Consider the following 142,302-nt stretch of genomic DNA (forward strand, 5'->3'; position numbering starts at 1 on the left):
ACTTTCCTCTTTCAGATTAAGAAAACTGAATTTTCAGGAGTTTGCCAACCGTCACAAAGTAGCAGGATCTGGGTTTGAATGCAGGCCTGTGTGGCCTGGAGGCTCACACTGCAGGGTTCATGGAGAAGGCGGAAGCTGTGCCTTGGAATGGGCATTCTGGCTGTGGTCAAGGGGTGTCCCAAGCCGGGGCCCAAGGGCAAGGATGCGGGGGCTGGACCGTGGAGGTGGTCTGGCTGGGTGGGGCTGGGGAAGGAGGTGGTGGAGAGCACCAGGAGGCAGGGTGGGTCAAGGGACAGGAGGCCAGCAGGGAGAGTGGACAGGAGGTCCTCGGGTGGATGGCGTGGCTGAGCAGGGCGGGAGACAAATGACAAATGGTGGGGGAGCCAGCCTCAGACGGGGAATGGCCTTTAGGTAGAGCCCTCTGTGGTAGCAGCAGGACACTTCGAGGGAGACAAGTGATTCCCAGGGAGTCCTGGAGTTTTATTATCAGAGGAAGGACCCTGGAAATCATCTCAGACAAGCCCCTCGTTTAAACACAAAGAAACCAAGGAGTTTCCACTGTGGCATAGTGGGTTAAGGACCTGGCCTCACTGCAGCTTGAATTTGATTTGGACTGGATCCTTGGCCCAGGAACTCCCATTGCCATGGGTGCGAGGGGGGGGGACGATGAGGAAACTGAGCCCAGAGTAGTTAAGGGACTTGTCCAGAGTCACAACATGAACACGGCTAAACCTGCCTTCCCACGAGCACGAGTGAAGACCAGAACACCGAAGGGGGCTGGGCAGGGCTACCAGTGCCCCGAAAGAACCCATGCAAGGAGAACAAGGTCCTGGGCTCACACCTGGGGAGGCGGTGAGGGCCAGAGGGCTGGGGCCTGCTCAGGGCCGACACCTAAGGCTGGTGCTGAACCCGGCAGTGGCGGGGGAGGGGGGGGCAGGCTAACATGGGGTCGGTGGGGGTGGGGGGGCCAAGTTTCAACAAGGTGGAAAAGACAAAAAGGAACCTGACTCTGGACATGATCAGGTTATCCAGTGACCTTGGGACAATTCAGCAGAGCGCTTCAGGCAGAGCCACAGCGGAGGTTTGGACGGGGAAGGAGGAGGTGGCTGCAGACCACAGGAAGGAGCCAGAGGACAGGAGGAAGCTTTCTTTAAGCTGCTGCATCCACACTCATGTTTTTCAGGATGGAGTTCTCGGGCAGAAGGAAGGAGAGCTGGTGAACCCAGGGAGGAAGGGACAGGGCTGGCCGGACACTGCCTCCTTTGAGCAGGATGCAGGGTGCCTGCTGAGTCAAGGTCATGTGCCGAGAGGGAGGGAGTGGAAGGTCTGAAGAGTCTCCATGTGGAGGAGCCACCGAGGGGCCTGATGGATGTCAAGCGGCACCTCCCTGTCCTGGGCCAGGTCTCAGGTGTCCTGGGTTCCTCCCTCAGCTCATATCCTGGAGGCCAGAGCAGAGACCTGGCTGTGGAGAGAGGCAGCCTCTGGGCCCGACCTGGCAGAGATGTGATGGCCAAGGTCACGGGAAGTTGTTGAAACGGGAGGGAAAACCCGAGTCGGATGCGAGGTCCTGGGCAGATGGTGATGGGGGTCAGAACCTGGCAGGCTGGTCTCAGGGACCAGCATGTGAGGGCATCAGAGGTCTGAGAAAGGGGTCAGGGAACTAGTGGTGGTGTCACGGGAAAGGCCGTGGGGGACAAGGCAGGCCCATGGGTCACAAAAGGAAAGGGATGTACCCATCGGGGCACAGAAGGAAGTGACTGTCTGGGCCCCAGGGAAGGGGAGAGGGCCTGGAGCACCCCACTCCCCAGGGCAAAGGTGCTTCCTTGGGAGTGGGCAGCAGGGCCAGTGGGCGACCCGGAGACCAGACGGGCCTGGCCCCCCACCCCCTTGGCCCTCAGGCCAGGGGAAGGTGGCAGCAGGAGGCGCCCGTCCTGCTACCCAGTTATTCTGTCTGTGTCTGCTGAGTCCTGCTTGGGTCCCTGCAGGGCAGGTCGAAGCCCGACACACTGTACTTCAGCCCCATCTCTTTGCTATTTGTTTTAACAAATTTATTTCACGTCTCTTGGCCTAAGATTAATTGTGAAATTTAACAGGATGGCATAAAAAGGCCAATAATAACCTCTAAGAGGGTTGTACACCTAGTTGCTCTATTTCCAAACTAACAACTCGGGTCCTCGCCTGCAGCTAGGCCCCCTTTTCTTCCTCCATACTGAGATACAGAATAGCACCAGGCTTCTGGTGGCGTCAACATTTAAAGAGACAAACACAGAAGCAGAGAAGAGTGAGACGAACCACAGCACAGAACATAATAAAAAAAAAGTGGCCAAAGAATCGATCGCAAACTCATCTCTGTCTCCAGATTAATGGCTTGCATGAGAGAAATGGGGGGAGGTCCTTAGGGAAGGAGGGAGGGAGAAGGGAGATGCAGAAGCTGGCAGGTGAGCTGCTGACCCCGGAACAGAACTCTGGGTGGGCAGGGAAGAGCTGAGAGGGGTCCCCAGAGGGGGCTCTGGCCACATCCCGGGCTCAGGGGAGAGGTCGGGGCTGGGCCCCGACTCAGTGCAGTGGGCAGGGAGCTCGGCAAGTGGCGCAGCCGAGCCCCTCCTCTGCTTCATATGTTCCCGAGGATCTGTGTGCACGAGCGTGGGGGGCGGGGGGAGGGGACGACACAGGCATCTCAGAAAGCAGGAGCCACATGCTTGTGGGAAAGGAGCCTGGGGGTGGGGGTGGGGATACCAGCAACCAACCCTCTTGGCTCTGCAGAGCAAGGGCCCCGCAGAGGGACAGGAAGCCAGGCCAGGGCTCCTGCCACTCCAGCTTCTTTGTGGGCCCTTCCTATGCCAATCTTGCCTTGGCCTCCTGGCCTACGTGGCCGGCCATGGCTGTGCAAGCCGTGGCTGGAGGTAGGGGAGAGGACAGCCCCCAGCCCAGATGCTCTTGGTCCCACCTGAAGACCCGGCAGGTGGGAGGACTGGCTTGGTCAGCCCCACAGAGCTTGACCATGACCGGGGCTGCTCACTTGGACTTCGAGGGCCAGGCCCCGGGAGAGGCTCCTCCTTCTGTGTCTGGTCGGCTGGGCTGGGTGTGCAGCCCTTAGCAGAGATGTAGCTCAAGGTGGCCGTCGAGACGGGAGCTGTCTGGTCCCCAAGCTGTGTGTCCGGGGGACTCACAGGAGCACCCTTCCTTCGGTGCTGGGCTGGGAGATAGTGGGGCAGGGGGCTGGGAGAGGCTGGGGGGTCCAGAACCACCGGGAGCAGCTGGTGCCCCCGCTGGCTGGCAGAGTGGAGCGGGGAGAAGAGGACTGGCTCTCTGCGGGTCCTCCTGGGGACTGTGTGCCCACCGCTGAATGCGGGGGTGCTGACGGCTGGCCTGGAGCTGCGGGGCTGCTGCGGAGCTGCTCAGCCTGCTGGGAGACAAGGTCAGGGGCTGCACGCTCAGAATCCTTAGACCCTGGGGGCTGTCCTCCCCCAGGCCAGGGGGCCTGTGTGGACCAGAACTCTGCTGGCTTGTCTGTGGGCTGTCCGGGCACAGGGCCGTGGAGGGAGAGGCAGGTCTGCGGGTGGCACAAGGGCAGGAGGGAGGCCAGAGGCCTGGGCTCATGGCCGGGAACGGGGAGATGAAGCTGGCCACTGGTTGTCCTGGGGCCACAGGGGCTGGGCACTCTCGGGACAAAGAACGAGGCCTGTGGCCAGGACACCTCTGGCCTCTTCTCAGCATTGCCAGTGGGGAACTGAACCTTCCGCTTGTGGCCAACAAGTGCCAGGTCTGGGCCAGAGGAGAACTGGGCAAACCCAGAGTTGGGCAGGAGGCACTGGTAAGCAGGGCTCCCGGACACTGGCGTCTCTGGGGGACCCACAAAGACATCGGCTGATGTCCCTGGCTCCTGGCAGCTTGCTCCTGGTCTGGGTATCCTGGCAGCCTCCACAGGGTCCGCTGGTGCCTTCATGCTGCCCGCTGCCCCTTCTGGGGCCCCTGGGGCCTGGCAATCTTCTTTCCTCCTCCTGGGAGACGCTGCCCTGACGTGGGAGGGCTGGCTGGGAGGTGGCGTCTCAAGACACAAAGGGTCACAATCGGAAGTCAAGGAGGCTGGCTGCCTGTGGGGACAGAAACACCCAGTGGGCCAGAATTCAGCTCCAGAGCGGGTGGCAAGTTGGGCCCCTCCCGGGCTGGGGCTGGAGGCCAGTGGGGGCAGGGCACGTGCGGTGCTACCCTTCTGGGTTTTGGTGAGCTGAGGAGAGCGGCCCATTCGGGGGCCCTGTGAACGGCCTGTTCTTGGCTCTGCGGCCTGTGGTCAGGGCTGGCCAGAGGAACAGGTTAGAGGCTGCTCCATTTAATAACTTCATAGAGGAGGCTGTGGCCTTTGGTGGCTAGAGAAAGCAGCACAGAGCCGGGCCGTCCAAGTTGAGCCCGGGGAGGCTTCCCGAGGTGGAAACTTGGGGTGGAAGGTGAAGCCACGGCTCCTCAGCGGGCAGCAGGGGGAAGCTGGGGCTCACAGGACCCTGGGATTCTATTGAACCCCCTGGGTTTTCTTTTACCCCCTTTCTGGGGGTAAACTCCTAAAGCAGCAGAAAGACCCTCTTCTCCCACCTGGGATGGGCCCGGGAATCCCCCTCCCCACTTCTAGAAGGCCAGATGGGCACGTGACCAGGCTGGAGCAGCTGCTGTTGAACTGCGCCTGCTGTGTCCCCAACTGTGGCGACGGCAGTGCGTTAGGAAGGGTTTTAGTTGGGCCTCATCGTGAAGACAGATGGAGGTCTTCTCTCTACCCCCACCCCCAAAACAAACAGGATGGAAGATGGCAGGAAAGAAAGGGAAGGGAGTTCCCTTGTGGCCTAGTGGTTAAGGATTCAGCATTGTCACTGCTGTGGCTTGGGTTCGATCCCTGGCCCAGGAACTTCCGCATGCTGTGGGCACGGCCCCAAAAGAGTTCTCGGGTAAGAAAGCTAAGCAACGCCATGGCGTGGTGGTCCCTGCTGTCTCCAACCTGAGGGTTCCTTCCCACTTAGAGAGGGTGGTGGCAGGGTGGCATGGTGGTGCTTACCTGGGGAGGCTGGTCTGGAAGGGGGTGTCCACAAAGCTGTGGCTGAGCTGGGCGATGATCTGATCGACTTCAGCATATGAGTGGGCTTCCAGGGCAAAGCCCCGGTGCTGGGGGCTCTGAAGATGCTGCCCGGGGCGAGAGGAAGCACAGGGCATTAGACTGGGCTGGGGTGGGACGCAAGCAGGGTGGAGAGACTGGGTGGGACAGACTCTCGGGACGGCCCAGGATCAGAAGGAGCTCACCCCGTGCAGCTCCTCGAAGGCCTCTTGGCAGCACTCGCAGTACCCTTTCTTCCTTCTGGGCACGGTGCGGGCGGTCGATCGCAGGCTTGGCTCCTGGTCCTTGGCTTCTCTGGGGAAGGGACAGGGTAGGGGAAAGTGGTCACTGCTGGGGCCCTCAGAGGAGGAACTGTTGCCCTGGGGCTTGGAGCCCAGGTCAGGGAGGGGATGGACCAAAATGGCCAGAGCCAGGCAGGCACATGCTGGCCCACCTACACATGGTACCATTCTCCCAAGGGTGGCAGGAGAGGCAGCAAGGAAGTCGAGACCTCCTCGTGGGAACCTGTCTCAGCTCTGTCCTTTCCCCACTCACACATCTTGCCAGAGGTGAGGACAGGGGAGAGGCTGCGAGCATCCCTGAGACCGTTCCAGCTCTAGCTCACACCCAAACCCATGATCCCTTGACCTGCACAGCTGCACCTTCATGAGCACTCCCACATCCTCCTCAAGCCCGACTTCGCACCTGCAATTCAGGCCTGCATTTTTTTTAAATTGATGAATAGTCGATTTACAATGTTGTGTTCGTTTCTGGTGTACAGTAAAGGTACTCAGTTTTATATATTCTTTTTCATATTCTTTTTTTTTTTTTCCATTTTGGGGCCACACCTGCAGCATATGGAGGTTCCCAGGCTAGGGGTCGAATCGGAGCTGTAGCCACTGGGCCTACACCACAGCCACAGCAACGCAGGATCTGAGCCGCGTCTGCGACCTAGACCACAGCTCACGGCAACGCCGGATCCTTAACCCACTAAGTGAGGCCAGGGGTTGAACCCGCATCTTCATGGATACCGGTCGGATTCCTTTCTGCTGTGCCACGAGGGGAACTGCTGCTGTGGAACACTGAACACGGTCCCCTGTGCTGTACAGTAGGCCCTTGTTCATGATCCACTCTCGATGTAAGAGTTTGTATCAGCTACTCCCAGTCTCCCAGTCTATCCCTCCCTCCTCTTGGCAACCACAGCCTGTTCTCTGTCTCTGAGCCTCTGCTCTGTAGCTAAGTTCATTTGTGTCATGTTTAAATTCCACATGTTAAGTGATATCACATGGTATTAGTCTTGGGTTTACTTCACTTAGTATGACAATCTCTAGGTACATCCACATTGCTGCAAATGGCATTATTTCATTCTTTCTTATGGCTGAGCAGTATTCCAATGTGTGTGTATACATACCCCATCTTCTTGATCCATTCATCTGTGTTGGACGCTTAGGTTGCTTCCATGTCTTAGCTACTGTGAACAGTGTTGCTATAAACATAGGGGGGCATGTATCTTTTTGAATTTTTCTTCTTTTCCAGATGCCCAGGAGTGGTACTGCTAGGTCCTATGGCATCTATATTTTAATTTTTTACAGAAACTCCACACTGTTTTCCATAACGGCTGTACCAATTTCCATTCCCACTAACAATGCAGGAGGGTTCCCTTTTCTTCACGCCCTCTCCAATTTATTATTTATCATTAGTCCTTCATTTTGTTTGTTTGCTTCCTCTGTGGAAGTTCCCAGGGCAGGGAGCAAATCTGAGCCACAGCTGCGACCTGTGCCAACACCCAATCCTTAACCCACTATGCTGGGCTGGGGAGCTAAAGTCGGTCCTTCATCTTTAATGGCCTGTGGGGCATTGGTATTTGGCTGTCTGAGCAAACCCAGCAGGTCCAAAACATTCTCTTAAGGACTTTCTAAGGCCTTTCCTGGGCTAGGAATCAAACCTGTGCCATAGCAGTGACCCAAGCCGCCGTAGTGACACAGAAGAACTCCAACTACATGCACTTGAAAATAAATAGATGCATGGTAGAAAATATAAGCAAAGTTAAAAGACAAACCACAAACTGGGGAGGATATTTATAACTAATAACACAGCAAAGGGCTCATCTCCCTGAACACAAAAGGCTCCTTATAAACCAGGAAGTGATTGGTCACTGAAAAGGAAAACGGGCAAAGAATTTGAAGAAGGTTCACACAAAAAAAGATCCCAGTGATCAAACACGTGAAAACACAATTTCATTCATAAAGAGAAAAAATGAAAATCACAATCACACTGAGATACGGTGTTTATCAGACTGGCTGAAGTCAATAAGTCTGTCAGCTCACAGTATGAGCCAATGGGGATGGGGAAACAGGCTCTGGGTGAATGGCATTACTTCTGTGAAAAGCAGTTTGGCCGTATTTCTCAAAATTATAAATGTGGGCACCCTTTGACCCAGCATTTTCACTTTTAGGAATTTATTCTGCCAATATGCTTGAACAATCACAAATATACTCTGAGTAAGACTGTTCACTGCAGCACTGTTTAGCACTGCTCAACAGCAAAAGACTGGAAAATACCTATGCACCTATTAGATAAAATACGGTAAATCCATACACTGGAATAGCCTGCAGCCATTTAAGGGAATGGAGTTGTTCTTTAGGTACTAATCGGAAATTAATCTAAGATACATGAAGTGGAAAAAGCAAGATCCAACACAGCGAGTATCCTGCTGCTCTTTGTGAGAAACGGGGACAAGGATAGAGGAAGTACTTCTGTACATAAATTCTCTCTGGAGACAGACTCCCGATCTGGAGAATGGAGGAGGGGTGTAGAATACAGACTTTTCACTTTAAACCCTTCATAACTCTTGAATTTTGAACCATAAAAACAGTTCTAAAGCTTAAAAAAAAACTTAAACATTTCCTCCCACAGATTTTCTATACACACATATCCGGAATATCCGGAACCCTGGGTCCTCCCCCGTCTCTGCTCCTCTCAGGCAGACGCCAGAGCTCCAGGGCCCAGAGCTCCAGGGTCCCACCGTCTTCCCTCTATGACCTCCGGGCTCCCCTGCAGCCTGAGGCCATCTCAGGCCCAGCACCCCCGAAGCCCTGAGCCGGCTGGCCGGCAGCTGCTGTCCCTCGGGCCTTCTGGGAGGCTGAAGGGCACCTGGATTTCACCTCGGCCCGCTCCCTCCTTCCCCCCCTCCACCTCCAGCCACGTTCCCTTTCCATTTTCCTCTCCTTCCCCCCCTCCACCTCCAGCCACGTTCCCTTTCCATTTTCCTGTCCGCTTGAACTACTTCCTGACCCCGCAGCCCAGTCTGCTGGTGGAAGCCACAGGTCCTTGGCCCTGGGGACTCTGGGGCTGAGTGTCTGCCTTCTTTTCTCCTGGTCTGTGAATTAACCCTGTAGCCGACAAGTTAGAAAGGGTCTGAGGAGGCATCCAGGCTGTCACCCAAACTGCATTCCTTCTGCGCTTTGGTTGCGAAGGTTCAGATTCTCCCATGTCTGTAGAGGAGGAGTCCTGGCCAGCCTAGGCCACTGTGGGCCACACAGTGCAGCAGGTCTCCCGAACCCTCTGTCCCCTATTTTTAGCCCAAAAGGTCTCAAACTTTTTCCCCCCTTTTTACTTTTTATGGCCGCACCCTCGGCATATGGAGGGTCCCAGGCTAGGGGTCAAATTGGAGCTGCAGCTGCTGGCCTACGCCACAGCCACAGCGACGCAGGATCCGAGCCATGTCTGTGACCTACACCACAGCTCATGGCAATGCCAGATCCTTAACCCACTGAGTGAGGCCGGGGATTGAACCTGCATCCTCAATAGGAGCTGGGTTCATCACCACTGAGCCACAATGGGAACTCCCAAAAGGCCTCAAACTTTGATGTGCATTGAAATCACTCGGGGAGCCTGTGAATATACAGCTTTGGGGGCTCTATCAGCAGACACTGTGGTATGAAGTCCAGGAACACTTTTTTTCTTTTTTGGCCGTGCCTGCAGCATGCAGAAGTTCCCAGGCCAGGGAATGAACCTGCACAGCAGCACACACTGGATCCTTATTTAACCTGCTGAGGAGCCACCAGGGACATCCCCAGGAACCTGCATTTTGTTATTTGTTTGTTTTAGGGCTGCGCCCACAGCAAATGCACGTTCCCAGGCTAGGGGATGAAGTGGAGCTGCAGCTGCCGGCCTACACCACAGCTCACAGCAACGCTGGATCCTCAACCCACTGAGCAAGGATAGGGATTGAACCCGAGTCCTCACGTATACTGGTTGGGTTCACTGCTGCTGAGCCATGATGGGAACTCTTTCTTTTTTTGGAACCTGCGTTTTGGAACCAGGGAACTCTGAAGAAGGTGGTCTATAATCCGAGTTTCAGAAACCAGCTTCTTGCCCTCTGGACATAAGTCAAATTCTTCGGTATGGATAGAGAACAGCAAATAAAACGGATGAACACCCCTAGTGTCTCTCTTCTCTGGGCTAAGTTCCCAGAATAGACTTTGCCTAAGGAGCTAACACATGGCCATTCCCAAATCTGACCAGCAGGCCCTGATGGGGAGGACTTTGGCCTCTACCCAGCCCTTGGTACTCAGGAACCAGAAAGACCTACCTGGCACGGTGCGAGCTGCCTGGAGTTGTCGGGGCCTCAAAGGGACTTGCATCTTTGGGTCCCAGAAAAGAAATTTCAGGAAAGGATTTAAACTGATGGTAGAAAGGACGAAAATTCCTGAAACACAGAAAACTTCCACTTTGACTACAGTGGGGAAGGGAAAGGATGAGCAAGGGGGGCTGGCCCGACTCCCTGGAACTCCAGTCCTGATAAAGCAGACTCTCACCTGCCCATTTTTTTGTTTTGTTTTCTTTTCCTTTTTGGCTACCCCGAAGCATATGGCGTTCATGGCCTAGGGATCAGATGTGAGTTGAAGTTGAGACCTAAACTGCTGCTGCAACAATGCCGGATCCTCGACCCACTGTGCTGGGCCAGGGATCGAACCTGCATCCTAGCACTCCCAAGATGCTGCCCATCCCTTTGTGCCACAGCGGGAATTCCTCTCTGCCCATCTTTTACTTATTTTTTTTGGTGGTGCCCATGGCACGCAGAAGTTCCCGGACCAAGGACTGAACCCAGACCATAGCAGTGACCTGAACCACAGCAGTGACAATGCTGGATTCTTAACAGTTAGGCCACCAGGGAACTCCTTACCTGCTCATCTTTTTTTTTTTTGTCTTTTTAGCGCTGTACCCCCTGTGGCATATGGAAGCTCCCAGGCTGGGGTCAAATCGGAGCTGTAGCCACCAGCCTACACCACAGCCACAGCAACGTCAGATCCAGTCAGATCCAAGCCGTGTCTGCAACAGCTCATGGCAATGCCAGATCCTTAACCCACAGGGATCAAACCTGTGTCCTCATGGTTACTAGTCTGGTTTGTTACTACTGAGCCACAACGGGAACTCTACCTGCCCATCTTTTAAATTCTGGAACAATCTCTCATCTGCCTTATTAGGTTAAATTAACGCTTTAATACCCTCCCTACTTTCTAAGCCTGTTCCCGCTCACCATCTCCCCCGAATCCCGTCACCACCCTGAGCTGAGCGGAACCGTGGCGCTACCCTATTTTACAGAAGACAAAAACGAAGCCCAAGAGGTTCTGTGACTTGCCCAAGGGCTCATGACATGGAAGTGCCCAAGTCCAGCCAGGAAGCCACATCTCCCCCATCCTGATCCAGTTCCTCCCACCTTTCCATTTTTGTTTCTTGGCCTTCAAACGACCTCTGAGCACTTGAGCCTGGCAGACTCTAAACGCAAGCATGTTTAAACCAGAACAGTGATTTTCCTGTTCCACGGACAGGAACATTTCTGCTCTGGGCTGGTCTTCGTGCTGTCTGAGGGGTGGTGTTCTGAAAGGGAAGAGAGGCCCAGGGAAGGTTCTGGATGGTCAGACCTATACTGAGTGGTTTTGGTGGGTGGTTTGCCTCCAGTTGCTCATACTCCGGGGACTCCTGGAGCCAGGTCTGGCAATCTGTGGATGCCTAGCAGACCCTGCTGACGTAACTGTTGGGCGCTCTGTATTTGGCTGCAATGGCCAGTGCTCCAGGAGAGAATGCAGGCCCTGGGTTCCCGGGTGGCACAGGGAGAGCCCTGGGGCCTCACGAGTGAATTAACAAATGAGGCTTCTTGGACCCTGGAGGAGGAGGCAGCAGCCTTCACAGCCCTGGTACCCCCTCTTTTTGTCCTCCTCCATGTTGTTTTGTTCCTGCTTTGGAGGCTGGAAAGTTGAGGTTGGTGAGGCTAATTGGGCTTTGAAGAGCACCTACTTTAGGACAGCATGTTAAAAAGGATCACAGAGTTCCCGCTGTGGCTCAGCGGGTTAAGAACCTGATATAGTACAGCAGAAACTGACACAACACGGCAAATCAACTATACCCTAATAAAATAAAAAATAAAAAAGGAAGGAGTTCCTGTTGTGGCTCAGTGGTAATGAAGTCGACTAGCATCCATGACGATGCAGGTTTAATCCCTGGTCTTGCTCAGTGGGTTAAGGATCTGGCGTTGCCATGAGCTGTGGTGCAGGTTGCAGATAAGGCTTGGCTCCCACGAGGCTGTGGCTGTGGCTGGCAGCTGCAGGTCTGAATCGACTCTGGCCTAGGAACTTCCATATGCCAAAGGTGTGGCCCTAAAAAAGCAAACAAAAAAACCAAAAAATGTCCCTAAGGATGTAGGTTCAATCCCTAGCCTTGCTCAGTGGGTTAAGGATCTGGCATTTCTGAAAGGTACAGTTCAGGTTGCAGATGCGACTCAGGATCTGGTGTTGCTATGGCTGTGGTGTAAGCTGGCAGCCACAGCTCCAATTCCCCCTAGCCTGGAAACTACCATATGCAGGTGTAGCCATAAAAAGAAAAAAAAAAAAAAAGGACTACAAGGAGGTTCAGCTCCACTTAGATCTTTTTTTCTTCTGTTTTGGCCTCCTTACAACAAATGGAGTTCCCAGGCCAGGGATCAAATCAGATCTGAGCAATGCTGGATTCTTAATCCCCTGTGCCAGGCAGGGGGATCAAACCTGCATCCCAGCATTCCAGAGCTGCCAACCATCCCATTACACCACAGTGGGAACTCCTCTGCTTGGATTTTGCTTACGACGCCAGGGGCACACAAACACCAAACACGTGTACCCGGCTCTGGTCACAGTGACATGGCCTGAGCCTGCTGTGTGCAGAGACACCGAGGCCCTGGCGGTGTCTCAGCCACTGAGCTCTGACTACCGGTATTTAGCTGGTTGTGAAGGGGCTGAGTGTGAAGGACACAAAACCCATCCCACTGGAACGGGAGAAGAGAGGGCCTCGTTCCATTCCTGTGTTCTTTCTACTTGCTTTTGGGCCACCAGAGCCAACTGTGTACTGTGTGCAGGTGCCATCTGGAGGATGGGCATGCATGCCAGGCTCCCAGGGCTGGGTCTTTAGCTGGCCTGCCTGAGGCTGAGGTACACAGAATTCTGGTCTCAGGAGTCTCTGCTGGGTATACGTGGGCTTTTTTTCTTCTAAAAAACTTAAAAAAAAAAAATTTATTTTTTTTGGCTGCACCTGTAGCATATGGAAGTTCCCAGACTAGTGGCTGAATGGCTGAATCGGAGCTACAGCTGCCGGCCTACACCACAGCCACAGCAACTTGGGATTGGGATCCGAGCCTTGTCTGTGACCTACACCACAGTTCACAACAATGCTGGATCCCCAATCCACTGAGCGAGGCCAGGGATGGAACCCACATCCTCATGGATACTAGTCGAGTTCGTTTCCGCTGTGCCATAATGGGAACTCCAAAACTTTTTGAGTTCATTCTAGATTCTCACAGACTTTTGATCTAGTACTTTTTTTAAAATGGCCACATGGCATATGTAAGTTCTTGGACCAGGGATGGAACCTGGGCCCCTGCAGTGACCCAAGCCACTGAAGTTTGATTCCTAATCCACTGAGCCACTGCGGGAACTCCTTGATCTAATACCTAGTCGGTGATAACTCAGGTGGCTACCAGCTCATCAGGTTATCATCTGACCCTCATGGGGGATGGACAGAGGAGCACAGGGTGCCAGGCTGGATGTGGATTCCCGCCTTGGGCTAAGATGCATGAGCAAGTGGCTGTGTCCCAGTCTCTCAGCTGTTCTGACCTCAGTTTCCCCACCAGGAAGAGGATGCCCTCCTTATGCTAGTTTATCCAGGGCTGTCTTGAGATAACATGTACGGGGTCTGAGTTTTACACCACAAAACAGAACGGCTTCATCAAGTGCAAGGTGGTCTGAGGGAACCCCAGCATCACCCCAAACATCCTCACTTCGGCCAAGGCTGTACTAGCCCCGCACCAGCGCCGGGGGCAATTTGGTATCGAGTGTCAGCGGACACCTGGGGGGAAACGAGGGGCAAAACCGAACCTGGATGGGACCTCACGAGCTCACAAGAGCAGAGCATTAAAAGGAGGGAATTCACACAGAGGGTCACTCATGGCCAGAGGAGTACCCACTGGGCACGGCTCCTCCTGATCTGGGAGACTTCCCTGTGACACAGGACAAAGTAGCTCGTGAGGAAGACAAAGGTGCAGGGCTGAGGCGTTCTGTGTCCCCATGTCAGCCTGGGGCCCCTGAGCTTCTCCCCCAGCCAGGTCTGGTGACACTCACCTGCTCTCATCTTCCACTTTGAGGAAGGGCGCCTTCAGCCTGGCCACTGGAAGGAAGAGCGAGCCTATTAGCCACCTGTCTGCTCCGGGGCACAGGAAATGCTTGGAGAGGCTCCACCGAAGCCTCAGAGCCTTCTGGAGCTGGAACACTCGCTGTCCCAAGGGGCGCCTTTCCATTTGCAGAGGTGAAGCACTCCCCAACCCCCCAGACTCAACCCTGGGGGGAAGGGAGCCATTCTTGGGGTGGGGGTGCTGTCAATGAACCGTTAAACACCTGCTGGGTGAGAGATACCCAGCCCCTGCTGGCTTCCTGCCCTGGGGAGGAGGCTGAGAACAGTTTCTAGACAGGATTCTCCATGCGCTGGGTTTTGGGGGGAGGAGCAGTGAGGAAGAGAGCTAGAGTCTTAGCAGAAGGACAGTAAAAAAATATACATATCAAAAATGAAATCTGGTTCCTGAAAAAATAGGGCAAAGGAGTGCTGGGAAGACAAGTTTGGAGGCGATTCATCAGGAGATTCATCCTCTTCATCCTCTACTAACTGGCTATCTGCAGGGTTTACAGACTCTCTGAGGCATTCCCACGATGACCGGAAGTCCTGTCAAAGGTGCCGCAGGGGCACTGGAAGCCGGGGCAGGACTCGCAGCCACCAAATTCCCAAAGGGTGGTGCCTCTCAGCTCCCAGACCCACTCAAGGCTGCCGGCACTCAAGCAGAAGCAGCCTTTTTCCTCGTGCAGTGGCAGCAGCTCCCATTAATTACTTTTTCGGGGCGACTTCTTGTCTTTCTAATTAACTGAGACAGTGATTAAAATCAATTCCCCCACAGATTTCCTTGAATTTCAAACATGAGAGGTGCCAAGTGACTTTTCTTAGCTCCTGCTTGTGCACGGATAAATGCCACCTAAAGAGCATCTTTGGGAGAAACACCCAGGGGGAGCCGCTCTCCTGCTGTCCAAGAGGAGCCGGGAGCCGGGCTGCCAATCTGCCTGTTTGTCAATTTCAGGGAGTTTGGCATTTCTGAAAGTGGGAGGCAGCTGTCAAACTGCCCACCCCAAACTGCTCCTGAAACAGAAGGAAAAGGATGCTGAACTTCGATCGATGCCCAGAAACAGCCAGAGGATGCCGGAGCCAGAGCGAGCGCAAGAGGTCCTGGTTCTAGGAGAAGGCCCCGCCCAGCAGCCCTGGACTGGCTCATGGAAGTCCCTCTCCCACCGCTCTCCGAGGCCCAGGCCCTGGAAACCTGACGGGGCCACACAACCTGGACTTGCTTCCTGCTGCAGAAAAGTGAGCAGATGCTGCCACAGAGGGAGTCGTGGGGAAGCGTTTAGGGAGGGTGGGATGGCAATTAGATGAGGAAAAGCTATCATACTGACCTTTCCGTGTTCTTGACTCTGCTGGACACGTTCCCTAAATGGAAAGGGAAAATAGGTTAAGGATGTGAGGGAGCCGGGGGGGGGGGGGGTTGAGGAACTTGGCCTGGCGAGCTGAGGGGCTGCCAGCCTGCCCCACTTTGCTTCCCACCGTCGGCTGGACCCTGAGCTGGAGCAGACCCGACACCACGGCTCCCTCCGCCTCCCTGAGAGCTTTGTGCGTGAAATCTCAAAGGGAGCTGACTCTGCAGGGAGTGCAGGATAGAGCAAAGAACAAGGGCTGGGGCGTGTACCCCACCCCGCCAGGCTGGGCGGGAGCTGGAGCCCTGTGATGCTGTGACGTGTAGAGTTCGCACTGAACTCATTGGATGTGGCACAGAGGAAATTTGAGCAGGTAAGAGACTTGCTAACATGGCCAAGTTAGTGTTAAAAAGCAAGTGGTGGAGTTCCCGTTGTGGCTCAGTGGGTTAAGAACCCGACTAGCATCCATGAGGATGCAGGTTTGATCCCTGTCCTTGTTCAGCAGGTTAAAGGATCTGGCGTGGCTGTGGCTGTGGCGTAGGCTGGCAGCTGCAGCTACAATTTTTTGACTTCTGGCCTGGGAACTTGCATATGTCACAAGTGCAGCCCTAAAAAGAAAAAAAAAGCAAGTGGAACAAATTTTTAAAAATCAGTTAAAGAGTTGGGAGAGTGCAGACAGGATGAGAGACCCGGTGGATCCATGACTGTCTGTGCCTCTGGGCCCAAGGAGGTTCCAGATTTGTCCCTCGGGCCGCACTGCCAGAGCCAACACAGCCCAAAGAAGCCTTCCACATGCCCTTGCCTATCAGCAGATTGCACCCAGAACTTGCTCCAAAAGACTCCCAAGTATCTACAAAAGAGATTATGAAGCGAACAAGGCAAAGTAGAAATATCACACATGTGTGTAAAACGGGGGAATGGACACATCTGCTTGGCGAACCAGAAGGCTACTGGAGAAACTGCTAACACCACTAACCTCCACGAGGGAGCTGGGTGGCTGGGGAACAGAAGATGGAGGGAAAAAGACGTCTGCTATACTTTTCTCAGCCGTGACCAAGGCAGGTCTACTTAGCAGCGGCAGCAAAACCCCAAAGACGCCCAGACCAGAGGTGGGGCAGGGGTGCTGGGGTCGAGGGCTCCATCTGGTCTGCATGTTGCTCTGCTCCTGGGGGCCAGGCCGGGGGTGGACCTGTACGGCTTCATTCTTCCTCAGATTCAGGCGGGTGAAGACCTGGGGGCTTTAAACCAGCCTGGGCTCTCTTGAGGTGTTGCACGCAGTTCTCATCCCAGCAAAGGAAGGAAAAACCAATCAAGAATTTGGAATATGGAGGTTCTGGTCTGGCGCAGTGGAAGCAGACCCAGCTAGCATCCATGAGCGTGTGGGTTCCATCCCTGGTATCACTCAGTGGCTTAAGGATCCGGTGTTGACATGAGCTGTGGTGTAGGTCGCAGATGCGGCTCGGATCCTGCATTGCTGTGGCTGCGGTGTAGGCTGGCAGCTGCAGCTCCTAGTGGACCCCTAGCCTAGGGGTGGCACGTTCCATATGCCGTGAATGTGGCCCTAAAAAGCAAAAAAAACCCAAAACCGAAACCAAACCAAAACAAAACCCACCAAAACACCACGAATAAGGAAGACGGTAGCTCTTTCAAAGCCCTTTATCCTGAGCTGAGCTGCAGGGGCCCATGGCTCAGGCTGCAGTGACGCCTCAGTGTGGCACAGGGCGAGGAGGAGAGAGGATGGGGGCGCAGGGCTGTGGACGGCACGGGTGAGCTGACCGGGAGGCCAAGCGCCTCTCACCTTCTCCAGAACAACCGGGAGAAGGCGGCCTGGGTGGGTCACGGATTTACATTTACCAAAGCTGTCAGACTTGACCTTCTCCTGGCGGCTCGGCGGGATGACCTACCTCTGGCTTCTGTGGCCCGTGCTTCCTCACACGTAGCGCTTCAAGAGACAGCTGCTGCACGTGCACCATCATTTCTGTGGAGGAAACCGAAGGCTGGGGCCAAAGGCTTCCTCTCCTCGTTTCCCCAGCACAGCCCCTTCCTGGGGCCGGGGGACTAAACATCTCACCCAGTCTGGCCCACAGAACACACCAGCCTTGCCTGCCACCTTCTGGCTACATGTCATCTCTGCACCTGCTGATCATAACAGGCTGGGTCCTCTATCCCTGGAAACGTGCCTACGCTGGTGGCCCGGCTCCTCTGAAGCACCGAATACAATGAGAGATGCCCTGAAGGGCTGTAAGGTGCGACTGGAGACCAAGCCTCAGGAGTTTCTCAGATGAACACTTAGGTGGGAGACCCAGGAGGGGCTACATGTACTGGAACGTCTCTAATGCACTGGAAGGCAGGAAATTCGGTCGAGTCAGAAATGGCTGGGTTTCCAGGGACCACGGAACCCGAGACATCCTACAGCGGGACCTTCCCCAGCACATTCCCTATCCTCCCACACACCTCGGGCTGGAACCTGGAGCCTTCAGTGGACCAGAGAAAACCCCAGACTCAGAATGGAGCTGGATGTGAGAACCGACCTGTGCCAGCCAGGTTCAGGACAGCTACTCGAAGTAAATTTACTACAACTGGCAAACAGGTGGTTAGAGTGTGAGGCAACCCCAGAGGAAAGACAACAGAAAATTCAGGAGTTCCTGTCGTGGTGCAGTGGTTAACGAATATGACTGGGAACCATGAGGTTTCGGGTTTGATCCGTGGCCTCACCCAGTGGGTTGAAGATCTGGCGTTGCCCTGAGCTGTGGCGTAGGTCACAGATGTGGCCTAGATCCCATGTTGCTGTGGCTCTGGTGTAGGCCAGTGGCTACAGCTCCGATTCGACCCCTAGCCTGGGAACCTCCATATCCCGCAGATGAGACCGTAGAAAAAGACCAAAAAAAAAAAAAAAAAAAAAAAAGTTCAATCCAGCCAAACTGGGTGGGAATGTAGCCACACTACTCACTATGGATAATGTACTCAATCCGGTCTCTGAGCTCAATTTCCTTATCTGTACAATGGGCAGAAGACTGCAGTGAGGATTAAATGAAGTGATTCCTAGAGGAGAGTAAATACCTGACAAGGGGTCATGGACATAGGATTATTTTCTTTTTTCTTCTTTCTTTCTTTTTTTTCCCCCTTTTAGACGGCCACACCCACAGCATATGGAAGTTCCCAGGCCAGGGACTGAATCCAAGCAGCAGCTGCAACCTACACTGCAGCCAATGCCAGAGCCTTTAAGTCACTGCGGGGGCTGGGCCGGGGATCAAACTCGCATCTCCATAGTGACCTGAGCCACTGCAGTCAGATTCTTAACCCACATGCCACAGTGGGAACTCTTAGGATTATTTTCTTATTTGTAAAACAGGATCATCACACCAGCCAGGGGAACTGCCGTGTGGGTTAAACAAAGCAGCACCTGCCAGTACCCGTGCTCTATTGCCACTGCTGGTCTCTATACCGCCTGCCTGGGAGCATCACACTAACTGAGCACATCTGGCTCCAGCTAGAACACAGCTATGATCCCTCTCACAGCTGAGGCTCCCAGTCTGTCACCAACAGTCCCCTCCGCAGAAGCCCCCCGGCAGGAAGGGTACCGTCCACGTGTAGAATCCGCACTCCCCAGGAGCGGGCGTTGCTCAGGAGGCTGCTGCTGCTCCCCTGGAAAGACAAGCAGAGTCAGGCAGGAACATGTGACTCCCCAAGGTCTGACCACGATGGGGCAGGCTGGCCCCGCTTCTGGGAGCTCGGGGTCATCCACGAGGGGGGTAGTTGCAGGGAGGCAGACAGGGGAGAGAGCAGAGGGTCTGGAGAGTCAACCCAACCCCCTGGGGAAGACCCTGTCCTCCGCAAGGGCTGGCCACATCGGGCGGGGACGGACTGCGGACCTCTAGCTGGTGAGCGAGAAGAGGCCTGTACTTGGACGAGAGCGGGTGTCGGGAGAGGCCCTGTGAGGCAAGCTCTCAGCCCACAGGCAGGACACAGTAAACACCTGCTGACCTCTCCCGCTGGCAACACCGCCCTCCCTCGGCACAGCCAAGGCACCCACTTGATGTCACTTTTTAAAAAAATTAATTTATTTTTTACTTGATGTCACTTTAACGACTCCTCCCGCCAGATCATCTCAACTCGTCCTCCTGTCACGTAACTGTAATGCCTTGGATTCTCACAAAGGGGATGAAGAGCTACTTGTGAGGAGTTCCCATCGGCGTGGCTGTGGTGTCGGCCAGCAGCTGTAGTTCCGATTCGACCCCTAGCCTGAGAACTTCCATATGCCGTGGGTATGCTCTCACCCCCCTGCGCCCCGCAAAAAAAACAGCTATCTGTGAAAGACGTACAAAGTCTGACACACCCCACAGCTTTGCTCCAAGGTTCCCTTGGGAGGCTCAGGAGTTGGAGAGATGATGGGGTCAAATCACCTCCATGCTGGACAGATTACTTAACTTCTCTGAGCCCCGCCTCCTTGTGTGTAAGGAGGAGTCATGACAACGCTCCAGGTCTTAGAGCACGTGCCTTCTGTGTGAGAACTTCTGAAGAAGCTCGGGAGGCCAGGCTGACTCCCTCCCTGAACCTCCAGCCCGTCTCCCTCAGCTCACCTGGTTTCGGATGGCCTTTTGCAGGAGCTCCTTCCCTCTGCTCATAGGCACCTGACGGAAGAGGGAGCAGTGAGGGGAGCTGTGGAGCGCCCCTGCGCACACACAGATGTGTCCACAGGGGCTGCCAGGACGCCTGGAAGTCAGGGCCCTCATAAAGCCAGGAGCAGTAACGGCTGAGAAGCAGTGGATGGGAGAGCCCGGAGAGCCTTTCAGAGGTAAAGGGAAAGCCCCAGGGAGCTGCAGCCAGGTGGCCTGGGTCCTGGCCCCCCAAGGTCAAGGGTTACAAATGTCCTGAGACCTCTCTGTAAGAGCCCGAACCCCGGGGCAGACAAGCCTTGGACACTTGCAACAAGCCCTCTCTGGTTTAGAGAGGACCTTCCTACTGTTTTTGAACCTCAGGCTCTGAGGTCCCATAAAAAATGAACACTGGAGTTCCTGCTGTGGCTCAGTGGGACCTGCGACGTCTTGGGAATGCTGGGACGCAGGTTCGATCCCCAGCCCAGCACAGTGAGTTAAAGATCTGGAATTGTTCCAGCTGTGAGCCGTTATAAATGCGGCTTGGATTGGATCCCTGGCCCAGGAACTCCCTATGCCACAGGGCAGCCAAAAAAGAAAAAAAAAAAAATCAAAAAACAAACAAACAAAAAGTGGACATTTATCACAGAAGGGAGGGCACAGCATGACGCTGAGGTGCCTGCCTCCAGAGCTATGATAAGACAGTTTTGGGCCCTGAATTCAAATGAGAGATGAAAATAAACCAGATGAAAATAAACCAGAAACTGCCTAAAAGGGGTCACTGAGGCATACTTCCCTCGTTTGGAGGGCACACCTTTTGCGCCCTGAGAGGTTCTTACCGACTCCACGGGTTTCTGGGCAGGCCTGGCATGGCTGTCTTTCGGGTTGGCCACGGACGGTGTCTCCACTCTGACCTCGCCGGGGCTGGGGCAGCCTCTGTGACTCGTCCCTCCACTCTCTGCCTTCGCCTCCCTGCGGCTGGACACGATGTAACTTACTTCTTTGCTCAGGAAACCCTCAATTACCTGAAACCAGATCACAGAGGTGGCTGAAACCCGAAAGGCAGAAGTAGAATTATCAATATCGAGAGGTCGAGGGAAAGACATCTGGGCTGCCAGAAGTTCCAGAATCAATGTCTTTAAATAGACCAAATGCAGTTCTGTGCCAGGCCTCCGAGAAGACATCCTCTTGGAACACAATAGGGCCTATCTATACAACACAGGTTCTCACTCCAGAACCGCGGCTCCGCCTGATCCAGCAGCGGAAGCCCAGTGGCTCTGAGGATCTGACTCGTTGGAGTGTGCACGGAACACGAGCACGATGAAGAGACCAGAGAAGATTAATGTCTTATTGGTTACGTCCTGATTTTGCTGTGAAGATACACTGGGACATCCAGAGGCTGCCTCTGTAACCTTGACCACGTTACCAGAAGGAGCCTGAGACAAAAAACGAGTTTCGGCTGTGACTCAGCTGCACGAGTGTCTGCTCATCCTACCTGGAAGCCCTTCATGGCACTGAGAGGGTCTGACTCACCTTGCATCCCAAGACCCCAACACGGAGCCTGAAACACAGTGACACAGCTCAAGACTGGGGGAGGGAGGAAAGATGGCAACATGCAGTAATGAGCCGGCAACCTCTTAAGGCCTGACTCTCTGGGGAGCGGGGGGACCTGCTTTATAGCACTTGCTGATTTCTGTGGGGTAAAATACTACTGTGGCTGATGTCAAGCTAGTCATAATAGGACGTCACTCAATGTGGAACTGGAGAGAGATGCTAACAATTGATTCTCACGAGCCTGTCCCAGCCAGTTCTGGCACAGCTGTGAGAGCATGGATGGCATCTCCGAAGTGAGACGAGATGGGAAACCTGGCACTTAGGTTTAAAAAAAAAAAAAAAAAAAGTTTAGGTTTCTCAAAAAGCTAAACATGGATTTTTACCACATGACCCAGCAATTCCACTCCGAGATACATGCCAAAAAGCACTGAAAACAGGTACTTGACCCAGACACTCGTTCACTAATGTTTACAGCAGCATTAGCCATAATAGCTCAAAAGCAGAAACAACCGGAGTGTCCAGCAACAGATGAATGGTTAAGCAAAATGTGGTGCGGCCATGCAAAGGAGCATTATTCAGCCATGAGAAAGAAGTTTGGTGGGGCCCTAAAAAGACAAAAAAAAAAAAAAAAAAAAAAAAAAAGTAATTTGGGCCAGTTTTGGTGTATAATCCTGGTTTTTTCCATACCCACTGCTGGACTTCTATACCCCTGCATTTCTGCTCCTTTGATGGCAAAGAAACTGCGTGTTCTGGGTCTATTCACACAGTTTCCCCAGTTATCTGCCTCTTTTGGACCAGGCACTATCATCCTATTTTCTAAACACAAGAGATAACTGTCGATCCCTTACGAAAAGTGTTATGACATGTGCTGTAAAAAATATTTTAACGGGCTCAAATACAGCAAATCCTTTCCCCCAAAGTTGTGCACCATAGTGCTATTTATAAGAGCTAAACTTTATGTATTTGGCTACGCCCCCAGCATGCAGAAATTCTGGGGCTAGGGATTGAAGCTGCGCCATAGCAGTAACCTGGGCCATAGCAGTGACAATGCTGGATCCTTAGCCTGCTGAGACACCAGGGAACTCAGAGAAATAATCTAAATGTCTATGGGTTAACAGTTAAGTGAATTAATAACCCAATGTTCTGTGATAAACCATAATGGAAAAGAAAAAAAAAGAATGATTACTGAATCACTTTGCTGTACAGCAGATACTAACACAACATTGTAAATGTTCAATACAAAAAAAAAAAAGGGTAGAGAAGAAGTAGAAGATTAGTTACACAGGGCTGGGGGAAAAGGGGATGGACTGATAGCAAGTAGCAGGTTTCTTTTTGGGGTGATGAAAATATTCTAAAATAGTATAATCACACAATTTGCACACCTCTGTGAATATCCTAAAAACTGCTGAACAGTATCTTTTTTTTTTTTTTTTTTTTTTTTTGCCATGCCCATGGCACACAGAAGTTCCTAGGCCAAGGACTGAACCTGCGTCATAGCAGCAACTAGAGCCACAGCAGTGACAACACCAAGTCCTTAACTGCTAGGCCATCAGGGAACTCCCAAACTGTCTTTTAAGTGGGTCAACTTTATGGTTTGTGCATTAGACCTCAATCAAGGAAGGAAAGAAAGAAAAGAAAGGAAGGAGAGAGAAAAGAGTCCAGAGGAAATAAATACATCAAAATGATGGCTGCTGTCACTTGGAGCAGTTCCATGTTCTCCAATATTAATAGAACAAACAGACATTACTTTTCTAATTAGGGAAAAAAAAAAAACACTTTACTTAAAAAATGGTTTATACTTAAATTGCTTTGGAGAATGCAGTGATACCACTGAAAATACCTGGAAGTCCCAGACGTAACCCCTCTCCAGTTCCTGCCCTACGACCCACAAAGACACATGGTCCCAAAGGAGAGAGGCAGGCTACATACCCCACCCAGCTGCTGGATGGCCCCAGTCAAAAACTGGAGGTTCTTGCCAGCGGGCAGATCCAAGTAAAAGGATTTTCCAGACAAGGGCTGCCTCCCGGCGTCTGGTGAGCTCTTCTGGCACTTCCCCTGACAACGGGCAACTCCTAGCTGGGCCCCTGGAAAACAACAAAGGGGAGCAAAGTGAGAAGCCTGAAGTAAGACAGAGTCCTGCAGGTCAAGCAGGCCCCGGCCCCCAAGGCGGACGTGAGACTCACGTGAAGACCAGATGCAGACGTCAGGGTGGGCATGCAAAATGGTATAGCCACTTCAGAAGACAGTGTGGCACAGAGTTAGCGTAAGACCCAGCAATTCCACGCCCAGACACACACCCAGGAGAAATGAAAGCACACGTCCAGATGAAAACTTGTGTAAGAATGCTCACAGTGCTGTTATACACTGTAGCCCCCACGCAGAAACAATTCAAATAAAATGGTGAGTAAAATGTGGTATATTCGTACAATGGAACACTATTGGCGATAAAAACAGTAACTACGGATACAGGCTAGGCTATGGCAAGGATGAACCTCAAAAACACGCTAAGTTACAAACTTAGGGCTGGCGACAAGACAAGGGAAGGACATTAAGAGGTACAAACTATTGTGGGCAAAATAAATATGCTACAAGGATATTCTGTACAGCACAGGGAATATAGCCTACATATAAAGATATTTTGCCACCCCCATAGCATGTGGAAGTTCCTGGGGCACAAATGGCATCCAGGTTGCAGCTGCAACCTATGCCACAGCAGAGGCAATGCTGGATCCTTAACCCACTGTGCCACAGCAGGAATGCCCCCAATATTTTCTGATAACTATAAATAATGTATAATTTTTAAAAATTGTGACTCATGTTGTACACCTGAAACTTATATAATATTGTACATCAACTATACCTTAATGAAAAAATTTAAAAAAAAAAAGAAAGAAAAGAAAGAAGATTAAGGAGTTCCCGTTGTGGCGCAGTGGTTAACGAATCTGACTAGGAACCATGAGGTTGCAGGTTCGGTCCCTGCCCTTGCTCAGTGGGTTAACAATCTGGCGTTGCCACGAGCTGTGGTGTAGGTTGCAGACGCGGCTCGGATCCTGCGTTGCTGTGGCTCTGGCTTAGGCTGGTGGCTATGGCTCGGATTAGACCCCTAGCCTGGGAACCTCCATATGCCGCGGCAGCGGCCCAAGAAATAGCAAAAAAAAAAAAAAAAAAAAAAAAAGACAAAAAAAATATGTATATATACTAAAAAAAAAAAAAAGAAAGAAAGAAGATTAAGAGAATGTCTGGGGCGTTCCCGTCGTGGCTCAGCAGAAATGAATCTGATTAGTATTCATGAGGAGGCAGGTTTGATCCCTAGCTTCACTCAGTGGGATCTGGCGTTGCTGTGAGCTGTGGTGTAGGTCGCAGAAATGGCTCAGATCTGGCCTTGCTGTGGCTGCGGTGTAGGCCAGAGGCTACAGCTCCGATTAGACCCCTAGCCTGGGAACCTCCATATGCTGTGAGTGCGGCCCTAAAAAGACAAAAAGACAAATAACAAAAACAAAAACAAATCCCAGCTAGTAACAGCTTGGCCATGCCTCAAGAGTCAAAAGCAAAATAACTCTAGAGGGCTACAGCTCAGGCCAGGGTTTCCTGAACCAGCAGAAGTAAGAGATAGCAAGACTTGATCCCCAAGAGCTTCAAACAGAATAATCAGATATAGACTCTAAAAGAAGTACTTAATTGTTTATTTACCTATTTTGGCCACGCCCACATCGTGTGGAAGTTCCCGGGCCAGGAATCGAACCCATGTTGTAGTTGCGATGTGTGCCACAGCTGTGGCAATGCCAGATCCTTAACCCATTGCACCAAAAGGGAAACTTCCCCTTATAGACATTTTACAACAAAACCCCAGACAGTTTATCATGAACCAATTATTAGTAAAGGATTGCTGAAGAGGTGTACTCTGGAAAAAAGGAAACTGAACCCACAAGGCAGGATTTAAAATGTCCCCAAAATGGTAAAAATATGTATAAATCTAAACAGTCACTGACTGTCTAAAACAATGACAATTAATTTGGAAGTAGAAAAGATAGACATTAATAACAATAATATTGTTGCTAGACAGCAATCATGCTGGATGGGCCTAGGGTGTTCAAAGCATAGCAGTCTCGGCCCTTGCAGCGTTCAGGAGGAGGGGAGAAATATTTTCAGCATCAGACGTTGCCACAGCACACTGGAAGCTAAACGATGATGAAACATGTCTTCAAACCTCTGACAGAAAACTGTTTCCAAACTAGAACTCATTCAGATGTGAAGGGGCATGAAGAATCGTCAGAACTACAAGGACTCAAAAAATTTACTTGTCCCATATACCCTTTCCCAGGAAGCTTTATCAGAGGTGTACTCTACCAAACGAGGAAGTAAACAAAGAGGGAGGAAAACACAGGATTTAGAGCACAGGGAATCCAACACAGGAAAGCAGCAAAGGGAATTCCATGAGATGATGAAGGGGGATCCTAGGATGGAATCAGGGCAACAAGCCTAGGGCAGAGCTGGACCAGACTGCAGCACCTAGACAGATGGTCTCAGAAGATATGTCCCCCAGACAAAGAAGGAAGTGATTCTCTGACAAGCTTGAAGGGATTGAGAGAAGGTTTATAATTCTGGTAGTGTTTGGACATGAATTAGCGACCCATACACAGAAAACAAAGCCTATTTCAGTTTGCTATTTGACTCAGCTGTGAATAACCTTTACATTATCATCATATTGTAAACCCCAAATGACTAAAAATATTACTACATACGTATTGGGGGATGGGAGGAGAGGAGGGAAATGTGTATGTGCTTGTGTGTGGGGTAGAGGAGTAGGGGGCAAGAAAAAAAAATCTTTATCTTCCACATTAGAAAGTCAAGGATATAATTTAAAATGGAAAACAATGAAAGCAGCACGAGCAGGCCACTTAGAAACATGAAGGTAGGAGTTGCTGTCGTAGCGCAGTGGAAACGAATCCGACTAAGAACCATGAGGTCACGGGTTCGATCCCTGGACTCACTCAGTGGGTTAAGGATCCAGTGTTGCCATGAGCTGTGGTGTAGATCGCAGACGAGGCTCAGATCCTGTGTTGCTGTGGCTCCGGCTCCGGCTTGGAAACCTCCACATGCCACGGGTGAGGCCCTAAAAAGACAAAAGACAAAAAAAACAAAAAAAAAAAAAAAAAAAAAAAAGAAATATGAAAGTAAATACTAGGGCGGTAAATACCAGGGCGGTAAATACCAGGGAGGTAGATATAGCAGATTAAGAATCCAGCATTGTCATTGCTGTGGCTCTGGTTGCTGCTGTGGTGCAGGTTTGAATCCTGGCCCAGGAACTTCCACATGCCATGGATGCAGCCAAGAAAAAAAAAAAATAACAAGAAGGCAAATGCTAAAGTAGTTGCAAGAGCATAAACAGTTGAACCCTAGGGAGTAGGAATCAGGAGTTATGAAAGAAGGAGTAATTCCCACTCCTATTTGTGAGTGTGTGTGTATGTGTATGAGAGAGAGAGAGACAGATAGACGGACTTTGGCTTTAATTGTGTAATCATAAAACTGTAATTTTTATTTTAATTTTTCATATTTTCACTTTTATGAAAACTAAAACCCCTCTAAAATTGACACACAGTTATGTTACAGCGCATTTTATTCATTTATTTATTTTTGGCTGCGCCCATGCATGTGCAAGTTCCCAGGCCAGGAATCCAACCTATGCCACAGCAGTGAAAAACACCAGATCCTTAAACTGCTGAGCTGCCAGGGAACTCTGATAATGAATTTGAAGAACAAACATAAAGATCCTCTAAAGAGAAAAGCAGGTCACATACTAAGGATCAACACATATTGACATCAGTTCTCCACAGTATTTACTTTCTGCAAGAAGAAACCACTGTGATTTTTCAATGTGTTGAAGAAAAAAAAAGAATTTTAAGACAAGGGTGAAATAGAGATGTTCTAGAGCATACACACAGCGTTTATAACATAAAGCTCCTCTTTGAAAACACTCTTCGAGCAATTCATCAGCAAAAGGAGAAACAGATCCAGAAGAAAGTAACAAGACATGGGAAGGAAGCGTAAATAGTGAAGTGTATCACTGTTTAAAAGGCAACTACTGGAATTCCCAGCATGGTGCGGTGGTAACGGAATCTACTAGGAACCATGAGGTTTCGGGTTCGATCCCTGGCCTCCCTCAGTGGGTTAAGGATCTGTCATTGCAGTGAGCTGTGGCGTAGGTCACAGAGGCATCTCAGATCCAGTGTGCTGCAGATGTGGCATAAGCCTGCTGCTACAACTCTGATTAGACCCCTAGCCTGGGAACCTCCATATGCCGCGGTGCAGCCCTAAAAAGACAAAAGACAAAAGACAAAAAAAAAAAAAAAAAGGCAACAACCAAAAGGCTTATCTATAACAATCCAGAATTCAAATAAATGAGGGACTATTGAGGAAAGTGACTATGTGCTAAAAGAGTTATCTAATTGGGTGGGGGTGTTTAAGTTTTCCGATAAATTTTAGAATTTTATGGTAAAACTAACCATGAATACGGGTTTAATAAGTTATGCCATCCTGACTCCCCATCCATCTGTCTGCTAATCTGATTCATAATATCAGACTGAAAGTTTTTGTTTGACTTTTATCTTGAACTCCTAAATGATCCCTGACATCCCTCAACACACACACACACACACACACACACACACACACACACACACGCGTGCGCGCGGTCAGTAATTAGAAAATCCCAATAGAGCCAACATTTCTCGGGTTTTTCTTCCCAAGAGACTCTGGGGCAGGACTGGCAACTGCGATCTCGCATCCCTAGTTTTGACCGGTTACCTACCTAGGTCCGGAGCCCGGAGTCTACTTTCAGCCATTGAACTCTCCAGTTCAAAGCAATCGTCGCCTGAAACAGAAAGACAAAACGGCAGCTGAACAAACCACTTTGACTAGCTTTCGACTTTCCATCACCCCCTCTCTCCGCCTCCCAAATCTCGCACAATTCCCATTGAGGCTCCCAGGAACCCCAAGACTTAACTCCATCCCAACCCACATTCCCTCTCAACTCCCGCGCCTCCTTCCAGGCCCTGGTAACTCAATCCCTCCGCCCCCTTTGAGACTCTGCTCCCTCAACTCCCGTGGCCTCTTGGTCACCCCTTGGACATTTCAATTGCTGTACCTCCTCCAGGCTCTTGTCCTCCTCAGTCCTTCTGCTCCTTTTAGACCTCTCTCCCCTCAATTCCTGTGATCTCTTCCCTCTACCCTTCCCAGCTTCCGCACCTATTTGCTCCCCAATTCCCGTGCCCAGTTCCGACCCCGTACCCATCTTTCTTTTTACCCCTTCTTCCCCTTCCTTTTCACCCCTTCTTCCCCTTCCCGGTATCCGTACCGTTTCCCGGCTATCCCCTCAAATTCTCGGCTCTTTCTCGGCCTCGTTAATTCTTCAAGGCCGCTGTAACACATTCGCGGGCTCCATTAGTTCTTTCAGACTCCCGTGCACTGGATGTTCCTCCGCAACTATAGCATCATTCTCAGGGCGCCCTTGACCGCGGCTTCGGTTTAAATTTCCTGTAGGCTCCGCCTCCTTAAGCTACGTAAGAACTGCGAGACTGCCCTACGGAGGCCCTGCGAGGACAAAATTAACTCAGCAAACTTTCGCCCTCCCCTCTCGTTCTCTTTTCTGCCCTTTTCTTTACGTCTCATTTCTCAGCTTTTTCTTTGGTTGGAGATATTTTTGAGCCTTAATAGCCGGTAAGTTGGGCATTAGCAGTAGCTTCTTAATAATTCTTCACCCTGAGCTAGTCTGAAATTCCTACTAGTTCAGTAATAATAAAATATTATTTTATTATCCTAACAATAAGAGAGCATTTACAGTTTGCATAAAGATTTCACATACGGGATTCTCTGATGGCCTAGCTGGTTGAGGCTCCTGCGTTCTCACCACTGTGGCTCAGGTTGCTGCTGTGCGGCGTAGGTTCAATACCTGGCCCAGGAATTCCCACATACTGCCTGTGTGGCAAAAAAAGAAAAAACAAACAAACAAACAAAAAAACCCCAAGAGAGAACCTGAAATAAACGTTGCAACTCTCACTAAAAAAAAAAAAAATTTTTCACATACACATCATTTCATCTTCACCTCTTTTGTCTTCCTTTTTCCCATTTACCCACCTAACCAAAAGAATTCTCAAAAGTGGTGTTTCCATTCCTCACTTCCCATCTTTTCTTCAACTCACTTAATTGGAGTTCAAGCCTCACCTCTTCGCTAAAACTGTGCTTATCCGGGTCGACTGTGACTTGCATTTTCCTCAGTCCTATCCAACTTCTAGAACTTTAAAACAGACTTATTCCCTCCTTCTTGAAACACTTTTCTTTTTTCTTCCATTTCTACTCATTTCACCTTACCCTAGTGGCTCCTCCTCAGTTTCCTATGGTGAATCCAAGACCGCTTCCACCTATAAGTGTTGGAGTACGCCAAGGCTTCAGCCCGTAGCCTTCAGCCCTCTCCTCTTCCCTATTGACCCTTTTCCCCTAGGAGATCTCTTCCAACTCCATGGCTTTACAATTCAGCAGTATGCTAACACCCAAGTCCTGACCTCTCCCCAGATCTCCAGACATCTACTCAGGTACGTACTGGACACTCAGGCTTAACATGTTCAAATTTGTTCCACCCCCCTCTTCAAAACCCACCTATCCTTTTCCCAGCCTTTCCCATATCAGTAAATGTATCATCCACCCATTCCATTGTTCAAACTCTAAACCTAGAAGTCATCTTTCAGTACCTTCCCTTATCCCACCCTACTCCCAAAACAAATTCTACCAATTCCAAGTACATCTTGAATCAGACCACCGTAAACACTCAAGTCCAAGCCATTGTGATTTCTTGCCCAAAGTGCTGCAGTCAATTCCTAATATACTTCTACTCTTGAGAGGCTTCCTAGCCCTCCCCAATACAATCCATTCTCCATGAACAATCAGCGATGTTCTTTAAACACCGTGGTAGAGGTGGATATACCACATATATTTGGTATTCCTTTCATTGGGGCCTCTCCCCGAAGATTATACATCTCAGCCCTGAAGAACTCAAGCTTGGCCATGTGATTTGCTTTGGCTGATGAAAAAAGAAGAAAGTGACACATTACTTCCCAGAAAAAGTTTTAAGAGCCAGGATGGTTTACCAAGCTCTTTTCCCCAAATCTAGCAATGTCCAGCCAGAGGATGCCCTGTCAACATGGGTTCCTTGGTGAAGAGGACCTGGAATAGAACCACAGGCAAGCCATAATGGATGTGTAGCATGACCAACATATAAATCTTCATTGTTATAAGCTACTGAGATTTGGGCATCATTTGTTATCATATCATAACCTAGGTTCTCTCTTTTTTTTTTTTTTGTCTTTTGTCTTTTGCTGTTGTTGCTATTTCTTGGGCCACTCCCGCAGCATATGGAGGTTCCCAGGCTAGGGGTTGAATCGGAGCTGTAGCCACCGGCCTACGCCAGAGCCACAGCAACGCGGGATCCGAGCCGCGTCTGCAACCTACACCACAGCTCACGGCAACGCCGGATCGTTAACCCACTGAGCAAGGGCAGGGACCAAACCCGCAACCTCCTGGTTCCTAGTCGGATTCGTTAACCACTGCGCCACGACGGGAACTCCATAACCTAGGTTCTCAAAGTGTGGTTCAGCCCTTTCAGAAAGTTCCATGAGGAGTTCCTGTCATGGCTCAGTGGGTTGTCACTGCTGTGGTGTGGGTTTCATCCTTGGCCTGGGAACTTCCACACATTGCAGATGTGGCCAAAAATAAAGAAAGAAAATAAAAGCAATTTTAATTTTTAAATTTTTATTTTATTTTTTGTCTTTTTGCCTTTTCTAGGGCCGCTCCCATGGCATATGGAGGTTCCCAGGCTAGGGGTCCAATCAGAGCTGCAGCCACCGGCCTACACCAGAGTCACAGCAACGTGGGATCCCAGCCGCGCCTGCAACCTACATCACAGTTCACAGCAACACCGGATCCTTAACCCACTGAGCAAGGCCAGAGATCGAACCTGCAACGGAACCTGCAACCTCATGGTTCCTAGTTGGATTCATCAACCACTGCGCCACGATGGGAACTCCTAAAAGCAATTTTTAAAATGCATTATCCACGTTAACATGCAGTGCACTTTTTTCCCCAATTCTATTTTTTTATTACTCAATGAATTTACTACATTTATTGTTGTACAATGATCATCACAATCCAATTTTATAGGATTTCTATCCCACAACCCCAGTGCATCCCCCCACTCCCCAAACTGTCTCCTTTGGAAACCATAAGTTTTTCATTATTTACATTTTTCATTATTTACATTAACACACAGTGCACTTTTTTTTTTTTTTTTTAAGGGGCACACCCACGGCATATGTAAGTTCTCAGGCTAGGGGTCGAATCAGAGCTATACCACAGCCACAGCAACACAGGATCCGAGCCTCGACTGCGATCTACACCACAGCTCACAGCAACTCTGGATCCTTAACCCACTGAGCGAGGCCAGGGATTGAACCTGCGTCCTCATGGATGCAGCAATAACGACTAGTTGGGGTCATTATTGCTGTACCACCATGGGAACTCCTCACAGGACTTCTGACACCACCCAACCTAACAGTGGCTCCTTCATTCCTTGCCAGGTATGTTACTTTGGTTTATTTTCTTTGCAGCACTTAACACTGTCAGAAAGTATCTTATTTGTTTACTTGTTTGTGGTATATATTTCCACCCTAGAATGTAAGTCCACATGAACAAGGGACTCTTCTGTTTTACTCACTGCTATATCCCCAAAGTAAAGAATGTAGTACATGCTTCATGAATATTTGTTGAATGAGTGAAAAAAAATGAATCTCTCTGAACTTCAGTTTTTTTATTTGTAAAATGAAGATGCTATTATCTACCAGGCAATGAGGTTTTAAAGATTAAAGATGTGTTTAGCACAAAGTCTGTGAATGGAAGAGGGCAGCTTTTACTACTTGGCCAAAAACATTGTGAGATAATAATTCAAATTGTTCTATTTTTCTCAATTCCTAAGGGGAGGTGCTTAGAATAAAAAAAAAAAATTCAGCTCATTTCATAGAACAAGAACCCATTTCCCAATATTGAAAAAAGTTGCACAAAAAGATACAGAAAAGATGAACAATCCAATTGAAAATGGGTAAGGGAACATTCATAGGAAAAGAAATACAAAGAGCATTCAAATATGCTCATCCTCATTTAAACTAAGACAAATGCAAATTACAGCTACATAGAAATACCATTTTTCACTTAACAGACTGGCAAAGATCAATTTTGTTAGTGCCAAACTGCCTTACATAGGAGGCTGGTACAGCAGCTTCGCACGATCTAGGAAAATTACAAATGCACGTATCTTTCCACCTAGCAATCCCGTTTCTAGTTCTATAGATATACTCACACATATGTGATATGACTGATGTAATAACGGTGTCTACTGCAGTATTACAGTCTCTAGCAGCAACGTAGTATTTATCAAATACCTATAAAATAATGACACAGAAAAGGGATGCAGATATATTTAATTTTACAAATACACATGGAGTGTTTATAATGACATCTACATTGCTTTAAAAATAATTAGTTTAATCCCCTTAACAGTCCTTTGAGGTAAGCTGTAACTATGCCCATTTTATACCTGGAAACACTGAGGATAAAACTTGCTTGAGGTTACACAGCTAGAAAGTGTTGGTGCTGGGATATGAACCCCAGCAGCCTGACTTCAGAGTCCATGCTCTTAACATGAAGATGCAGGTTCAACCCCCGGCCTTGCTCAGTGGTTAAGGATCCAGTGCTTGCATCTGGTGTGGCTGTGGTCGGCAGCTGCAGCTCGGATTCAGCCCCTAGTCTGGGAACTTCCATATAACATAGGTTCAGCTGCCCCCCCACCAAAAAAAGGAAAAAAAAAAACAAACCCTCCAGTGGCACATGGAGGTTCCCAGGCTAGGGGTCTAATCAGAGCTACAGCTGATTTGGTAGTAGTTCCCATATGTAATTCATAAATAAATATGTATTCATACATTAGGGGTGCATGGCAAAAATATTTTTACTGCTAAAAGAATGTGGCAAAAATAGGTTTGATGCTCACTGGCCTAGAGAAACTTTCCCACGGGTGGACAAAGAGATATAATACACATGAATGTTGCCTTGAAGCAGTGTTTGAAGAACTGGGAAATAACCTAAATGTCCATCAGCAGAGGAAGGGATCAACTGGAGCAGATTCAAGCAGTGGAATACCATAAATATATGGATAAGAGCTACTTGTATCAACATGAGTAAATAGTTTAAAGATCTTAAGTGCAAAAAGCATACTGCAGAATGAAAAGTCCAATATGCAAAACAATGTGATATCCTGTTTATGGATACAAACAGATACATACATACATGTGTTGTAACATGTCTGACATATGCAGTTATATGTACTATGTTTAAAAACATTCAGGAAGACAAACACCAAATTCAGGAAGAGAGGTTATCTCTGTGTAGGGAAGGAAAAAAATGAGATTGGGAGCTTTATTTCACCTTGCTGTGGCTGTGGTGTAGGCCGGCAGCAACAGCTCCAATTAGACCCCTAGCTTGGGAACCTCCATTTGCTGCGGGTGCGGCCCTAAAAAGACAAAAAGAAAAAAAAGAGAAGTTTTTTAAAATTTTTATTTATTTATTTATTTTTGTCTTTTTGCCATTTCTTGGGCCGCTCCCGCGGCATATGGAGGTTCCCAGGCTAGGGGTTGAATCAGAGCTGTAGCTGCCAGCCTATGCCAGAACCACAGCAGCTCGGGGTCTGAGCCGAGTCTGCAACCTACACCACAGCTCACAGCAATGCCAGATCGTTAACCCACTGAGCAAGGGCAGGGATCGAACCTGCAACCTCATGGTTCCTAGTCGGATTCGTTAACCACTGTGCTACCACGGGAACTCCGAGAAGCTTTTTTTTTTTTAAAAAAAAAAAGATGCAAGGTTAATTAATATAACTAGCCCATCATTTTAAAACAAGATGTTTTATAAACAGTTCTACTCCTCAGTGACAACCATCTTCACATTCCCTTATGTATCTTTCCAGATCTTTTATGCCCACGCCAGGTCACATGTGTGTATGTGTTCCTCCCCCCCCCTCCTTTTTAAACACAAATGGTAGCAAACATTACATACTGTTCTCAGCCTCACTTTTCTTTAACGATGTGTCTTGAATTTTGTTACATCAGTACATGAAGCGTTTCCTCCACTTTTATTGCTGCACAATACTTCGTGTGGCTTTTTTGAGTCAGTCTCATACAGAGTGTAGACTATTTCTGTTCTTTCACTACGATAAATATCCTTATAAATGTCATTCTGCACACATGTATGTACTGTAATAAATTCCCAGAAGTAGAAGTGCTGGGTCTTTTCAAGTTGCCCCCTACAAGGTTATACTGATTTACTTCCTGCAGCAACATCTTCCCATGCCTATTACCCAATCACAGAACAAAAGAGTATATTATCAGACTCTCTCTTTTTAAAGTCAAATTTTAATTGTTTTATTTTTTGGCCACACTCACAGCATGTGAAGTTCCCAGGCCATGGATCAAACCTTGGCCCACAGTTGTGACCTGTGTCAGAGCTGCAGCAATGCCAGGTGCTTAACCTGCTGCGCTACATGGGAACTTCCCAGACTTAAATCCGAGAAAACATGGTTATCTCATTGCAAGTGTAATGTGCATATTTTAAAACTTATGTGACAGCATTTTTTTTTTTTTGTAGTGTAAAAAGCCATTTCTTTTTTTTTCCCTTTAAGCTTTGTCATTTGTCCAGGGGTATGAGTTTTTTCTTTTCTTTTTTTTTTTTTTTTTTTTTGGTCTTTTGTCTTTTTGTTGCTGTTGTTGCTATTTCTTGGGCCACTCCCGCAGCATATGGAGGTTCCCAGGCTAGAGGTTGAATCGGAGCTGTAGCCACCGGCCTACGCCAGAGCCACAGCAACGCGGGATCCGAGCCGCGTCTGCAACCTACACCACAGCTCACGGCAATGCCGGATCGTTAACCCACTGAGCAAGGGCAGGGACCGAACCCGCAACCTCATGGTTCCTAGTCGGATTCGTTAACCACTGCGCCACGACGGGAACTCCTCTTTTTTTTTTTTTTTTTTTTTTTTTAGGGCTGCATCTGCGGCATATGGAAATTCCCAGGCTAGGAGTTGAATCGCAGCTGTAGTCCCTGGCCTACGCCACAGCTACAGCCACGCTGGATCCAAGCTGCATCTGCCACCTACACCACAACTCACAGCAACGCTGAATCCTGAGCAAGGCCAGGGATGGAACCCACATCCTCATGGATACTAGCTGGGTTTGTTACCGCTGAGCCACAACAGGAACTCCTAAAGAGGATTTTTTTTTTTTTGTCTTTTTGCCTTTTCTAGGGCCACTCCCGCGGCACATGGAGGTTCCCAGGCTAGGGGTCGAATTGGAGCTGTAGCCACTAGCCTACGCCAGAGCCACAGCAACGCAGGATCCGAGCCGCGTCTGCAACCTACACCACAGCTCACGGCAACGCCGGATCGTTAACCCGCTGAGCAAGGGCAGGGACTGAACCCGCAACCTCCTGGTTCCTAGTCAGATTCGTTAACCACTGCGCCACGATGGGAACGCCCCTAGAGGATTTTTTTTAAATGCAGGGTCTATAGAGCCTTCACTCAGTTTGGTGAGAACCTTGCAGATGTCTTCAAAAACACCTTTGCGCATTGCATCAGTATCGATTTCCTGATTTTGATATTGTACTACAGCTATGTAAGATGTTGCCACTGGAAGAAACTGGGTGAAGGTGCACAGGTCTCTATGTCTATGTACTACTTTTGCAACTCCCTGTGAGTCTGTAATTATTTCAAAATTAAAAGTTAAAAAAAACATAAAATTTTATTCTCCTTTTCTGGTTGTGGGAGCTCTGTGACCTCAAACTATGATCCTTCAGCCATGATGGCTTCCAGGTCTGGTAACTAACAAGCCCCACCTTCAGGACAGTCACTGGGGATAGAAAACACATCTGGGGACCTGAAATAGGGACAAGGCTTTGGGAGCTGACTCTGGCCTCTGACTCCTGTCACATTCCATATCAGTGAGCACACAGAAGCCATGGGGCTAACAGTCACACTATCCTGTATTTCTACTGAGGTTTGCAGTGTTCCCACGTCCATCCATTTATATTATCCCAACCATGATAAGGGAAGAGAATTTTCTCAAGAGGGCCAGGTATATAAGACCCTCCTTTTCCTTTGGTTGTTACCCACTGAGTAGCTTCTATCTGAACTCTGCTGCTCAAGTCATTCATGATTCTCTGGAGGGCCCCACACAGTTCCCTGCTGGTCTGCCCTTTTCCCTTTCCAGGCTTGCCTATAGAACCTGTTCCTCAAAAAAGTGCAAGCATCACCTCGACTAGGGAAGCCTTTGGAGATCTCCCATCTTTACAGTTTCCAACTCCAATCCATCCAATGCAACAAGCAATGTTGTTGTTGTTGTGCTTTTTTTTTTTTTTTTTTTTTTTTTTTTTTTTTTTTGGCTGAGACAGAAGTTCTCTGGCCAGGGATTGAACTCAGGCCACCATAGTGACCCAAGCCATTGCAGTGACATCGCCAGATTCTTAACATGCTGCACAAGAAAATTCCTAAGCAATGTGAACTGAATCTTCTTCCAGGCATCCTACTGCAATCTCCTCTAGACATCGAAACACTTATTGCACTATATTGTCATTATTGGTTTAAAGATGTTTATTCTCACTGAAGATCCTGTGAAGGCAGAGATTTTTGTGACACTCTTCTTTGTATTTCAATGCTTAGAAGCAATGCTATGATGTAGGTATCTAATAGATATTTAAGGAATGAAAAAGGCCAGTGACCTGCTAGCCTCTTCTGCAATTCAGGGGAAACCAACTCAGGTTCTTGGGTAATTCATTTCAGCCCAGAGCCAGGTGTTTGGAGAGTTACCTGAGGCTCCATGTGCCTCTCAGGAGCACTTGCCCCTGGTTAGGCTCCCTCTATGACTCTGTGTCTCAATTACCTTTTCTGTACTATGTGGACAATAAAAGCATCTCCTTACGGGGTTGTTGGGAGGATTAGAAAAGATAATGACTCTGAGTCCCTGTCGTGGCTTAGTGGTTAAAGAACCTGACTAGCATCCATGAGGACGTGGGGTCGACCCCTGGCCTCACTCAGTGGGCTAAGGATCTGACATTGTCATGAACTGCAGTGTACATAACAGACTCGGCTCAGATCCCACGTTGCTCTGGATGTGGTGTAGGTCGGCAGCTACAGCTCCGATTCGACCCCTGGCCTGGGAACCTCCATATGCCATGGGTATGGCCCTAAAAAGCAAAAACAAAAAAAGCGAAAAAACCCCAACAAGAGATAATGCTTCAAAAGCTCTTGGATAACGTCTGGCAATGGGTAAAGAAGGCTCAAGATATTTCCATGTGGGACTTCCCGCTGTGGTGCACCGGGATCAGCAGCATTTCTGCTGCGCTAGGACGTAGATAGGTTCGATCCCTGGCCAGGCACAGTGGGTTAAAGGATCCAGTGTGCAGCGCTACAGCTGCAGCTCGGATCTGATTCTCAGCCTGGCCAAAAAAGGGAAAAAAAAGAGTGTTGAGTGACTAACTGAGTGAAAGAAATGACCCGAGGTTGCTAGTTCATTTACTGAGTACCCACTAGTGTCTGGCACCCGGTTGAGCACAGCATGCTAACTGCAGAGAATGAACCGCAGAACACTGGAGTGGCCCTAATACAGATTGCAGGGGATCGGGGAAGGTTTTCTGGAGCACGTTAGGGGAGGAGCTTGGAAAGGCGCAAGTGGCAGCAGTTGATAGCGACAGTGAATATTCCGGACACAGCCAGCTGCTTCTTTCTTGAAAGTTCTTTGGGAGGGGATGTCTGAGCGTCCCACGAGTGGCGCGAAAGGGCGGCTTGGTGAGGCGGGCTGAAGCGCCGGAATCGAAGTTGAGTTCCATTCGTGTTTAGTTATTAGCCGCGAGGCTTTGGCCAAGTTCCTGAACCCCTCTGAACTTCCCCAACTGTAAAAAAGAGTCTGTTAAGAATACTCACCTGCCAGGAGTCCTGAGAGACTACGTGACACTGCATAAGCCAAAAGGCACTCTATTTAAAAGGTACAAGATGCCCAAAAGGGTCTGCACAAGTTAGCAAGCCTCCGCGCCCGGCGCACCTGGGCGTGGATTTCCTTTCGGGGCATGCGCAGTGGGCCCGCGGCGCGGCCCGTCAGGCACTGCGGTAGGCGCCCTGGGGTCTGGCAGGACCCTGGCCCCAAGATGGCGGCGCCCAGCGAAGTGGCTGCTGCTGCCTCTGGGGAGAGCGAGGAAGGGGGCAGTGGCTTTGGATCCTGGCTAGACGGACGGTTGGAGGCGCTGGGAGTGGACCAAGCCATTTACGGCGCCTACATCCTGGGGGTCCTGCAGGAGGAAGAGGAAGAAGAGAAGCTGGACGCTCTGCAGGGTATCCTCTCTGCTTTTCTGGTAAGAAGCCCTGACATATTCCTTTAGCCTCTTGCTGGCCCCTGTCAGTACTTCGTATCCCCTTTCCCCTACCCCGTGCCCCAGAGGATTAGTGGTCTCACTTGGGAGAGGGATATTCTTCTGAGCTTTGGGCCTCGGGGGAAAGGGGTTGCTCTTAATCCACGGTTTTGGGAGCCTGAAGGTTGCAGGTGCATGGAGAGGAAAGGCTTTCCCTTATTCCTGGGAACAAGGCCCTCTCTGATGCCTGTGGGTAATCTGAGTGAGTATCTTCCAAAGGCGATGAAATGTCTAAATGAGTTTTATCATAAGCATTTAACAACCAGTTTCATTCCCATTCGTTGACAATATTCAGAAGCGGGAACTAAGTGCTTTGGGATGTCTATGCCCTTTAAGAGACAGTGTTCCCGACAAAAGCCTGCAGGAAGTACCCTCTCGGTTTCCTATTTTGGAGGTAGGTGTTCAAAAAAGGTAAGTTGGGAGTTCCCGTCGTGGCTCCAGTGGTTAACGAATCCGGCTGGGAACCATGAGGTTGCGGGTTTGATCCCTGGCCTTGCCCAGTGGGTTAAGGATTCCGCGTTGCCGTGAGCTATGGTGTAGGTCCCAGACGCGGCTCGGATCCTGGGTTGCTGTGGCTCTGGCGTAGGCCGGCGGCTACAGCTCGGATTCGACCCCTAGCCCGGGAACCTCCATATGCTGTGGGAGCGGCGCAAGAAATGGCAAAAAGACAAAAAAAAAAAAAAAAAAAAAGGCAAGTTTAGGAGTCAGAGGTCTTTTCACGCCCAGGAAGAACGGAAGGAAATATTGTACTTGATCCTTTTCTGTACTGAGAAATGTATTAATCATTGACGGGAGTAAGTGGGGGAGGAGGATAAGAGAGATCAGCGTTTTAAAGAGGGGATAAACTTGGTATTTAGCGTCTTAGGAGCAGATTCAAGAATTCAGAAATGTGTGCTTTAAACTGTGTTTAATCGGTCATCACTTTACAACCTGATCATTTCTGTTGCCTTCATCTCCCACTTACACTTACTTGGTGACAGTGCATTTCATTGATTGGTCACATGGTTGAAATATAACACGGGTGCAGCTGTCCCAGGTCTTCCTGGCAAGAGCCCCCTTTTAGTTCCAGAGGCTGCTCTGGTGAGATTGACTTACAAATGGGAAAGCCTTAACACAGCCTTGTGATGCAGCTCATAAATTCAGTGGAAATTCAATACAGCGGAATAAATTCTTTTCTTCAACCCTTGCATTGTGAGTCGTAGGGGAAAAGAGTAGGAGGCAAACAATTTAAGTTAGTTTTTAAAAACTTTCCACTGAGGGAGTTCCCTTCCTGGCTCAGTGGTTAATGCATCTACAAACCATGAGGGTGTGTGTTCGATCCCTGGCCTTGCTCAGTGGGTTAAGGATCCAGCGTTGCCGTGAGCTGTCGTGTAGACCCCTAGCCTGGGAACCTCCATATGCCATCATGTGGCCCTAAAAAGCAAAAAAAAAAAAAAAAAAAAAAGATTCAAGCATACTAAGATTAAAGTAACAGTTGGGGGTAAATAATAGTAAACAGAAGCATCTATCATCCTTCTCTTTATTCCTTCTAATTGCACTTGCACAGATTGTTTGATTGATTTATTCATCAAATTCTTATTGATGGATGACTCTCTGCCGGGCACTGCCCTAAGTACTTGGGGTACCTTGGGGAACAAAGCAGACAGAAATCCCTGCCCTCAAGGGGTTATATTCCAATAGGGAAAAACATGTTCCAATAGAAAGAGAAGGACTGACCTGAGTCGGTGGGAATCCTTTTCCCTGGAGCTTGGCAGGATGGTCTGGGTGCCTTTTGCCCAGCAGGTGTGGATGCTGTGACTCACACACAGGATTACTCCCGTGTTGGGAGCCTCAGAACAGAAACATAATCTCTATTCTATGGCTGCCAAACCCTTTCTTCTCATCACCAGCAGGGAGAGGTCTGCCCTCTGCATAGAATTTGTTCCGGTTGAGGGCTCTCAGGAAATTAATTGATCTACTTTTCCAACCAGGAAGAAGATTCCCTCCTGAACATCTGCAAGGAGATTGTGGAACGATGGTCGGAAACTCAGAATGTTACCACTAAAGTGAAAAAAGAAGGTGGGTTTTTAGGTCTAACCTCCAAAAACCTACTGTGAAGCTGTCAGGGAGAGTTTTTAGTTTTCTCCATTAGATCCTATTTTTCCGTAAGATAAATTAAAGTGGTAAACAGCCAGCAGCTTACTGTAACTTTTTAGCTGGATGTTGGTTTTCTTTTCTTTTTTTTTTAAAACTTTTTTCCACTTCAGCTGACCATGATTATCTTCATTGCACTATTTGCTTTTGCCTTTTTCATTCCCCTTTCCACTCCCCCTTGTAGAGTCGCTTGGCAGGTATAGGGTCAACTATATTTTCCCACCTTTTTCGTATTCTCATTTCATAACACAAATTATGATTGGTCTTTTGCTTTATTCAGCCAAACCCTTCACTCTTTAACATGAAAGAGAAATGGATTAATATACTCACCATTAAGATGACAAGTCAGCTGCAGAAGCTCAAAGAATAATTCCAAATTTAAATAGAATTTATTCTAAGTTATCTACAAGTTGATTTTCAGTCTTGGCTGTACGCTAGAATTGCTTGATGTATGTTTAAAAGTGCCAGTGCCTGGGCCACACCATGGACCAATTATATAAACATTTTTGGGGTAGGGCCTCAGGCATTTGCTATTTTTTAAAAAAAAGATCCCTTAGATTATTCTAATATGCAGCCAGGCATGAGAATTACTCCTTGACACCACTGCCTCCTTTCTTTGAGAATGGAAAAGTTAACAGATAATTTTATTTGAAAATAATCTAAGAATTGCACCTGACATATTTTCAACCTGGAGGAGACCAGCTTAAGTTGATGCTAGATTCTGGGAGTTCCCATCGTGGCTCAGAAGGAATGAATCTGACTAGCATCCGTGAGGACTTGGGTTCAATCCTTGGCCTTTCTCAGTGGGTTGAGGATGGGGTCGCAGACGTGGCTTGGATCCCGTGTTGCTGTGGCTGTGGCGCAGGCCAGCAGCTACAGCTCTGATTCAACTCCTAGCCTGGGAACCTTCATATGCTGTGGGTGTGGCCCTAAAAAGACAAAAAATTAAAAAAAAAAGTTGATGCTAGAATCCTTCTTTTAGTTTCTGGGTTGAAGGGGAAGAAACTTCCATGTTTGGATACTTGATTTTCTATAGTTCTAATGTGCTTTTCACCCTTTTTTTTTTTTTTTTTAAAGCAGCAGAATTTCAGTACATAAAGCAAGTAAAAGCAGGGTTGCTCTGATTGAAGATGGATACGAGGCCTAAAACCCTCCTTGCCTTTCTTGCTGGCCCCCGAGGCACCTCCTTTGAACCACAGGGCTCTAAGGAGTCAGCAGAAGCCATTGCCTTTACTTCAGGCCCCGCCAGGCTGGGCTGGTGCTTCGGTGAGCGTTTCCTCTCACGTACAACCTTGTTGTCCCTCCTTTCCGCCCCCCACCAGATGAGGTCCAGGCCATCGCCACCCTCATTGAGAAGCAGGCGCAGATCGTGGTGAAGCCCAGGATGGTGTCAGAAGAGGAGAAGCAGAGGAAAGCCGCACTCCTGGCCCAGTATGCTGACGTGACAGACGAAGAGGAATATCCTTTCCGGAGCCTGGGCGCCATTCCCTGAGGCTCAAGACAGAAGCGTTTGCTAGTTTGCAGTGAGCTCTGGGAAGTTGCCAGTCCCCCCGTGGAGCTTAATTTTCTCCCCTAAAGTGGCAGTGATCTATGAGGAATGATGTGTGAGGGATGATATTGGAATGGTTGATAATAGACTTACATTTTTCAAGACAAAATCATTATGTCCCTAGAAACTTTGGGGCAAAACAAATAAAATGCCTAATGGACCATTTTTATTGTATTTTCAGAGAATAAGATATAGCTGTGTTTTTGTTTTGTTTCGTTTTTTAAATCGAAGTTTAGCTGATTTACGATGATGATTCTTTTTTTTGGTCTTTTTTAGGGCCGCACCTGAGGCATGTGGAGGTTCCCAGGCTAGGGGTCGAACTGGAGCTACAGCTGCCAGCCTTCACCACAGCCACAGCAATTCAGGATCTGAGCTGAGTCTGCAACCTACACCACAGCTCACGGCAGCGTCTTAAGTGGGATCCTTAACCCACTGAGCGAGGCCAGGGATGAAACCCGCCTCCTCATGGATACTAGTCATTTCCACTATGCCACAACTGGAACTCCCTGATTCTTTATAATACTTTTCTAGGTACAGTATTCTATGTATAATCAATCCATGTTTATATTTGTTCACAGTTGATAAGGAAATTGAGGCAATAAGAGGTAAGTGGGTAATTAGAGACTTTCATAGAATTAATAGCAAAACCAGGGCTAGATCCCAGATTTGAATTTGGGTTCCAAATTTAAGCATTTTCATGTGAATCTTTTTTTTTTTTTTTAATATTCCAGTGACCGTATGGTTAATAAAAACTGAAACTGAATCCCCAAAGCAGTACCAGAATAAACCTGGAATTTGAGTGGGGACTGTGTTAAGAAGGTGTTGCTTGTAGGAGCAGGTCTGGTTCCCTGAGAGTCTGACTTTTGTTTAGGGAGCGCTTAGCTTACTGAGCCTATTTGAATGGAGTGGATGTCATACCAGAAATGCCAGCTGCCTGATCACTAGGTTAGGACAGAATTCATAGGCTCTTTTGGGCCAACTTCTCTTCTGATTTTTCTTGCTAGGTTTGGCAGAGCTATGGGTCCAAGTATAAAATCTCATTTCTTGGATTAGAAAAGATCGTTTTAAGCAGTGGTTCTGGGAGTTCCCATCGTGGCGCAGTGGTTAACGAATCTGACTAGGAACCATGAGGTTGCGGGTTCGATCCCTGCCCTTGCTCAGTGGGTTAACGATCCGGCGTTGCCGTGAGCTGTGGTGTAGGTTGCAGATGCGGCTCGGATCCCGAGTTGCTGTGGCTCTGGCATAGGCTGGCAGCTACAGCTCCGATTGAACTCCTAGCCTGGGAACCTCCATATGCCGCGGGAGTGGCCCAAGAAATAGCAAAAAAAAAAAAAATAAGCAGTGGTTCTCCTGAGGTTCTGATTTAGTAGATCCAGAGTAGGCCCAAGAATGTGCATTTCTCACACGTTCTCGGAGTTCGGGGAACCATACTTTTCGAACTGTTGTTGGTTTGTTTCCTTCCTTCCTTCTTCTTTTCCTTTCTTCCTTTCTTTTCCCCTTCCTCCCTCCCTCCCTTTCTCCATGCCTGCGGCATGCAGTGGTTCCCAGGCCAGGGACTGAACCTGCGCCACAGCAGCAACCTGAACCACAGCTGTGACAATGGCAGATCCTTAACTTGCTGAGCCACCAGGGAGCTCTGAGAACCACTGTTTCAGAGGTCATCTCGCCATCTCCTGGTCCCCAGGTAGTGTGGCAGTCCACTCAGACCAGCTTAAGTTTCTTTTCCGCCTCTGACAGATAAAGATCTTACAGGAGCTCTGAACTATCTTCCCCAAGTTGAGATTTCTAAAGATGACTCTCCTGAGTTTACCATCACATCCCTGACAGAGTCCTTCCATCCAGCGTGCTTTTTCCTACCCATCGGCTTATTCACTTTTTCTGGTGTTGGGTTGGGATGTGCTAACCTTTGTTTTCCATCCGACTTTCCTTAACATCACTCACGGAAGCAGATGAGAAGGATGATTCAGGTGCCTCCACGATGAACCTTGGTTCTGACAAATGTATCCTTCTCTTGTGTCCACTTCCATGTGTTTCTCCACAGAATCTTCCCGTGGGTCCGTTTTTATTTTACTGTTGTTGCTGGGGACTCCCTTTACCGCCAAGAACACGTCAGGCCGGCATTGTGAGCCCCAGTCCTAGGACAGCCCTAAAGAGTCAGGTTAGCAAGAATTTTTCCCTGAGGAAAATATGGTAACGTGAACTGTGAAGGGGTTAGTTTGGAGAAAGGATTTCTAGGGGAAAATAAGACTCTCTTCGTCCCCATACATAGCACTGGGTTTCCCAGCGCTGTGGAGAAATTAGAATAATATTGCAGTGTTGGTCTTTGTCCTCAAAGACCTTATAGTTTATTGGAAAGAGAATACAAACACTGAGTACTTTAAGCTAAAAATGTGGACAGATTGAATTGTGCTGAGGAAAGTCCCTACTAAGAGAATCACTGAGAAGCTTCAGTAATGCCGAAGGTGATGAGTATGGTGGGGAGACAATTTATTTTAAAGCACTAAAGCAGGAAAAAAATTATGTTTTAAGAGTAAAGAGGAGCTTGTCTGGTAGTAACAGGTTTTGATTCATAAGAAATGAAGGGTAGAATTTTGCACTAGGTATTTTAATAACTGGTTAGATTTCTTTAGTACATGATTTTCACTTAAGCTGTAGTGTTTAGGAAAAAAAAGCAAATTGATAAAAGTTTAGTAAGGTTAAAGAACTTAATTATTTCTTTCGAGCATTTTAATAATGCCAAGTACATAAAAATTTTGCCATTTACATTAATTTTCTAGCCATTAAAACTAGCCTAGATGCTCCAACAGTATTCTGCCAGTGAATACTTATTCTAGAATGAAATTTCATTTTCATAAAATATTTAATATTCAGATTTAGATAAATCTGAACGAGTCTTTTTTTTTTTTTTTTTTTTTTGGTCTTTTTGCCATTTCTTGGGCCGCTCCCGCGGCATATGGAGGTTCCCAGGCTAGGGGTCCAATCGGAGCTGTAGCCACCGGCCTACACCACAGCCACAGCAACGCAGGATCCGAGCTGTGTCTGCAACCCACACCATAGCTCATGGCAACGCCGGATCCTTAACCCACTGAGCAAGGCCAGGGATCGAACCTGCAAGCTCATGGTTCCTAGTCGGATTCGTTAACCACTGCGCCACAACGGGAACTCCTCTTATTTTTATTTTATGTTTTTATGGCCACATCTGTGGCATATGGAAGTTCCCGGGGTAGGGGTCAAATTGCAGCTGCAGCTGCTGACCTATGCCACAGCCATGGCAACCTGGGATCTTTAACCCACTGAGCAAGGCCAGGGATTGAACCTGTGTCCTCATGGAGGGAGTCTATGCCAGGTTCTTAACCCACTGAGCCACAAGGAACTCTAGGATTTTTATTCTCAGGTTTAGTTTTAAACTTTAGTTAGGGTAATTTTAGGATTTCCTGGTAGACAAAAGATAAACATAAGAGTTTTTTTAAGACCAGAGATAGGTAGAGAGTATTCAAGACTCTGCATGTAGAGAGACGACAGCAAGAATGAGGAAAGAGAGCGGTAGCTGAGACCTGTGTGACCTCAGCCGTCATCCCTTAACTCACCTCTAGCTCTCTTCCGAAACACCAATGTGGAAGACGTTCTCAATGCCCGAAAACTGGAGCGGGACTCGCTTCGGGATGAGTCCCAAAGGAAGAAGGAGCAGGACAAGCTGCAGAGGGAGAGGGACAAACTAGCCAAGCAGGAGCGCAAGGAAAAGGAAAAGAAAAGGACACAAAGAGGGGAGCGAAAGCGATAACCTTGGTCCACTCTTTCTCCTCGTGGACTTGGTCAAAGGGAGAACTGGTTGTGCACGTGTGTATTTAAGAGAAATGAGAGAACATCGCAAAGTGGTTTCCCAAGGCATCTCCCCTTTTGTTTACATGGTGAAGAGGAAAGTCACAAACACTTCTAATTATAAAATGTGCCATGTCTCTGTGGTGTGGTAATCAGATTATTGTAGTTGATGTCTGTACCAAAGATCTGGAATGTGGGCAACTTTTGTATTTTAACACTGAAGCCCTGTACTCCTTTTGCCCACTTTAAAAAGTCTTCCCTGGGAATTCCCATTGTGGCGCAGCGGAAATGAATCCAACTAGGAACCATGAGGTGGCAGGTTCGATCCCTGGCCTCGCTCAGTGGGTTGGGGATCCGGTGTTGCCGTGAGCTGTGGTGTAGGTTGCAGATGGGGCTCAGGTCTGGCATTGCTGTGTCTCTGTCGTAGGCCAGCCGCTGTCGCTCCGACTGGACCCCTAGCCTGGGAACCTCTATATGCCATGGGTGTGGCCCTAAAAAGACAAAAAAAAAAAAAAAAAAAAAGTTTTCCCTCACATTGGATAAACAGGAATATTCAGAAAGCTGAAGGTTTTTATCCTGAAGGAGCAGAATCATGACCACTCCCTCCCTGAGATGAAATCTAGGAGTGTTGATTGCTTTGGAAGTAGTGTTCACCCCTAAATGTATTGTTTTATGGCTGAAATAGGAAGCTAAGGAAGAGCCCTACCTGGATCAGATTTTATGTCACATGGCAACAAATAAGGAAGATGAAATTATTTAGTGGATGTCCTACATTTGAGGTTTTTTTTTTTTTTTTTTTTTTTTTTTTTTAAATAAAGTTTCAGCCTATGGTAGGAAACAAAGTGTCTTTTAAATAGAGGTAGTTATATATTTTTTTCCTTATCTAGGCTGTGATTTTAAAGAAGGATGTGTCAGTATTGACTAAAGATATTACTGTTAGCTAGATTCATTTTTATAATCATGAATCCTCTTGAGTGCTAGTAGAGATTTTAATCCTGATCTGCCCTGAAACATATGCGTATAAAGACCTGATAATTACAGGTTTAGAAACCCTTTTAAGGAAGAAACACTGGAAATCTCTGCTAACACAAAGATATTTAAAGGTGTACATAGTAGGTGCTCAACAAATTTATTGAATGAGCGAGTGAATGGAAAAAACTGCTTGGGAGAGTCCAAAGTGAGCAGGAATTCTCCATTTCTACTTTTGTCACAAGCCACATTTGGTTGTAAATAGGCCTTTTTCTACTTCCAGGCAGCAGACTGTCAAGAAGCCTGAAGAGAGCAATTTCTCTGACAAGACAGAGTAGCTACTTTTTACCAGGGGTGGGCAATGCGTTGGCAACCAAATTTGGCCTAGTCTGTTTGGTATGGTGCAAGCTAACAATGGACTTTACATTTTTAAAGGGTTGTAAAAGAATATGTGACAGAGACCTTATGTGACCTATAAAGCCTAAAATATTTACTACCTGGCTCTTTGGAGATAATGTTTGCTGACCTCTGTTTTATACCATTAACTATGAGATTAACAAAAATTTTTACCTTTTTGCAGAAGGTAAAAAGCATGGTGAAGGAGAAGATGTGTCACTTTTCTACACTCCTAGAACCGTGGCATTGCAAAAGTTTTTAAAAATAACCACCTTTTTAGAAAATAAACTATTTAAATCACTGTCTTCTGATTTGTTCTGATGCCTTCCAGCTGGAAGTGAATTCTGTGTGGATAGGAATGTGTTGAATTTTACTTATGTTTTGATTAGTCCAATAATCTTTTCTGCTAGTAGAGCATCTTCCTGGAGTAAATTTTCTGCCTCAGTTTTCCTTTCTGTTAGGTTGGATATTAGGAGATCAGCCAGTAAACTGGCTTTGAAGTCTGAAGTACTGTTGTAGTTTTAGTTTTATATGTGTCAGTGGCAATAGGCTGTGGCTATAACTAGCATATGAGAGCAAGCCTGTTTTAATAACCCTTATTTTAGATTTTTGGTTTGTTCTCACCTGGATTTTGGTCTTTGAAGCAGAGTCAAATTATGTCTATAGACCCTTGAAGGGTACTGGTTTCAATTTGTCCTAATAGTAGGCAACTCTTTTTTCTGGGACTCTCATATAGGTTATAGTTAAGTGTACACTTGAACCAATGTTTAAATAGAAAAAAAGGATCAGCTCATTAGGCTTTGAGTAAGGTTATCCACTTAACTCAGGTTCATGTCTAAAATTCAATACTGCAAAAGGCAAATTTTAAACAACCACGTTTTCTATAGTATGATTAACATTTTAGGCCAAGTTTGAGATTTCAGTCATAACCATTCCAATCTTCTAAAACTTTATACCAGATTATTCAAGTGGGAAAGAAACTGATTTAATTCAAGGTATATAATTTTCAACCACCTTTATGTAAATTACTTTTTCTATTTAAAAAGTTGAGTATGCCAAATTCTTTTGGATTAGAAGTGATGGGAGCATCAGTTTTGTATTTCACTGTAAATTTGATATAAATTTTATAACATTTTCATAGGTTGTTATTCAGAAGTACAATACATAAGAACCATCCATTAGAAGGTTCACAATAAAAAAGGACAACCAACTAATTTGAGAGTTATACAAGGTGACATGATAAGCAAAATTTCAAAGAATTTTTGTGTTTGTTTCATTTCTGACCACTGTCATGTAAAAGGTTCTCCAGAACTTTTATTCTGGTTTGCCTGGATTAGCATAAAGGCAGAACAAAAATTTCATATTTGAAGAGGGTCAGATTAGATTCAAGGATGTGTGAATGGCATTGTTTTATTATCTATCAACATTATTACTTATGTGTTAATAATAAAATTTAAAACCTAGCACCAGTTCATATCAGTTAAGTGAAATTTGGTTTTCTGATATGAGTGACTCTTAAGGTTAGAAACTAATACCAACATGTAAAAAAAAAAAAGAAACTAAATATTTTCAACAAAGTAATTTATTTTTCCTGAGAGACTGAATTCAGTACAATATTTGTTTTGGTAACATCCAACATGTCTTATATCAAACTTAACCACTTTCTATGCAGTGACTGTGGTGGGATGATCTATTTTATTTGACTACCCTTAATGTAATTCATTTGGATAGTTCTAAGGCACTTCAGTGATCAAAATGTTTCTCCCTACAGTTATTCCTGCATTCTCAATCAGTTTCTTCCGCACATCATCTAAAGAAAAATTATGTGGTGTGATTACACTCCTTTTTTTTAATACCAGGATTTCTAAAACTAGGAAAAACACCAACATCTGAAACATTAGTGTTTCTAGTCAAAGATAGTTCAATTAAATTTCATCAGTACATTATATTATAGTTTAACTCATGCTAGAAATGTTAAAACCCAAGGTCTTCTGAGTCACATAATGCCAACATTTCATATTAATGAATAAATTACTCGGGTTCCATACAAAGATATTTAAGTGATGAGAAACAGAAAAAGCCAAGCTTTCAAGAGCCCTTTTAAGAAAATATAGAAACAAACTAATGAACACAACTACACAAAATATACACTAACGAATTGCAAACTAAACTAGTTAAAGATTAACCTTAAAAAAATATATTTTAGAACTTCGTGATACCCTCATAAAAGGCAGTAAACTAAGGGTATTAAAACAATAGTCATTATTTTAGTTACTGTGTATCAAGTCTAAAAGATCCAGATAAAGGAAATGTTTTGTTTTGATTCAATTAAAATACTTTAAAACTGGAAATATTTAATAATTGATAGTATAATTAAATTTTAAAGAATATACACAAATGATTTGAACAGGTTTTATATTCAGTAACTTGCATGGTTTTTACCCTGGCACTTTTATCACTAATTTAGGAGAATCAGATGCATTTCCCTCCATATACGTAGGCACTAAGATTTCAAATTTATAAATATGGTAGTATTTTAAATATTAAATTTTTACATGAATATTGGGTTCATTCTTATTTTCCTTTGTTCCCTAGGTATTATCCAGTTTTGTAAGGAAAACACTTTTATATCACAATCAAAACTTGTCTTGGTTACTAGACTGTAGCCATAATTGGGTTACAGTTGCTTCGATTCATTATTTGGAATTATACTTACTAAGGCAGACCTAAATGAAACTTATCTTCTAGAATAATTTCACATTTGCATTTACCTGCACTGCAGAATGGGTTTCAGCAATATATTAGCTGTTAGGAAATATTTAATTTACTTAAACTTGTTATCTCTGACTACCTGGAACTCCTAGAGTAGTCAACTTTACCTTTGAGTTCACTTTAAACTGTCTGATTCATTCCAAACAGAGGATTTTTTAAATAGAAGTTAGACTTCATTAAGGTATTAACTTTAAATCTGAAGGAAAGTTAATGTACTAAAATTTTCAAGTTTGACAAGTTCATTAAAATTTTTTAGCATGTCTTGATACATTTACTTATCAGCTTTTTATTCTTCTTTCTGCTGGCATTTCCTTAACGTTTGTTTGCTTCACTTCTCTGGTTGATTGAATTGCTACTATTTAGGCTTTCATGGACTTTATCTTCACAGTTCACTATATCTTGTAAAGCCTTTTCCGCATCTGTTTGGCCAGCTGTACTGGCTGTTTTGGGCAAGGTCATCTGCAGTGCACACCACAGGGTCGTGCGTGCTTTCCGAGTAGCCACACACATCTCTTTAATTGCTGAAGCAAGGGCAAAAACATCTGTAAAAGAAAAATTGGGGGTCAGTTCAAATTAGATATCATTTAAGTACCCTATAACTCTCACAAAATCCAGTGCTGTACTACTAAATGATTAAACATTGTGGTTTTTTTTTTTTGTTTGTTTGTTTGTTTTTGTTTTTTGTCTTTTTGCCATTACTTGGGCTGCTCCCATGGCATATGGAGGTTCCCAGGCTAGGGGTCCAATCAGAGCTGTAGCCGCTGGCCTACACCAGAGCCACAGCAACGCAGGATCCGAGCTGCGTCTGCAACCTACACCACAGCTCACGGCAACACTGGATCCTTAACCCACTGAGCAAGGGCAGGGATCGAACCCGCAACTTCATGGTTCCTAGTCGGATTCGTTAACCATTGAGCCACGACAGGAATTCCAAACATTGTTTTTATGAAAGAAGGATGGTTACTGGATTTCCTGCTATGTGATGCAGTGGCTTAAGAATCTGACTGCAGTAGCTCAGGTTTGCTGTAAGTTAAAGAATCTGGCGTTGCCTATGGACTGAGTTAACCAAAGTACTTGACTTAATATATAAAAGTGTTGATACTTGTATTTATTTCTGACCAGTATGACCATGACTGCTTTGGATAAAACATAGACTTCAACACAGTTATTATAATTAAATGGGTAAAATTAGCAAAATAGATCAAAGTAATTTTGGAGTAAATTATGTGGGCATGATTTAACAATTCATTCTTTAGATGATGTAAATATTAGAAATCCAACCATTCAACCTCAGAATCTGATTTTATTAAAAAATTTTTTATGAAGCGTAATTAGTTTATGTTTTGTCAGTTTCTAGTGTACAGCAAAGTGATTCAGTTATAGATATGTGTGTATATAAATATGTATATATTCTTTTCCATTACGGTTTATTATAGGATATTGAATGCAGTTCCCTGTGCTATACAGTAGGACCTTGTTGTTTATCTATTTTATATATAGTAGTTGGTATCTGCTAATCCCCAGACTAATTTATTGCTCCCCCATCCCCCTTCCCCTTTGATAACCATAAGTCTATTTTCTATGTCTGTGAGTCTGTTTTGTAAATAAGTTCATTTATAACGTATTTTAGAAAATTTGATTTTATTAACATTCAAGTTATCTCAGTGTCCTATCAAAAGAATACACATTAATATGTGTACCTCTGTCATCTTGGCATCTAGGAACTCCTTGCCTTTGTCGATTTGAAGCATTAACAATTTCATCCTTTCTACGTGACTGTACGATGTGAATGGACTCCAAGTGTCTATCAAGAGCTGTAGAGATATTGGCATGGAGGGGAGAGCTTCGAAGACGTTCCATTTTGCCTAGTAAAGTCACAACCTGAGGGAAACATTTTAAATTTTGATGAGGCATGTAACCACATTACCATCATTAACTTAAGTAAAAACAAATCTTCAATGAAGCAGAATAGAGATGAAAGCAATAATATTCATTCAATAAATAACTGAATGCTTACTGTGTCCTGTCACTGTGCTAGGAGAAACAAAGATGGAAAGTCAGTCTTTTGTACCTACTTGCATATGTTAATTCTAAAAGCTTTAAGGGTAATCCTTACTAGGAAGTATAAGCAACAATGAAAGAATCAAACATTCAAATATTTCCATGTTATTAAGTGTAAATTTAAGATCCAACACTGTTTTTGGCAAGTAAGAGAACGGCCTGCAAATAGAGCATTATAAGGAGTAATTGTATTCTAAAGAAAAAAAATTGAGCTAAAAGGGAGAAGCTCAAGAATGATTAATCTTGGACTTCAGCAAGTCCTTTCTGGGCCCTCCAGTGTTTTCCTTTTGGAAATCAGAAATAGTACTGGATAGCAGTAGTTTGAGGGGTCCATAATCCAGAAAGTACTGAGTTAAATTTTTTTTTTTTTTTAATATTTTTAGGGCTGCACCTGCAGCATGTAGAGGTTCCTAGGCTAGGGGTCAAATTAGAGCTGTAGCCCCTGGCCTACACCACAGCCACAGCAACACAGGATCCAAGCCACATCTTCGACCTACACCACAGCTCATGGCAACGCCAGATGCTTAACCCACTGAGCGAGGCCAGGTATCGAACCTGAGTCCTCATGGATGCTAGTCAGACTGTTTCCACTGAGCCATGATGGGAACTCCTAAATTTATGCTGGAATAATAAAAAATAAATTCTATAACTGTCAAAATTGCTAAGAAAAATTAGGAAGTCACAATCTTCTGGTTAATAAAGCTTGAAAAAGGGCACTGTTTATATTGGATTAGTTAAGGGGAGTACGTCTTATAGTTGTATATGCCTAACTTGTTTCAAATTCTAAACTTGGAAGGTGTAAGGAAAGAGAACTTTTTTGAGTAAGATTTGAACATCAGTTACAGTAATTGCCTTTGGGAGCTAAATGATTTAAAATTCACATAAGAACTTGGTATTCAGTGACTGGGAAGAGTACAAAAATACCTCTCAATAAGCTAATCGCACCTGAATGAATGCCTCTAATCTCACACTCCTATCAAATTTAAGTCTATGTCAGTTCAAGCCCATGGAGAAAATACAAGTGTACAGGTATTAAATATTTCCGTCCTGGAGTTCCCGTCGTGGCACAGTGGTTAACGAATCCGACTAGGAACCATGAGGTTGCAGGTTTGATCCCTGGCCTTGTTCAGTGGGTTAACGATCCAGCATTGCTGTGAGCTGTGGTGTAGGTTGCAGATGCAGCTCGGATCCTGCGTTGCTGTGGCTCTGGTGTAGGCCGGCGGCTACAGCTCTGATTGGACCCCTAGCCTTGGAACTCCATATGCCGTGAGAGCGGCCCAAGAAATGGCAAAAAAGACAATAAATAAATAAATAAATAAATAAATTTCCCTCCTAGCTGTACAACCAACCAGATTCTTGAAGGGAAAATAAAACAACAAAAGAAACAAAATACCATAGAAAAAAACTCCAGTTAACTACAAATTATACATTTTTAAAATAAGACAATGATTTTGAATAAATAAGTGTAAAAAATTTATACACGGGATTTTTAGTAAACTTTTAAAAGATTTCAGAATTCTACAAAACCAGCAAACTAGAAAGTAGTACATGCAAAAATATTTTTGCCTTTTGTGTATTAATTGATCTAATATTGCTAAATATAAGCAAAATTACTATAACAGTTATAAATATAACCTTCTAAATTAGTGTGAAGCCTGAGAGTTCCCGCTGTGGCTCAGTGGTAAGGAACCTAACTACTATTCATGAGGACTCAGGTTCAATCCCTGACCTCGATCAGTGGGTTAAGGATCCAGCATTGCCGTGAGCTGTGGTATAGGTCACAGACATGGCTCAGATCCCATGTGGCTGTGACTGTGGTGTAGGCCAGCAGCTAGGGCTCCAATTCGACCCCTAGCCTGGTAACTTTTATACGATGTGGGTGCAGCCCTAAAAAAACAGGAAAAAAAAATTACTGTGAAGCCTAAGGGTAGAAAAAGGATATTTATTTCTTTCTTCTTTTTTTTTTTTTTTTTTTTTTTGCCTTTTTGTCTTTTTGCCATTTCTTGGGCTGCTCCCTCGGCACATGGAGGTTCCCAGGCTAGGGGTCTAATCGGAGCTGTAGCCACCAGCCTACACCAGAGCCACAGCAACTTAGGATCAAAGCTGCGTCTGCAACCTACACCACAGCTCACAGCAACGCCGGAACCTTAACCCACTGAACAAGGCCAGGGATTGAACCCGCAACCTCATGGTTCCTAGTCAGATTCGTTAACCACTGAGCCACAACGGGAACTCCAGAAAAAGGATATTTCTTAATATTCACAGTTAGCAATCCTTTGCTATATTGCCTAGAAATATATTACTGAGAAAAAGCAATATTAACTTGGAACAATTTTACAAAAAAAAATAAAAGACAAGTTTTTTTTAACATTTGGCTATAATCAATGTCAGTATCTGACTATACCACTGATAAATTCCATTGTATAGGTTTACAAGTTTGATTAAAAATTTCAGCTGACCCAGGCTTAAAGCCAGGTAAAATCAATCTTTTCACTGAAGTAGTTCATATCTGTATTTTATTTTATTTTATTTTTGGCTTTGCCCAAGGCATGCAGGAATTCCCAGGCCAGGGATTGAACCTGTGCCACAGCAGGGACCTGAGCCATAGCAGAGATAATACTGGATCCTTAACTTGTTGTACCACCAGGGAACTCCTTATTCTGTATTTGAAAGGCGCATGGTACAAATAAGAAACTGATGTGCAACAAAATAAAGACTCGGTTGTGTTAATTTTTCTAATTCCTAAAATGGTTTTTATTCAGTCACAGAAGCAACCTGTTCCACTTCATGTTTTTTCCTAGGAATCTTCATCAAAATTTATTTGGAAAACTCTAAGTTTCTAAGGGAGGAAAGCCAAAAAATAAAAACCTTCACCCTACTCTATTAAAGTTGCTTAGAAAATTCTGAAATTACAAAGGAGATAATAGGAATAAACATTCTTGGGGTTTTTTTGGTTGTTTTTTTAACTGGCTGTGCCCGTGGCATGTGGAAACTCCCAGGTCAGGGATCCAACCTGGGTCAGAGTTGTGACCTATGCCACAGCTGTGGCAATGCTGGATTCTTAACCTGCTGCACCACAAGGGAATATCTGGAATAGTGATTCTTTTTTTTTTTTTTTTTTGCTTTTTGCTTTTTTTAAGGGCTGAGCCTATGGCATATGTAAGTTTCCAGGCTGGGGTCAAATCAGTGCTGCAGCCACCAGCCTACACCACAGTCACAGAAACGCCGCATTGGAGGCACGTCTGTGACCTACACAACAGCTCACAGCAATGCTAGATCCTTAACCCACTGAACAAGGCCAGGGATCAAACCTGTATCTTCACAGTTGCTAGTCAGGTTTGTAACCTGTTGAGTCACAACAGGAGCCCCCAGAATAATGATTCTTAACATCAAGATTCTTTATGACATTTGATTTGAAGTAATATATAAAATTATACATACCTAAATACTTCAGGTTATTCTCATTTAATACATTGCTGGATATACCTTAATGTTTATTGACTAAGAGAGTACAAGGTTAAGAAAATGAAATATGGTAATTCCTTGTTAATTTATCATCTTGTGTTAATGCATCTCATGAAGCTATAAAACAGATGTCCTATACATAAAATAGGACTTTACAGGAGTTCTCGTCATGGCTCAGTGGTTAACGAATCCGACTAGGAACCATGAAGTTGCAGGTTCGATCCCTGCCCTTGCTCAGTGGGTTAAGGATCTGGCATTGCTGTGAGCTGTGGTGTAGATTGCAGACGCAGCTCAGATCCCGCGTTGCTGTGGTTCTGGCGTAGGCTAGTGGCTACAGCTCCCATTAGACCCCTAGCCTGGGAACCTCCATATGCCGCGGGAGCAGCCCAAGAAATGGCAAAAGGACAAAAAAAATAAAAATTAAAATAGGACTTTATATATAATATTATATATAGTATTATATATAATATTCAAAATGATTTTTGCTTTAAAAATATTTCTTTGAGGATTAGCTCCATTAGAGGGCCACTTAGATTATTAGACCTACTTTTTTTTGTTGTTGTTTTTGTTTTTGCTTTTTAGAGGCACATGGAGGTTCCGAGGCTAGGAGTCCAATCGGAGCTACAGCTGCCTGCCTACACCAGAGCCATAGCAACTTGGGATCCAAACCCATCTGTGCCCTACACCACAGCTCACGGCAACGCCGGATCCTTAACCCACTGAGCAAGGCCAGGGATCAAACCCGCAACCTCATGGTTCCTAGTCAGATTCATTAACCACTGTGCCACGACGGGAACTCCTAGACCTACTTTTTAAATGACTGAGTAGGGCTATTTTCCCTTTCCCAAAATCACAGTCTAGAACCAAACATTGAAAAGAATATTTCAGGGAGCTACACATAGAAGTGATTTTTTTTTTTTTTTTTTGGGCTATGCCCGTGGCACATGAAAATTCCAGGGCCAGGGAATGAAGCTGCACTACAGCAGTGACCCAAGCCACTTTAGTGACAACACCAGATCTTTAACTGTCTGGGTCATCAGGAAACTCCACATATAAAGGTGATTTAAATATCCTCCAGAACTCTAACTTGCTGAAGTATTTTAAAATTTTATCAAACAATTGTTAAGGATCTGGCATTGCCTTGAGCTTCGTGTAGGTTGCAGACGTGGTTCGGATCTTGCATTACTGTGGCTGTGGTGCAGGCTAATAGCTGTAGCTCTGATTTGACCCCTAGCCTGGGAATTTCCATATGCTGCAGGTGTGGGCCTAAAAAGCAAAACCAAAAAAATCTGCTATTGGATATTTTTACAGCTTACTCTGGCTTGTTCTCGAAGTTCATCCACAATTAAGCGATCAACTCTAGATGGGTTGGAGGTCAGCCTTGGAATTGGAGTATTGTTAGTACTGGATACTTTTTTCCCTGGATAATTCTTGGCAAGGGCCAATTCAGTCTGTAAAAGAATTATATAACTTTTATATGTTAATTTTCTAAATATGATTTAATTATGAATCATAGGCCTAAGAAGTAAACTGAAAATAACTCCTTTAAATAAAAATTCTGTTTTGGTGTCAAAAGACAACAAATACAGATCACGGTACCACGATATTTTACTGTAATAATGCATAAAGTACCTGAACACTGCAACAATTTAATACTTAAAAAATTCAAAGAAATAAACTTTTAATCCATTAAGGAAAAATTCTACCACACAGCCAAAATAAACTTTAAAATAACAATTTTTTTTTTAACTCTAAGCCTTTTTTTTTTTCAGCTGTGCTCACGGCATGCAGAAGTTCCCAGGCCAGGGATCTAACCCACTCCATAGCAGTGACACAAACCACAGCAATGACAAAACCAGATCCTTAACCAAGTCACCAGGGAACTGCAAAAATTCCAAGGTTTTTTAGTCACCTAATTCTTTATAGTCACAGACTTAACAAATACTACACATATTACTGAAGAATTTAGCTTAAAAATAAGGCAACTACTCTTTCTTAAACTATGCTAAGGTAAACAAAATGAAGATAGACAAAGGGGACATACTAAGTTATACCCAAATGAATAGCTTTGTTTTACCTTTTTTCTCTCCTTTTCTAATGCTCTCCATTGTTCATAGCACTCTTCCAGACGAATATGAAGTTCACTGGCTGGTCCACTACGAGTTTTAATTGGTCTTTGAAATCCAAAAGTTGGCACGAAACCAGAAAAGGAATTATCACCATACATCATTTCATTAAAATAAGGGTATAAGTGGCTTAAGTCATCATAAGAAAACAAATCATAGGAATCCAACAGTGGAACAAGTGAATGGCCAAATGGGTGGGTGGATCTTAGGGGAAACCCATTTGAACCAAGTTGTTGAAAACTCTGATTATGCCTTAAATCTCCCATCATATAATTATTAGAAAAGCATGACGCCTGCGTACGATTCATACGGCCATTAATATTGTTGTCTCCACTTCCTTGTCTGTGGCTATTAAAATGACCTTGTGACTCCAACAGATCTTGATATGTACTTTGAGATAAGCCATCTAAATGCTTTGGACCTTCGTCAGGATCATAATGTCCACTCTGGGGCTTAGCTTGAAAATTATGTTTGTTTATATTTTCAATGATCCCATACTGCTGAGCTGAATAGTTATCACAAAATCCATTTGGCTGCCTTATCTTTTTATCAGTAACGGATTCAAAGAGATTTTCTTCTGCAGTCTTTGTCAGTCCTTCCATGTGATTGGCAGATTGAATTCTTTCTGCACCATTGTAACCCAAATCAAAACTAGAAAATGCTGAAGGGTTTTCTTGGCAATACTTCTGAAATAAATTGCTATTTGGGGTTAAATTTGTAGATGAGAGTTGGGAGAAATCTGAAGAATGGTTAGAACCTTTCGAAGCTGCACTTAAATGACTATTTAATTTTATCAAGTTACCTTGATTTCGATAAGGAATAGGAGTGTTATTTTTTGTTTGGACATTCATCCAAGTTGGTCTGTTTAAGTTGATACCTCCCGAAGATGTTGCTGAGTTTGCTAGTAAATTCACTGACTTAAAATACTCAGAATTTGGGGGGTCAGGTTTAGTAAACTGTTGCTTTTCTGTGACATTAGCAAAATCATTATTAGCTGGACAAGCAGTGTGAGGTTTTAACCCATATTCTGATTTTAAGCTGAAATCAGCAGTAAATGCTGCTTCCTTTGCAAACTGTTTTTCTGCGAGATGTGGTGTAGTTTTTGGAAATGTGAAATTCTGCTGGTCAGGTATTGCCTCCTCTATTTTTTTCTGATTTGTTGGTTTAACCTGAAATAACTTTGTGTAGGTGTCTGCTTCTACAGCTGGTGTTTCAGCTGTGTTACTGGCTAACTTTTTACTCTCCTGAACACTAAAATTTGAACACTTATTCAGCTTAGCCTTATTAGGATGAGCATATTCGGAGTATCTACAATAATCTGCATTTTCGCTGTATCTATTAAATTGGGAAAGAAACATCTCTGCCCTCTTTTGCTGTAATGGTGCTTCAAGACCTTTAGCACATATCTTCTCTCTTCCATAAGAGTAACTATCAACTCCTGATTCTTTCATGATGTCAGACAGACCAGTTTGTGGTGTAAAACAGTTTTTGATAAATGGATATTCTTGAAATGTTGTCTTAGCTGTATCGTTTGTCTGAATATTATAGCAATTAGAATGATCACTTCGTGAGGGGTACATCCATTGTTCTTCAAGGTCTAAACCAGTAAATCCATGATAAAGTTCATCTATTTTTTGTTGTGGTATGAGATTACTAGTGAGCAGGTACTGCTTTTCCACTGCTGACACAGATTCACCACTGTAATAAGCTTGCTGAGAGATGGCTGTATCTATTGGCCTTTTGGTTTCTGTTAAGAGGTCATGGTGATCTGCAAATCTGCTTGTGTTCATTGGCCAAACTGACTTTAAATTGGAGGAGCAGGTCCTAGAACAAGTAAATATATTTAGTTTAAAATAAATTAGGTTTTTTAAAAGCTTTATTTCCTTAGTGGTGAAAGTAGGAAAGGTTTTCAAAAACATTTCTATTTCCCCACCTAACCATTCTCTAATCCTTTTTAATTTCGCCTTATAAGCTACCATCACACCCAAATAATTCTCTATCACTTGAAATGTGATATATGTTACATAAATATGTATATCTTAATCTTAATATGTCTTCACTATACTTTCCCAAGAGACATTAACTAAGGCCTGGGGCTGGTGACACATGGTTTTACATGAATTATTTATATATAGTAAGTAAAAACCAAATAAGCTTTTCCTTTAAGTTATATAATATGAAAGTGTTGTTGACCACAATTTTTTTGTGAAAAAAGATGTGCTTTGCTAAAACATTACTGAAATTAAAACATTTTAAAAGAAAAAAAAGAGAACATTTTCATTGGTTAGATGTGTACTACATATTCCCGTATTTATGAAATAGGGTATTTGGGTAACATGGCTTTCACACCCAAATAAAACAACGTGTATTTAAAAATTTTTTACTATGAATGAAATCCATACATATAACTGCACAGCAGTAATGATCATTTTATTTTTGGAGATATAAATATAAAACTTCTTGGAATTTGTACTTTTATTTATTTATTTATTTATTTTGGCCACACCTGTGGAAGTTCCCAGATCAGGGACTGAACTCACACCACTACAGTGACACAAGCCACTGCAGTGACAATGCCAGATCCCTAACCTGCTCAGCCACATGGGAACTCCTGTCTTTTTTTTTTTTTTTAATGTAAACTCTTTAAGTCAAATTTTTAGCTCACTAACTCAAGGGAAACAACTCTGAATAATGTAAGTTTCCAAATGAAGCTTCTTTTTTGGCCACACCTGAAGCATATGGAAGTTCCCAGGCTAAGGACTGAATCCCAGCCACAACTGTGATCTACGCTGCAGCTGAGCTGCAGTGGGAACTCCTGAAGGTTCTTAATAGCATATTAAACTTTTAATTGTATGGCAAGCACCTCAGCAGAATCAAGTCTCCAAGAAATAAGCATTTGAATTAAGATGTCTACTGTCAGATGACCCTCTATTAAGTAAAAGTGAAAGATAATAAATAGGGTATGGAAGTGACATATGGAAGTTCCCAGGCTAAGGGGTTGAATTGGAGCTGTAGCTGCCTGCCTACACCACAGCTCATGGCAATGCCGGATCCTTTAACCCACTGAGTGAGGCCAAGGATCGAGGCCAGCGTCCTCATGGATACTAGTCGGGTTTGTTACTGCTGAGCCACGACGGGAACTCCTGGAAATTTAAGTTTACTATACACTATATAGCTTATATAATATACTAACCCCTCAGCAAAATATGGCTGTGATTTATCTTGTTCTTCCAAAATGTTAGATACAAGTCCATATAAGTCAGTTTCACTACCATAGTCATTTCTTTCTGTTTGAATCCTAAAAATAAATGAATACCACATGTAAATTCTTTTGCTCATGTTAAAATACAATATATTGATTTCTATTTCATATTTTTTTTTCTTTTTTGGTCTTTTTAGGGCCGCACTCGCAACACATGGAGGTTCCCAGGCTAGGGGTCTAATCAGAGCTGTAGCTGCTGGCCTACGCCACAGCCACAGCAACTTGGGATCCAAGCCTCGTCTGCAACCTACACCACAGCTCACAGCAACTCCGGATCCTTAAACCACTGAGCGAGCGAGGCCCAGGATCGATCCCGAAACCTCATAGTTCCTAGTCGGATTTGTTAACCACTGAGCCAGGACGGGAACTCCTCTATTTCAGATTTATTCTCCCATTATCTTTCTTTAAATATTTGGACTGAACCTATATTATCATTTCAAATAAAGAGAAAACAGAAACTCAAGAACATTTCCCACTTTAGCATAGTGTTTATCCTACATAAGTATTTCTCCTTCATTCCAAATCTATGTCTATGTCACAATGTATGCTTACTTCTTTTTGTTTTTTTTTTTTTTTTTGGTCTTTTTGCCATTTCTTGGGCCGCTCCTGCAGCATATGGAGGTTCCCAGGCTAGGGGTCTAATGGGAGCTGTAGCCACCAGCCTACGCCAGAGCCACAGTAACGTGGGATCCAAGCCGCGTCTGCAACTTACACCACAGCTCACGGCAACGCCGGATCCCTTAACCCACTGAGCAAGGCCAGGGACCGAATCTGCAACCTCATGGTTCCCAGTCGGATTCGTTAACCACTGTGCCACGACGGGGAACTCCTGTATGCTTACTTCTTATTTCTCTAGAATACATGCTATTCATTTTACATGACCAAGATATTAACCTCTGATACATGATGCTGTAGACAGGGTTGGTACCACAGCTGCTCCTGAAAGCATGTCTAGTTCTATTACACATCATTCTGTCAATACTTGCTCAGTTTTTTCATTTGTAATTTGAAAACCATATATACTTGCTGCTCTATTTTTGTAACTCTTAAACCTAAATGTTGGATTAAAAATTGATATGTGATACAGTCATCCTAGATACCACAGCAAATTGCAGTTGTCCCTTAAATGTAAAAGATTCGGGGTATTCTTAAATCTTTGCCGAAAAAGTGACTGGTGCTCCATGTACATGAAATCCTACCTAGTGATTAACACTGTCTAAATAATATAAAATGTGTTAGTGACTAACACTGTCCATAGGAGGTGGAAATTAGTCCTTTTTACCTCTCATGGATTTTGGGTAATTTGTTTCTAGAAGTAATGTTGTTTAAAATTTTAACTTCTTGTTTTTATCACATTTTATTTCTAACATTTCATAGTGTTAGGACATTTTACATGTATATATATATACATGTAAAATGTTGTTGTTCCTTTTTTCGGCCACACCGGTAGCATATGGAAGTTCCCAGGCCAGGAATTGAATCCGAGCTGCATCTGGGACCTAAGCTGTGGCAACGCCAGATCCCTAACCCACTGTGCCACAGTGGGAACTCCAGGACATTTTATAAATAAAAATACCTTATATTTGCATAACACTCAAACATTTCATTGATCTTCATAACATAGGAAGGGTAGCTGTTAATAATCATTAAGCTGTTGAATAAATAATCACACGAGATATTAAGAAACTTGAATTTTGCAAGGGTATATGATTTGCCAAGCTTTACTATACATTTGCTGAACAAATGGTCTGCCTACACTCCTAATGCTTTTTCCACTACATCTTGTTATTTCGTAAAGATTCAATATAAAGTTTTCTTGTATAATAATGTATTAGTATATACCTAAAAAATATTCAATGTAATACATACTTAATTGTTAATAGTTGTTACTGGGAGGTGAGGAGACAGGGTTAAGGTGATTAACTTCTGCTTTCCTTTATACATTTCTGTAAAGTCTGAAGTTTTTCTTTTTGTATTCTTTTTTGACCACCCTGTGGCATGTGGAGTTCCTGGGCCAGGGATCAGATCTGAGCTGCAATTACAATCTATGCCATAGCGTAGCAACACTGGATCCTTAACCCACTCCAGAGAGATGACCAATCCCATTGGCCCATAGAGGGAACTCCAAATTTTATTTTTTTAAATTACAGTTGATTTACAGTGTTGTGCAAGTCTGAAGTTTTTCAACTTCAGAGAAACTTCTGATGTATCAATTTAAAAACAAAAATATTTGGTATCAACTTAAAAATACTTGGTTTTGGTAGAATTATGCGTTATATAGTCTTTCTAATAAAATCACTATTTTAGAGAACTTACCAAAATTTTAAAATTAAAAAATTTAAATTAGTAATATTTTAAAAGTAATTATTGCCTGGTTAAATAAAAGCAGTATCAGCTTCTATCAACTGCTCCTTTATTATAATTAACATAAAAGTAGTGTTAAGCTTAAGCTTCTCTTTGCAATAGGCTCCCATAATACTCTATACTTCTTTTAACCCTCACGATATTTGCAGTGCCTGGGAAGTTGGCATCATCATCGTCATCATTATTATGTAAGATCTATAAAGGCAGGGATACTATTGGCCATATTACTCTAATATTCCCAGTGGGAAGGAATATAATGTAGAGTAGGCCCTTATTATTAGTGGAATTGAATAGAAAAATAATTAAAGTATCTTATGTTTGATAAAATTCTGTTTGTTGTATACGTGAGGGAAAATGACTGAAAATTTATTTTTATTTTTATGAGGTTTTTTTTGTTGTTGTTTTCGTTTTGTCTTTTTAGGGCCACACCCATGGCATATGCTGGTTCCCAGGCTAGGAGTCGAATCAGAGCTGCAGCTGCTGGCCTACACCGCAGCTCACAACAACGCCAGATCCTTAACCCACTGAGCAAGTCCAAGGATCAAACCTGCGTCCTCATGGATGCTAGTAAGATTTGTTTCCACTGAGCCACGATGGGAACTCTGAATTACTGAAAATTTAGAATTGGATTAAAAAATAAATTGAAAAAATGAAACTCATTTATATAAGTTAGAAAGAGGAACTTAAAATTTACTCACCGATGGTTGCTTATAATGTATGAAAAAGCTAATAAGAAAAAAGTACACAAACATAACTGCCCAGTTTAAGGTTTCCTAAAAGTTTGATAAACATAAAATTATGCCATAACATAAAAATACTAATATGGGGAACAAAGAGCTAAGATAACTGTGTTCTCAAACTTAAAAACAGTCCATTTAACCAGAGAAATCTAATTTATTACTTTACCTGTTCTTTACATTGATCTGAGAATTAGAGGACTGTTTAATATCATCTCCATAAGTAGACCATGGTGCATAGAAAAGTGAAGAATCTACAGAACCTGCATATTCTGTTGATGAAGAAAGTGGAGCATAGGTCTGCCTTAGGTCAACATTTTCTTCACTCTGAAATTTTAAAGACATGTGTGTGTATCAGACACAATAAAAACGACATTTAGTACAGAATATTTAGTGAAGTAATAAGAAATTTGAGGAAATAACACATACATAAGAGTTGGAAGACAAATATAGACTCAGCCACTTAAGCTTATTTTACAGTAGGGGTTGACAATTTTTTTCTGTAAAGATCCAGATAATAAATATTTTAGGGTTTGCTGTGTTAAGGTCTCTGTTGAAACTCAGGTCTGCCGTCCCAGCACCAAAGCAACCATAGACAATATGTAAGTAAATGGGTGTGGCTATACCAAAAATTTTTATTTATAAAAAAAGGCACTTGGCAGCTTTAGCCCCTGTTCAGTACTTGTTGCTTATCCTTGGTATAAAACACTTGGTATAACCAACAATTATTGCAGTTTTAATTTTTTGAACAGATGACCATTATGTAGACAAAACCATTATGTAGACAAAATGACCATTATGTTTACAAAACGCAGTCTTAATGCCCCCAATCTGTGAAAAAAAGAAAGTGACTGTACATGTAAACAGAATTTTCTTTCTTTTTTTTCTTTTCAGGGCTGCATCCTAGGCATAAGGAAGTTCCCAGGCTAGGGGTCAAATTAGAGCTGAAGCCATTGGTCTACGCCACAGCCACAGCAATAGCAACATACCACAGATCTCGGCAAGGCTGATCCTTAACCCATGAGCGAGGCCAGGGATGGAAGCCACATTCTCATGGATAATAGGTTCATTACTGCTGAGCCATAATGGGAACTCCTCTATATTTTAAAAATGAGGAAATGGAAGCTACAAGTTATTGAGCTAAGAGGTGACAAAACTAAAACCCAACTCAGGGCCTTCTTACCCCAATGTAGGGCCTTTTAAAACAGTATCTTTAATTTTCAGCCTAGTTTCTATTTCTAAGAGAAAATGAGATGGTATGTAAATATTCCAATTAGAAGAAAAAAATAAGCTCATTTTTCTTTTTCTTAACACTTCTATAACGAATTTTGAGTAACTAAGGAAAAAAAAAGTTTTACCTTTAAGATTTTTTTTTTTTAGGGCCACATCCGCAGCATGTGGAGATTCCCCAGCTAGGGAGTCCAATCGGAGCTACAGATGCCAACATACACCACAGCTATAGCAACTCGGGATCCGAGCCGTGTCTGTGACCTACACCAAAGCTCATGGCAAGGCCAGATCCTTAACCCACTGAGCAAGGCCAGGAATCTAACCTGCAACCTCATGGTTCCTAGTCGGATTCATTTCTGTTGCGCTATGACAGACACTGCTAGTTTTAAGATTTTAATGAATTATTTAAAGTAGTGCCTCCTTTCAAAAGAGACTGAGGTGCAGTGAAAATTCTGCACCTCAAATTTTAAATTCTTTAAAAATAGTAGGATTACTTTAAAAACAAAAAGATTTAAACTGGAGTTCCCTGGTGGCCTAATGGTTAAGGATTGGCACTGTCACTGCTGTGGCTCAGTCCACTGCTATGGTGTGGGTTTGATTCTTTCATTTTGGTTGCACCTATAGCATGTGGAAGTTCTTGGGCCAGGGAGATAGAACATACCCCACAGCAGCGGCCCCATTCACTGCAATGACAACTCCAGATCCTTAACCTGTTTCACAGGGGAACTCCCTGCATTCAAAAAAAATTTTTTTTTGGTCTCTTTTTGTCTTTCTAGGGCCGCACCTGTGGCATACAGAGGTTCCCAGGCTAGGGGTCTAATCGGAGTTGCAGCTGCCGGCCTACACCACAGCCACAGCAACACCAGATCCGAGCTGCGTCTGTGACCTACACCACAGCTCACAGCAACACCGTGAACTCCCACAATTTTTTTTCTTTTTTTTTTTTTTTTTTTGTCTTTTTGCCTTTTCTAGGGCTGCACCTGCAGCATATGGAGGTTCCCAGGCTAGGGTCTGATAGGAGCTGTAGCCACCAGCAACCGCGGGATCAGAGCCGCATCTGTGCCCTACACCACAGCTCACAGCAACGCCGGATCCTTAACCCACTGAGTAAGGCCAGGGATGGAACCCACAACCTCATGGTTCCTAGTCGGATTCGTTAACCACTGAGCCACGACGGGAACTCCTGATTCACAATTTTTAATTCTCCAAGGAGGGTTAATTAAGGAGCTAACAAAACCTGAGATGTAATAACTATAGAGATCCAGATATAAACACAGTAGAAACGGTATTTTCTTATAAATACAGAAGGTATATAATTCTGACTAAAAACGTTTTCGAATTGATTTAATTCTTTTAATCAAAATTTATGCATAAAGAGATAAAACATGTTTAGATCAAAGCATTCCTAAATTTCTCTTCTTAATAAATACGGTAACTGAAAAACATTTTAAACGTTCACTGAACTTATATGTACCAATAAAATATGAAAATGAATAACTTCCAATCACCCATATTCAAGAACCTCAAATATTTTACAGCCATCTGCTTAAATTCTGATTAGGATTACTATTTAAAATCTACATATTATAATTTTCTTGTTTAGAGATTATATTTTGTTGACTATTCTGAAGCTGAAGAAACTGAGGCACAGAAGAGATTTTGGTAAGAGTGCCACTAAAAACTACCTTTCCAAAATTTCTCGTAGTCAGAAGTAACTTTTACAAAGGCTTTTATTGTTAGGAACTTTCATAATTTTATTCCTTTAGTTCTTAAGTTTTTTTTTTTCTTTTGTCTATTGTCTTTTCAGGGCCGCACCTGCGGCATATGGAGGTTCCCAGGCTAGGGGTCCAATTGGAGCTATTGCTGCCAGCCTACAGCCATAGCAACTTGGGATCCGAGTCATATCTGCGACCTACACCACAGCTCATGGCAACACCGGATCCTTAACCCACAGAGCGAGACCAGGGATCGAATCTGCAACCTCATGGTTCCTAGTTGGATTCCTTTCCGCTGCGCCACTATGGGAACTCCATAATTCTGAAGTTTTTATCACAGGACCACCTTAAGTCTCTTTTAGGTGTGAAGAATCCAAAGTGACACAAGTAATTGTTCATCATTTTGAAAGAGTTGCTTAAACAAAAGGAGTGTTTTCAGATTACATGGTATCAAATTAGGTAAATAGTATTTGAAACTAAATGTATTTTGGGGGTATTCAATCAAGTATATATTTTAAAATGAGATTTGGGTATTAGAAAAATTAAATCCTTTTAAAAGATTGAATAAATTTTGTATTCTAGGATAAAACAAACAACTAAAGTAATGTGGTAGATTCAAACATAATTATACTTTAAATATTTGGATCCTTTCCAGTTAAAACATTTCCAGATATCAAATATGCAAAATGCTTAGGGTTGGCATATTAATTAGTCTAGATAACTGCAAAATGTATCACTTTATCCTTGATATACTTAATCAACTGATATTAAATCCAAGTAAATTTTAGAAGCCATATAAATATTATAGAGAGCAGTGGAATGCTGGTCTTGGCAGTAAAAAGACCTGGTTCCACTTGGGCTTTGTCATTTAGGGCACAAGTCAAACTTTCTGAGCCTCAGTTTCTCCGTCTGTACTGTGCATGGGTATGTAATACTATACAAGGTTAAAGTGTGAATTAAATAAAATTATTTCAGGATATTGTTATAATTCAAAGTTTAACAATATCAACATTAATGGTCTTGGTTAAATAATTTCAAATGAAAATGACTTACATTACCCTAAGCCTAATTTAACACTATTAACAAAACTAAGTATTTCAGGCAAGGTAAAAGGTAGCATGTCATCTAAGACATAGTTAAAGCCAGAGAATAAAAGAATAAAGAAAACGTTCACCTCTAAAAAACCAACGACTTGCAATAAATGCCTGAAGGAAAAAATATTTCTGGTTTTATTAAGTAAATACGGATTTTCTTACATTTCTAGCATCAGGTCATGCTGAGGACAAGACAAAAACAAGAATCAATGAAAAATCTTATTCCTTGTTTTTGAAGCCTACCAGTATGTAGTCTTCGAACTCTGTTTTTGTGTTTTTGTTTTTTTCTTTGTAGGGCTGCATCAGGGCTTATAAAGTTCCCCAGCTAGGGGTAGAATTGGAACTGCAGGTGCTGGTCTACACCACAGCCGCCTAAACACCAGATCTGAGCCGCATCCATGACCTACACCGCAGCTTTCGCAAAGCCGGGTCTTTAACCCAAACGATGGAGGCTAGGGATCGAACCCGCTTCCCCAAGGACACTAGGTCGGGGACCGCCGAGCCAAATAACGGGAACTCCATAAACTCTGCATTTAAAATTTAGTCATTGGGTGTCTGGTCTTAAACATCCCTGTGCATGGTCACGGGGCGGGGGCGGAGAGGGGTGCAGATTTGAGGGAGAATAAATCCTCTAACAAAGGGCAGAACTGAGTAACGGACCTGCGATTTGTAGCAATCATAGAAGGAAGGGGAGCCCGTCAACATCATGCTGTTGAAGACATCTGTTAGCCGACTGCTGGCGTCGGCACTGAGGTTCCAGCAGCGATTCGCACCTCCACGGAACGCGACTTTCGGCTGCGCGAAACGGGGACAGGAAGCGGCGCAGACATCACGCAGGGTCGAGCCGGACCGAAACAGCCGCACGACGGTTTCACGTCGGCTGTGCGCCCAACTCCACCCGGAATCCATTCCCAGGACACTAGTTCGGGGGACCTCTCTTCCGCCCTCGGGGTTTTCTCTCTGCCTTCGGGCCCTGGACCCAGAGGCCCGGCCCTGGCCCGCCCGACAGGCCCAGCCGCCCGCCACCGCCTCAGCGCTGCAGCGGCCCGATGTGGGGGAGACGGCACCAGGCCCGGCGTCGCGGCCCGTCACCCTCTTCTCATCCCCTCCCGGCCCTAGCCCGTCCTGTCAGCCCGCGCCGCAGCCCCCCAGCCCCGGCCCGACAGGCCACCGCGCCCCCAGCCCGCTCCCGCCGCGCGGTCCGGGCGCCCCGTCGGGGCTCCTCGCCGGCGATCCGGCCTCCGCTGCCTCAGAGACCCGCGTCTGGGGACGCGCCCGCTCCTCTGCAGCTCCTCACCGTCGCCGTCCTCTGAGCCCCGCCGCCACCCGGACGGTCCCCGCCGGTTACCTCAAGTCCCTCCCTCAGGCCTGGGGGGCGAGAGGACGGGCGGGCGTCTGCGCCGCTCACCTCCATGGGGGCCCCCCAGCCCCTCCTGGACTAGGCACAGCTCCTGGGGTACGGGGGTGAGGGAGGGCGTCGAAGCCCGGCTCCCTCAGCCCGCACCCCGCCGCTAGAGCCGTCGCCCCGGGCGCTGCCTGGAGCCGGTCCGTGGGTGCGGGGGCCAGAGCCGGGAGCGAGGGGCGGGGGGTGAGGCCGTTACATTGCCTACCCCGGGGCTCGCGACCCGGCACGCGACCTGGCACCGGTCCGCCCCACCCCGCCCCCTCCTGGGAGGCCCGCCCCCCGCTTCGCACCCCTCATTGGCCCGCTGCCTAGCCAATGAGCGGCCGCCTCCGGCGCCTGTTACCGCAACCAGAGACAGTGCCAGAGGGGCGGTTAGTGGGCCTCGCTCTCCCAAAGCTTCTGAACCTTTCCCGCTCAAAGTAAACGTGTTCGGGATTGGCCCGGCCCGGTAAGCGCCCGCCCGATGATTGGCTAATAGGATGGCCTAGGGGAGGGGCGTGGGAAGGGGAGAAAGAGCGCGGGCCTACCGGGTGGGAGAAATGATGGAGGTGATCGGAAGATTTGAGAAGTAGCTCAGCAACCGGCAGATAATCCTAAACCTATCCGCTGCGCACCTTGTGCCAATATTTCATTTTTGGCCTTGGTCCCGCCCCTAATTCCCAGAATCCTTTGGAGCTGCCCAGAGAGTAATGCGCCTGGGCTCGTTCAGCGAGCGTGAGGAGCCCCTTGTGGAGTTGGATGTCGTTGGGAAAGTCGCTTCCCAGCGGGAAGGCAGCTGTTTTGTGTCCTAGGCCCCAAGCTTCTGTGGAGTGAAGGCATTTTGGTTCTTAAGCAACTCCTGAACAAAGTTCACTCGGACATGTACGGGATAGGCATTCACATCAGCGGTCCCATTTGAGAAGTTTTGTTCCCAGACGATGCTAAAAAAATTTGTGTGTTGAAATATTTAAGATGATAAAAGTAAACGTAGTAGGAGTTCCCACTGTGGCACAACGGGATTGGCGGAATTTTGGGAGAGCTGGGACGCCGATTCTATTCCTAGCCTGGCACCGTGGGTTAAGGATCCGGCGTTGCCGCCACTGAGGCTTAGGTGGCAGCTATGACTCGGATCTGATCCCTCACCTGGGAACTCCATGAGCCGTGGGGCGGCCAAAAAGGAAAGGAAAGAAAACACAGTAACCACCTTTACAGCGTGTGTTTAAAAATTTGAAAAGCATCAACTGAGTGGAAGATATTCTTTTAAACTCTGGCACAAATGGAACTAGGATAGGGGGATGTGTTTTATTGGCCCGTATTGTCCTGATATTTTGGATTTCTGCACAGCCCTGAGTTAAGAAAGCTGATTAGGTGACATGGCTGTACCCATTACATGTCTTTCCCTACCTCATCCTTAAAGTTGCTGTCGTGGAGCCTAGTATCCCCTTACATTCGGAGCGTACTGTCTTTTCTCTCTCTCCCATTACTCCCAGAATTTTTGAAAAACTGAATCCTCTTATGTATCTTTTTTATTGTAGTAAGATAATACATAAGATTTCCCATTTTAACCATCTTGAAGCATGCAATTCAGCAGAGTTAAGTTGTACTATCCATTTCCAGTAATTTTTCATTATCTCAGACGGAAACTGTACTTAATAACAAAAGAACTCAGGTTTCTCATGTGCTTGTTAACCTTTGTATATGTTTTTAGAGAAATAACTATTTAAATCCTTTGCATTTCTTTTTCATTTTTTTTTAATCCTTTGTATTTCTTTTTCGAAAGATCTCATTTTGAGTGGGTATGTTGAGAGGTAGATAGGATTGGCTTCACAGAGGTACCTAAAGATATATACAAACCACAGGCTAAAGTGAGAACGAGGTAGAAATACTTAAATAATTGTTTTATATCTTCTCTGCCTTTGTCTAAATTTAAAGTTATGGGGAGGGGGTTCCCGTCGTGGCTCAGTGGTTAACGAATCCGACTAGGAACCATGAGGTTGTGGGTTCGATCCCCGACCTTGCTCAGTGGGTTAACGATCTGGCGTTGCCCTGAGCTGTGGTGTAGGTCGCAGACGAGGCTCAGATCCCGCGTTGCTGTGGCTCTGGCGTAGGCCAGTGACTACAGCTCCAATTCGACCCCTAGCCTGGGAATCTCCATATGCCGTGGGAGTGGCCCTAGAAAAGACAAATAAATAAATAAATAAAGTTATGGGGGGTAACCTTTCAGCCTTATTCTTATATGGCAGCAACCATGGAAGATTTTCACATAAGATCATCACACTACAGTAACTTTGATCAAGTTCAGACTGATGGCGGCACTCAAGTAACAAAGTCATTTTTTTTCTTGCTATTTTTGGGATGTTAGTGAATGTAAATTTATGATTGGGTTATTTATTTATTTATTTTTATAATGATTTTTTTCCCATTACAGCTTGTTTATAGTGTTCTGTCAATTTTCCACTGTACAGCATGGTGACCCAGTTACACATATACATATACATTCTTTTTTCTCACATTATCATGCTCCATCATAAGTGACCAGGCATAGTTCCCAGTGCTACACAGCAGGATCTCATTGCTTATCCATTCCAAAGGCAATAAAAAACATGGAACACTCCTCAAATTTGCGTGTCACCCTTGGGCAGGGGCCACACTAATCTTCTCTGTATCATTCCAATTTTAGTATATGTGCTGCCGCAGCAAGCACTGATTGGGTTTTTTTAAATTACTCAATGAATTTTATTACATTTATAGTTGTACAACAATATGATTGGGTTTTAAAAAAGATATTTAAGAACATTCTCTATCTTGAATATCTTCAGGGATTTACGAATTGGGTACAGTTTAAACCTAATTAATTTCAGAATGCAGACATTCTCTTCCAAAATATATTTAAAGGTTTCTTTCTTTCCTTCTTCCTTCTTTGCTTCCTCCCTCCCTCCCTCCTTCCTTCCTTTCCTTCCTTCCTTCCTTTTTTTTTTTTTTTTTTTTTTTTTTGTCCTTTTAGGGCCACGCCTATGGCATATGGAGGTTCCCAGGCTAGGGGTCGAATCGGAGCCATAGCCACTGGCCTACACCAAAGCCACAGCAACTCAGGATCTGAGCCTCGTCTGCAACCTACACCACAGCTCACAGCAATGCCGGATCGTTAACCCACTGAGCAAGGGCAGGGATCGAACCCGCAACCTTGTGGTTCCTAGTTGATTCGTTAACCACTGCGCCACGATGGGAACTCCCTTTCTTTCTTTCTTTCTTTCTTTCTTTCTTTCTTTCTTTCTTTCTTTCTTTCTTTCTTTCTTTCTTTCTTTCTTTCCTTCCTTCCTTCCTTCCTTCCTCCCTCCCTCCCCCTCTCTCTCTTTCTTTCCTCTTCTTCCTCCTCCTCCTCTTCTTCTCCTTCTTCTGCAACTCTGGAAGACAATGTACAATGACATTAATCTTCAGTTACATTAATGAGGCCCTTTTTATACTTTTACGGATACTTAAACATTCTGTTTTGTAACAAAAATAAATTATTGGTTTCACTGAAAAAAAAAGTCGATCTACCCTCTAGAAATGTTTTGAGTAATAAAATAAAGAGGATTTCATTATTCTCCCAAGTAAAGTTTTTTTTTTTTTTTTTTTTTGGCCTCAACCCCGGCATGTGGAAATTCCCCAGCCAGGGATCAAACCTGCACCACAGTAGTGACCAGAGCCATTGCAGTGACAACACTGGATCCTTAACCTGCTAAGCCACATGAGAACTCCTAAAGTAAGACTTTGAGTTCAAATCAAGCACTTTTTTTTTTTTTTTTTTTTTTTTTTTTTTTTTTTTTTTTTTTTGCTTTTGTGTTTGCTTTTGCTTTTTAAGGCCTCACTTGAGGTATATGGAAATTCCCAGGCTAGGGGTCAAATCAGAGCTGCAGCTGCCAGCCTACACCACAGCCATAGCAACACCAGATCTGAGCCTCATCTGTGACCTACACCACAGTTCACAGCAACGCTGGATCCTTACCCAACTGAGTGAGGCCAGGGATTAACTCGCATCCTAATGGATACTAGTGGGGTTTGTTACCACTGAGCCACCGGAGGAACTCCCAAGCACCTATTTTTGAAAATTCAAGGTGTATTAGGGGCATAACTTAATGCCAAAGAGAGAATTCTGAATTAATTCTCCATAGAAAGCAATCATATAATTTCAAGTCAGTATGTAATTAAATCACCACAGGATTGTTATATATGTTCACATTGTGTTAAATGAATTTTCCAGTTTCTCAGTGGCCTAGTGGTCTGATGACTCAAATGGGCTGCAAACCTGCTGTGATTCCAACCATGCAGTTCTTCACAGGCTTCTTTGATTTGAAGGACTAAATTCCTTAAATTATACCTTCTGAAATTAACGGGGCTGCCAGATATGGTTTCTCAACCTCTAATAGCTTGTTGGGAGTCTTACGAATATGCTCCTGATTACAGCCATCTTAAACTACACTTCCCTTTTTGGATACTCAAATTAGTGTTTTTTTCTGTATCTCTGGCATTATTTTTAGAGCTTCTTCCTTGGTATGCGGTAAGCTTGTTTCTGCTTTTCTCTTTCTGGTTGGATGGGGTTCCAGGTCCTTCGCCATCTGTACTCCAGGAAACTTTTAGGTTTCTGCTTAGCTTGAGTGCATTTCCTATGGCAAAACTCTTCTCTTACCCTTTCAAAGGAGAGAATTAATATTCTTTTTTATCTTTTTATATTTTGATCTTTTTCCTTTTCTTCCCCCCCCCCCCCTTGAGGGCTGCACTTGCAGCTTATGGAAGTTCCCAAGCTAGTTGTCTCGGAGCTGCAGCTGCCGGCCTATGACACAGCCACAGCAACACCAGATCCAAGCCTCATCTGTGACCTACATCACAACCCATGGCAACACAGGATCCTTTAACCCACTGAGCAGGGCCAGGGATCAAACCTGCATCCTCATGGATGCTAGTCAGGTTCTTAACCCATTGAACCACAGTGGGAACTCTGATATTTTGATCTTTCTCTAAGTAGCACATTTATTTCTTGAATGATTTCTAATAGGGGTATATTCGATATTTATTTTTTATGATTTTTATTTTTCCATTATAGTTGACTTACAGTGTTGTCAATTTCTACTGTACAGCAAAGTGACCCAGTCATACACATATACATACATACATTCTTTTTCTCATATTATCCTCCATCATGTTCTATCACAAGTGAATGGATATAGTTCCCTGTGCTATACAGCAGGATCACATTGCTGATATATTTAATAGTTAACCTGATGAATTATGAGTTCCCGATGTGGCTTGGTGAGTTAAGAATCCGACTAGTATCCATGAAGATTCGGGTTCGACCCCTGGCTTCTCTCACTGGGTTGGGGATCCGGCGTTGCCAAAGCTGCAGCATAGGTTGCAGGTGAAGCTCATATCTGGCATTGCTGCGGTGTAGGCTGGCAGCGGCAGCTCCGATTTGACTCCTAGCCTGGGAACTTCCATATGCCGAAGGTGTGGCCCTAAAAATAAATAAGTAAGTAAAATAAATTGATATATTAGACAGAAAACTGGGGTTTTCACTGTAAAGTGTAAAGTTCTCAAGTTTTGCCCTCCAAAACTGAATTTCTATTTCTCAGTGTTTGTTTGTTTGATTGGAACTAGAGGTTAGCAAAGGTTTATAGAGGAGGGCCCCAAGAAAAAGACATCTTAAAAAAGATGTCTTCAGATTTCCCCTGTGGCACAGTGGCTTAAAGGTCTGGCATTATCACTGCAGCAGCTTAGGTCACATGGATTCCATTCCTGGCCTGGGAACTTCTACATGCCCCAGGCATTTATGAAAAAAAATTCATAAATATCCTTGAGGCCTTAGAATTCTCTTGAAGGATACTCGGATTATAGACTGAAGGTCTTCTTTTTAATTTAATTTTTTTTGTGTGTGTGTTCCAAGGCTAAGGGTCAAACTGGAGCCACAGCTGCCAGCCTATGCCACAGCCACAGCAACATGGGATCTGAGCAGCTTCTGCAACCTGCACTACAGCTCATGGCAATGCTGGATCCTTAACCCACTGAGCAAGGCCAGGGATCAAACCACATCCTCATGGATACTAGTCAGGTTCATTACTGCTGAGCCACAACAAGGACTCCAAACCCTCTCAGGTTCAAGGCTGACCCCTAATGTGGCAGAGGTCACCAGCTTGTCCTTTCCTAGGGCACTTACAAAATTAAAATCTAGAAAAGCTACTTTCTTGACTCTTGTTTCAGAGGGCGAAGTAAGGGAGAATCCCCACTTCTAAGGCTCTACCTCCATTTCAAGGTCTTTACCCCTGATCTGGAGTCCCACTGCTTGTCTGGCTTACTGATTTGATTCTCTCTCTCTCTTTTTCATAGATACATATTTTTTTTTTTTTGTATTTTTAGGACTACACCTGCAACATACGGAGGCTCCCAGGCCAGGGATCCATTCAGAGCTGTAGCTGCTGGCCTATACTGCAGCCACAGCAATGCTGGATCCTTAACCCACCGGGTGAGGCCAGGGATTGAACCCACATCCTCATGGATGCTAGTCGGACTCGTTATCTGCTGAGCCACGACGGGAACTCCAATATTATTTATTTTAAGCAGTAAAAGTCCACGTAAAATACAGAGAGTTCCCAAGCAGTCCCTTCCACAACACACCCACAGCCTTCCCACTGTCAGCATCCTGCTCTGGAATGGTAATTTGTTACAAGCAATGAACCAACGCTGACACAGTTATCAACCAAAATCCACAGTTTACATGAGGGGTCATTTTTGGTGTTGTGCATTTTGACAAGTGTATACTATCATGTGTCTATCATTACAATATCATACAGAAAAGATTCATTGCCCTAAAATCCTCTATGCTCCACCTCTTCATCCATCCCCCCCTCCTAACCCCTGGTATCACTGATCTTTTTATTGTTTCCATATTTTGCCTTTTCCAGGATGTCATATGGTTGGAATCATACAGTATGACATTTTCAGATTAGCTTCTTTCACTTAGTAATAGGCATAAAGGACCTCCAAGTCTTTTCATGGCATTTCTTTTTAGTGCTGTATAGTATTCCATGTCTGGATGTACACAGTTCATCTATATTCACCTACTGAAGGACATCTTGTTTGCTACTAGGTTTTGATAATTATGAATAAAGCTTCTATAAACACTCACGTGAAGCTTTTCATGTGGACACGTCTTCAATTCATTTAGGTAAATACCAAGGAGCATGATTGCTGGATTGTAAAGTTATGCTTAGGGTTTTTGTTTTGTTTTGCTGTTTAGGACTCCACCTGTGGCTTATGGAAGTTCCCAGGCTAGGGGTCGAATTGCAGCTACAGCTGCCAGCCTACACCACAGCCACAGCCACACTGGATCCTTAACCCCCTGAGCGAGGTCAGGGATCAAACCTGAGTCCTCATGAATACTAGTCGGGTTTGTTACCACTGAGTTACGATGGGAACTTCTGGGGTTACAAGATTTGACCTGTGCATTATTTATGCTACAAAGAGGCAGGCCAAAAATGTTCTTGCCTTCCAGAACGGCACAAGGAACTTATGGACCCAGCAAAGAGGAACTGGACATAGTTTCTTTCTACAAAGGTGGGGCCTTCCTTTTCAGAAAATAAGAGCACCCAGGATTGACATTTCCATCAGATTGAGAAGTGAGCCTATGATTTAGGGCTGGTCCATTTCTTTCACAGGTCAGCAATACCTCTTTTTTTTTTTTTTTTTTTTTTTTTTTAGGGCGATACTCACAGCACATGGATGTTCCCAGGCTAGGGGCTGAATCGGAGCTGCAGCCACTGGCCTAGGCTACAGCCACAGCAACGCCAGATTCGAGCTGCATCTGTGACCTATGACTTCGTTCACCACAACACTGGATCCTTAACCCACTGAGCAAGGCCAGGATTGAACCCACCTCCTCAGGGATGCTAGTCAGGTTCCCTACTGCTGAGCCAGGACAGGAACTCCTTTCTTTTTTTTGCCCCACCTGCGACATGTGAAAGTTCCTGGGCCAGGGATTGGATTCATATCACAGCAGCGACCCGAGCAGCTGCAGTGACAACGCCAGATCTTTCAGCCACTGCATCACAAAGGAACTTCACAACTCAGCAATACCATTGAATTAAAACTCTCTCCTCTCTCTATGAAGCTCATGCCTACTCTCAGCCAGTTTAGTTGGTTTCTGCGACCTTGTCCTGCCAGGTATGTTGTGGAAATTGCTGTGATGGCTTTTTCCACTCCAATGAAGCAGAGGTTTGGATCCCTTTGTGAGTCTCTTAATTCCTTGCTCCCTACCACCTGCACCAATACGCAGCAGAAGACTTGTTGGCTCAAAGAATCTTTATGGTCCCATTTTATAGGATCCCCAAGGAATAGAAATATGACTGTGTATTCCAGGATGTCAGTTGATAACAGTTCTTTTTTTTTTTTTTTTGTCTTTTTGTCTTTTGTTGTTGTTGTTGCTATTTCTTGGGCTGCTCCCACGGCATATGGAGGTTCCCAGGCTAGGGGTTGAATCGGAGCTGTAGCCACCGGCCTACGCCAGAGCCACAGCAACGCGGGATCCAAGCCGCATCTGCAACCTACACCACAGCTCACGGCAACGCCAGATCGTTAACCCACTGAGCAAGGGCAGGGACCGAACCCGCAACCTCATGATTCCTAGTCGGATTCGTTAACCACTGCGCCACGACGGGAACTCCTGATAACAGTTCTTGGCAACCGTGCTCTTTCTGGCTTTCCCTCCTCAACCTGCTCCTTCCACGCATCATGATGTCAATTCCTTAGTAGATTAGCACCAGTCTGGAGCCTCTCTCTCCCCTGCCCCCCACCCACACTCCTCATTCCTTTTCCCTTGCTCTATGGATCATACCCAGGACTGTTTACTTATCTCTGTCTTTCTTTTTAGGGCTGCATCTGCAGCATATGGAACTTCCCAGGCTAGGGCTTGAATTGGAGCTACAGCTGCCGGCCTACGCTACAGCCACAGCAACGAGGGATCCAGACCACATCTGTGACCTATGCTGAAGCTTATGGCAATGCTGGATCCTTAACCCACTGAGTGAGGCCAGGGATGGAGTCTGCATCCTCGTGGATGCTAGTCAGATTCTTAACCCGCCGAGTCACAACGGGAACTCCTAACTTTCTAATATGAGCTAGTTTGTGAGCAAGCTCCCTCAACATTGTAATACAGTGAATATCGGTGACTAAAACGGGCCTCGCCGAGAGGTATTGCTCCCGATTTCAACCACTCTTCATCGTCAAAGAAGGAGCCTCGAGTCTCTGTTCATTTAAGAACTCTCTCTTCCAAGATGCAAACTGTTGTACTTGGAGTGGATAAGCAATGAGATCCTGCTGTATAGCACAGGGAACTACATCTAGTCATTTATGATGGAACGTGATGGAGGATAATGTGAGAAAAAGAGTGTATACCTGTGTGTGTGACTGGGTCACTTTGTTGTACAGTAGAAATTGACCCAACACTGTAAACCAACTATAATGGAAAAAATGAAAATCATTAAAAAAAAAAAAAAAAAAAGAACCACACTCTAGGCAAATGCCTTAGATTCTGTAAGTTAAGTTGAGTTTAGGCCCTAGGTTGGGGATGGGAAGAGGCAGGAACCCTTTCACCTTGGTAAACCCCTAAACGAACCTGGCTTTTCTTATCTAGCTCATTTTATTTATTTATGTAGCTGTACCCACGGCATGTGGAAGTTCCTGGGCCAGGGACCAAACCCAGGCCAGAGCAGTGACCTGAGCTGCTGCAAAGACAATACTGGATCCCTGACCCACTGTGCCACAAGGGAAATCCTAGCTCATCGTAAATATTGAGTACCAAGAGAAAGATCTATCAGTGGTTTCTTTTGGAAAGTCAGCTGGGGGATCAAGTGGCCAAGAGGTTCATTCCAGCTTTTATCCAGAGGATCTCCAAATTTCTGACCTTTACTGTTCTCATCTGTATAATAAAGGCTTTGATTAGTCGAGCTTTAAAGTTCCTTCCCACTCTACGTTGTTCTGATTCCACACCCCCATCTATAACCTAGAGACAATAATCTCTATCCCTGTCATTCGAACATTAAAATCATGTTAATGAACTGCCAGAAATAGAAAACTTGTTGAATTCCCCAGAAGACAGAGAGATTTGCTGAACTCCTACTTAATCAGAATGAGCAAGGAATAGAGTATTACTGTGTATTCCATACAGTGGTTAAATGGAAGTTGTTAGATACCATACATACAGTAGCAAATATTTATGCAATTAGAATAGAATGCCCAACAAAAGAATTATGATAACCATAACATAAACTTTCTTTTTCTTTTTTGAGGAGCCGAAGCTGTGGTATGCGGAAGTTGGGCCACAGCAACGCCAGATCCGAACTGCATCTAGGACCTCCGCCCAGCTCACGGCAATACCGGATCCTTTAACCCACTGAGCAGGGCCAGGGACCAAACCCGTGTCCTCATGGATACGAGTTGTGTTTCTGCTGAGCCACAACAGGAACTCCTAGGAAACGTACTTTGATTTAATAGAAGAAAAAAAAAATCTCTTGAACTGAAAATCAAAGTCAGTTATTTGGTATTATGTAGAATACATCAAGACACTGGGATCAAAATTTTCTACTTTTTCTTTTTTTAAATGAGAACATTCTTTCTTTCCCTTTTCATTATCCCTGAAAATGTCCCACTTTTAGGGAGCTGTGATATTTTATTGATATATCTAGTTAACTTTATATTTGTGAATGGAGTAAATTCCACCAATTCCGGAGCAGTTTTGGTGTTGTCCAGATAAAATCCCCAAATAAACAGTACTCGCACAGGACTTGCCCATGTGTGATGTGGTTTTGTCTGGTCCTCTGTGTGGTTATTACACAGTCCGAATTTAGAAGAAAGGAAGACTCCGTGTAATTAGCTCTGGAAGGAAGTTATTTTCTTTCTTCTTCTTCTTCTTTTTTTTTTTTTTTTGTCCTTTTAGGGCTGCGCCTATGGCATATGGAGGTTCCCAGGCTAGGGGTCGAATCAGAGCTGTAGCCGCTGGCCTACACCAGAGCCACAACAACTTGGGATCCGAGCCGCATCTGCGACCTACACCACAGCTCACGGCAACGCCAGATCCTTAGCCCACTGAGTGAGGCCAGGGATCGAACCCGCAACCTCCTAGTTCCTAGTTGGATTCGTTAACCACTGAGCCACGACGGGAACTCCGGAAGTTATTTTCTGTACTAGTGAGAGCTGCTACATGACCTTCAGAAGGAGTTAGGGGGAGTGTGGTGATGTGGTTTTCAGGTCACCCCAGTGGATAGTAAGACCAAACTGCTCCTAGAGAATTCAACTGCTATTGTTTACCCAGTACTCCCAGGCTTCCGTTGCCCTCCCATCTTGATTTTTTATTTTTGTTGTTTGAGCTTCCTTTTTGGCTCTAGGAAAATGTCAAATATTGGGCGAGAGGAGGGGAGTGCCTGGATCATGACCTTGACATCCTCATTGACTAGTCTCCAGTAGAAAGCATTTTTAGGAATTGCCCATGCTGGGAGCAGTTACTAAAAAATTAATTTTACCTTAATTTTCACCTCTTTTGTAAAAATGCTTATTTGCAGCTTACAAAGATAACACTGCTTAATGTAGAAAGGTTAGATAAATAAAGAAAAAAATATCCCTAGAAATCCCACCATCCTGTCAAAGACATCAATCTCTCTCTTCTATGTATATGCATACACAGACACACACACACACACACACACACACAGACACACACAGACACACTGACACCCATGCTCACATAATAAAAAACATACGTCAGGCTAATTCTCCTCCCCATATCACATAAAGAAATCCTGGGGCATAACTTGAGCGTGGCAGTGGTAAATATCTCCATGGGATGGAGCTCAAAGATTATTTTTATTTGTAGTGTGTGTTCTGACAATTGTGAAATTACAATTCACAATTTATGTAGGTGAGTTCATGTGCCTCTCTGTGCGTGTGTGTTTTATTAGATTTAGGGTGGTTATAAAAATTCTCCCCTCCCTTTGGGGCTTTTGGTTACCACATTGTTTCTTTGCAAGATGCTGTAAAGAGGCAGGGACTTTTTGTGATGTCTACCTCACTTTCACCAGACAATATTTTATGGAGATCTTTCTATCTAGAAAGATTGTCTATCTGTCTATCGATCAATCATCTATCTATCACCCTTTCAAGTATTCCCCTTATGCAAATGTTCTATAATTGATAATTAACCCTCAGATTTGTTTTGTTTGATTATAAACTATTACATACTTGCTTAAAAAATTTTTAAGACACTACAGAAATAGACAAGGTGGAGTGAGATCAGCAGTGTCTCTGCAAAGCCCAGATGCAGGTTTGATCTGCCCTGCTCCGTGGGTTAAAGGATCTCACATTGCCATGGCCGTGGCGTAGGTTGCCACTGCAGCTGGGATCTGATCCCTGGGACCTCCGTATGCCACAGAGAGGCCACAAAAGAAAAGAAAAAAAAAAAAAAAAAAAAAGAGGAGTTCCCGTTGTGGCGCAGTGGTTAACGAATCCGACTAGGAACCATGAGGTTGCGAGTTCGGTCCCTGCCCTTGCTCAGTGGGTTAAGGATCTGGCGTTGCCGTGAGCTGTGGTGTAGGTTGCAGACGCGGCTCGGATCCCGCGTTGCTGTGGCTCTGGTGTAGGCCGGTGGCTACAGCTCCGATTCGACCCCTAGCCTGGGAACCTCCATATGCCGCGGGAGCGGCCCAAGAAATAACAAAAAGACAAAAAAAAAAAAAAAAAAAAAAAAAAAAGAAAGAAAGGAATATATAAGGTAAAATATAAGTTCCTTCAAGGTAAAATATGTCATAACAGTGGAATTTCTAGGCTGAAGAGTAAGTTAATTTAATATATTGATACACAAGAAAAAAATGCCCTCCAGGAAAGTTCTATGTACTTTTTCATATCTTTACCAGAATTGCAGAGAGGATCTATTGTCTGGGAATCATATTTGTTTTTCCTTCATCAATTTAGTAAGCAATAAATATACTTTCCTTGTTGGTTTTATTTATATTTCTTTAATTACTAATGAGGTTAAACATAGTCTCATATGTCTAGTGACCATTCAGGTTTTTTTTTCTTTTTTTGGCCAAAGTGTACAGCAGCTTAATGTAGGATCTCAATTCCCAGACCGGGAATTGAACCCGGGCCAAAGCGGTGAAAGTGCCAAGTCCTAATCACTAGACCATCAGGAAGTTCCCCAGTTTTTCTTTTATAAATTATCCATTCTTATGTTCATTTTAATAGAAACGACTGGCTTTCTTTTATTAACTCGTAAAAGTTCTTTGTACATTGTAGAAATTAGTTATCTATCCTAAGAGTTGCAAATGTTCTTCCAATTTATCATTTGTCTTTCAAACTTGTCTATAGTAATTTTTGCCATACAGAACATACAGAAATTGCTTTCATTTCTGTGTGTTGTGTTAGTGGTCAAATTGATCAATTTTTGGGACGTTCCAGGGCTTCCTGTCAAGCGTATGAAAAAAACTTCACCGTAGGATTATACAAAGTGTTACCATATTATCTTTCTAGAAATCTCATGCTTCCATGCTTCTGCATTTAATCTTTTAATCCATCTGGAATTCATTTTGGTATAAACTGTGAGGTATGGGACTAGCTTTAATTTTTTTCCCCAAAGCATTAGCGCTTGTTCCAACAGCATTTATTATTTATTTTTAAAATATATTTTATTGACTTATAGTTGATGTATAATGTTGTGTTAATTTCTACTGTGCAGCAAAATGATTCATTTACACGACATATGCTTTTTCATGTTCTTTCTCATTACCAACAGCATTTACTGAACAATTGAAAAATCCATCTTTTCCTCACTGATTTTAACGGTCTCATTTAGTATATATTAATTTTCCCAATACATTTGAATTTACTGTTGGACTCTATTCTATTCCCTTGATCTACTGTCTATGTCTGTGCCAATAACACATTGTTTTAATTTCTGTAGCTTCAAAATATTTTCTAATATCTGGTAGGGCTACTCCTTTAAAAATATTAATTATTATTTCCTCATGTTTTTAAATTGAAGTGAATTCATGCAACATAAAGTTAACCATTTAAAAATTTTTTTTTGCTTTTTAGGGCCACACCTCAGCAGACGGAAGTTCCCAGGCTAGGGGTCGAACTGGAGCTACAGCTGCCAGCCTACAGCACAGCCACAGAAACATAGGGATCTGAGCTGCATCTGCGACCTAGAGCACAGCTCATGGCAACTCCATATCCTTAACCCACTGAGCGAGGCCAGAGATTAAACCCGCGTCCTCATGGATACTAGTCGGCTTCAATTTATTTATTTATTTATTTATTTATTTTTATTTATTTATTTTTTTTTGTCTTTTTGCTATTTCTTTGGGCCGCTCCCGCGGCATATGGAGGTTCCCAGGCTAGGGGTCGAATCGGAGCTGTAGCCACCGGCCTACGCCAGAGCCACAGCAACGCGGGATCCGAGCCGCGTCTGCAACCTACACCACAGCTCACGGCAATGCCGGATCGTTAACCCACTGAGCAAGGGCAGGGACCGAACCGGCTTCAATTTAAAGTGAAAAATCCAGTGGCATTTAGTACATTCACATTGTTGTGTAACTACCGCTTCTATCTGGTTCCCAAATATTTTCACTGGGTTTTTCCGCATTGCTCCCTCCATAAAAGAAAATTTTTTTCTGATCACCCTTGCAGCATGTGGAATTTCCTTGTCCAGGGATCAAACCTGCGCCACAGTAGTGACCCTAGCCACTGCAATGACAATCCTGGATCCTTAACCTGCTGTGCCACAGGGAACTCCTCCCCTTTCATAAATTTTTAACACACACAACTGATGTTTACTTTAAAATCCCAGGCTTCAAGTCCACTGTGTATTAAGGAAGCTTAAAATTCAAGTCCAAGTCCAGGATCACAGAGAAGACTTTCCGGATTAAGGCCTTCTTCCAGCATTCCTCTGCATCCCCAGCTAGCTTCTGCATCCCCAGTAGCCCAAATTCAAGTTGGATTCTGTTAATCTCCTGCTAAATTGCTTTGTGATTTTTCTCAAGCATCTGCGACTTGTGTTATGTGTCCTCAACAACTCTGTCCATCTGCTACTTTTTTCCTTTTCTCCAGTCCACCCTCAGAGCATCTGGCCCTGGACTGACTCCGCCACATTCTCATTAAATTATTGTTGATTGATTGGTATCAAGATTTCCATATTGGACGCAGCAAGGTGTCTGGAGACTGCCTGGAGCATGATTTCAATGGGAAATAAGAGAGACTTCAACATATGGCCTTTTGCTTTCAGATGATATGGTACCGTTAGCTGTCATTGATTAAGTGCCTATTAGCTGTCCTGCCATACACATTGTCTCATTTGATTTTCACAACAATCTGGAGTGGGGGGGTTTGCTGATGATAGATATTCACAGTGATTAAGGAACTTACCTAAAGCCCCTGGGCATCATGTCAGATCCAAGCTTTGAAAAAATCAGCTTTGCCTGACTAAGCAGGACTCCCTAGCATGCTCTGCCATCTCCATATAGTCCCTCCATCAAGGGCTACCCATCATGTCATCCTGCTTCACTTTCATTGTTAGAGTCAGGTTTGCTCAGAGTACATATCGAAGCCCTCCTGTTGAGGTAGGAGGTTAGGCCCGCCAGGAAGCACCAAAGAGTCACTGCTTTTCCCACGCATGACCTTCCCCCATGCCCTGGCCAAGCTACCGAGAACCCATTTGATTCCTTGCTTTATTACTATTTTATGTTCTGGATGGGGTCCCCTACAGGCTGGCCCTGCTCTTGTAACTGTCACCTGGGCTAGAATTGGAGCTGGTGTCTGGTGCTGAAGGCGGGCGCTGCCTCAGCTGTAAGGATGGGAGACATTGTTTTCCTAAGGGGGTGGTTGGCCCCCCTCAGGCTGCTTACTCAGCATCTCTTAGAAAATGTGCAAAGTTCAAGGATGTCAGAGAGAGCTATTTGGAGAAATTAAGTATAAACAAATCAGAAACATGCGGATTGGCTTTCCATCTCCAGGGACTCACATTTTTTTAATTAAAAAAATATTTTTTGGAGTTCCTGTAGTGGTGCAGCGGAAACGAATCTGACTAGGAACCATGAGGTTGTGGGTACGATCCCTGGCCTCGCTCAGTGGGTTAAGGATCTGGTGTTGTCATGAGCTGTGGTGTAGGTTGCAGATGCGGCTCAGATCTGGAGTTGCTGTGGCTGTGGCCTAGGCCGGCAGCTGTAGCTCTGATTGGATCCCTAGCCTGGAAACCTCCATGTGCCACAGGTATGGACCTAAAAAATATATATATATTTTTTATTAATGATACATATTAATATATATCACATATAATATATTATACATAAATATATATATTTATACATATATATTTTAGGAGGGGGCTTTTTTTTCCCTTCAAGGACAGAATCTTGTTTGTCTATTTGTTTATGCATTTATTCAGTGAACAAATAATTATTATATGCTTACTGTGACCAAGGAGCAATACCTAAAAATTTTGCTTCCTGCTTTTCTCAAGTATGTATGATCTTTTTTTTTTTCTCTAGAGACTCACTTATTTTTTTGGCCATGTTCACAGCATGTGGAAGTTCCTGGGCCAGGGATTGAACCTGTGCCATAGCAGCGACCAGAGCTACAGCACTGACAATACCAGATCCTTAACCTGCTCAGCCACCAGGGAACTCTGAGACTCACATTTTAAAGTGGGAAGGGGAATAAATGGGACAAAGATCAGATGGGCTTCTAAGCACGACATGGCAGTGTTGGGTTTCATCAGCAAATCCTAATTAGTTGGGCACACTCAGCCCCATCTCTCCCTCACAAGTGCAGAAGGCCACCTCAGAGATGGTGAAGTCCTGGATTTGTGTGCTCAGAGGACAGAGGACCTGGATGTGGAAGCAGAGTTCATAACACAACAATGCCACTTAGCAGCTTGTGTGACCTTTGCGACTGGACAGGACACTTGGTCCTAGTGCATTTTTCTCATCTGTTAAAAAGGGGGGGGGTATAATGACAGCATCTTTCCTTCTCGCTTGTAAATTTTTTGTCACGTCACAGTTACAGTTTGCTGTAAATTATTTAGCCCTTACCATCATTTAGCTGCATAATAAACAGTTCAGAGAGGTAATAAGCAATGAAAGAGCAAATTCAGTCACATAGACTGACAATTTGTAAAGTGACAATAAGACTTTTCCTTCAAGGGGATGTTGGATAAGCACTAACTTCAATAACTATATATATATATGTATATATATATATATATATCTTTTGGTCTTTTTAAGGCCACACCTGCGGCATATGGAGGTTCCAGTTTAGAGGTTGAATCAGAGCTATAGCCTCCAGCCTATGCCACAGCCATAGCACGGCAGGATCCGAGCCATGTCTGCGACCTACACCTCAGCTCATGGCAACACTGGATCCTTAACCCACTGAGCGAAGCCAGGGATCGAACCTTGTTCTCATGGAGGCTAGTCAGATTCGTTTCCGCTGAGCCACGATGGGAACTCAATAACTTTTTATAAGATGACCCTTTATCAGACTGACCGCCTAGGTGACATAGTCACTCCGTCAATAATAATGGGAACCCAATCCTGGGGGCTAAGTTTGAGTGTCTTTGGGGGCTGGAGTTGGAGCACTGCCGGTGGAGATGAGTTGAGAGAACTTGATGGAAGAAAGCTCAGAAATCATTAAGTCACATTTCCTCGTTTTCCAGATAAGAAAAATGAAGCCCAGAAAGTTGCCTGAGGCCCCACAGCTAATGGCTGAAGTGGGCATCAAACCCAGATTTTAGTTCTTATACCTTTTCCTATACTTGTTAACAGTTTTTCAAAACTCAAGTTACAACCCATTCGTGAGTTGTAACATCAATTTGTGAGATGTGACCAGCATTTAAAAAGAAAATAGAGCAGAATCAAATGGGAAAGTTCAGAGTGCATAGCTGGTGGAAGAATTAAGTATTGTCTTGAGAAACTTTTGTTTCACTTATATATTTTAATAAGTATACGTGACCTGGGACATACATAAAATATATTTCTTGCTACAGGTTTTGATTTTTAAAAGTCTGAAAACTGCTACTCTATAGGGATATTGACTCTGCTCTCAGGTTCTTAAAGTCTAGTGATTCAAATAAATGAATAGGAACTAATTCCTATCTACATTAAATGCCCACATGTGCTCTGCTTCCTATTTATTTACATTTTTTTTTTTTTTTTTTTTGCCTTTTAGGGCCACACCTGTGGCACATGGAGGTTCCCAGGCTAGGGGTTAGATTGGAGCTGCAGATGCTGGCCTACACCACAGCCACATCAACAAGGGGTCTGAGCCGTGTCTGTGACCTACACCACAGCTCAAGGCAACGCCGGATCGTTGATTGAGGCCAGGGATCAAACCTGTATCCTCAAGGATCCTAGTGGGGTTTGTTAACCACTGAGCCACTACAGGAACTCCTTTATTTATTTTTTACTTTTAAAAAATTTATTTATTTATTTGGCAGTGCCCACGGCATGTGGAAGTTCCCTGGGCCAGGGATCGAACCCACGCCACAACAGTGACAATGCTAGATCCCTAACCTCTAGGCTACCAGGGAATTCCCTAACTTGCTCTTTAACTCCATGCTAACAAGGGCTTCTGCATACTTCTACCAAACATATTGCTTACTAGCTACTTATCTATATTTAAAACATCTTAAAATATGTCACTTATGTTTTACAAACTTATTTATCTTCTTTTATAGCAGAATGGAACATTCTCAAAGTAAATTTACGTCATAGCCTTCTCTTTGCCCACAATGCTGTAAGCCCCTGATCCACCCCCTGCTGCCCCAGATCTGCTCTTCCTTCGGTCCTTCCACCCCAGAAAGCCCTTCCTGTCAACTTGAACAATTAAACTCTCCTGACCCTTCAAAGCGTCATCAAGACCTACCTCACACAGCTCCTCCTAAGATGTACTTCCATCCCTGTCCAGGTCGTCACCAGCCTTCTAAGAAAATTCTTCTAAGACTGCAATTTGCGGCCACCTCCACCCTCGGGCCATTTCAATCCTGTTCCAGGATGCGCGCGCTCAGACATCAGCTGGATCACAGCACTCCCCTGCTTAAAACGCTACATTGGTTTCTCACTGAGTTAGGATCAAGCCCAAAAGTCTGAATGTGGTACACGGGGGTGTGCGTGGTGGGGCTATGCTGCATCTCCAGCCTCACTCCGCACCCTCTTGCTTTCACAAGATTCCCTCATGTGATTGTTTTGTTTTGTTTTGGTCTTTTCAGGGCCACACCCTCAGCATATGGAGGTTCCTAGGCTCGGGGTCCAATCGGAGCCGCAGTTGCCGGCCTACACCACAGCCACAGTGCAGCAGGATCCCAGCCACGTCTGCAACCTACACTACAGCTCACGGCAACGCTGGATCCTTAACCTGCTGAGCGAGGCCAGCTTCAACTTGGACCCCTAGCCTGGGAACTTCCATTTGCCATGGGTGCGGCCCTTAAAAAAAAAAAAAAGGAGTTCCCGTTGTGGCACAGGGTTAACGAATCCGACTAGGAACCATGAGGTTGCGGGTTTGGTCCCTGCCCTTGCTCAGTGGGTTAAGGATCCAGTGTTGCCGTGAGCTGTGGTGTAGGTCGCAGACACGGCTCGGATCCTCCGTTGCTGTGGCTCTGGTGTAGGCTGGTGGATACAGCTCCAATTGGACCTCTAGCCTGGGAACCTCCATATACCATGAGAGCGGCCCAAGAAATGGCAAAAAGACAAAAAAAATTTTTAAAAATTAAAAAAGTAAACACTCGAGATATTAATTGATGAATGAATGAATGATGAAAAAACATAGATTTCTTTAGCCTGATATTTCTAACTTCCACGCCTTTATGTGGATTTTGTAGCCAGAGTTCTGGCTTTGAGTTCTGATTCTTTCATTGACAAAGGGTGACCATTAGCAAGTTATGGAATTGCTGCTTCTCAGTTATACGTTCATTCTCAGCATTTCCCATTTGTGAGATGAGGCAAGGGATAAGTACCTCACGAGTGGCTTTGAGGATCTAGCAAGATTAGGTCCTCGAAAGCCCCTGGCACGGGGACAGACGTGGAGCAGGCACTCAGGAAACGCCTGTCCCCACTCACTGCTTGCTCGCTCTGTGCCTTCCCTCTGCTCTCCGCCCGCCTGGGCTGCACTGCCCCCTCCTCAAGTCTCGCTTACAGGTCTTCAGGAAGCCCATTGGGCGGTGAATGCTGCTCTTTTCCGGTCCTTGGAATGTGCGATGAGGACTGTTTTTCTGTTCTGTTTTTAAAATCTTTTATTATCCATCTGTCCTGGTTCTCCAACTGGACTCTAAACCCTTTGAGCATAGGGTTCCCATCTCAGGCTTCCTGTATCCCTCACAGCATCTGGCTGGGTCCCCCTGCAGAGAAATGCTCACCTCAAACTCAGCTAACACCTGTGAGCACCCACAGGCTACCAGGCACTGCGGGTGGCTTTCATGTTCCTGATGGCCTAAGGTCATTTTTCATGAGAATCCTGCCAGGTAAGTATTAGGCTGCCTGCTGTGAAAACAGGGGCTTGGAGGGTTTAGTAATCTGCCTGAGGGCACCCAGTGAGCAAAGAGCCGTCTTTTAACTCTGTCTGTTTGGTTGACAGCCTGGCACAGAGGAGACGATCAATAAACACTTGTTAGTTTTCTTTCCATTACGTCATGTCGCCTTTGTCAGGAAATGTTTATTCACAGCGAAGATAGTAAATCTTCATGTTCACAGTTCCTATCCCCCAGGAACTTGGCTGAAAATCCCCCACCCTTGATCCTCTCTCCTGAAGTTCCTCCAGGGTCCTGAGCTCCTCATTCCCGCTCAGTTTTTCTTCTTTTTAGGGGTGCATCTAAGGCATATGGAAGTTCCCAGGCCAGTGGTCGAACCAGAGCTGCAGTTGCCAGCCTATGCCACAACCACAGCAACGCCAGATCCAAGCTGTGTCTGCCACCTACACCGCAGCTCATGGCCACGCTGGATCCTTAACTCACTGAGCGAGGCCAGGGATGAACCTGCATCCTCATGGATACTAATTGGGTTCTTACCCGCTGAGCCACCACGAGACCTCCCCACACTGGATTTTCTGTTAGTGCTACATCTCTTTGCTAAATCCTGATAGAGCCTGCCACAGCACGCCCCTTGGTCTCTCTCCACATCTTCCTCCCACGGAAGCTTGTCTTCCTTATGGTCCTCCCTTTCTCCATCCTCCATCCAGACCAGCTCCAATTCAGGTCGCCAGGATTAAATACAACCCCACCCGGGAACGCCCTCTAAACTAGAGTACTTATGTCCAGAAGGTTCTGGAATTATTACAATTCATTACTTGGGGGGCTTGGCCACATCACATCCCCTCTCCTAGCCTCAATTTTTTTTTCATACGAAATGGTAAGACTTGCTAACATTTATCAAGCACTAGCATAAAGTACATAAGCACTGCACATATTATAAGAAATCAATAATAGGAGATGCTCACCTAGGACTTAATGCGTGCCGGACACTATACCAAAGGCTTTCCACATACCTACTCACTTAATCCTCACAACAACCCTCTGAAAATGTTACTATTGTTATCACTATTTTTCTTTTCAGCTGCACTCATGGCACACGGAAGTTCCTGCGCCAGGGACCTATGCCACAGCTGTGGCAACACCAGATCCTTAACCCACTGCACCATAGCAAAAAACTGCGCCAACTCCTGAAAATGTTATTATTCACATTATTTATTGTGAAAACATGGAGGGCTTCAAATAAGTATTTAACCCTAGATTGTCCCAGCCAGTGGGTGATGGAACTGGGCTTAAAACTCAGGCAGTTGTTTTTTTTTGTTGTTGTTTTTTTCCACACCCATGGCAAACAGAAGTTACCAGGCCAGGGATCCAGCCTGAGCCACAGTGGTGGCAACAGTGAGTCTTGAACCACTAGGCCACCAGAGAACTCCCCCCAAAGTCCTTGTCTTCACTACTGCCATATACTACCTCTTACTTGCTCATAAAATGAGGGGGGCTAGTTAAAAATAATCCTTTAGCATTTTTATAGTATTTTTCCAATTCTAAAGCACTAGTCACATTCTGTACCCTGTTTGATCTTCACAGCAACCCTAGGGATAAACATTATTAGCCCAATTTATGGGGCAAGAGCTGAGACTTATTAAGAGGGTCATGTCCACAGCCGGTGAGGGCAGAATCAGGACTTGAACCCAGAAGTGCTCATTCCCGGTGCCCCTCCTACAATATCTCAGATGCCAGGGGGCACACTCTGCCCTTTCTTCGCCTCTTCCATCTCCAGCATCGTACGCTATTCTTTGCTCTTTGTCTCTAAAGAGGCCACAGGGTTCCCAAAAGAATCCCCCCCGGCCTGACGCGCCCTCCCAACCCCCGCACTGCAGCACTTAGAAACAGCAGCAGGGGGCGCTGTAGACCAGCTCATAGGGACAATGCTTCCGCCTCCCACACCACCTCCCCAGCCGCTGTTGGAGGAAACAGCCTGCAAATAACATTATTTGTAATTGTTGGTCAATATTGCTAGATCACCTTGCACAGAAGCAACGCATTTATGGCTGAATATGTCTGTTTTTTGTTTTTTTCTTTTTTAGGGCTGCACCCCCAGCATATGGAGGTTCCCAGGCTAGGGGTCGAATTTGAGCTGCAGCTGCCAGCCTTCGCTACAGCCACAGCAATGCCAGATCCATGCTGCGTCTGCGACCTATGCCACAGCTCTTGGCAATGTCAGATCCTTAACCCACTGATCGAGGCCGGGGATTGAACCCATGTCCTCATAGACCCTAGTTGGGTTTGTTACGGCTGAGCCACAACAGGAATTTGCACATCATAATTCATAATAACTAATTGAGTGGATAGAGCATCATAAATTTTGCCAGTTCACTGTTGTTTTTTTATCTCCTAGATTTATAAGCGACTGTACATAGGCCACTTTACACACATGTGCATCTGCAAGATAAATCCTCAGGAGAGAAATTGCTTGCCTGCAAATAACATTATTTGTAATTGTTGGTCAATATTGCTAGATCACCTTGCACAGAAGCAACGCATTTATGGCTGAATCAGCAGTGCACGCAAAGGTCTGTTTCCTATACCCTCATTAAACAGAATCTTATCAAGCTTTCTGATCTTTTTACCTTTCCCATAAGTGAAAGATAGGTTCTCACTGCAGTTTTTTTTTTTAATTTTTATTATTATTTTTTGGGGGGGCCACATCCATGGCATGTGGGAGTTTCCAGGCTAGGGGTCGAATCAGAGCTAGAGCTGCCAGCCTATACCACAGCCACAGCAATGTGGGATCCGAGCCGTGTCTATGATCTACCCAACACAGCTCACAGCAACACCGGATCCTTGACCCACGGAACAAGGCCAGGAGATGAACCTGCATCCTCATGGTTCCTAGTTGGGTTCGTTAACCACTGGGCCACGAAGGAAACCCCTGTTTGTTTATTTAGTTATTTATTTATTTTTATGGCTGCCAGGTGCAGCATAAGGAAGTTCCTGGGCCAGGAATTGAATTAGAGCTGCAACGGCAACCTACTCTGTGGCTGCAGCAATGCCAGATCCTTTAACCCACTGCACTGGGCCAGGCCAGGGATCAAACCCTGGCCCATGACTGCAGTGGGATCCTTAACCCACTGTGCCACAGTAGGAACTCTTCTCACTGCATTTTTTTTTTTTCTTTTTTGCTATTTCTTGGGCCGCTCCAGCAGCATATGGAGGTTCCCAGGCTAGGGGTCGAATCAGAGCTGCAACCACCAGCCTACACCAGAGCCACAGCAACGCAGGATCCGAGCTGTGTCTGCAACCTACACCACAGCTCACAGCAACGCCGGATCCTTAACCCACTGAGCGAGGGCAGGGACCGAACCTGCAACCTCATGGTTCCTAGTCAGATTCGTTAAGCACCGTGCCATGACGAGAACTCCTCACTGCAGTTTTAATTGCATTTATCTGAAAATACCTGCCCCCTGACTTCTGAGATTCATTTATGCAATCCATAAATAATTAGCAGGTGCCTCCTGTGTGCCAGGCACCGTGTTGGTGTTGGGGCATCCTCCTCCAGCTGCCCCTGGTCGGACTTCCGCTGTGTTGTTCTGTCTGCCCTGGGCTGGCCTGCCCTGGCATATCCTCCAAGAAGCTGTTTTCCTTGCTTGGTCACCCTCACCGGGTCAAGCATGGGTGACCTCGCTTGACCTCTTCTTTAGAGGCTTAAGGGTGAGGAGAATCTAGTTTCTCTGTTTCTCAGGACTAATTCCTGTAACTCAATTAAGCAAAGCGGAGAGGTGGGGGACATGAGTCTTGAGGTCAGAGTGAGTCCTGAGTCCTTGGGCCTCTCAGACCCACTCCATCCAATGGGTCAGCCAACGCCTCAGTTTCCTCCTCCTGACCCCTCTGCGGTATTAGACAGGAAGGCAGAGAGCAGGTCCCCAGACTCCTGTCCATGTTCAGTGGGTGTTATTTGCTTCATGATGGGGTGGCTGAAATTCCTCAGATTAGGTGCCCCCTAAATATAAAACGTATTTAGGGGCAGGACTGTTTAGATTTTTTTGTCTTTTTTTTTTATAGGGTCACACCCAAGGCATATGGAGATTCCCAGACTAGGGGTCCAATGGGAGCTACAACTGCTGGCCTATACCACATCCACAGCAATGCGGGATTTGAGCCACGTCTGAAAATTACACCACAGCTCATGGCAACAAGGGATCCCTGAGCCACTGAGCAAGGCCAGGAATCGAACCTGCGCCCTCATGGATGCTAGTTGGGTTCATGCCATTGAGCCATGACAGGAACTCCATCAGGACTGCTTAGATTAACGCAGGGAAGACAAGATGTTGGGATTAATGTTCTCGTTTTGGTGAGAAAGCCATTTCTCAAATCCTTCTTTGTTTGGGGATCCCAGAGCACTGCGCCTCATCAGAGGGTAACTGCTCCTTTACCCACCTTCTCCACAAGGCTACGAATCAGCAAGGGCCTGCATCTTTGTTCATCTTTGTAGCTCGCCTCAGAATAAAGGCAAAATCCACACGTGGGAATATTGAATGGATATCTTCCTTGCTTCCAGGTCCCAAGACCAGCATCCTCATGAAGCCTGCAACATTTTCTAGTAGCTTAACTAAGTTCATTCCACATTCAGCTGCTAGAGTTTCCCCCCTAAAGCACACTCTAGGCCAGTCACTTATGGGGGTTCCCTGTGGCCTACTAAATGAAGTGCAAATTCCTTAGCCTGGAATTTAAGGGCCTCTCTGGTGATATGGCTCCAGTCTACCTTTCCAGTCCTTTTTTTCCACTACCTCAGGCTCCAATCAAACTGAATTACTCAATGCTTCCCAAATGTGCCCACATTCCACCCCCAGGCCCGTGCCCTTGCCAGGCCTCCTCTGCCTAGAACACTTTCCTCTCTGGTCTCCGCCCATCCCTGATGCCCTCCTCTCTCTCCTCTCACCCTACCTTTTGCTTAAAAAGTAAGGGTCCTCACTATCAAAATTCTAATGGCATTTTTCAAAGAACTAGGACAAGTCATTCTCAAGTGTGTGTGGAACCACGAAAGATCCCAAATGGCCAAAGCAACTTGAGAAAGAAGAACAAAGCTGGATGTATCACATGCCCTGATTTCAAACTATACTACAAAACTACCGCCATCAAAATGGTATGGTATGGGCATTAAAACAGATACATGTGTAGTTCCTGTGGTGGTGCAATGGGATTGGTGGCATCTTGGGTGCTCTGGGACACAGGTTTGAGCCCCAGCCCAGCAGAGTAGGTTAAGTTTGTGTGGCTTAGGTCGTGACTGTGGCTCAGATCTGATCTCTGGTCTGGGAACTCCATATGCTTCATGGTGGCCAAAAATTAAAAAAAAAAAAAGAAAGAAAGAAAGACACACAGGTCAATAGAGAGCCCAGAAAGGAACCTACGCATATATGGTCAGTGAATTTAAAACAAAGGAAGCAAAAACTTACAATAGAGAAAGGAGAGTCTCTTCAATAAATGGTGTTGAAAACACTGGACAGTTATATGCAAAAGAATGAAACTAAACCAGTATCTTACACCATACATACAGACATCAACTCAAAATGGATTAAAGACCTGAAAGTAAGACCCAAAACCATAAAATTCCTAGAAGAAAACATAGGTGGTAAGCTCCTGACATTGATCTTAGCTTTTTTTGTGTGTGTGTGGATCTGATTTGAAAGCCAAGGAGGGCAAAAGCAAAGTTAAACAAATGGGACTACATCAAATTAAGAAGTTTCTGCCCAGCAAAGGAAACCATCATTAAAATGAAAAGGCAGGAGTTCCCACTGTGGTTTGGCAGGTTAGGAAACTGACTAGTATCCGTGAGGATGCAGGTTCGATCCCTGGCCTCATTCTGTGGGTTAAGGATCCGACGTTGCTGTGAGCTGTGGTGTAAGTTGCAGATTCGGCTCAGATCTGGCGTTGCTGTGGCTGTGATGTTAGGTGGGCAGCTGCAGTTCTAATTCGACCCCTAACCTGGGAACTTCCATATGCTGCAGGTGTGGCCCTAAAAAGCAAAAACAAAAACAAAAAAACTGAAAAGGCAGCCCATTAAATGGGACAAGATATTTGCAAATCATATATCTGATAATATATATCCAAAATATATAAAGAACCCGTACATCTCAAGAACAACAACAACAAAAAATCAAACAATCTGATTTTAAAAATGAGCAGAGGATCTGACTAAGCCTTTTTTACGAAGAAGACCCAAAGATGGTTAACGAAGACATGAAAAGATGTTCCACATCATTAATTATTAGGATGGAAATCAAATCAAATGCAAATCAAAACCACAGTTAGATATCACCTCACACCTGTCAGAAAGGCTATTATAAAAAAAGACAAAGGGAGTTCCCGTGGTGGCACAGTGGTTAACGAATCCAACTAGGAACCATGAGGTTGTGGGTTCGATCCCTGCCCTTGCTCAGTGAGTTAAGGATCCGGCGTTGCCGTGAGCTTTGGTGTAGTTTGCAGACGCGGCTTGGATCCCGCGTTGCTCTGGCTCTGGCATAGGCTGGTGGCTACAGCTCCGATTCAACCCCTAGCCTGGGAACCTCCATATGCCGCGGGAGCAGCCCAAGAAATAGCTAAAAAGACTAAAAAAAAAAAAAAAAAAAAAAAAAAAAAACAAGGAATAACAAGTGTTTGAGAGGGTGTGGAGAAAAGACAACCCTCATGCACTGTTGATGCAGCAACTGTGGAAACAGCATGGAGATTCCTCAAAAAATTAAAATTAAGAATAGAACTATTAGGAGTTCCCGTTATGGCATAATGGAAATGAATCCGAATCTGACTACTATCCATGAGGACATGTGTTCGATCCCTGGCCTCGTTCAGTGGGTTGGGGATCTGGCATTGCTGTGAGCTATGGTATAGGTCACAGACACGTCTCGGATCCAGCGTTGCTGTGGCTGTGATATAGGCTGGCAGTTGCAGGTCCAATTCCACCTCTAGCCTGGGAACTTCCATATGCAGCGGGTGCAGCCCTAAAAAGCAACAAAGCAAAAAAAAAAAAAAAAAAAAAAAAAAAAGACTAGAACTACTGTATGGTCCAGCATTCAACTTCTGGGTTTTTATCTGAAGAATGTAAAAACAGTAATTCGAAAAGACATATGCACCCCTATGTTCATTGCAGCATTATTCACAACAGCCAAGATTTAATAACAACCTAAGTGTCCATGGTTGGATGGATGGATAAAGAAGTTGTGGTACACACACACACACACACACACACACACACACACAATGGAATACTACTCAGTCGTAAAAAAGAACAAAATCTTGCTATTTGACAACGTGGATGGACCTTGAGGGTATTACGTTAAGTGAGATAAGTCAGACAAAGATAGACAAATACCACGTGGTTTCACTCCTATGTGGAATCTAAAAAGCAAAGCTAAACAAAACAAATGGAAAAACAATAACAACAACAACAACAAAAACCCTTGTAGATACAGAAAATAAATTGGTGGAGACCAGAGGAGAAGGGAGTTGGGGTGGGCGAAATTGTTGAAGGGGTTCGTCTCTGAGGTGATTGAGGGTGAATAGATCTTTGACATTGATTGCTTTGCAATGTATACTTACGTCCGAATTATAATGTTGTACACCTGAAACTTATATAATGTTACATATCAAATTTGCTTCCATTAAAAAAAAAAAAAGGAGTTTCTGCTGTGGTGCAAGGGGAACGACAACATCTCTGCAGTACCAGGGATGAAGGTTGGATCCCTGGCCTGGCACAGTGGATTAAAGGATCCGGCTTTGCCGCAACTGTGCTGAGGGTCACAGCTATGGCTCACATCTGATCCCTGGCCCAGGAACTCCAAATGCCTTGGGGTGGCCAAAAAAAATAAAACATAAAAATAAATACATAGAATAAAAAAAGGAAAAGAGGAATACACTGGTGGCTCAGTGGGTTAAAGATCTGGCGTTGTCACTGCTGTGGCACAGGAACTTCCACATGCCTTGGGCACAGCAAAAAAATAAAAATTAAAAATCACTGGCTCAGTGGTTAACGAACCCGGCTAGTATCCATGAGGACACGGGTTTGAGCGCTGGGTTAAGGATATGAGCTGTGGTGTAGGTCACAGACGCGGCTCGGATCCCACATTGTTGTGGTTGTGGTGTAGGCTGGCAGCTACAGCTCTGATAGACCCCTAGCCTGGAAACCTCCATATGCTGTGGGTGCGGCCCTAAAAAGACAAAAAGACAAAAAAAAAAAAAAAAAAAAAAAAAAGAAAAAAAAAGAAAGAAAAAAGAAAAAAGGAAGAAAAAGAGAAGAACAAAGACTATTTTATAACTCAGATGAACAGGAGTTCCTGCTGTGGCTCAATGCGATCTACAGCATCTCTGGAGTGCCAGGACGCAGGTTTGATCCCTGGCCACAGTTGTTCAGATCTGATCCCTTGCTCCTGAACTCCATATGCGGTGGGGAGGCCAAAAAAAAAAAAAAAAAAAAATGAAAAACAAAACACACACACACCAAAGAACCTGAATGAACAAACAAAGAAAAAGTAAGGGTCATCAGTTTTTAAAAAGATGACAGAAAATAAATTTTGTATAACCGTCCAGGACCGTCTCAAATGTAACTGCCCCAAGGACTCCTGTTCAGACCCCTAGCAGGATATCATCTTTTCCCAGTTAGCTGCCCAGTCAGACTGTTTCTGCATCTCTCCAGATGCTCTGTCTGTCTTGCATCCTCCTTCCTGCCCCACCTCAGCCCAGGTGCTGGCAGGCAGAGGGAGTGTGTGACCCAGCTGGGTACCCTGGCCTCCAGTTAATGAGTCCCTCTGAAGTGGGAGGAGCCTCTTCTTGGCGTGGCCCGACTCCTTCTCTGTGAGAAATGGGAAGAAGAGTTCCCGTGGTGGCACAGTAGAAATGAATCTGACTAGAAACCATGAGGTTGCTGGTTCGATCCCTGGCCTCACTCAGTGGGTTAAGGATCCGGTGTTGCCGTGAGCTGTAGTGTAGGTTGCAGATGCTGCTTGGATCCCGAATTGCTGTGGCTGTGGTGCAGGCCAGCAGCTGTAGCTCTGATTGGACCCCTAGACTGGGAACTTCCCTATGCCATGGACGTGGCCCTAAAAAGCAAATAAATAAATAAATAAAATAAAATAAAATAAATAAGAAAGAAAGAAAGAAAGAAACGGGAAGAGTTTGGGATTTATCACCATGAACTTTGCAGCCATCCTTACAGACTCTCCTCTAAAACAGGCCTTTCCTTGGCAAGCGCCTCCCCAGTAGTGTCAGGAGACACTCCCAACGCAAACCCTACAGAGAACAGCGAGGATCTGTGCCTGGGGCTTCGGAGAAAACTGTCCTGTCTGCTCTTTTTCTGAGGGGAGGTGTGGTGGTTACACGTCTGACTGGAAGGAGGACCAGATGTTCACCTTGCGTTCTTGGACGGAATGAGGGCAGGAAAAGGAAATGGAAAGCCGCCTTCCTCTTCCCCTGCGGCTCTGGCCTCCCCAGCTCAGCAGATGGCAGGGGAACCTCTCCATTAAAATTTCCATCTGCATCCTTGGGAGGTGGTGTGTGCCCTGGCCAGGCTGGAGGCAGACAACCCGGGCCTTCAAGGCTTTCTTCTGGTGCCTTCCACAGAGGAAGGAGTGGAACCTTGGAGTTCCAAGACCTCAGTTTGAGGGTTTTTTTTTTGGTCTTTTTAGAGCCACACCCGAGGCATAGGGGGGTTCCCAAGCTAGGAGTCTAGTTGGAGCTACAGCTGCCGGCCTACACAACAGCCACAGCAACGCCAGATCTGAGCTATGTCTGCAACCTACACCACAGCTCACGGCAATGCCGGATCCTTAACCCACTGATCGAGGCCAGGGATCGAACCCGCAACCTCATGGTTCCTAGTGGGATTCATTTCCGCTGAGCCACGATGGGAACTTCCCCAGTTTGAGTTCTTACTCCACATCCAATAGCCAGATGACCTTGACTGAGTCCCTTAATCTCTTTTAGCCTAAAAATAGAAATAGCTTCACCTTCTCTACCTTCCACGTGGGCTATTCTTAGCACCAAAAGAGAAAACATTCTTGAGAATGTTTTGCAAATTAAATTTTAAAAAATGTTATTTATACCTGGCCTTGTTTGGGGTAATGGATTTCTAAGAGGCTTAAAAGATACAGAAAATGTAAGCTAGCATAAATTAAAAGTGGGAGTAGGAATTTCCACCATGGTGCATAGTGCAGTGGGTTAAGGATTGTATATATGCATGACTGGGTCACTTTGCTGTACAGCATAAATTGCACAACATTGTAAACCAACTACACTTTCTTCCTTTCATGTATGTATATATGTATGTATGTATTTATTTATGTTTTTTTAGGGCGGCACCTGTGGCTTATGGAAGTTCCCAAGCTAGGGGTCGAATTGGATCTGCAGCTGCCGCGGCATCACAGGATCCAAGCTGCATCTGCCACCTACACCGAAGCTTTTGGTAATGCTGGGTCTTCGACCCACTGAGCAAGGCCAGGGATTGAAACCCCACCCACATGGATACTAGTCAGGTTCCTAACCTGCTGAGCCACGATGGGAGCTCCTGTATTTTTGTGTGTAAATGTCTTTTTAGGGCCGTGCCTGGGGCATGCGGAGGTCCCCAGACTAGGGGCTGAATCAGAGCTATAGCTACCAGCCTCCCCCCATAGCCACAGCAACTCGGGATCCGAGCCATGTCTGTGACCCACACCACAGCTCACAGCAACACCGGATCCTTAACCCACTGAGCGAGGCCATGGATTGAACCTGTGTCCTCAAGACGTGGAACTTAAGACATCCTTGAGACGGGAACTCCCCGCCTTATTTCTTAATTCCTTAAGATTCTGGACCCAGGGAGTTCCCATGGTGGCTCAGCAGGTTAAGAATTTGACCAATATCTATGAGGAGGCTGGTTTGATCCGTGGCCTTGCTCAGTTGGTTAAAGGATCTGGCATTGCCGTGAGCTGTGGTGTAGGTCACAGACATGGCTCCGATCTGGCGCTGCTGAGGCTGTGATGTAGGCTGGCAGTTATAGCTCTGATTCGACCCCTAGCCTGGGAACTTCCATGTGCAGCCCTAAGAAGACAAAAAAGAAAAAAGAAAAAAGAAGAGTCTGGACTCAAATTCTGGAAAAGTGGCCCCACATTTCTAGCATTTTTCGCTTCTGACCCATCACTTTGGCTGGGTGCCCCCATCAGATGGGCTCCCCTGAATGTAATGACGGGAACTGGGGACGGTGGGGAGGGCACCGAAAAAGCCAAGGCAGGATCTCCGAGTTTTGTTCAGCGTGAGGAACGCCCAGTAAGCATCCAGACGCGGGAGGCTGTGGGTACACGCAGCCCAGGGAGCGGCAGCACTTGACAGATCACATTGTTAGACCGTGACTCACTCCCGCCGCAGTCTGGAAAGCTGAACCTCTCAGCCCGGCCTTCAAAGGAGGGCCGCCTGGACTGTGGGGGGACCCCCGAGCCATCCTCTGAGGGCCAGGTTGGGCCGGCAGAGTTGGGACCTCTTCCTTTCCGACCTGGACTCCTTCCGGCCCCTTGACCCCGCATGTTAAAAGGTCATGTGCTGGGCGCCTGCAGGGGGGGTAAGCAAAGCTGTCCTCTTTGTGCTTTTCAAGAGAGGAGGGTCGTGTCTGAACCCCTGACCCTTCCTCTTCCAAAGATTTGGGCTCTGCTGACCAGCTCTGGGACCCAAACCCCAGTTCTGGAGTTAGTGAGCATCCAGCAGGGCTCCCCAAGGGACTCTCATTATTTTCTTCCCCGTGGTCAAGACTGTTCCTTGAGGAGTTCCCATCGTGGCTCAGTGGTGAATCAATTTGACTGGAAACCATGAGGTTGCAGGTTCGATCCCTGGCCTTGCTCAGTGGGTTAAGGATCCGGCGTTGCCGTGAGCTGTGATGTAGGTCGCAGACGCGGCTTGGATCCCGCGTTGCTGTGGCTCTGGCGTAGGCTGGTGGCTACAGCTCCGATTGGACTCCTAGCCTGGGACCCTCCATATGCCGTGGGTGCGGCCCTAGGAAAAGCAAAAAGACAAAAAAAAAAAAAAGAAAAAGAAAAAGAAGACTGTTCCTTGACCCTGTGGTCCTCACTAGCGCTCTTTTTTCCCTCCTCTCTCCTCCTCGCCCAACCTCCCCGCGTCGTCCAACTGCTCCCCATCCTCCACGGCAGCCCCTCGGATCTCCCGCAGCCTGAAGCAGAGAGGAGGCGAACACCTTCCTTTCCCATCTTACTCCGTGGGCTTCGGATTCCCTCCAGTTTGAGTGTCCGCTGAGGTCTGGACCTCGAACGCGCCCGTCCCACTCCAGAGGCCGAGCGGCAGGAGCATTTCCCGAAGTGAATCGTGTCCCTCGGCAGGTCTAGCCCGTCGCACCGTCTTTCCTCGTGTGCTTGGGCCAGAACCGACCTGGACTGAACTGGAGGGTTGAGAGGGTGACCCAGAATTCCCTGTCTTGGTGGGGGGAGTGGAGACCGAGTTGGGTCTCTGGGAACTCCCGGTCTGATGGGGGAACTTAGATGCAAAGCAGTGAAATCCTCTTTCTCACAGCAAATCCTCCAAAACACTGATGCTCAGGGAATGGCTGGCATAGTGGCAGGAATCGTTCCCAAGTTCCTTCCTTAAAGCCCTATTGACAGAGCCTTGTAAATCAACTATACTTTACTCATAAAAAGTTTAAAAAAGAAAAGCCCTGGTGGGGCCCGTCGCAGGTATGTGCTCACGATTTCTAACCCTCTCCCAAGCAACAGCAGGCAGCGGGTCCGTGGTCCGGGGAAATGCACTCTGGGTGGAAGGGGGGAATCTGCCCCTGGGTTAGGTGTCTTGAAAAACAGGATCCTGGAGTTGCCGTTGTGGCGCAGCAGAAGCGAATCTGACAAGGAGCCATGCGGTTGTGGGTTTGATCCCTGGCCTCGCTCAGTGGGTTAAGGATCTGGTGCTGCTGTGGCTGTGGTGTGGGCTGTGGGCTGCAGCTCCAATTTGACCCCTAGCCTGGGAACCTCTGTATGTCGTGGTTGTGGCCCTAAAAAGCAACACACCAAAAAAAGACCCCCAAATCCAGTGGTCTTTACCCCAAAGCACTTCCGTTGGCTTCAGACAACATGAAGAACACGGAAGTGGGCGTGGTGGGCAGTGGCTGCGTGGGTCGAGAAAGAAAACTGCAAGCCCGAAAGACTCCAGCTGACAAAGGATGAAGGAGCCGACCCGGGTTTCTTGAAACAGGACTTTCCCTTCTGTGGAAACAGCCAAGTGTATCTGGAGGAAACAAGGGGAGCCTCCAATGTGGGGGGAGCTTGGCCGCTCCCACAGGTTGGGACACCACTCCCTGGCCAACAGCTCCATATGCACTTGGACCAGCTCGCTCACACCGCTCACATCCACCCTGTAAAGCGTGTCGCTGTCTTACCCCCATTTTCAAAGTGAGGCTCTGAGACATGAAACAAGGGCAGCTAGCTCGCTGCAGATTTGGGACCTGAGCCCAGGTCTTCTGATTGCAGGTCTGGTGGCCATGGCCCTGCGCTGCTCTGTCACCCCATAGGGCCAGGGTCTACGGTCATGACTGATTCCGAGGTCCCCGCTGTAGGCCCTTCTCCTTGACCCAGGCAATTGCCCTGGTTCGTGTCTTGGGGGAAGGCGGAAAGGCTCACGTTCAGGGCTCAGAGACCCCTGGCTGCTTTCCCAGGCTGTTCTTTCCCAAGATGTTCTTAGGCTCAGTTTTATACCCCCCTCCTCCCCACACCCACACCCTCCTAGCCCCAGCTGCCTTGGAAGCAAGGAGAAGGAGGCAAGACCAGAAGGCTTTTGTTTGCCAAAGATGGAGACATGGCTGAAATCCCGGCATCTCCCCCAGAAGACAGAGGCAGCTCTGGATTTCCTGTTGCTCCCAACACAGGCCAGATAATTGGAGACAGATTTTTGGGCTTGGGTTGGGAGGTGAAGCTTGAAGTACAGTCATCAGGCCTCCTGTAAGTCCGTGTGTGTGTGTGTGTGTGTGTGTGTGTGTGTGTGTGTGCGAGTGTGCGCACGCACACACGTGCTGCTTTGGGATTTCTTTGTTAGCATTGAATGTGTGTGTGTGTGTGTGTGTGTAGACATTTGTGTTTGAGACAGCGTGTGTATGTATCTAAGCGCGTGTGCCTGGGGGTTTGTGTGGCACACCCGTGTGCTTTATTCCTGTGTAGGGCTCCGGCTGTGTGTGTGTAAGTGTGTAAGCACGTGTCTGGGTCTCTGCGAGTGGCTCCCTCCCTTGTTTTGTTTTGTTCCTTTGTGAAAGTCAGCTCAGCCTGCGGAGACCTCACTAGCTCTTTAGGATCCAATTACTCAAGACTTGGTGATTACATGTAAAACAATAATTAAGATTAAAAAAAAAAAAAAAGAAGGCAGGAAGGCAGATGGCCTTCAGGGAGAGGATATGAGGGCTAGAAACAGCCAGAGTGGAGTCAGAGGGGAGAGCAGAGGGGGGCCTTCTTACAGGGCAGAGGGTCTCTTTTAAGGGGTACAGATAAATCCCCAGCCCCCTCCCCCACCTCTCTAATAGAGACAGGCCGGACTCACTTTCAGAGGGGGTCAGCTTTCTCCACACACGCCTAGGTGGGCAGGGGTGGGAGCTGCTATTGTCTTTCTGCCTGAACCGCCACCCTGGAAAGGGGCTCAACCCCTTTCTTGTAAACCCTTCTGTGCACATTCACAAAGGTGGATCCTTTTTGCTACGAAGGAGACACAGATCAGTTGGGAAGTAGCCTAAATGCCCGGCTGTGGTGTCCCTGCTGCCTGTGGACCCTGGGCTGCACTCTACATACTTTTTTTTTTTTTTTTGTCTTTTTAGGGCTGCTTACCGAGCGTATGGAGGTTCCCAGGTTAGGGGTCCAATGGGAGATGTAGCCGCAGCCTATGCCACAGCCACAGCAGCTTGGGGTCCAAGCTGCATCTGCAGCCTACGCCACAGCTCACAGCAATGCCCAATCCTTAACTCACTGATCATATGCAAAATTAACCTGCATCCTCATGGATACTAGTTAGGTTCATTACTGCTGAGCCACAACGGGAACTCCCACATAATCTTTGTATCAACAGTGTGTGTACACATATGTATATGTATGTGTCGGTATGTGTGTATAGTACATAGAACCCACCTTTGAGCTGGGTATTACCTCTTGGCAGAGGAAACTGAGGCTTATGATAAAACCAAGACTTTAACCCTCCATGATTCCCCCACGTGATAGTTCATTTGTTCATTCAACAAACAGCTCCTGGAGTTCCCTTTGGGGCTCAGTGGGTTCAGAGCCTGAGGTAGTCTCCATGAGGATGTGGGTTTGATCCTTGCTCAGGGGGTTAAGGATCCGGCATTGCTATGAGCTGCGACATGGGTCACAGATGTGGCTCGGGCCTGATGCTGCTATTGCTGTGGCTGTGGCGTAGGCCGGCCGCTGCAGTGTCGATTCAACCCCTAGCCTGGGAACGTGGGCAGCCAGAAAAAGAATAAAAGAAAGAAAGGAAGAAAGAGCTCCTGAACACCTATCCTCCTTAGATATAGACATGAAGCTAGATATTGTGGGGGCCACAGGATGAACCAGATACAGTTTGTGCAGCTCGGAAGCCACCTTCTAGGGAAAAAAAAAAAAAGATGTTCCAAGGTTTGAACTTCTCACCCTCTAGCTGGGACTGACCCCTCTCAGTGCCAGAGTCAGGTGGCTGTTACCGGGTCAGGAATTTTTCAGACTTGGGCAAGATTTGTTCCTAGAATGAGCTGCTCCTTATAAGGACATTTGAGATGAGGACTGACCGGGCAGGAGAAGACCTGGGGGCAGGGGAGGGTAGTGGGCTGGAGCGGGAAGCAGGGGAGAGCTGCCTGCTGGCCCGCTTCACAGCCCAGCTTTTGCCCGGTGGATATGGTTCAGCCCCTCTGGCAGGAGGAAAGAGGAAGGCAGGAGGGATGCACACACCTTGGCCCCTCTGGACTGGTCCCGGAGGTCGCAGGGTGGCTGACTCGGGGGTGGGGAGGGTAGAGTCCCCTACCAGCTGCCGGTGGCCTGACTCAATTCCCCAGTGCAGCCGCCTCAGCGCCGCCAGCAGCATTCTCTGGTCTAAATCGCTTCCAGTTTGTTTAGTCAAAACCCTTGGCCCCAACATCAAAGCCCCTTTGGAGTTTCTGGGGGTTGTTGTTCTTATACGGTGTTTATTTCAGAGATGGTTCTGTTGTCGCCGGCTGTGTGGGGTGGGACAGGAGGGGCTGCTGGGGGCCCTTGATTTCAGGGACATCAGGTTGGCCTGAGTGGAGGGTTACTGGACAGTTTCCAGGGCATCAGCCCCCAGGACACCATCGCCCCGTGCCTGCCTCGGCCTAAGGGACGCTGCCAGCCGCCTGCCCAGGGCCCCACAGAGGAGCCTCCATTCCCTTCAAATATATGCCAGACATTTCAGTCTGGGCTTCCAGGGATAAAGTCTACACCACACCCCCGCCCTCGCACCAGCCCTCACCTCAGAACCCCCGGGCTCGCTCCACCTCATCGTCTCAGCCCCTCTGCCCCTGGGCTGGACCCCAGATCCTCCTACACCTCCTCCTCTTCTTTAGAAGAGCCTGGCCTGCTTTTCTTTTAATCTGATTGGCTGAATGCGGACTCAGCTATTTGACTAAACCTTGGCTCTGGAATCTGCACCTTTCTTACTTCTGAGTTCCTGCAGCTTCGAGCAGGACCCCTCCTGCCTATGGTTTGTTCTTCAGTGCCTACAGAGAGAGGTGATGCTCCGTCCAGGCGGTGGAGGGGAAGCTGCCTTCAGGGAGGCTGATAACGAAGGATGCAGGGCTGGTGGCCTGGATGGAGGTGGAGCTCCTAGGACTGTCCCTGGGGGAAAAAGCCTGCACTGGGTGAAGAGGAAGCCGACTCCAGGCCTTAGTCATTAGCTAGAGCAGGAACAAAGGTGAGAGAGAGAGAGGGAGAGAGAGAGAGGGGTTCCCGTTGTGGCTCAGTAGTTAATGAGCTCGACTAGCATCCATGAGGCCGAGGCTTCGATCCATTGCTGTGAGCTGTGGCGTAAGTCTCAACCGAGGCTCGGATCCCGAGGTGCTGTGGCTGTGGCATAGGCCGGCAGCTATGGCTCCGATTAGACCCCTAGCCTGGAAAGTTCCACATGCCACGGGTGCAGCTGTAAAAAAGACAAAAAGAGAGGGAGAGAAGAGAGAAAGAAAGAGAGAGGGAGAGAAAAAAAGGAGGAGGAGGAGCAGGAGAGGTCTTTGGCAAGCCCCTGTTGAACATAAACATTTCCAGCCACGAGCTACAAGGACAGAGTCCTCGCTGGGTCCTGGGTCGGCTCTCTGCCTTCTTCCTAGGGTGTTCCTAAGAGCCAGAGCGGTCTCCAGTTCTTCATCTACCTCCCCCTCCACTGCCTCATCTACCTCTGTTTTTTCTCCTGTCACCATGCCTTCCTGCCTCTTCAGCTTCCCATTTGCTCTCTCAATGTGCCCAGGGCGGAACAGAGGGAACTTGAGTGCACCCGTGGCCCCCTTTAGCCACCCCCACTGGACAATTCTTTATCAGCTGGGAGGGGTGGAGGCAGGACAAGGAGGGGACGTAGCCATCACTCCTTCCATAGGACAAAGGCAAGGGCTCTGAGTCTGGATCTCCTGCATTTCATACCCACTTGCAAGCCAAGAGCTAGGTCCTGACAGGGGCTCTAGTCTAGGAACTTGGCCAAACACAGGTGAGCTCCCCACTCTGTGGACTCTCCCACAGGGAGCCCCACCGGTGGTTCCCCCAAGATGTTGTCATTCAGAATGACGGGACACAGGCTCCCCATCCCCAAACCGATGTCTCCAATGCCCTAAGGAACTGGTCTCCTGCTTGGGTGGGGGAGGCAGCTTTGAGCCACTCTCTCCCAGTTGGCCTCTTGGCTCAGTCACACAGCAGGTGCCTCCCTCCCCTCCCCCACCCCCAACTCTATGCCCACCCCCCCTTGCAGCCTGCTCATTAGTTAGCAATGTTAATGTGGCTGCAGCTAGTGATTAAAACCATTGATTGGACTGAGGGTTAGTGATCAACAACCCTGGCAAAGTTGCGAATCCCTTGGAAATATGTTTTTAATAATCATAAGGGAGGAGGTCAGGGTGGGTGGTCCTGGGAACTGAGATCCAGTGTCTCCTGCTACCCCAGCCCTCCGTTCCCGTGGTTTCCCCTCAGTAGGCACCCTCGGGGGTGTGGGAGCAGGGGACCCGGTTAGGAAGACTGGCCAACTCCAGGGCAGATGGAAGTGGTCCTTGGTAACAGCTGCTTCTGCTAGCAGGGCAGGGACAGGGTGGTGCCAAGGGTGTGGCTGGTGGAGCTAAATGAAGTGCCACAGGGTCAACAGGCTTTAGCCACGTGGAAGGATTAATGCTGAGCCCTGTACTGCTTGCTTCTACGCCAACTGCCCAGAGAGGAACCACGGGTTCCAGGGATCCCCGTACCAAAGCAGTCTCGTTCCAGTCATTGTCACTCTTTGCCAGGCAGGAAAGACTTAGGTCTTAAGAGCTCCATTTCCAGCCCCTTAGGTTTCTTGGGCCTCCTGATCATCCCATTCAATCATCTAGTTTATGTCATGCCTTTAATAATATATAATTATAATTGTTATATGAATAATATAATAACGGGCACATAATAAAAGTAAACTATATAGTAATATATTAAGTGTAAAAATATCATTATTATCGTTAACATTTTATTGACTGCCTACTTTGTCAGGCCCTTTATATATATTACCTCTAATGTTCCGAACACTCTGCCCAACAGTCCTTATTATCCTGTTGTATTTGGAGAAATCTGAGACCTAGGAACGTTAACTTGCTCAAGGTCATATAGCTAATAAGGGATAGGATCAGCATCAACCCGAGGTCTCTGGCTCATTTCAACCTTGTTCCTTCTGAAGACTAACCCTATAGGGAACGTAAAGAATAAAATAATATGTCAGCGCCATGCAAACTCTGATAACGCGCATGCGCGCGCGCACCCCCCCCCCCCGCCCCCAAAAGTTAGATAACTGCACAAAATTGCTTTGGGAGGGGTGATACCAGGAATGTCCAGGGAGTGGTGCTGACCGTAAATGTCACAGTGTTGGAGGAGGGAAAAGCCACCAAGAGTGGTAGGGATCACTGCAGGCTTTGCCGAGGGAGGAGAGGTAGTTAAAGGGTGGGTGGGTAGGAGGCGGTTCGGGAGGGATGGGAGCAAAGGTTCATAGGTGGGACCTCAATGGCAGCAAGGCGATCAGATCTGGCTACTCCTTCCTGATAACTTTCGCCCCCACTCCCACCATCCCTGGAAGCAGGTCTTCTCTCAACATTTGCTGGGCCCGGGGCCAGAGTACAAATAAAATATTGCAAACAAAATTTCTAAATATTTAAAAATTATAAATGAAATAACAAATGTTAAATAAGATCTATCCTATCCTCTTACCTTAACAAATCCACTTTTTCTTTTTCTTTTTCTTGTTTTTTGTCTTTAAGGCTGTACCTGCAGCATATGGAGGTTCCCAGGCTAGGGGTCTAATCAGAGCTGTAGCTACTAGCCTACACCACAGCTACAGCAATGCAGGATCCGAGCCGCGTCTGCAACCTACATATACCACAGCTCAAGGCAACGCCAGATCCTTAACCCACTGAGCAAGGCCAGGGATTGAACCTGCGTCCTCATGGATGCTAGTTGGATTCGTTAACCACTGAGCCATGATGGGCACTCTACAGGCTAGCAATTTAATTGGAGCTGCAGCTGCTGGCCTACACCACAGCCACAGCAACGCCAGATCCGAGCCGCATCTGTGACCTATACCACGGTTTGTGGCAACACCTGATCCTTAACTCACTGAGTGAGACCAGAGATCCAACCCACATCCTCACAGAGACAATGTCAGGTTCTTAACCCACTGAGTCACAACAGGAATGCCGATAAATCAACTTTCAAAATGATTTTGGAGTTTAGAGCTGGAATGCGGTGGTGCTGCCCCATCCTCTCACCTACCTACCTTCCGTTTCCACCAGCGGTTTCTTTCTGCTCTGCTCAGGTAAGGACACCTTCCCAGCCCACATGTCCCACCCACCCCTATAGAGAGCCAGCCCTTGACCTCCCTTTGGCCTTGAGGGTATGCTCACTTGTACTTGGCCTGTCCTCCATAGGTAGGATGGATGGGGAAAGAGTTCTGCAGGCCTTAGGAACAGTCTGGGGTCACCCTGACTGGGAATCAGTGAGGCTCTCAGCTCAGGAGCAAAATTTAAGAGATGCCAAGAAACTCAGTAGTAAAGATAAATAACATTTTAATGTGATATTTTAAAAATCAAAATCAGTATAAAAGACCCCAAATAAACAAATTCAAAAATTTTTATATATACACAATGGAATACTACTCAGCCATGAGAAAGAACAAAATAATGCCATTTGCAGCAACATGGATGGAACTAGAGACTCATATTAAGTGAAGTAAGTCAGAAAGAGAAAGACAAATACCCTATGATATCGCTTACATCTGGAATCTAATATTGGCATTAATGAATCTTTCCACAGGAAAGAAACTCATGAACTTGGAGAACAGACTTGTGGTTGCCAAGGGGGAGGGGGAGGAAGTGGGATGGACTGGGAATCTGGACTTAATAGATGCAAACTATTGCATTTGGAGTGAATAAGCAATGAGATCCTGCTGTATAGCACTGGGAACTCTGGTCACTTATGATGGAGCAGGATGGAGGATAGTGTGAGAAAAAGAATGTATAATATGTATGTGTGACTGGGTCACTGTGCTGTACAGTAGGAAATTGACAGAACACTGTAAACCAACTATAATAGAAAAAATAAAAATCATTAAAAAAATGTAATGAAGATGTCCCAAAAAAGAGGAAGAGTTCCCTTGTGGTGCAGCGGGTTAAGGATCTGGCATTGTTACTGCAGGAGCTCAGGTCACTGCCGTGGCATGGGTTCAATCCCTGGTCCCGGGAACTTCAGTATTCCATGGCCAAAAAAGTTTTTTTTCATGAAGATGGGATCTTTTTAAATAAAGAAACTCAGGCTTCAGTATGGTTCCACACAGCACTTGGCAAGGAAGCCAGAGCATGATCTAGAAGGGAGAGTAGAGGGAGCCATGTAGGCTCCTTCCAGGTAGGTGCAGCCCATAGGATCTTTGCTCTGTAGGGTGGTGGGCAAATGGAGGTTTCTAGAACAGAGGCCTCTCCTGTCTAGAGCCTAAGGGTGATGCATACTGACTGGGAGCTCCGTGAAGGCGTCCAGCATCTAGCAGAAGACCTGGCATGTAGGAAGCGCTCAATAAATACTTCTCGAATACGTAAATGAACTTCCAAAATCATCATGGTCAATTCATCACAAGTTTCCTGGGGCAGTGACTCTCAGGGCAGCCCTGGCACGCTGGTTAGCATTACCTGGTCGGCTGGGTCAGGGCCATGAGTCAGGGAACAGGGGCAGGGAATGCGTCAAGACTTAGGAGACTGAGGGAGTTCCCGTTGTGGCGCAGTGGTTAACGAATCCGACTAGGAACCATGAGGTTGCGGGTTCGATCCCTGCCCTTGCTCAGTGGGTTAACGATCCGGCGTTGCCGTGAGCTGTGGTGTAGGTTGCAGACGTGGCTCGGATCCTGCGTTGCTGTGGCTCTGGCGTAGGCTGGCGGCTACAGCTCTGATTCGACCCCTAGCCTGGGAACCTCCACATGCCGCGGGAGCGGCCCAAAGAAATAGCAAAGAGACAAAAAACAAAACAAAACAAAACAAAAAAAAGACTTAGGAGACTGAGCTGAAAGGTTTTGGGCAGAAGGAGGCGAGGCTGTGGCTGAAGGAGTGTCAGTCTAGGAGGAGTTCTAAGTGAGATGGAGGCCAGGGGTCTCCGAGGCTCAGCAGAATAGGGTGTGGAAGACCAGAGGAAAGGGTGTTGCAGGAAGGGGAACCCCTTCCAGGGCCTGAGAATGGGCTCTTGTCTAACAGTCAGAAATGAACTGTCCAAGGAGACACATGTGAAGACAAAGCAAAAGATTTTATGGGGACACCCGGGCGGAGAGCTGCAGGGTCAGGGAACTCAGGAGAACCATGAGCCACGTGGATTTATAGCAGTGGGGTTAGTTTCCAGGTTGTCTCTGGCCAATCATCTTGCTTGGCCCACATTTGGTCCGACTCAGGGTCCTTCCGGGTGGCGCGCGCACCTCTCAGCCAAGATGGAGTCCAGCGCCAAGGATTCTGGGAGGTTGGTCATCTCCTCCCTTCTATTGGCCCCTCCCACATCCTCCTGGTTCGTCTTCAGGGCAGCGCCGGGTTCCTTATCAGGGCCTCCTGTGTGAGACAACTCATGTAAGTGGCTAGGTTATTATCCCAGGTTATTATCGCGCCTGGCCAAGGTGGGCAGTTTTAGTCAATGGCTTCCTAACACGGGTGGGGATCCAGGCTTGAGGTGGGGGTGGGAAGGGGAGGGAGGAGCTAGTGCTGGGAGGACCACAGGGCAGGCCAGCAAGGGTGGGATGCGGGGAAGGGAGCTGCTGCCCAGAGACTGGCAGGAAGAGCTCGCAGCCTCTGGAAGGAGTGACGGCTGTGTGCGTTTCTGCACAGTGAATAGGGGCCTGGAGAAGGGGAATGAAAGCCTCGAATGGGGCATCCCAGGGGCCAAGAACAGGTCCTTTCCTCAAGAAAAGTTCTGGGCAGACCCCTCCCCACCGACTCAGGTTACACACTGGTGTTTCCCATTTCAGGGCCTGAGCCCCGCCGGTCACCGGCCTCCACCCCTCCTCCCTCCCCTCGCCTCCACCTTCCCCAGGGAGGGACAAACACACTTGATATATGAAGATATATATATATATATATATATATGAATATATATGAATATATATGAATATGAATATATATATATATGAAGATACATATATATATATGAAGATATATGAAGATATATGAGATATGAAGTGTGGTGGCCCCTCCTCCCCTCCCGGCAGCCCCTCCCCTTCCTCCTTCTGTCTGGGAGTCTGGGAATATGCCTCCTTCTCCCCTCCTGGAGGTGTCAGAGAGAAGGTGGACCAGCTGTGGGTGGGGAGATTCCTGGGGGCGTGTGGGGGGCTGCGGGATGATGAGCACTGGTTTCTTTGGCTTCCCACGAGGGTCCGGTTCCAGAGGTCAGGGTGGTGGGCAGGAGGGCTTGGCTTCTCATGTGCCTCCTTGCCCACCCTGCCCACCTCACTCCTTGCTGCCAAAGGCCCCTCCCACAGACCTGGGGAGTGAGGCCCGCCCCCCTTTGCTCCATACAGGAACTCAAAGGAGAAAGAAAACCCAGCTTTCCAAGGTTCCCCGTGCACCAGGCATGGCGTTGGCTATTTTACAAAAATCGTCTCAATTCCTTCCTGGAAAGCTTTTCTCGTAGGTATTTTCACAGCCAAAGACAAGGTGAGGCAAGTGAAGTTGGAGGCAGCATGGTGCCCTGTTCAAGACCATGGAGTTGAGCAGCAGACAGGCCTGGGACCGAATCCCAGCTCTTGGTCTCAAGAGTTCTATGAAAGGGGCAAGACTTTTAGCTCCTAAAGCCTCAGTTTCCCCATCTCTAAAGGAACGGCATAAGGCTCTTCACAGGTTCATTGGAAGTATTAGATAAGATCGGGTGCATGAGGAGTTCCCATCGTGGCTCAGGGGTAATGACCTTGACTACTAGCTATAAGGTTGCAGGTTCCATCCCTGGCCTCGCTCAGTGGGTTAAGGGTCTGGTGTTGCCATGAGCTGTGGTGTAGATCACAGACATGACTCGGATCCCACATTGCTGTGGCTGTGGCATAGGCCAGGGGCTACAGCTCCATTTCGACCCCTAGCCCGGGAACCTCCATATGTTTCAGGTTTGGCCCTAAAAAGACAAAAAAAAAAAAAAGGTGGGAGTGGTATGTAGTAGATGCTGAGATGCTTATTTTTGCACAGACTCAGAACAATCCCTGAGCTTTCCCTTCCCCGACAGGGCTCTTCTCAGAAGGCAGGAGCTCTGGGCCCAGTGCACTAGGGTTGGTCCCTGGATACCGAGGGAATGATGAGACCAGGCGAGGAAGCAAAAGAACTCCCTTCCAGTTCCCAGGGGCCCTCTATGGAAGTACGGCCGGAAGGCCTAAGGACTCCAAAGGAGCCTGAAGTCAGGGAGCCTGAGGACACAGACCTCCCACCTCCCACCTCCCACCTGCGGGCAGGGGGAGGACCCACTTCAACACAGTGGGTGGTCTCTTGGGCCAGCGCCTCCTCTGACTCAGGGAGAAGCTGCAGCTGGCCCCGGGCCACACCAGCCACTCATACTGCCAGCCACACCACATGTGTCCGTCACTCTAACTCGTCTTGCCACTAATAGCACAGCAGAGAGCGGAAATGTGCCCACTCAGGGTGTTCAGAATGACATTTTAGGTGTGAACCAGCGAAGTTATGTGCTGAGCGTGCGAACACAGGTGCCAGGCATCCACGTGATGTGCTCTGGGTTTATGTGAGTTCTCTCTTATCCAGCGTGACAGGGGTGCCTGTGTACAGACACATGTGTGGTCACGCAACTCCCAGACTTCCCCTGGGGTCCCTGGGGGCATGTGTGTGCCCTGTGCCGGGACATGTGTGTGTGTCCACGTGTGTGACTGCATGTCGGACACACTCCCCGGAGCTGGGACTCTGCAGGAAGGGTCAGATGGCAGTCTGAGACACTTTTCACGTGTCAGGAAAACCAGGCTCCCCTTTCAGGAAGCCTTCCCAAGGAAAATAAACTAGCCCAGCTCCTGGGGCAAAGGGGGAAGGAGTGGGGGATGGGGAAAGAGGGAAGGTGATTGAGCCTGACGGAGGAGGTCACAGAGCAAGGCAGTCAGATGACACCCCTCTGACCCCCCGCCATGACCCCATCCTGAGCTCTGGACATGCTCTTCCTTTCACTTCGTCCTAAGAGGGCTTTGTCCTCTTGCTTCTCTTCAGATCTTTTCTCTCCTCTCGGTCTCTCTTCTCTCCCTGGGCTTTCCTCTCTCCCTTCTCTGCCTTTCCCTCCAATGTCTTCTCTCCCTCCCCACTCCTACTACTCTGGCTGCCTGTCAGTCACTCTGCTTCTCTCTTGCCTCCACTGAAGGAGCCAAAGCCATGATCCACCTCTGAGAACATGTGGTCAGAATCCTGATAAGCAGCGGTACAGGTGTACCCGTGGTTTTTAAGAAGCCCCTGGCTGATGCCCCCAGCAGTGGAGGGGATCTTTTATTTGCCGATTGGCTAATTTCCTACATCATTTATCTGATGTTTGTTAAAGACATGTTTGTGCCAGGCACTGTGACTGACTCTAGAGCTACAACAAATGGGCTCGGCCTCACGGAAATTTCAGACTGATAGGGGAGTCCGAAATTGATCAAAGACTGGAACATAATGGAAAATTCAAGCAACATTGAGACTACAGACAGAGGAATCCACAGACGTTCTGTGAGAGTCTCCAATGGGAGAATTAACATTATTGAGGCTGGGAAGGATTCACTCAGGCAGTGGTTAGTCTACATTTGAGGGAAAAGTAAGAGTTAACCAGGTCAAGGGAGTTCCTGTCATGGCTCAGAAGCAACAACCCATAAAAGATGTGAATTCGATCCCTGACCCTGTTCAGTGGGTTAAGGATCTGGTGTTGCTGTGAGCTCTGGTGTAGGTCACAGACTTGGCTCAGATCTAGCATTGCTGTGGCTGTGGTGTAGGCCAGCAGCTGCAGCTCCAATTGGACCCCTAGCCTGGGAACCTCCATATGCCACGGGTGCGGCCCTAAAAAGCATAAAAAAAAAAAAAAAAAAAAAAAAAAAAGCATTAACCAGGTCAAGGAGCAGAGGGAGTGGGTGTGAACTGAGATTACTGGATTGTTGTAGGCAGAGAGAATAGCACATACAAAGGCCCTGAGGCCAGAGGGAGTGAGGGGCCATTTGTGTAATTGAAGAAAGCTTGTGCCGTGAGGCAAGAGAGGGAACTTGGATGAGGCTGGAGAACGGGTGCATGTTCTCATAGGATGTGTTAAGGATCATTCATCTCGACAAATTCCTCTTGGCAAAATGCCAATATGCTCTGTAAGTATATTTTATAATTTTTTTTTTTTCTTTAGGGCTGCACCCGCAGCAGACGGAGGTTCCCAGGCTAGGGGTCCAATCAGAGCCACAGCTGCCGGCCTTCACCACAGCCATAGCAATGTGGGATCCGAGCCGCATCTGTGACCTACACCACAGCTCACAGCAACGCCAGATCTTTAACCCACTGAGCTAGACCAGGGATTGAACCCGCAACCTCATGGTTCCTAGTCAAATCTGTTTCCGCTGCGCCACAATGGGAACTCCTATTCTATCATGTTTTAAGAAAGCATAAATTCATTAAGACTTTTGAATGATTTTATGCTTTTTCACCACAACTGCCTCCGTATATATTTGATGACTAACACACAGATCTGGGAGTCCGTGGGCAATCTGCCACCTACAGATGATGTTGGGTCCGCTTATGAGTTCCCAGGGCCCTCACGGGTTGAAGGTCACGTTCGGGGAAAAGAGGAAAGGAGAGGATAGAAAATCACCTCGGTGTGTTGCCAGGGTCTAGGTCAGACCGAAGAAGCCAGGCTGAGCCCAGCGCCACAATTTGTCCTCCTGCAGGGTCTGCCCCTGGCCCTCTGCCACCCCAGCCATGCGCCTCGCCTCTAACAGCTGGGGTGGCTCGTGCTTGCTGGGGGGTGGGGGAGTGGGGCAGGCAGCCAGGGGCTGGGAGAGGGATGGGACAGCGGAGCAGGGAGGGGAGCAAGGAGGAGGAGAGTGCGGGGCTGTGGACCAGAGCGTTGGCATTCTCTGGGGACTTGTGGGAAATTCAGATTCTTAGTTCTCACCTTCAACATACTGAATCGAAATCTTCAAGTGAGGTGGCCTGTAACAGCGTTATACTTTTACAAGCCTACCCGGGGACACTCAGGGACTGCTAATGTTTAAGAACCAACAATACGGAGGGCAAAATGTTGGTGGGAAGGGCTCTAGGCTGAATCTGTGAAAATCAGAGGGTGCGCCATTCATTCATCCACTCAGCCATCATCTATGGCCGGGTGCTCTCCATGGAAGTTCTTTTCTTTTTTTTCTTTTTCGGCTCCCCCTCAGCCTATGGAGTTCCCAGGTCAGGGATCAGATCCGAGTCCCAGGTGTGACATACCGTGTCACTGAGGCAATGTCGGATCCCTAACCTGCTGTGCTGGGCCAGGGATCGAACCTGTGTCCCAGTGCTCCAGAGACCCTGCCGCTCCCTTTGCACCACAGGGGGAACTCCCCGGAAGCTTTTCTGAGAGAAAGACACAGAGGTGGAATGAACATGGCTCTTTTAGGCACACCCCCCCCCCCCCCCCGCCAAGTCACACCCCAGCCTGTGTCTGGCCTGTGTTCTGGGTAGGTGGAAAATAACCCCCCATCTGAGCCCATGTGTGTGGGGTGGGGAGGGGAAGTGTCTCAGGAGGGGTGTCAGCCGAGGCTTCCTGGCAGATCCAGCTGTCCTTTCCAATCCACACCGCACACGCCGCCACCCCCAGCTCCCTCACCAGAGCACACCCAGCAGCTGCAGGAACCACCCAGCCTGGCCCAAGTTCAGCCCCAGTGTCCCCCAGCTCAGGGGAAGTGGAGTTCAACCTGTTCCTCCCTGATGACCCTCCCGGACCTACCACAGCCTGGACCCATGACATGTCCCAAACCCTCCTCTCCTGCCGCACAGATCTGAGGCTATCGGGAAAAACTGTCCCAGCCAGGTCCTCAGCCCAGTGCCCCCAGCCTGAGCCCCAAACCCAGCTGTCAGCTCCTCGGGTCACAGCCCACCCCCACTGCACGCCGTCGCACACTGTGGGTGGGATTGCATCTCCACACAGGCCAAGCAGCTGGCTGGACCACCTGCCTCAGGAGAGACCAAATGGGAGGCGGGGAGGAAGGGCAGGGGTGGGGGAGGCTCTGAGGGAGAGGAAGCGGGGGTGAGAGGGCTGGGGTCAGGACGTCTAGGTGGTTAGAGCTGGAAGGGATCTTAGGGATCCGCCAGTTCAGTCTGGACATTTTGCAGCCCTCCCCCAGGAGGGGGAGAGTCAGGGCGCCCGGCACTGAAAAGTCCCCCAGTCGACTCGCGTGCACTTCATTATACAGGTCTTGCTTGCGGTGACTCCACACTTCTTCGCTCCTGTCGCTGGTTCTTCTACCCCTGACCGCCCATGACTGATTCTGAGTTCATCAGGTCATCTTGTATTCACTCCATGTCCATAAATTTTTGTGTCTTAGAAATGTGTGTGTGTGTGTGTGTGTGTGTACATGTGTAGCTTCTACCATCAGACTACGGGGGTTCCCAGTGACACAGGTTATATCTCCACCATCAGTCTAGGTGTTCCTAGAGGTCGCATGATGTCTCCCTTCCATTAGAATAGGAGTTTCCTGGGTTTCCATCGTGGCTTAGCAGAAATGAATCCAACTAGCATCCATGAGAACACAGGTTCAATCCCTGGCCTTGCTCAGTGGGTCGGGGATCCGGCGTTGCCATGAGCTGTGGTGTAGGTTGCAGACGCGGCTTGGATCCTGTGTTGCTGTGGCTCTGGCGTAGGCCAGGGGCTATGGCTCCAATTGGACCCCTAGCCTGGGAATCTCCATAAGCTGCGGGAGTGGCCCTAGGAAAGGCAAAAAGACAAAAAAATTTAAAAAACAACCAAAAAAAAAAAAAAAAAAAGAGAGAGAGAAGTTTCCTGAGGTCAGGGACCATCTCCCCTCTTAGTCTGTGGTTTCCTAAAAGCAGGAACTGAGCCTCTAGAATTCTGGGGGCCCCCTCCTCACCTCCATGATTCTCTTCAACAGCCACAGCCTGGTGTTAGGCCCTCAGCCGTGCGGTCTGGGACCTAAGAGCAGAGAGGCCCTTGGACCAGGAACACTCAGACTCAGGAACACTCTCTGTCTAAAGTAGTGGTGGCACATGGAGCCACTGGGGCCACCACTTTGGGTCTTAGAAATTCTCAGACAGCTGTTCTCACTCCTTGCCCATCCGCAGATCTCAAATGTTTGTCACACTGAGTACCAGCCTTGGTGTTCTGTGGTTCCCGTCCCACCAGCCCTCCCAGGAAAATCTCCAAGTTTGGAAGGGAGCTCCCTCCACCTAAGCTGCACACCCTGTGAACTCAGGGAGTCCCGTGGGCAGTGAGGGGGAGGGGAGAGGCCTTCCTTCCTCCCCTTGGCCAAGGCCTTAGGATGGCTGAATCGGATGATCCTCCCCAAAGCCCCCCGGGCCTCCGCCCCTCGGGAACCTTCCCTCTGTCATTGGCCCCAGCCCCTCCCCCCCATCTCCCAGGACGACTGCGTTGGGACCGTAGTTGAGCAAAGATGTCCAAGCTGACCCTCCCTCTGAGGAATTGGTCACCAAGCCTTTCCTGCTTCCTGAAGAGGGTGCCAGGATCTTCGTCCCAGCTCCCAACGTACAAAGTGTTAGTAGGGTCCATTCTGGAACCTTTCTGATTTTATCACCCTGAGTATCTAACAGCTCCAGCCCCCAGCCAGAAAGGTGGCAGGGTCTGAGGAAATGCCGTCGATTCCGGGGACCTCGGTTCCATCCCAGAGGATCCGGCCACAGCCTCTTCCCACACTGTGCTGGGCTTCACCGCAAACAGATGTCATCCTAAGAAAACACAGGTGACAGGGTAGCAGGGCTTCCTTCTCTACTCTCTATGGCTCAAGGTTAGAGCACTATCCACTGTCACACGGTGTGAGTGTGCATGTGCACACGTGAGAGAGAGACTAACCCCACCCTACCCCATACTATTAAGGATGAGCTCTTAATGGTCAGAGTCCTTATTCACTTTTGTGGTCCTGGTAACCAGTGTGTGGCCTATAGTAGCCATCGAGTTTATGGGAGGGATGTATAGATGGATGGATAGATACACAGCCCGGCAAAGGAACACGATCTAAACAACAGCCCTACCAGGTGTATAGGACAGAAACCCATCCCAATTCGTGGATAAAGAAAGTAAGGCTCAGGGGTTCCCATTGCGGCTCAGTGATAATGAACGTGACTAGTATCCATGAAGACGTGGGTTTGGTCCCGGGCCCTGCTCAGTGGGTTAAGGATCCGACATTGCCATGGGCTGTGGTGTAGGTTGCAGAGGCAGCTTGGATCTGCCATTACTGTGGCTGTCGTGCAGGCCGGCTGCTGCAGCTCCGATTCGGCCCCCAGCCTGGGAACTTCCATATGCCTCAGGTGTGGCCATAAAAAGAAAAAATAAATAAATAAAACAGTAAGGCTCAGAGAGGAAAGAAATGTATCCAAGGCCCCACAGCTAGACAGTAGAGCTGGGAGAAGAGCTGTTTGGTACTATATCCTATAGCAGTTGCTGGCTTGGAACCAGAATCAGGCCCCTAGACCCCCTCCACCAGGAGCACCGTGCGTGATTGATGAGGTCTCACAGGGCATGATTCTCGAAGGTGCTTCTTGGTCCATGGCATCCCCGGAGTTGTGGCAGATGTGACCCGAGTGGCTGCCTCCACACTCACGCTCAGCCACCCTGGTGCACACTTTCCAACCTTGGGGCAACAGGAATTCTTCCCCTCCTTCTCGTCTCTCACCAGCCAGGGTGCCAGCCCACAGGAGTTCCAGCACCCTGTCCCGGGACCACTCCGTGCTTCCCACCCCCCTCAGGTAGGAGCCCTTCTACCAAAGCTCACCATGGCCCCGCATCCCTCCCCCACACGCATGGGCACCGCGCACGGGAGGTGCAGGGCCCCAGATCTGCAAGCTCCTGTCTGAGACGCCCCCAAGCAGGGGGCTGAGGGCTGGGGGCTGGCCTCCCGCGGCAGAGCCCCGTCCCCTCCACTCGTGTGCAGGGCCCTGGCCCCTCCTGGGGAACAAGGCTGGGATTAATAAGCGGCCCGGCTCCCTCCCCTAATGGGCTCCAGCTGCACAAACATTCCCAGAATTCAGAGCCGGCTCTGTCTGGGGCGGCCCAGGCCTCAGCCCCAGCATTCCTGGCCCCCTCCCCACCAAGCCTGGGACAGCTGCTCCGGAACTCCGGCAACTGGCTGGGGATCGAATCCCAATTCAGCTTTTCCAGAGGTGGGGGGGCATCAGAAGGCTGGGGCCGCCCGGGGTGGGCTGCGGTGGGGAGGAGAGGAGAGCAGAAGAGATGAACAGACTCTGAAGGGACCTCTCATTAGTTCCTGCCCCACCTGCCCCTTCTCCTAGGCTCTGCTGTCCCCTCCCCACTCTGAGCATAGGTGCTAGGGGCCTAGCTCGTCTTACCTAATTTGTCTCACCAGGCAGTGCCCTTGGCTGGCAGTGCCCAGGAGGAGGGGACAGGCCAGGGCTGAGAGGAAAGATAAACATCTCCCTGTGTGTTTTAAGAGATCCAGCTGTGTCCTGGCAGGAGCTTCATTCAGACAAATTCTTATCAAGAAGGGGGAGGGAGCGGCAAAGGGAGCAGGAAGAAGAAGAGAAGCGGGGTTCTCACCCTCTCATTATCCACTGGGGGGAAGACATTCGGGGGCCCAAAGGCAGGAATCCTAAGCGGATGAAGCTGTGCCTTTGCTGATGACAGCTCTGCACCTGTCTGCCCACCTCTAGATCCAGGGCCAGACCCTGTCCTTCAGCTGTCCTTGCTCAGGGGCCACCAGTCAGGCCACTTCGGGGGATGGACCCCAAGGGCTGAGGTCAGGCAAAGGGTTCTGTGATGTGTTTGGGTCAGGGTCCATGTGCATGGGGGGGGGTGCTGTGGGGTGCACAGGCGACCCCGGGGCAGGCGTGTGTGTGACTGTCTGGGTTTGCACGTGTCTGGTGCTCAAGCACGAGCAGCTATGTTCGGCGGCACCACTTGACAGCGTTTGCAGGTGGATGAGTGTGTGTGCACACACATGCACACATCTGCCTCTCAGTGTGCAGAATTGGGGGGTTCATAAGTTCCATTCTGATGAGCAAAGGCTGCCTGCTGGCCGCCCCCGCCGCCACGCCCACCCCCTCGGGAAGTGCTCCTGTCCTGGGGCCTGGGCCCTGAGAGAAGCAGAGAAGAGAGGAGGGTAAAGAGAAAAAGGAGGGAGTTCCCTGGTGGTCTAGTGGTTAGGACTCGGCAGTTCCACCTCTGCAGCTCAAGTTCATTCCCTAGTCTGGGAAGCTGCACAATGTAGCCAAAAGAAAGAGTGAGAGAAAAGGGAACTCAGAGAGGGCAGAGCTCTGCCAGAAGCTGGAGGCTGCCTAGGGCATCCACTTGGGAGTTTGGAGAATTGGGTCCTGGCCTCAGCTCTGCCATGAACCAACTGGGGACTTTGGACAAGTGACTCCACTGACCTGGGCCTTGGCTTCCTTATCTTTTTTTTTTTTTCATTATACTGTTTTATTTTTGAAAATAGTAATTTTTATAAATACATTTCTTTGAACATGTAATGGGTTATTTTTTTAAACTTCTTTATTTTTTTTCTACTGTACAGCAAAGTGACCCAGTCATACATACATATATATATGTTCCTTTTCTCACACTATCCTCCATCCTGCTCCATCATAAGTGACTAGATGTAGTTCCCAGTGCTATACAGCAGGATCTCATTGCTTATCCCCTCCAAAGGCAATTGTTTGCATCTGTTAAGCCCAGATTCCCAGTCCATCCCATTCCCTTCCCCTCCCCTTTGGCAACCACAAGTCTGTTCTCCAAGTTCATGAGTTTCTTTTCTGTGGAAAGGTTCATTTGTGCCATATATTAGATTCAGATATAAGTGATATCATATGGTATTTGTCTTTCTTTTTCCGACTTAACTTCACTTAGTATGAGTCTCTAGTTCCATCCGTGTGGCTGCAGATGGCATTATTATTTATTTATTTATTTATTTTTTGCTTTTTAGGGCTTCACCTGCAGCATATGGAGGTTCCCAGTCTAGGGGTCACATGGGAGCTACAGCTGCCAGCCTATGCCACAGCAACGCAGGATCCACGCCACGTCTGCAACCTACACCGCAGCTCAAGGCAATGCCAGATCCTTAACCCACTAAGCGAGGCCAGGGATTGAATCTGAACCTTATGGTTCCTGGTCGGATTTGTTTCTGCTGCGTAATGACAGGAACTCCTATTTTGTTCTTTTTTTATGGCTGAGTAGTATTCCACTGTGTAGATGTACCATATCTTCCTAATCCATTCATCTGTCAGTGGGACATTTAGGTTGTTTCCATGTCTTGGCTATTGTGAATAGTGCTACAGTGAACATAGGGGTGCATATATCTTTTTGAATGAAAGTTTTGTCCGGGTATATGCTAGGAGTGGGATTGCTGGATCATATGGTAGTTCTATATCTAGTTTTCTGGGGAACCTCCATACTGTTTCCACAGTGGTTGTACCAATTTACATTCCCACCCACAGTGTGGGAGGGTTCCCTTTTCTCTGCACCCTCTCCAGCATGTGTTATTTGTGGAGCCTTCTTATCTTGAATGTAAGAAGGTTGTTCTGGTCTCTCCTAAGGCGCTGCTTAGATTCCACTGAGACTAGAGCTGGGTTTTGGGGGCACAGGAAGCAAGCTGCATATCCTCTGGCCACATGGAGGGTCCCCTGGAGGGCAACTCAGAGGAAGGGGTGGTCCCTGCCCTGGGGAACCACTAGACGTGGAAGCGGATAATGGCAGACTCTCTTCCCGCGGGCTGAGCTCTTGGTGGCAGCCCTGGGTTAGGGGAGAAGAGGGTCACTGAGACAGAGAGCTTGGGGTCAGTCATGTACTTGGGGCAAAGGTGCAAGCACACGACCTTCCTCTCGGGCCCCTGCCGAGGAATGCAGACAGACCTCTCAGGGCTTCGTGCCCATCAATCACCTGCCCTCTTCACATCACCTGCTTCCTCCTGGGCCCTGTCCTTTGTCCTTGGAGGCACCAAGAGAGTGGTAACCGAACCTCACTACGCATCTGCACCCCATCCTCCGTTATGGGACTAGCTCCTGAGTTGGAGAGAAAGGGTGATGAGAGACTTTCTCTTCGCACAGAGAAACTGAAAGGTTTGGGTTGGGAACAGGAACTCAGGAACTGGACCCCGTTGCGGGCTCTCTCCAAGTGAACCTCATTAGCCATTCATCGAGCATTTGGTGAATGACTATTTTCTATTTAGTCCTGCAGTAGCAAATGAGGAATGCAAGATAATCAGAAAACAAGAAAATGAGACATGCAAAGAGATAACATTTCCCCCAGGGATGTGACGTCAGAAAAAAAAATCCTTTCCCCAAACCAAAGGTGGAATTGGAACCAACCCCAGGCTGACTTAGGGAAACAGTAATTAACCCGCAATGGATGTCAGAGCTGTTGATGTGGGCACAGAAGGAAGAGTAGTCCAGGGTACCTGAACCTCCTAGACCAAGACTGCAGGTGTTTAGCAGAGATACTGGGGACTTTACAAATGAAAAGAGAGTTCCCTTCATGGCTCAGCAGTTAATGAACCCGACTAGGATCCATGAAGATGCAGGTTCCATCCCTGGCCTTGCTCAGTGAGTCGGGGATCTGGCGTTGTTCTGAGCAGTGGTGTGGGTCGCAGATAGGACTTGTATCTGGCATTGCTGTGGCTGTGGCTTAGACTGCCAGCGGTAGCTCCCATTCATCTCCTAGCCTAGGAACCTCCATATGACGTGGGTTCGGCCCTAAAAATCAAAAAAACCAACAAAACCCCCAAATCAAATGTTCCTATGGAGCTGTATTCATATCCCCAGTAAGAATTATTTTCGTCCTCTTTTGCGTTGCCCTGGTATCTTATTTATTTATTTATTTATTTATTTTTTGTCTTTTTGCCATTTCTTGGGCCGCTCCCGCGGCATATGGAGGTTCCCAGGCTAGGGGTTGAATCGGAGCTGTAGCCGCCGGCCTACACCAGAGCTATAGCAACGCGGGATCCAAGGCGCTGTGACCAACACCACAGCTCTCGCTGGATCCTTAACCCACTGAGCAAGGCCAGGGATTGAACCCGAGTCCTCATGGTTCCTAGTCAGATTTGTTAACCACTGAGCCACGACGGGAACTCCTGCCCTGGTATCTTGAACCTTCCCCTATTATCATTTTTCACTAAAATTTTAATAATTTATTTACAAATTTGCCTCTCCCACTACAATGGAAGTTCCTCAGTGGCAGAAGTTGTATCATTCATCTTTGTATCCCTAGCAACAAAACAGGTGACGCATGCTGACAGACCGAGTGAAGGAATGGATCGAAGGATTGGGGAAAGAATTCTCATATATTTATCTCTCACCTAACATGTATGTCATTTGTACGCCCAAGTCTCCTGAACATACAGTGTACTAGCTATTTGTTGCCAGCCTCGTGGGGAAGTACATGATGGAAGATAGTATGAGAAAGAGAATATGTGTATACATATGTCTGGGGAGTTCTCGTTGTGGCTCAGCAGTAACGAAACTGACTAGTATCCATTGAGGACATGGGTTCGATCCCTGGCCTCGGTGAGTGGGTTAAGAATCTGATGTTGCCGTGAGCTGTGGTGTAGGTCATAGATGTGGCTTGGATCCCCTGTTGCTGTGGCTGTGGCGTAGGCCGGCAGCTGCAGCTCCAACTGGGACCCTAGCCTGGGAACGTCCAAACCCCAAGTCAATGGCGCATATAAATCCTGGAGGTGTGTCAATGGCAAAGTCCATCTCTCTTTCTTTGACAAGGACTTGGGATCATATCTCCTGAGATTTCAAGGGAACGAATTCCTGCCCCTCCTAGAGGTGTGCATGTGTACATTCAGGGAAACATACACACACACACACACACACACACACACACACACACACACAGAGGCATGGGCATACTGTCAGATCTGGTACATATATGTAGCCAAGCCTGCCCCCATCTCTAGATGTGACCCAAAGTCCTGCCCTAGAGTTCTTTCCCTAATCCACTGACTTTCCTGCTCCTACTGTGTGAAAGGGGTACTGGCAGGGATGGAACCAATCACTGATTGGAGAGAGGGCATAGATGCCAATCCCACTAACATTTGGCTTTAACATGTCATGCATATGTGTGTTTGTGTGTGTGTGTCCTGATTCTGAGTGACTTATGTCACTAAAGAAATGAGATCTGGTACTAAGAACAAGCAGCAGTGGCTCAGACATATGCTCCAGGGCCAAGTCACTGCGAGATTTAAATTTTGCTGGGCATTAGCCCAAATCCTTACTTAGATGGGCCCTGCCACTCTCCTCCACACTCGGCCCAAGTCCCAGGCCCACTCTCCTCGCTGTTCCCTGATCAGGCCATGTTCTTCCATGGCTTTGCCCATGTGGTTCCATCTGCATAGAATACCCTTATCTTTTTCCTGACAAGCCCTGAGTCTGCCTTTTGTCTCAGATGCCGTTGCAATGATCACTTTCCTCAAGAGCAGAGACCAATGCTCCCTTCACTGCTGGATCCCCAGCGCCTGGCACAGAACAGTTCTCAACAACACCAACTGAACGGTTGACTGCGTGAACAGCGATTGCTCTCAGATTCAGCAACTATTTCTCCTCCACATCTCTGTGCAGTCCATCCAAATCCAACCCAACTCCCTGGGCCCCTGTGAGAAGGGGCAAAGGTCTCGAAGGCTAGGGTGGAAAGTTTGGGCTGGATTCTTGAGATCCCAGGGAGACTCTGCAGTCTCAGAAAACAGGAAAGAATGCGGAGCTGTAGAGGTGTGGCCAGAGGTGCTCACATTCCTCGTAGGAAAAGCCACAGAATCCTGCCAGATTTTTCCAGGATGGGGGGGAGGTTATCTTAAAGTCTTTATACCTCAATTGAAAGAGTCCGTAAACACGCCTAGTTCTGCTGGGTTGAGTAGCAGGGTCCATTGGAAATATGTACACCTGGGCCCAAGCCAGCACCTTCCTAAAAGATGATTCTGGCTACTGAGCTGGGGGCAGGTGCACTTGAGTAAAGAGGGCCCTTGACCAGGGCTCTTCACACTTGAATGTGCAAACAAATCCCCTGGGAATCTTGTTAAAATGCAGCTTCTGGAATTCCCATCATGGCGCAGCAGAAATGAATCCAATTATGAACCATGAGGTTTTGGGTTCGATCCCTGGCCTCGATCAGTGGGTTAAGGATCAGGCATTGTCATGAGCTGTGGTGTAAGTCGAAGATGCAGCTCAGATCCTGTGTTCCTGTGGCTGTGGCATAGGCCAGCAGCTGTAGCTCTGATTCGACCCTTAGCCTGGGTACCTCCATTTGCCTCAAGGTGCAGCCCTAAAAAGCAAAAAAAAAAAAAAAAAAAAATGCAGCTTCTGATTTGTTAGGTATGAGGTCAGACCCAAGATTCTGCTTTTCTGACAAGCTCCTTGGTGATGGCACTACTAGGGGTGAGGAGGAAGGGTTGGGGAATGCAGGGCAGAAAGCAGATGGAATCACACATTGAGTAGCAAAGACCTAGAAAAGTGGCAGTAAGATTCAGACATAGGAGTTCCCGCTGTGGCACAGTGGAAATGAATCTGACTAATATCCATGAGGACGTGGGTTTGATCCCTGGCCTCTGGCATTGCCTGAGCAGTGGTGTAGGTCACAGAGGCAGCTCAGATCCTGTGTTGTTGTGGCTGTGGTGTAGACCAGCAGCTGTAGTTCCAATTCGACCCCCCCCCCCCAGCCTGGGAACTTCCATATGCTGCTGTGGGTGGCAGCCCTAAAAAGCAAAAAAAAAAAAAAAAAAAATCCAGATATAAAAAATAAATATTCAGGAGTTCCTGTCGTGGTGCAGTGGTTAAAGAATCCGACTAGGAACCATGAGGTTGTGGGTTCGATCCCCGCCTTTGCTCAGTGGGTTAAGGATCCGGTGGTGCCATGAGCTGTGGTGTAGGTTGCAGACACGGCTCGGATCTGGCGTTGCTATGGCCATAGCCTGGGACCCTCCATATGCTGCAGGAGTGGCTCAAGAAATGGCAAAAAAAAGACAAAAAGACAAAGAAAATAAAAATAAAATAAATAAATAAATATTCAAGAGATGATGCAGGAGACAATATAGTATAAAGCCAGCCTGACAAGTATCTGGCATGCTTGCCAACCTTTACATTGTCTGATTCTGTGACTGTAACAGACATCACTAGTAGATTCCAGTACTATCTCCCACTGAACCAAGAGGATGCCTCAGATTCCATCTCAACACAGTACTCCAGGAAGCCAATACCAATTAATTACAGTTGGCATGAGAAGTGACCCCATTTGCTATTTCTGGCCTAGTGCTTAAGAGTCTAACTACCTTTGCTCTGCTCTGACTAGCTAGATGCCCTTGGAATAGCTGTTTCCATGAATTTCAGGGTTCTTAAAATTTTTTAATTTTATTTATATTTTTAGGGCCACACCTACGTCATGGGGAAGTTCCCGGACTAGGGGTCAAATCCATAGCTATAGCTGCCAGCCTATGCACAGCCACAGTAACGCCACATCTGAGCCACATCTGTGATCTATATTGCAGCTTTCAGCAATGCCAGATCCCCAATCCAATGAGCAAGGCCAGGGATGGAACCAGCATTTTCATGGACACTAGTCGGGTTCCCAACCTGCTGAGCCACAATGGGAACTCTGTATTTCAGGTAGTTTAATAACACACTGTAATTGTTTTTCTTTTAGAGTCACACCTGCAGCATATGGAGGTTCCCAGGCCAGGGTCGAATCCAGAGTTATGCCAGCCTACACCACAGCCACAGCCAGATCCAATCCGTGTCTGCAACCTACACCGAAGCTTGCAGCAACAACAGATCCTTAGCTCACTGAGTGAGGCCAGAGATCGAACCCTCATCGTCATGGATACTAGTCAGGTTCTTAATCCACTGAGTCACAACGGGGACTCCATTAATATGAAATTTAAGGTGAAGAGAGTTCATAGTTCTTCTGAACATTAAATGCTATTATGAATGTATTGAGCTTAGTACAACGCTGAGTACATAGAAATATTCAATAAATGATGGCTACCATGTAGAGGATGGATTGGCTGCACAATTAGAGGGGCTGTGAGCGGTGAGGGCGAGGGAGAGGAAGGCAAGGGAGAGAGAGAGAAGAGCCAAGAGGTAAAAGTGGGGGAGAATAGGTGGAAAACGGCTGTACCCGTTTGGGGATGGCTGGAAGATTTCCAGCTCTCTCTGGATGAAACTGGGCTCCCTACTGGCACTAAAGTGCTTTGATTGAAAGGGGTGAGTGGCACTTGTCATCTTGAGATAACTGAGTTCAGAACTTCTTATCAAAGAAAACTAAAAGACTTTGAAATGGTCAGAAAGACTACCTCCTTACTTATCTCTGAGTTTTATTATCATTTAATTATTTTGTAATTCAGACAACTGATAATGGAAATGATTTTTGTCCATCAAAATGTAAATTATGGAGTTCCCACTGTGGCTCAGTGGTTTAAGGACCTGGTGTGGTCTCTGCGAAGATGCAGGTTTGATCTCTGGCCTCAATCGGCGGGTTAAGGATCCAGCATTGCCATGGCTGTGGCATATGCCACAGTTGCAGCTCTGATTCAGCTCCTGGCCCAGGAACTTCCATATGTTGCAGGTGCAGCCCTAAAAAGAAAATAAAAAGTAAATTGTGTCCAGTAAAGGTGCAATTGATTATTGTCCAGTGGATATTGCCCAGTTTTTCATTAAGCACATTTATTTCAGTATTCTCTCTCTCTCTCTCTCTCTCTCTCTCTATATATATATATATATATATATATATATATATATATATATTTTTTTTTTTTTTTTTTTTTTTTTTTTTGGCAGCACCCACTACATACAAAAATTCCCAGGCCAGGGATTGAACCCATGCCACAGCAGTGACCTGAGCCACAGCAGTGACAATGCCGGATCTTAACCACTAGGCCACCAGAAAACTTTTATTTCAGCATTTTTGATGGCCTAGATATGTTCTGGGGTTTTTTTGTTTTTTGTTTTTTATTCTCCTTTGAACATTCTACTGGTAGCTTCATTAACCAATGACTTAAATGAAAAAGTTGATGTGTTCATTGCCTATTTCTATGAGAGTTATTATCTGCTTATAGAAAAAGAATTTAACATTTTTATTGGCAATGAAGATTGAGCAGGGGGCTGCCAGGACCTTCTGTCCTGGATAAGCTTTCCTATGTGCTCCAAGCACCAGACTACATATGTCAAGTTTATGAGAGATTGTCTCCAATTGCATTGCTTGTTTTACGTGATCTAAACAGACATATCATGGAGTTCCTGTTGTGGCTCAGTGGGTTACCAACCCGACTAGTATCCATGAGGATGCAGGTTCGATCCCTGGCCTCCCTCAGTGGGTTAAGAATCCAGTGTTGCCACAAGCTGCGGTGGCAACTGCAGCTCCCATTCAACCCCTGGCCCAGGAGCTTCCATATGCCACAAGTGTGGCCCTAAAAATAAAAAATCAAATAAATAAATAGATATATCATGATCTCATATTTGAGACTGGACACATTCTCAAGCAGTTATATAGTGAGCTAAGTTAACAAAACATGTAACAATCAAACTCATAAGTACCACACTCAATAGTTAACATACTCACTGATTCAAGAAGCTAGATGGTAGGCTACACATGGGCAAGGACTGAATTCGTGCGTCTCTAAAACTCAGCAAGTGCCTGACTCACGGTAAGCACTGAATACACATCTACGCAGCCAACATATGAATAGATAAGCTTAGCTAGCATTTATTAAGCACTTATTATGTGCCGGGCACTGTTTGAAATATTTGACTTGAATTAGTTTGTTTCATTCTCAACCAGTCTTGCGAGGGAAGTATAATTACTATCCCTATTTGCAGATAATACACAGAGAGATTCATTAAGCTGCCCAAGGTCAAAAGCTAGCAAGGAGTTGAGGCAGGATTCAAGCCTAGGTAGTCTGGCTCCAGAACCTGTGATCTTGGGCACTCATTATGTGCCAGGCACATTGCCAGGCTCAGGCATGCAGAGATAAAAGACCAAACACAAACTCGCCCTCAAGGAGGTCACGGCCAAGAAAGGAGATGAATAACAGTAATGTGATGTGTTGGAGTTCCCGCCGTGGTGCAGTGGGTTAATGCTCCAGCTCATCTCTGTGGCCTTGCCAGTTCGATCCCTGGCCTGGATCTGATGTTGCTGTAACTGTGGTATAGGTCACAGATGCAGCTCGGACTTGATCCCTAGCCCAGGAAATTCCATAGGCCATGGGGACAGCCAAAAAGGGAAGAAAAACAAACAAACAAAAAATGAAACAATCATGTGATATGTTGTGACAGGTAAGAACACAGTGTGGGGATAGATGGCCTGGGATATGGTTCTGTGCAGAGGGGCCACCTGACCTCTGGTAAGTTCTGAGGTGCTAGGAGTTACTATCCAGGCTAGGGAAGGGAAAGGCATTTGGGCCACTGGAACAGTATGTGCAAAGTCATGGAGCATGGTTGGTTTGAGAACACAAACGTTCCTGAGGCTGGCATGTGACAATGTACGAAAGAATGGGGGGACATGAAACTGGAGACTCAGGAGTCAGATCCACCTCTTGGAAAGCTATATGTGCTGAGTGAGAACGGGAGTTTGGACGTTCCTCAGAGGCCACGCAGAATGTTAAGCAAGACAGTCAAAAGCTCAGACCCCATACTTTGCCCCCTCCCCACCCACAGGACCCTAAACTTAATACACATAATTCCCTACAAGCCACATCCCACCCCAGGGAGTCCCCTGGGGGGGGCCTAGACCTGGAGGTAGAAGCTGATGGATTCTGGGACACCTCCAGTGCCACCTGGGAGCAGTGGCTGGGACCCCTCTCTCCCCTACCCGGGATTCCTGCTCTCACCCCCCACTCCCCAACAACCACCATGAAGCCACCTCAGGCACACTCCCCCCAGTCAATCACATGCTAAGTGAGGCCAGAGATCACAATTAAGCACCCTTCCTTCTTACATCCCTTCCCTGCCCACCCTCTGCCTCCACCAGCCCCAGCAACCGCAGAGCCTGGCACACCCGGGGCCCCCCAACAGAGGAAGGACAGGGAGACCGGGGCTCCTTGGGGGAGCCAAAGCTCTGGGCTATATACCCTCCCCTCCCACCAGGCTGAGGCTGGTGATTAGCTGGGTTAATTATATCCAAGCCATTTCCGATTGGCACAAGCCCACCCACCCACAGAGCCTGCCCAGAGGCGTGCAGGCCTGGCCCAGGATCAGGATACCTGGGCGCCAGCTACCCTGGGAGGGGTCCTGACCCCTGCGATGGCCCAATGGAAGGTGGAGGTCCTTCCCTCTCCAGGACCTCCTCCTCTACCCTTCACACCAGGCTTCCTTCTCATCCTTTCCTGCCTCCATTCTCCTTTTTGCCTGTACCCACACCAAGCCCCTTCCCTCTCCTCCCTGCTCCTCCCTCCCTGTGCCTCCCTCCCAGGTTTGCAATGAAATCATGGGGCTCTGAGTTCCGCACAAGGCCCCCAACATAAACACTCTGATTGGGGCTAATTATAAGGGCCAGGTTGGGAGGCTGGAGCCTTCAGAAAGTTTGGCTTTCAAACAAAGGGCCCAGGGCTCAGCCCCCAGCCCAGGCCGGCTGCTCTCCAGGCTGCGTGAGGAATAAGGAGGGGTCCCAGGCCATGGCAGTCCTCTCTAGACCCAACCAGCGGTCTAGGAGCTTGTTCCATGTCCCGAGTCCTATTGTCCCATCTTGTCCCTTCTCAGCTTCCTTCCTTCCTTCCATTCCTTCTTTCTTTCTGTCTTTCTTTTGTCTTTTTAGGGCTGCACCTGCAGCATATGGGAATTTCCAGGCCAGGGGTTGAATTGGAGCTGCAGTGGGTCGCCTTTTTCACAGCCACAGCCACACAGGATCTGAGCCACGTCTGAGACCTATACCACAGCTCAGGGCAATGCCAGATCCTTAACCCACTGAGCGAGGCCGGGGATTGAACCCGCCTCCTCATGGATCCTAGTTGGGTTCATTACCGCTGAGCCACAAGAGGAATTCCTCTTCTCAGCTGCTTTCACCGTGGCCCTTTCACGTCTCAAATCCCAGGACCTCCCCAGATGGCTTGGAAGAGCCACGGGCCACAGTGGAAGGCAAGGCAGCTGGGGAGGGGCTCTCAGCCAGTGAGGCTGGGGATGGGGCAGAGTGGGGGGCGGGGGGGGGCAGGGAGGCCCCAGGGAAGCCAGCTGTGACAGCCCCAGCCCTAATTAGCCAGCTTCAAAGCCGGCCGGAGAGGGAGCCCGCCTGCCTGTGTGCCCTGCTCACTGGGGCGGCTAAGACATTTCTGTCCTAATCAGAGGAGGGAGAGGGAGGAAAACGCTGCCCGCCACCACCCCACAGATCCTCTAGACTGTGAGCTGGCACTCTGAATCAGGTAGAAAAAGTGGGAGCCCAGGAAATCCTTCTATTCTGTTAAAACTACCAGCAATAATAATAGTAATAATAAGTCAAAAAGCCCTCAAGAGATGCACATCTTTTGATCCAGTGATTCTATTTTTAAGAATTTATCCGGTGTTCCCATTGTGGCTCAGTGGTAACGAATCTGACCAGCATCCACGAGGACTCGGGTTCAATCCCTTGTCTTGCTTAGTGGGTTAAGATCTGGCGTTGCTGTGAGCTGTGGAGTAGGTCACAGATGTGGCTCAGATCCCCAGCTGCTGTGGCTGTGGTGTAGGCCGGTAGCTACAGCTCCTATTAAACCCCTAGCCTGGAAACTTCCATATGCTGCACGTGTGGCCCTAAAAAAGCAAACAACAACAACAACAAAAAGAATTTATCTTATCCAGGGATGACACTGCGGTGGCACAGGTTAGATGCCTGGCCTGAGAACTTCCACGTGCTGTGGGGCTGCAGGAAAAAAAAAAAGAAAGACTTTCTCTTAAATAATTGGAAGAGTGCTACAGTTTATTGAGCTTCTACCATGTGTTGGCTCTGTCCATGCATCATCATCTGATCGAACCTTCACAACAACTGTGCCAGACAGGTACCATCACCTTATTGAAGACGAGGACTGAGGCTCACACGGTTAGACTTCCACAAGGGCTCACAGCTGCCACTGCATCATGCCAGTGCCTGTAACTCCCCACACATGGTCTGTCTGTCCTTCTTCCCCTCGACTCTAAAAATATTACATGTTCAGTCCACTCTGCTGCATACTGATGCTTGCAGGAGAGAGGATCTGGTGAATCATCTAGTTTGGGAGTGTTCCTGGTTTTGTAGGTCCAATGGTTTTCCCTCCTGATCCTCCTTTCCACAGCAGAAGGGATTCCAGACTGGAGGACACTGGAGTCTGAGATGGTAAAGGCTCCAGACTAGATGCTGTCTAAACCAGGGACTGAAGAACCAGCTTGGGGAGTTCCTCTGTGGCTCAGCGGGTTAAGGACCCAGCATTGTCACTGCAGTAGAGCAGGTCCCTACTGTGGCTTGGGTTTGATCCCTGGCCCAGGGACTTCTGCATGCCTCGGGCGCGGCCAAAAGAAAAAGGAAAATTGAAGAAGAAATACCGGTTTGGGGCAGGGCGGGGAGGCAGGTACACAGACAATCCATAAGCCCCCTAAAGCCACATGCAAAATCGTCTTCACCAGGGTATGGTCATTTTTTTCCCAGGAGGATGTCCAAAGATGGTTCACGTTCTCCAAGGAGTCAGTGGCCCCAGAAGTTTAAGACGTATTTTGAGATGAGGTGAATATGTCTGGAGAAGGAAGAGACCCCACCACAGTGAGCAGTGACATTATCAAAGAGATGGTGCCTTGGAAGTGGCAGCAGTTTGGGCTCTGCTCCCCAGACCTGTGCCCCGCGGCACCCTGGGAGAGCATTTCCCCACTTCCAGAATCCAGCCCAGATGTGGGACCCAATACCCTCTTGGATAGCTTTTTGGAATGATCTGGAAGTCAGCAGCTCCAGATCCCACTGACCCACACTCTTTGGAGATGCTTAGAAGAATTTTGTCTTGGAAAACCTTAGTGTTTTTTTTCTGGGTCACTTCATTCATTCATTCATTTGGCTGCACCCTCTGCATGTGTAAGTTCCCATGCCAAGAGTCGAACCCATACCACAGCAGCAATCCAAGACTCCGGATCTTTAACCCGCTATGTCTGGGTCACTCTAAAGGACAAAGAGTTTGTAAGGAGGGAAGTCTGTGATGAGGGGAGGAAAAGCAAAAGTCTGATCTAGGCAGGAGTCTGGAGAGAAGCCTTACTTCTACAGAACAAGCAACCTTGCTCCTTTGGGGAGGATGGGCGAGGAGGAAGCAGCTGTGCTCTGACACCTGCCCTAGGCTTGGGCGCCTCAGGTGAAGGACCTTCTGACTGGTCCATTGACCCTCTGCCAGCCAAAGCCTTCCGCTTCCAGAGGGAGAAGCAAACCCGTTTACAAGAGGTGAACTGTTTCCGACCTAAAGGCGACCTTGAAAGCTGTGAAAGCCGACCCCCAAGCCCATGGGTTTAACAGGGTTTTCCCAACAAGGGAACAGAGACAGACCCCTCTCCAGGCGTGGCGGTGCTTCATTTATGGGTCTCTGCTCCAAGATACTTTGTCCCCTAAACCCTCTACACCCTCTTAGGGCTGTTTTAATAGAGCAGCAAGAGCAGCCTTGAGAAAGTTCCCCACCACTCTCTGTAAGGTAACTCGACCATCAGCTACCCCTTTGGAGAAGGGGAGGGCATCCAGAAGAGGCAATTATCTTATTATCTAGCCTTCTCCTGGCCCTAAAACCTGTTTTTATATTTTTCTCAGGTCCCTCTTCCTCCTCTGGCAGGACTGCGAGGTTTGAGAAGGATCTCTCCCCAAATTCCCTCTCTCCCACCCTACTCAGGAAGGGAAAGGTAATTGTGGCTAGTCTACCAGCCCGCCTGCTATCAGCATGAGGATCCACTGACAACCGTACCCCAAGCACACAGGGCTGGGACCCCAGGCGAGCAGGTCAGGCTTTTCCTAAAGCATCATCAGAGACCACCACTCCTCTTCCCACTGGGCTCCATCCCAGGCACTGGAAACCACCCCGCCCCCTCTTTGCAAGCTTTGGCCTTTCTTTCCAGGAGAGGCGCTCACAATTTGTTTGTAATTTAACTCTTTCCTGCAGCCCTTGTGGGGTTCCTTCAGAATCTTGCAACAAATGGAGCTGCAGGGCGGTGCCACCTTCCTGGCCCGCTTCTTGGGCAGTGGAGGGACCCTCCTGTGGGGATGTCGCACCTATCATCATTGGAGAAAAGGTTAGTTTTAACTTCTAATGTTGGCGGACTGGCACAAATCACTTGGGAGAGGGTTATATATTTGGGGAAGGGGGCTCTGCTGAAATCCCCAGGCCTCACTCAATTCCAAACAAAGCCCCACATACGTGTTCAATTACCACCAAACATTTCCAGATCCCCTCCCCCAACATAAACTAACACACGCTAATACTTGGAAGCAGGGGCTCTAACTCACTTTCTCCCTCGTCCCAAAGACCGCCAACAAAGGGTGTTAAGGCTCCTTCTTCCCTATCACCATTGAGCTAAAAAAGCAAGGTCAAGGCCTGGAACTTCTTCTCCACCCCATCTTCAACCAACTAGGTCAGGAGGAGCGGGAAGGAGGAGGTGCGGTTTGGTTAAACTAATAAAATGTTACAACCCTGTTAAATACAATTAAAGGGCTAGATCTCTAGAAGATAATTAAATGCACTTTATTATTATGATTATTAGCTTTTAATTTGCACTGTTATCCAGAAACAGGAGATGGTGAAAAGCTGAGTTATGGGGCAAACTCGGTTCACCCCACCCCTCGATCTTCACATCAATCCACTGGAATTAAACCCCTGAAATATTCCAAATAGTTGAGGGAAATGACGTGTACTGGCAACTGCCATTCCCATACCAGCGTCAAAGATACTTTAAGAAAAGTCTTGACTTTTATTTGTGGGGCTCGGGGAAGATAAGAAACATCTGCTATAAACATTCTATCAATCTTGCGATATAGAATGTCATGTAAACACTCAACCCCACCCCCACCGTCACAAAGCGCCTGCCCAGAGCCCTCTTCCTAAGCAAAGATACCCACCCACCCCCCCTTTCTGGACAAATTTGAAAAGAAACCAGTCTTTTGTCAAAGGAAAACTAAAAATCCCACCAGCCCATGTATCCGTCCATCCCCTCCCTTCCACCCAACCCATTTGATTGCGTTTTGAAAAATAAACCCCGATAACAAAACCCCACACATAACACACAACCCACCCCACACCCTGCTAACCTGAATGCCAGAGGAGACATTCGGTTGGGGCGCGGACTGCAGGGGAAAGAGAGAGATGCGAGGGCATCTCCAAATCCCACAGTTGCGAGCAGATGCTCCCCCTAAAAATGGAGGCGGTAAGGGGTACTCAACCTGGGGGCGGGGGTGAGCGGAGAGTGTTTCACAAAGCGCTTTCTGCCCACTCTAAGCGCTCGGGGCAGCGAGTTGAAAGGAAGAAAAGTCGGAGAAAGATCTTCCTGCCAGCAGGGGGGGGGGGGGGTCGCGGGGAGGGGGTCGGGGAGGCCAGTCCTCACACGTTCTCCGCCCTCTCCACACCACCCCACCCGTCGGTTCCGGTTTTTTTTTTTTTTCTTTTCTTTTTTTCCCCACGTCTTCATCTCATTTGGGAGGTTTCCAAAGCCGAGTGAAGGAGACAGGACAAGTGAGGAGAGAAGGGGGAAAGAGAAATCAAACAAAATGAAACAAAACGAATCCAAGTCTCGTTCAGGAATATCCAACAGCTTCCACAGGCCTCAGCGTCAGGGAGCAGGCTCACAAATTTGGCTTTTAAGGTTGAAAGTAACTCCCCACCCCTCACAGCCAGCACCTCTTCCAGCAGGCCCAGCCCTGTCAAATCAAAATATTCAAACTGAAGTTGGGGGGCGGGTGCCGGAAAGCGCACCGAAGAGAAGGAGAGAAACCCCTCAAATTCCTCCCCCCATTCCTCAGCCTGGCGCCCCTGGCTGCTCTTTTTTTTTTTTTTTTTTCTTTTTCTTTTAAATAGAAAATATATAATTAAATTTACAAAGACTATTTACAGTTTTAATTACAAACCTGGCGGGGGTGTTGGGCAGAGTTCTCTTTAAAAATCGACCTAAAAAAGAAATGGTTTCGATTGTTCTTTATTAAAAAAATAAAATAAGGAGTCTGTAGGAACCCCCACCCCCACCCCCGCGGGCAGAGCGCGCGGTGCGGGCCCGGGGCCGGGGACGCAGCGCAGGAGCGCAGGCTCACACGGTGGTCTCGCCGTGCCGGCTGTTGGTGAGACGGGTGTAGAACTTCCTCCACGAGTGCAGCGTCTTGCCGGACCAGATCCAGAAGCCCGACGTGATGCCCACGATGAGCGTCATGAGGTATTTGATCATGTAGACCGTGAAGTCGGGCGACATGCGCGGAGTGTAGTGCGCCGGGCACGGGATGGCCAGGCTCTTGCAGTGCTGGCTCACCCACGAGCGCTCCCAGTGCTCTCGGAAGGCCTGCTCGTAGAAGTAGCAGGCGATGACGATGGTGGCGGGCACCGTGTAGAGCACCGAGAAGACGCCGATGCGCACCATGAGCCTCTCCAGCTTCTCGGTCTTGGTGCCATCGTGCTTCATGATGGTACGGATGCGGAAGAGGGACACGAAACCGGCCAGGAGGAAGGACGTGCCTATGAACAGGTACACGAAGAGCGGCGCCAGCACGAAGCCCCGCAGCGGGTCCAGGCTGTTGAGGCCCACGAAGCACACGCCGCTCAGCAGGTCGCCGTCAATCTGGCCCATGGCCAGGATTGTGATGGTTTTGACGGCGGGCACGGCCCACGCGGCCAAGTGGAAGTACTGCGAGTTGGCTTCAATGGCCTCGTGGCCCCATTTCATGCCCGCCGCCAGGAACCAGGTGAGCGACAGGATGACCCACCAGATGGAACTGGCCATGCTGAAGAAGTAGAGCATCATGAAGAGGATGGTGCAGCCCTCCTTCTTGGTCCCCTGTACCACTGTGCGGTAGCCGTCCTCGGAGAAGCGCTCGTTACACACCACGCGCTCCTGGAGCACGAAGCCCGCGATGTAGGCCACCGACACCATAGTGTAGCAGCCGGACAGAAAGATGATGGGCCGCTCCGGGTAGCGGAAGCGCTGCATGTCCACCAGGTACGTAGTGACGGTGAAGAAGGTGGAGGCGCAGCACAACACTGACCAGGTGAGAATCCAGAGGCGCGCAAAACGCGTTTCCTCCTGAGAGAAGAACATGGAGCCGTCGGGCCGCGCGGGTTCGCAAGGCGCCGCGCAGTCGCGCTCGCCCAGGAACTTGTAGCTGAGATAGGACGGCACCTTAAGGACGCGCGGGCAGTGGAACGGGTGCTCCAGCGTGGCGTAGCGCGGGGGCGAGCCGCCGCCGCCCGGGCCGCCCGGGGTGCCCCCAGCACCCGGCTGCAGGCCCGGCGGCGGCGCGGTGGTGAGCAGCGCGGGCGCCCCGTCCTCGGAGTGGTTCTGGCCCACGCAGATCTGTTCCGCGCCGTGGCGGGGGAAGTGCTCGCAGCGTAGGCGCTCCGGCCACTGGAAACCGAACTTGTTCATGAGCGCCTCGCAGCCCTGGCGCGCGCGCTCGCAGATGGAGCGACACGGCGGGATGGCCTGCTCCAGCACGGTGCACACGGGTGCGTACATGGAGCATAGGAAGAAGCGCAGTTCGGGCGAGCACTGCACCTTCACCAACGGGTAGAATTGGTGCACCTCCAGGCCCGCGTCCTCCTGGTTCGTGTGGCCCAGAAGGTTGGGCATGATCGTCTGGTTGTAGGCGATGTCCGTGCACAGCGGGATGGAGATGGGTTGGCAGAAGCCGTGGTCCGGGATGGAGATGCCCTTCTCCCCGTGGAACTGGGCCGGCCCGGCGGCGGGCAACAGGAGCAACGGCAGCAGCAGGCGGGGCAGGGCGCTGCGGGGCCGCATGCTGGCCGCCGCCCCCCACCCGGCTCCCGGGCGCCCCCCCCGCCCCCGCCCCCAGCCCGGAGACCGCGCGCCTTCCCCGCCGCCGCCTCGCCGCGGCAGCCGCCTCCCGCGCCTCTTTGCAAACTTTGCTCGCGGCCGCAGAGTTGGGGAGGCCGGGCGGGGGAGGGGGGCGGCGTGCCCGCCCGCTAGCTCGCCGAGGTCGGACTGAGCCGCCAGAGACACCGCGCGCGGCTTGCCCTCTCTCCTCCTCTTCCTCCTCCTCTCGCCTCTCCCCTCCCTTCTCCGCCCAGCGACTCCTTTGTGCCTTCCTCCAGCCCTCACCTCGGCCTCTCCGATCCCAATTAGTCGGTTTCAAGGGGGCCCCCGCCGGCGGCCCCGCCCTCTCCTCAGCCCCCCAAAAAAGGGATCCTTGAAACCGCCCCGTCGAGCTCTAAGCACCGTCCCAAAATGTTCTCTCGGCCAATGAGATTTAAACCCAAGGACCAGCCCCGAGGGCTGGATTGGTCGACCACAACATAATAAGATCAGAAACCAGATGCCAACAAAACTTTCCCCCCCTCCTTTGGCTTTTTAAAGAGACAAGCTATTATTATATTAGGGCTTTTTGCCTAGCACGGGATTTCTCCGGAGTCGCGGCGGAGAGATCCAGAGATAAACGTTCCACAGATGTGCGGCGGCCCCGAGTCACACAACCCTGAATCACTTTTCCTCCGGGGGCCATGGTGCTTTCCCGGGTAGGGCTTCTTTAAATCCTTGCCTCCGCCCCTGCTCCTCGAACCCCACCTATTCCAGTCCAATTTTTTAGATCAAATTAAAAAAAAAAAAAATCTTAAGTTTGAAAAAAAAATGCTTTAAGGGAGAGATTAAAAAAAACAAAACTGTTTACAAAGACTTTTCTCTCAGTCCCTTCTCAAAGAATCCAGACAGAAGTTTCGCATCACCCTATTTATACACACCTAGGGGTTTGCCTCGCCCCTCCCCCATGTGCACCCTTAAATAACCCTCTGAAAAAAATGAGAGCCTGTCTCTTTAAGAGACTCTTAAAGGGGCCTGGACTCCGGGGCGTAATTGCCCCGTAGCGAGCACAAAGGAGCCCATTATGGTTCTTTGTGTTTGGTGGCACCTCAAAGTGAGAAAACTCAGGAACTCAGAGGCCCTGGGCTGGAGGGTTGGGGCGGGGCTGGGAGGGGGTGAGGTGAAGAAGAATCACCCCGAGCTTCGGCTTCTCCCTCCCCCTTCTTCCGAGGCAAATCTTAATTATGCAAAGTAAAGTTTAGTTGCCGTAACGAGGAGGTCTTAATCGAAGGTTAATGGTGGAGGGTGGGGGGTGACGAGCAGTTTTGAATGAAGAGATGACTCTTTTAGGCCGGTTGGGAGGATTTTCCTCCTCTCTCTCCACCTCTGCCTCCGCCCCTAAAAGCTTCCAGATATCGTCTCCTGGGAGAGAGGAGAGTTTTACCCAAATCTTAAGCGATTCTACACCAGAAAGGGTGGTGTGTGTGTGGCGAGGGAGGAGGCTGGGGGCTGTGGTGGATTAACTTAACTCCCCTTCTTCCCCCCCCAACCTCTCTCTCCTCTCTCTCTCTCTCTCTCTCTCACACACACACACACACACACACACACACACACACACACACACACACACTCTGTCTCTGTCTCTCTCTCTCTCTCTCTCCTCTCACCTGGTTGGGTCAGCAGGGTTCAGGCTACTTTAGAAAGGTTTTCTTTTTTCCCCCTTCTTGGATTCTGGGAATGAGAAGGGGAATTTGCCTGTAAAGTTCCTGGGGCGGGTACTGGATGATGGATCAATTATTTTTATTTCTATTGTCTCTTGGGGTGGGGTGGGGGAGATGCTTAAAAAGAAGAAAGAAAATTGAGTTTAGAAACCCCTTTGGCTCTGTGTGGGCCAAATCCTCCCAGCCTGGCAAGCCATTTCCTGATCCAATCTAGAAAAGGATTGCCTTAAAAATAAAAAAATCAAGAACACAACAACAAAGCGAAATCTAAGAGAAACAGAAGGAAGTAATAGGAAGAAGGAAAGACAATTCTAAGTAGTAGATACAAACAATGGATCCAGGTTGGACAGGATTCAATTTTTTCCTTGAGTGGCTGACATATAGATTTTCAGATTCTTTACAACATGGAAAT

The 142,302-nt window shown here is 47.1% G+C and overlaps 4 protein-coding genes and 1 non-coding gene across 19 annotated transcripts; 1 reads left to right on the forward strand and 4 right to left on the reverse strand.

Moving 5' to 3' along the window:
* Nucleotides 1-2,026: 2,026 nt before the first annotated feature.
* DBF4B (DBF4 zinc finger B) lies at nucleotides 2,027-38,455 on the reverse strand. 12 transcript variants are annotated; one of them, XM_084984345.1, is made up of 17 exons: nucleotides 38,323-38,455; nucleotides 32,665-32,746; nucleotides 31,270-31,338; nucleotides 30,404-30,479; nucleotides 28,618-28,853; nucleotides 28,072-28,134; nucleotides 23,193-23,347; nucleotides 20,549-20,734; nucleotides 19,695-19,745; nucleotides 18,696-18,759; nucleotides 17,019-17,092; nucleotides 15,097-15,130; nucleotides 13,726-13,771; nucleotides 9,672-9,788; nucleotides 5,284-5,392; nucleotides 5,042-5,166; nucleotides 2,027-4,094 (listed from the first exon to the last, which is right to left on the reverse strand). In XM_084984345.1, the coding sequence occupies exons 6-17, from the start codon at nucleotides 28,103-28,105 to the stop codon at nucleotides 3,167-3,169; spliced, it is 1,923 nt and encodes a 640-aa protein (XP_084840471.1). In that variant the 5' UTR covers nucleotides 28,106-28,134; nucleotides 28,618-28,853; nucleotides 30,404-30,479; nucleotides 31,270-31,338; nucleotides 32,665-32,746; nucleotides 38,323-38,455; the 3' UTR covers nucleotides 2,027-3,166. The 12 variants fall into 12 exon arrangements, with proteins under 12 accessions (XP_084840471.1, XP_084840470.1, XP_084840469.1 ...); XM_084984344.1 differs by lacking the exon at nucleotides 31,270-31,338; XM_084984343.1 differs by lacking the exon at nucleotides 30,404-30,479.
* A 71-nt stretch (nucleotides 38,456-38,526) lies between these two features.
* CCDC43 (coiled-coil domain containing 43) lies at nucleotides 38,527-52,458 on the forward strand. Of its 2 annotated transcripts, none has more exons than XM_084984442.1 (5): nucleotides 38,527-38,747; nucleotides 40,775-40,862; nucleotides 42,260-42,395; nucleotides 44,428-44,644; nucleotides 52,164-52,458. In XM_084984442.1, the coding sequence occupies exons 1-5, from the start codon at nucleotides 38,544-38,546 to the stop codon at nucleotides 52,194-52,196; spliced, it is 678 nt and encodes a 225-aa protein (XP_084840568.1). In that variant the 5' UTR covers nucleotides 38,527-38,543; the 3' UTR covers nucleotides 52,197-52,458. The 2 variants fall into 2 exon arrangements, with proteins under 2 accessions (XP_084840568.1, XP_003131396.3); XM_003131348.5 differs by lacking the exon at nucleotides 52,164-52,458 and adding an exon at nucleotides 46,080-47,971 and having other exon boundaries at nucleotides 44,428-44,486.
* On the reverse strand, nucleotides 49,237-70,164 carry MEIOC (meiosis specific with coiled-coil domain). Of its 3 annotated transcripts, none has more exons than XM_084984317.1 (8): nucleotides 69,905-70,164; nucleotides 69,157-69,291; nucleotides 64,627-64,784; nucleotides 61,288-61,392; nucleotides 58,046-59,918; nucleotides 57,285-57,419; nucleotides 52,143-52,323; nucleotides 49,237-50,984 (listed from the first exon to the last, which is right to left on the reverse strand). In XM_084984317.1, the coding sequence occupies exons 1-8, from the start codon at nucleotides 69,908-69,910 to the stop codon at nucleotides 50,755-50,757; spliced, it is 2,823 nt and encodes a 940-aa protein (XP_084840443.1). In that variant the 5' UTR covers nucleotides 69,911-70,164; the 3' UTR covers nucleotides 49,237-50,754. The 3 variants fall into 3 exon arrangements, with proteins under 3 accessions (XP_084840443.1, XP_084840442.1, XP_084840441.1); XM_084984316.1 differs by having other exon boundaries at nucleotides 69,845-70,164; XM_084984315.1 differs by having other exon boundaries at nucleotides 69,794-70,164.
* Nucleotides 70,165-72,477: 2,313 nt separating this feature from the next.
* On the reverse strand, nucleotides 72,478-72,584 carry LOC146398087 (U6 spliceosomal RNA). The gene has a single exon (XR_014822164.1). It is a non-coding gene; the product is annotated as a U6 spliceosomal RNA (small nuclear RNA).
* A 65,636-nt stretch (nucleotides 72,585-138,220) lies between these two features.
* FZD2 (frizzled class receptor 2) lies at nucleotides 138,221-140,105 on the reverse strand (the record flags this gene model as incomplete). The annotated part of the gene is given in 1 exon segment (NM_001195339.1): nucleotides 138,221-140,105. A coding segment is annotated over 1 exon segment (1,649 nt), but the record flags the coding sequence as incomplete, so codon positions are not given.
* Between the last annotated feature and the right edge of the window lie 2,197 nt (nucleotides 140,106-142,302).

The sequence above is a fragment of the Sus scrofa genome, chromosome 12 (genome assembly GCF_054392235.1).
Source record: "Sus scrofa isolate SSC_HxYL_T2T_F1_AM1 chromosome 12, Sscrofa_HxYL_maternal_Yorkshire_Landrace_v2.0, whole genome shotgun sequence".
Classification (NCBI taxonomy): domain Eukaryota; kingdom Metazoa; phylum Chordata; class Mammalia; order Artiodactyla; family Suidae; genus Sus; species Sus scrofa.

Bases quoted from the DNA above. Each gene is read 5' to 3' on its own strand.
- MEIOC (XM_084984315.1), bottom strand. From the start codon at position 69,910: ATGGAGGTGAGCGGCGCAGACGCCCGCCCGTCCTCTCGCCCCCCAGGC. The intron at 59,919-61,287 runs GTTAGTATATTA...TACTTGTTCTAG, and splicing joins CAGCCATATTTTGCTGAGGG to GACCTGCTCCTCCAATTTAA. The intron at 52,324-57,284 runs GTAAGCTGTAAA...TGTTTCCCTCAG, and splicing joins AACTTCGAGAACAAGCCAGA to GTTGTGACTTTACTAGGCAA.
- DBF4B (XM_021066859.2), bottom strand. From the start codon at position 28,105: ATGGCTGAAAGTAGACTCCGGGCTCCGGACCTAG. The intron at 15,131-17,018 runs GTAGGTCATCCC...CTTTCCATTTAG, and splicing joins ACGGGCCACAGAAGCCAGAG to GGAACGTGTCCAGCAGAGTC. The intron at 13,772-15,096 runs GTCAGTATGATA...TCTTCCTTCCAG, and splicing joins AGAGTCAAGAACACGGAAAG to TGGCCAGGCTGAAGGCGCCC.
- CCDC43 (XM_084984442.1), top strand. From the start codon at position 38,544: ATGGCGGCGCCCAGCGAAGTGGCTGCTGCTGCCTCTGGGGAGAGCGAG. The intron at 38,748-40,774 runs GTAAGAAGCCCT...TTTTCCAACCAG, and splicing joins GTATCCTCTCTGCTTTTCTG to GAAGAAGATTCCCTCCTGAA. The intron at 42,396-44,427 runs ATATCCTTTCCG...AACATCACTCAC, and splicing joins GACGTGACAGACGAAGAGGA to GGAAGCAGATGAGAAGGATG.